The sequence below is a fragment of the Chrysemys picta genome, chromosome 2, assembly GCF_011386835.1.
Source record: "Chrysemys picta bellii isolate R12L10 chromosome 2, ASM1138683v2, whole genome shotgun sequence".
Classification (NCBI taxonomy): domain Eukaryota; kingdom Metazoa; phylum Chordata; order Testudines; family Emydidae; genus Chrysemys; species Chrysemys picta.
The window spans coordinates 65,642,463-65,786,641 of NC_088792.1; the positions used below are offsets into that span (position 1 = coordinate 65,642,463).

At 43.4% G+C, this 144,179-nt stretch overlaps 1 protein-coding gene and 2 long non-coding RNA genes across 3 annotated transcripts; 1 reads left to right on the top strand and 2 right to left on the bottom strand.

Annotated features, from left to right (window-relative positions):
- Positions 1–6,613: 6,613 nt before the first annotated feature.
- LOC122174799 (uncharacterized) lies at positions 6,614–24,561 on the bottom strand. The gene is made up of 5 exons (XR_006177121.2): positions 24,364–24,561; positions 18,916–19,038; positions 15,755–18,027; positions 12,124–13,509; positions 6,614–11,044 (listed from the first exon to the last, which is right to left on the bottom strand). It is a non-coding gene; the product is annotated as an uncharacterized LOC122174799 (long non-coding RNA).
- An 82-nt stretch (positions 24,562–24,643) lies between these two features.
- Positions 24,644–83,025, top strand: SNX10 (sorting nexin 10). Its single transcript, XM_005296975.5, has 7 exons — positions 24,644–24,774; positions 46,385–46,434; positions 63,585–63,671; positions 68,355–68,455; positions 69,376–69,474; positions 80,044–80,259; positions 80,685–83,025. The coding sequence occupies exons 2-7, from the start codon at positions 46,411–46,413 to the stop codon at positions 80,764–80,766; spliced, it is 609 nt and encodes a 202-aa protein (XP_005297032.1). The 5' UTR covers positions 24,644–24,774; positions 46,385–46,410; the 3' UTR covers positions 80,767–83,025.
- On the bottom strand, positions 77,148–85,139 carry LOC101950699 (uncharacterized). Its single transcript, XR_509023.4, has 3 exons — positions 84,983–85,139; positions 79,930–80,201; positions 77,148–77,462 (listed from the first exon to the last, which is right to left on the bottom strand). It is a non-coding gene; the product is annotated as an uncharacterized LOC101950699 (long non-coding RNA).
- Positions 85,140–144,179: the final 59,040 nt, after the last annotated feature.

A 144,179-nucleotide genomic window follows, 5' to 3' on the forward strand; every position in this document is an offset into this window, starting at 1 on the left:
TGGACAGTACTGATGGTGCAGTTTATCTGACAATAGCAGGTTTGTGGCATTAAAATACATACTGTGCTGTTTCTGATGCAGATGACCTGTTACGAAGCCAAGACCACTGTGAAGGGAACTTGAAATGTGCTGCTGAGAGGATTCTAAAAAGAGGTAGTTCCCAATAACAGCTTAGGACATTTCAGCTTGCCTCCTGCTCTCTGCTAAAACAAGTCAGGTGAATCAGAATGAACTATACTCCCCTGGATGCCTACCCCCTTGAGGTGTTAATATCGTAAGTGAGGTGTTAATATCATTTAACTACAGCCATTTAAATGTTAATGTTAAATTCAGCAGCCAAAAAGCTTGTCTACATACACAAGTTGTAACACTTTAACTATATGTGTATAGATAATGTGGTACAACTCCTCTAATGTGGAGGCAATTATATTGGTGTAAAGTTTCAGAGTAGCAGCCGTGTTAGTCTGTATCCGCAAAAAGAACAGGAGTACTTGTGGCACCTTAGAGACTAACAAATTTATTAGAGCATAAGCTTTCGTGGACTACAGCCCACTTCTTCGGATGCATATAGAGTGGAATAAATATTGAGGAGATATATATACACACATACAGAGAGCATGAACAGGTGGGAGTTGTCTTACCAACTTTAAGAGGCCAATTAAGTAAGAGAGAAAAAAAACGTTTGAAGTGATAATCAAGATAACCCAGTACAGACAGTTTGATAAGAAGTGTGAGAATACTTACAAGGGGAGATAGATTCAATGTTTGTAATGGCTCAGCCATTCCCAGTCCTTATTCAATCCTCAGTTGATTGTGTCTAGTTTGCATATCAATTCCAGCTCAGCAGTCTCTCCTTGGAGTCTGTTTTTGAAGTTTTTCTGTTGTAAGACAGCCACCCGCAGGTCTGACATTGAAAGACCAGACAGGTTAAAGTGTTCTCCCACTGATTTTTGAGTATTATGATTCCTGATGTCAGATTTGTGTCCATTAATTCTTTTGCGTAGAGACTGTCCGGTTTGGCCAATGTACATGGCAGAGGGGCATTGCTGGCACATGATGGCATATATCACATTGGTAGATGTGCAGGTGAATGAGCCCCTGATGGTATGGCTGATGTGATTAGGTCCTATGATGATGTCACTTGAATAGATATGTGGACAGAGTTGGCATCGGGCTTTGTTACAAGGCTAGGTTCCTGGGTCAGTGGTTTTGTTCAGTGATGTGTGGTTGCTGGTGAGTATTTGCTTTAGGTTGGGGGGTTGTCTGTAAGCGAGGACAGGTCTGTCTCCCAACATCTTTCAGGATAGGTTGTAGATCTCTAATGATGCGCTGGAGAGGTTTTAGTTGGGGTCTGAAGGTGACAGCTAGTGGTCTGTTATTTTCTTTGTTGGGCCTGTCTTGTAGGAGGTGAATGAGCCATTACAAACATTGAATCTATCTCCCCTTGTAAGTATTCTCACACTTCTTATCAAACTGTCTGTACTGGGCTAGCTTGATTATCACTTCAAAAGTTTTTTTTTTCTCTTACTTAATTGGCCTCTCAGAGTTGGTAAGACAACTCCCACCTGTTCATGCTCTCTGTATGTGTGTATATATATCTCCTCAATATTTATTCCACTCTATATGCATCCGAAGAAGTGGGCTGTAGTCCACGAAAGCTTATGCTCTAATAAATTTGTTAGTCTCTAAAGTGCCACAAGTACTCCTATTGGTGTAAAGGGGTCTTATGCTTGTGTATATTATGCCCATCAGGGAAAGAAAATAAACTGTACCAGTCCAAAACACCTTTTTCTAGAATAACTCCATCCACGTTTGGGATTGTACCAGTGCAACTATTTGGGTAAAAAAATCACACCCGTAACTAAAATAGCTATAGCAGTACAAAAATTGAGTGTAGAAACAAACATGCTCCTCAGAGCAGGTGATCTGTTCTTATTTATATTGTAAATCATACATATGTAGGGTAAACACATCTTTACCCCAGTCTAAAGAACAATAGCCTGGACTATGTGGGGAGTATCCACTCTAGCCTTTACAAACTTTGTTATATACTCAAATTACTTGACAATCCATTAACTCAAGATAAAAAAATCTAGCGAAGACAAGCCCTTATGGAGCTATATATCAGTGGTTCTCAAACTTTTGTATTGGTGACCCCTTACACACAGCAAGTCTATATGTGTGACCCCCCCCTTATAAATTAAAAACACTTTTTTTATATTTAACACTATTATAAATGCTGGAGGTAAAGCGGGGTTTGGGGTGGAGGCTGACAGCTCGTGATCCCCCATGTAATAACCTTGTGACCCTCTTGGGGGGTCACGACCCCCAGTTTGAGAACCCCTGCTATATATAATGAATAAACTAATAATAAAAATCAACATTAATGGCACATTTAAAGGTGCTTTGCTTTATGCCCTCCCCCTATGATTTTCTTAGAATGGACTCTTGATTCTTGTGTTCCCTAAATCAGAAATGTTCTGTGTCTCCATGCTGGTGTGGGAAAGGGACAGTTTGCCTGCCAATGCACCCATGGAATTTTTTTCCTTTTTACCAGTAGAACAACTATACTCTCCTAGGTTGTGATGGATACCAGCCTTTTCCCCAATCCATGTAGTAATGCAGCCATTTTATCTGACAAACTTTGTTGAGATTCTGCCCAATGGCTCGAGGTTCTGCCCAATAGCTCCAGGCTCTGGCCTTGCCCCAAACTCCCCTCCATAACTGACATCTCTGCTTTCCTTGGTGCTTTCCCAGCTCCAGCATTTCCTGTCTCTCTGTCCCAGTTACAGCTTCCCACAGCAACCTGGTCAGTAAGCCTGCATGTTCTTCTCAATTCCACCCCTCCCAGGAATCACACTGAGTCTGGGATGAGCATATCACCTCAACAAGTCTTCCTGTTTTCTTGGATCTCGCCTCAGAAAAACTTTCCCCCGACGTCTGTTCCCTACTCTAGGCTCCCCGTGTGTTCTCTCCACAATAATCCTGGAGACTCTGACACCCACCTGAGTTTTCTGTCCCGGGACAGTGAAAGCTTGTCTTAGCAACAGTACTTAGCTAGGCACTAGTGAGGTGGATAACATAGGGTGGTAAGAAGTGCCATATTAGATCAGACCAGTTGTCCATCTAGCCCAGTATCCTGTCTCTGACAGTGTCCAGTTCCAGAGAAAGTGCAAGAAACCCTGTAGTGGAAAATCGGGGTAACCCGCCATGTTGAAGAGATCTTCATTTAGAAATGCATCTGTAAAACAAAAGCAGCTCTTTTGTGAAGGTTTGTGAGGTAAGATTAATCATCACAAAATTCTGCAGATTGAGGGCAACATCTCAGCAGAATTTTCTTCAAATTCCATTGGCTCCACTGCCTTAAAGGAAAAAAGGAAACAAAGGACAAATACATGTGGTCAGGAGCAGCGCCAGGGTTTTTGCCGCCCTAGGCTCCTCCTCTGAGCATTCGGCGGCAGGGGTCCTTCCGCTCCGTGTCTTCGGGGCACTTCGGTGGCAGGTCCCGGAGCAAGTGAAGGACCCGCCGCCAAATTTCCACCGAGAGCGGCAAAATGCTGCCCCCCAAATCCTGCCGCCCTAGGCGACTGCCTAGGGTCACCTAGTGGAAGCGCCAGCCCTGCATGTGGTAGCATGGGCCTTTGGGCTCCCTGACAGAACACCAGACTGCTGGTGGCTTGTTCTTATTCTTTCTTACTCTGACTATCCCTGAAGACATCAGGACTGTGGTGTGAGGCAAATGATGCACCACTCTCTCATATTATCTTCAAGATCCATGCATGTTTTCCTCTGCTGAGACGCCAGTTCATTGGAATGCCACTTTCAGTCACTCCATGTGAAACTGTATCCTCAAGAAATCCTGTTGTTCAATGTTTGTTTAGTAAGGGAATATGGACTGAGTTCATATCTTTCCTAACACTCCCACCAAGAAGATGGCCCATGAAGAGCCCAGTAGGGAATAGGCCCAGCTGCCTATTCTCCCTGTCCTTGGACTATTGGATGTCTACTACAGGGAACCAGAGGTAGGAGAACCAGTGGGGGCTGGGGCCATAGGGAGGAAGGAGGACTGGGAGGTAGAGGAGGAGCTCCTGTCCTTTTTTTTTGAACAAAAATAGCCAAAGCACTGATCTAAAGTTCTGCACAATACGAACGTAGAAGCTATTTATTTGGTGATGTAATAAGAAACTTCTGGACAAATTAAATATCACCTAAACCACACAAATTTGATTAACAGACATTATTTTACATGATAATAGTCTGGCTTTGTTATTGTCACAAAAGTGAAAATTGAATTGAAGTGAATATATTTTATAGCTTTATCATTTTCACTTGCTGTTTGTTTACTTATATTTGTGACTGATAGATAAATAAGACTGTAAGAAAATCACTGGCCACGATATTGTTGTGGAAACCACAACTTTCAACACACACTGCAACTTTTTTGCAACAGCACTCACTCAAATTAGGCCTGACTGCCCCTTCATCATAATTCTCCAGGGAGCTCCTCATAGGTGGCAGATAGCTAGGGCTAGAGGGATCTCAGCCCCATGCCAATCTGAGCTACCTTACCACCCGCACGCACAGGCCAGCTCAGGAGGCAAAGCCCTGCCGCTCGCAGCATTGGGGCCGGTTTGGCACTGAGTCTCCTAGCTGCCCAGCAGCAAGATGAGGGGGGAGAGTTACTGGAGCCTGGTGACGGGCAGCGAGGTGAGTCTGCAGGGCCCAATATGGAGCTATGGACAGAGGCTGTCCTGAGAGCAGACAGCTCCCAGCAAGCCAGCCCCATCCCTGGTCCAGCAGGCCAGCAATACATCCTTCCCAGGTGCTTTCAAGTGAAGTTGGGGTTGGGGCCATCAAGTGAGCAAATGAGGTAGATGGAGGAGAGGAGAGGGGGAATGTCTGTGGAGGAGGGAGCCAGGCACTGCCATAGCCAGCTGTGGCCACCAGTACCAACACACAGCTCCCTGTGGCTCCCAGCCCCTCCCACAGCTTCCCACCCAACCCTGCACCCACCCTTCCCACAGTTCCCACCCACCTTGTCTCAACCCTCTTCCCACAGCCCCACACAACTCCCAGCTCCTGTTTAAACCCATCCAGCCCCCTGCTACCTCATCCCCAAATAAACACACCCAGTTGGAATTATTAATATTTGAAATTATTAATATGGGGAACCACCAAACACTAATGTAAAGGACAGGTTTCAGAGTAGCAGCCGTGTTAGTCTGTATCCGCAAAAAGAACAGGAGTACTTGTGGCACCTTAGAGACTAACCAATTTATTAGAGCATAAGCTTTCGTGGACTACAGCCCACTTCTTCGGATGCATACTGCTCTGTATGCATCCGAAGAAGTGGGCTGTAGTCCACGAAAGCTTATGCTCTAATAAATTGGTTAGTCTCTAAGGTGCCACAAGTACTCCTGTTCTTTTAATGTAAAGGACTTATACAATTGTTCTAAACATCCCTAAAAAGCTTAAACAATAAGCAATTTACTACATGTTACAAAACATTTATAAGCATTTTATCAAGATACTTACACATGGGCTAACCCCGGGGTGCTTAGACCCATATTTGTTGGCCCCAGTGTGATCAGGCAAATATTAGCAATGAAGCCTCTAGGAGTTTACTTTTTTACACTCTTCAGCAAACAAGTCATGTCATTCTGACCTCAGCTAAAAAACAATTTGAGTTCGCCTTTATTTCCAGTCTTAATCCAGATAAGATTTACAATCTCCTTTCTTCCCAAGGCCTTTCCTCCCCTCCTTCTTGCTGTTTGTTTTTCCATTGCATGTGGGTTCACATTGGCTTTAACGCTGGTGTGGGGGTTGGGAAGGTCCATGTGGGCACAGGCGCTGACTTTCCAATCTGCCGGGGAGTGCTTGACCTCTGGCTCTGCCCCACTCTACCCCTTCTCCCAAGTCCCCACTCCCTTCCGCCCCCCCCCAAGCGCACCGCATCCTTGCTCCTCCCTCCCCCCCCCCCCGAGCCTCTTGCATGCCACGAAACAGTTAATTGCGGTGGGCAGGAGGCATGGGGATGGAGGGGAAGGCACTGATCGGCAGGGCTGCCGGCAGGCAGGAGGCACTCGGAGAGGGGGGATATGGTGCTGCCAGTGGGTGCTCAGCACCCACCATTTTTTCCACGTGGGTGCTCCAGCCTCAAAGCACCCTCCTAGTCGGTGCCTATGCATGGTGGCTCATTTTAAGACGGATTCTCTTTGTTTATTTAAAATCATCTGCAGTTACCTCTATTGGTCAGAGGCCTTCTTTTAGAAACTTCCTCTTTGAACCTGACATCCTCCCTATTTTATTCCTTCTGGCCTTACACTTGTTATTTTCAAGACCTTCCTTCTACTTGCTAGTCAAGGCCTTTCTTTACAATACATATATATTTCCTTAACCGAACTTAAGCTAACTCTAATTCTTTAATTTCATATTTATTCTACACACCCCAACTCCCTCCCAGGCCCCAGATAAACCCAAATCATGGGTGGTGTGTGAACCCTGGGCACGGGGAGGACTAGTCCCCACCTCGGCTCACCTGTTCCATCTGAGGCCCTGCTCCCCTTGCCCCCTCTTCCCCTGCCGAAGCCCAGAAGGCTCCTCCCCCCGCCCTCCAGCCACCAGGCGTCCCCCCAGCCCTGGGCCACCTGAGCACCTCCAACCCTGGAGCGCCAGGTGGGTGGGTGATGCGCCCCTCCCCCCCCCAGAGTGCCAGGTGGTGTGGCCACAGCGCCACCCCAAGTCGTAGCCCCAGCTCCACCCAGTAAGGTTCCTGGAAGAGGAGGCAGCCTGCCTGGGCTGCGGTTTGGGGCAACTAGAGGCCAGCAGGAGGGGGCCTTGGGGTGGAACATGGGCGGAGCCACGTGGGGCTGTTTGGGGAGCACAGCCTTCCCCAGCCTATGCTATGTGCTGCTCATGATCCAAACCCTCCTCCTGCCACAGTCTCCTGTTGCACAACCCTCCCAGTAAATGCCCCCAGTAAAACATCGCCCTGCCAAAACCCTCCCCCACCCCTTTTCTCCACTCCCTAAAGCCCCCCATTTCCACATCCAAACCCTCCCCTGCTGCTGCCTACCATTTCCTTAAGCCCCATTCCCCAATTATGGGAAGGCCTCAGTGAACGGGGCTGGGCAGAGTCTTATGCTTTGTGCTGGATGCAGGACTGGGATAAGGATAAACCTGGCAGTGCTAGAACTGCACAGGGCCTCCAGGGGTCTCGGAGCTGGGGCTGGCTCTAGGGTTTAGGGTCATGCTCCCTCACACTGGGGATTGGAGAAGTAGGGGGGCATCCAGACCCTGTTGGAGGATTAAGGACGCTACTGCCAACTCAACAGCCAGTCAGTTACAACATGAGTTTATGTCCTGCATCCTCCACACCACCTTTTATGGCACTGAATTGACCACACCGAAGCCACCACTTTAACAAACTATGGTCACAACTTTTGAACCAAGAAATCTATACAATTCAACTCAGTATTTGTGTGTGTGGTTTTGTTAAAAGTGATCTGCAAAAACAAACAGAGAATATCATCGCTCATCTTCCCTCTTTGCTGGAGAGCTCTGTGGAGTACCAGAGAGCTGGAGTTGGAGCTTTCATAGCTCTCAGTGGAGGAGGTAGGGATATTGAATCTTTCCCAAAGTGTTTGTCTGCTGTTTGAGTTAACTTGATTTTGTGATCACCCATTTTTTCATTAAACAATCTTTCCTCTCTCCATTGCTCAGTTTCTTCTCTTCAAAGTAGTGGTTCATATTCCTACTAGTTATCAAGACTTCCATGGAATAATCCAAGAATAATAGGGTACATAAGATCACAATTCTTAATGTAATAAAACCAAGCAGATTTTAAAAACCAAAACAACCCCCCCTTTCATGCTCTTAAAAAAAATAAGGCAAACAAAACAGGCCACAAACACACAAACACTTTTATTTCTAAACCAGGTCAGCTTTAAGACTGCAAGTTTTGGGTTACTGTTTAAACATACATGATGTTTCACTTGAAAAAGTAATTTGAGTCAGGTGCATTTGTGTCATTAGAATTCCTAGTGACTGTGAATCTTAAAAACTTGTTTGTCCTCTGTCCTATTCAAAACCCTCCCCCAGTCACAAACGCACACAAGGACAAACCAAGGCCAACAGCTTCATGCCTCTGGCAATTTTAGATATGAGATTATCTATCAGAACAGTTTGATGGAATTAGTTACTTTGTGGTTAGCAATATTATCCAACTGCTTTCAGTTCCTTCCTTCTATTTTTGTATATGTCTGAAAATAGGATAAAAATATATATATTAGTAGGACACATGGAATAAACCAAATGTGTCCTGCTTGTTTAACTAAAAACAAAACAACATAAATCACTATTTGCCAAACGCAAAGGACAAAATTGGTGAGGGAAAGTGTTTTCAGCTATTGAACAGTAATAAATAATAAAAAGCATTTGACAAGGTTTCCTTTGAGTTAAACAAACTACTACATTCTTTTCTATTCAGATTCTTATACCACTGATGACCATATCTGCAGGCTTTCCAGAAATGCATTAAGCAGTGTGACTACTATTTTTTTTTTTGTATTACTTACTATAGTGCCTAGGAGTCAGAGTCTCGGAGCAAGACCCTATTGTGCTAGGCACGGTACAAAAACAGAACAATAGATTAATATTTGTCATATATGATTCCCTCTCTCTCTTCAAGGGCAAAATTTTACAGGAGAGTTTTTTTCATTTTGGTTTTTATTTAATATATGTTATTCTGTGTGTGTTTGTTATTGAGGGCAAGGTCAAAAGTACAGCTTGCCCATATACGAACTGGTGCATATGAGCGAGATCCTGTAAAGTGATCAACCAGGCACCAATGTGGCATTTTTCAGGTGAATGGGATTCACGCTGATAAAACACAATTGAAGGGACAATGACAGTACAGGCAAGGTGCTAATGAGTCAGAGTTGAAGGCTAGAAGGGACCAACAGATCATTGAGTCTGACCTCCACCAACACCACTCAGCACCCAGCCATCACACCTGACAACAGTGACATTTTAACCACTGTGATACTTAGGCCTTTTCTACATGGGGAAAATGACCAGCATAGTGATATCTTTGCTGATATTATTTTATTCCTGAATAAAAGTGACCTTTTCCAGAATAACCACTCTGAGTAGATGCAGTGTTGTTGTAGCTGTGCTTGTCCCAGTATAGTAGAGAGACAAGGTGGGTGAGGTAAAATATTTTATTGAACCAACTTCAGCTAGTGAAAGAGACAAGCTTTTGAGCTTACACAGAGCTCTTCTTCAGGTCACTCTGAGTGGAGTAATTATAATTATTCTGCTATAGCTTTGCTGGTCAATTTCCCCATGTAGACAAGCCCTTCACATAGTGGGTTGGAAAAGGGGTGGTTAAAAACACCACCAGCTGGTCTACAGCATTTCTATGACTGCTGGGGCTACACTTATGAGAGAATGTCACAAAAATCTTTGTGTAGACACTGTTTTAGGCAGTTGTGTCTATACAAAATCTGTCATTGGTACAAAAAGTCTGACAAAAATAGTGATATTTGAAGAACAGTTGCTTCCTTTATGCAAACTTTAAATATTGCTGCAAGTATTCCCCATGCAAAACTTGCCCACAAATACAGTTGTCTTCTGCTTAACTCCAACTGCATTAATTTCCTCTCCTCCACTTCTATCCCTCCCTACAGTCCATTAAGTCCCCCTCTTCTTCCTCTCTATTACGCCTAAATCTGCAAGATATTTAAGCACCTACCTCACATTAATGGGAGTTAGGTGACTAAATACCATTGAGCATCTGGGCCTTAGTCCTTCCCCCTAACCCTCAGTTTTTTTCCCCTCCAGCCCCCTCAGTCCTTCCCACCACCATTTCCCGCCTGTGAACCCACATTGGCTAGGCGGGGCCCCTTACTTAGCAGCTGCAGCAGCTCCTCCTACTTTTGCTGATGAGCTCATGGCTCCCTTCCTTGGCATAGGTCAGTGGTTCCTACTCTGAGCTCTTCCTCCAACCTCCTCTGAGTCTCTCACTGGAGATCATGAAAGAGTTGAGGGCAGCCTGATTGGCTGGCAGGAGAAGGAAGGAATACAGGTTGAGCCAATGGCCCCCACTCATCCACAGCTAGCCAAAAGCCTGAGCTGGTGGTGGCTGAAGAACAGAATATAAAGTTGGAACCACCAGCCAAAAGTTGCAAATAGGCATGTGTGGTCTACACTGGCAAAAACAGGATGCACAATTCACCACCAGTGCAGGATAGTAGCAATGGCAAAAGCTGTAGGATAAACTGGTCACGTGTGTTTACCTGGAGATCCCTCGAAATCCATGAGGTTTGAAAGCAGAATGCTATCCAAACCCCACCCAACCCCCCTTGTTGAGGAAACTCATCAAGGAGATCCTGGAGATCCACTCCACAAACACTGTACCCTCCATGAACCCTGTATTTTGTAATGAGGGAATGATTTGGCCCAGGTCCTCTTATTGCAGGGGTGGCCAATCTTAGCCTGAGAAGGAGCCAGAATTTACCAATGTACATTGCCAAAGAGCCACAGTAATACATCTGTAGTCCTGCTGATCAGCACCTCCCGATCAGCTGTCTCATGGCATGCAGGAGGCTCTGGAGGGTAGGAGCAAGGGCACGACAGGCTCAGGGGAGGGGGCGGGAAGGGGTAGAGTGCGGGCGGGGCCTGTGGCAGAGCCAGGGGTTGAGCTGTGATCACACCCCCCCCCTCCCGAGCACATTGGAAAGTTGGCGCCTGTAGCTCCAGCCTCGGAGTTAGGGCCTATACAAGGAGCCGCATATTAACTTCTGAAGAGCCACAGGTTGGCCACCCCTGTTTTATAGCATACGAGTATGAAAGAGCAAAATAGTCCTATAGGAAAGTTTGTATAGTTCACAAGTACATTCTGTAGCTCACTTCATACAGTCATCTGAGTTAGTCTTAATGTTTTCCAACCTCTGTTCCATCTGGAAAATGTCTGCAATCCCTGTCCTTATAGCAAGATGTAGTGCATAGTTCCAATTCAAAATGAGAGACAGAATATAAAAATCTGAAGGAGGAATAAAATAAATTACATTAAAACATGTAAATACTGAAAGTAGTACTTGAAGAACAATTGCTGCAAGTGAAAAACACTTTTCTTTAAGTGTCTTAAGTTCTAAGAGATTTTAACCACTTCAGGAAAGAAGTGATTATATGTCTACATTGGAAAGTTGTACCGCATTAACTACACTGGTATGGTTAAAAGGGTACAAAACCCCTAGTGTGGCTACAGATATAGCAGTATACAGGTGCTTTATACTCCTGTAGCTACTCCTGTATGGGAAGGGGAATAACTATATTGAAAAGTCACCTTTATACCAATATATCTGCGTCCACATTAGGGCATTTACCAATATAACTGTATCAGTTTAAAAAAAAAAAAGTCACTGCCAACCAACATAGTTATACTGGTAAAACTTTTAAGTGTAGACCATGCCTTAGACTATACCAGCAAAACTGCTTAGTGGAGATACAGCTAATTCCAGCTTCATTTACCCAGTATAGCTTATACCAATTCCCTGAATGAAATAATCTAAGCTGGCAAAAGACTTTTTTGCCGATATAACGGCATCTACCTGGGGCTTTTGCTGGCACAGCTACACCGGTTACGGGTGTGATTTTTCATACTTGTAATTGACATAGCTATGCCGGCAGACTTTTTACTACAGGCTTGAATCACCAAACTGAAACTACCATTGCCAGAATAATCTACTGCAAGGGCAGAAAATCAGACCAAATGACTCACAAGTGGCCAGTAGGGGATTACCAGTCTCAAGGAGATTTCTGGTTTATTTAAGCCATATTAAAAAATTGACTTGAAACCTGAAAATTGTGCATATAGCTAGTGTACGTAACTATGTGTCCCTGCCCAGTGTTAGGGCTTGTCTACACAGTGCTTTAGTCCATACCAGAGGGGTGTAAATTTTATTCCACATTAAGGTGTTGTACACTAACTGACCCATGTGGACTGTGCTACTGGCCTGCACTAAAAGTTCCCTAGTACATGGCAAAGTTGGGAGCCCTCATGTAGACAAGATGCTGGTGAATATCGGTGCTTTTACCATTTGTGATGGGGTTGGGACTCACCACCTGGCGCCTCCTGCTGGTTGTCTCTGGGAATTAGCTCTGTCCAGTGGAGCACCCCTTCCTGGTGGTGTCCCGTCTGTCGTCTTGCCCTCGGTTGGCATCTGAGCCCGCGTCACTCACCAGCTCGCGGCATCCTTTTCGAGCCACTGCCCTCCGGCAGTGCCCTTAGTCCATCCTCACCCCCTTCGGGGGGGCGGGGGGGTGAGGGGGCTGTTCAGCAGTCCTCACACTGGCCTCAGTGGCCAACCGCAACCTCTAAAGTCTAGCCCCTTGTCTCAAGGGCCAGTTGCAGTTTGTCTCAGCCACCCTACTGCATGGCCAGGTGCAGTACAAGGGGAAAGGGGGACCCAGGCCCACTCGCTACTCTGGGTCCCGACCCAGGGACCCTCTAGTGGCAGCCTCCCTGCCCTCCTTCTCTCCCCTTGTCCAACTGTCCCTGGGCCACTTCCCCTCTGGCCCCTCACACCCTCTAGGCCCTTTCTCTCAGGGCCCTCAGTATGGCAGGTATTGGGCTAGAGCCCGACTGTACTCCCCCTGAGCCTGCCCAGCACTACTCTGTCCAAGGTGCTGGTCTCCTGCTCTGGAGACAGACCTTCCCCCATGAAGGTCTGGGACAGACTGCCTGCTGCTCTTCCTGGACATCCTTTATATAGGGCCAAGCCGAGCCCTGATTGGCTGTCTCTAATCTTGGCTCTGATTGGCCCCCAGTAAGCCCTTTTTTCATTGGCGGCTGCCTGCGCAGCCTCTCTGGCCTACTCTAGCCCCCACTCACATGGGGGTAGGGCAGCTGCCCCACTACACCATCATATCATATAAATCTGCACTGAGCAGGATTAGAGGATGCAGTGATTTAAAATGCCAGCAGCCAGCCAGAATCCTGCCTAGTGTTCCCATCATTGCTAACACTGCATCAGCTTTAGCAATAACAGCAAATTTTTCAGAAAAAAAGGCTGATGTAAACACAAGCTGGGTATTACACTGTTTACATCCACTGAAAGGTCTTTGGGGCAGGGAGTGTCTCTTGCTATGGCCCAGATTCTCATACCTTTACTCATTCTGGATAGTATGTTGCTCCATAAGTAATCACAATGAAGTCACCTTTGTTCACATCTGTCCCTAAGAGTTTGCACAGTGCCTGACCTAATGTCATTCAAATTAATAATAACCATCTACTTTCTATTGTCTGAGGCCATACAACATAGTTCCCCCCTAGAACTTGTTCCAATTCAATGTCTTACTGGAAAGATGAGATAATATTTTATATAAACACTAAATAAGAAATCAAAGGATCCCAGGCCTCCCTATATTCAGAATTACATTCACAACTCATCTCTTGCCTTCAGTGATGGAGTCTCTGTTGAGTCTGATGGCCGAGCTATAGGAGACCTGCACAAAGAGATGTTTAAAGTGGTACTAGGTCATGCACAACTAGTCACACTCTCTCATCCTTGTTGGCCATTTTGTCCATTGGGGCAAAAGGTTGTAACGAGTGGGCAGACAAAGATGCAGCACTTTTGCACATTGCTGGTGAGACAATCAAGACAATAGCATGCAGAACCCATTGAAGGCCAAGGTGTCCACACCACATCCCAGTGCCTGGGCTGTGCAGCAGTGCTGAAGCTTGCTTGCTAATGCTACTGCAAACTGAAGCAGAATCACTAAAAACCCCACCAGCTTTTTTTTCCCTCTGTCCCCTATGACTGGAGAAGTGTTAGCGGGCCACTTCACCTTTAATGGTCCCATGAGATATGTGTAGGGCCCTTCATTTTCAGTTTTTATTTTATTTAATTTTTCCTGGGAATTTATCGGTGTTTATTACCGCAAAAACAAAAACAGGTGAAAATCAGGGCAAAAAACTATTAATTTTTTTCTGGGTAAATATTGGGGTTTATATTGGTGGATGTAAAGACAGAGGGAAAAAGTATTCAGTAGATTAATGCTTTGAATTCTGTTCATCAGTGTGGTTTGCTGCAGAACTAAAACAGAACTCAAAACACAATGTCACCTCTGAGTTTAAAAAACAATATATCTCTAATCCCCAAATAGAACTTTTCATTTGAATAAACAAACAGTTTACTGTTGTAGACTTAGAACTATTAGCCCATAAATATTTACATTTAATAATTGGGCCACACCATTTGCAGCGCATACACTCAACTTCATCCTTTTCTCCTGTTTTTATTTTTTTTAAAAACTTTTGAATACTTCCTTATGTTCTGAAACATATTCTAATACATGTTCTAATATGTTTTCTTCCCATTTTAGTGTGTCAAATCTTTAAACTGTTATCTGCAAACAGCTTGAAATGTGTACGTGGTGGGCGTGAAATTCATCAGTACATTCAGAAGCACACGCACTTCAGAGCTTGTGTGCCTGCCTGTTTGTTTATAGTGTGTATCTTCTAAACTAATACATAGCCTTACTTCAACAGGCAGCTTTGCATATAAACACAGACTAATGTATTATCATAATACATATATCTCATGCAAGGTATTATATTTTCTTAATAAAACAAGTTATTTTTTATATATTTGAATGATACAAAAGTAGGGTGAAAATCAGAAAAAAATGAATAATACTTTTTGTAAAACCCAGGAATTTTTTGGTAAAAACTGGTTTAAACTGAAAACGAAGGGACGTAGATATGTGCTAACGGTAGGGTTACCATACGTCCGGTTTTTCCCGGACATGTCCGGCTTTTCGGCAATCAAACCCCCGTCCGGGGGGAATTGCCAAAAAGCCGAACATGTCCGGGAAAATGCCGGCCAGGCACTTCCCCTCCCGCGGCTGCTCTGCTCCTCCCCTGACTCTTCGGCTCTGTTTAAGAGCCGAGCTACCCGAGCGCTATGGGCTTCAGGCAGCCCCCTTGCTTCCGGACCCCAGCCGCCGGCCGGGGACTTCCCCTCCCAGGCTCCGGCGGCGCAGGGTCCGGAGGCAAGGGGGCTGCCCGAAGCCGGTAGCGCTCGGGCAGCTCGGCTCTTAAACAGAGCTGAAGAGTCAGGGGAGGAGCAGAGCCTCCAGCCGCGGCGGCTGTGCTCCTCCCCTGACTCTTCGGCTCTGTTTAAGAGCTGAGTGCTACGGGCTTCGGGCAGCCCCCATGCCTCTGGACCCTGCGCCGCCAGAGCCCGGGAGGGGAAGTGCCCGGCTGGGGGCGCAGGGTCCAGAGGCATAGGGGCTGCCTGAAGCCCAAGTGCTACCGGCTTCACGGTTTGCCGGGCAGCCTCCAGACCCTGCGCCCCTGGCTGGGCGCTTCCCCTCCCGGGCTCCAGCTGCGCTGGGCAAGCGCCGGCCGGGGGCGCAGGGTCTGGGGGCTGCCCGGCAAACCGTGAAGCCGGTAGCACTCGGGCAGCCCTTTTCGTGTGGCTGGGAGTGGGAGGGAGGAGGGCGGAGTTAGGGGCGGGGCTGGGGGTGGGAAATGGGTGGGGCCAGGGCCCCGTGAAGGGTCCTCTTTTTTTATTTGTTAAATATGGTAACCCTAGCTAATGCCTTATGCTAAACAACCTGTTCCTCCTCGTATTTAGCTGTGACACTCTGAATACCTTTCCCAAACCAGGAGAGCTCTGTGTAAGGCTCAAAAGCCTGTCTCTCTCAGCAACAGAAGTTGGTTCAATAAATATATTACCTCACCCACCTTGTCCCACCAAAATCCTGGGACCGATACAGCAACAACACCACTGCATATCATAATATTAAAACAGCATCACTAATACATATATGTCCAAATGTAAACATATATGTCCAAATGTAAGCACCTCACAGTGACAGACCCCTGGAGTGGCGCCTGCCTGGTGCGGTTTAAGTGGAGCTGCGCGCTCCCCCCACCCTCAGTTCCTTCTTGCTGCCAGTGAAGGTGCATCGGAAGTGCTCTGCTCCAGCTTTGCTGTAGCTCGTCTCCAGGACTGTTAGTTCGTTTAGTACCTGTAGTTAGTTAGTTTAGTTAGTCAGTGAGCCTGGACCGGGGCATGCCCCAAGCCCCAGGATTTAAGTCATGCAGTTCTTGTTGGCGTTCTATGCCAAGAAGTGACCCCAACACAAACTGTCTGCGCTGCTTGGGAGAAACCCATATCAGCGAGAGGTGCAAGATTTGCAAATTGTTTAAGCCTCGGACCAAAAGAGAGAGGGACATTAGGCTCCAAGCCATTCTAATGGAGTCAGCGCTGACCCCGATCCCCACCGGGCCCTAGGCCTCCTACTCACATAGAGCGAAGTAGCCCGGCCCTTTCGGAACAGGCCTCTCCGGATGCCGTCCATGCCCAAAGCCCTCCAAGCGGCCCGGGACGTCTTGTCCATGCCGGTGCCCAGAGCACCGCCGAGGTCGGCCCCATGCTTCAGAGGCAAGCTGCCGCTGGGATCTCTGCAGTCGCCCCCAGCTCAGTACCGGTCTTGATCGAGGGAGCGTTCCCGATGCCGATCACCGCCCAGCGACCACTTGGGGCAGAGTCCACGTAGATCGTCCTAGACACTGAACAGACTTTCAGGCTGGGTTCCGTCCATCCGGGACTTGCGGCACCGGTCCTCCTCAGAGAGTGGATATCGACGGGACCGTGGTGGATGTCGTCATCGGTCCTCGTCCCGGAGAGGGTACCGCAGTCGGTCATGGCACGGTCGTCTACGCCGTTCCCACTCGGGCTCCTGCTCCAAGTCTCCGCCAAGCCACCACAGCCCCGGACGTCGATCACCGGCGCCTCGCCGTCGCAGGTCCGCCCATTGAGGCCGTTCGTGGAGTAGCTATTACCGTCGGTACCGGTCCTCCATGTCAAGTTCGCGGTCCCATGACCGTCGCAAATCCCGGCACTGCCGCTCCTCCCGGTCGAGAGACAGCAGCGGATCCTACACCAGCCTTGTCTCCATTCGTAGCCGTCCTTCGACGGGCCAGACCGGCCAACCTGGGCAGCCGGCCCCGGCAGTGCCATAGCAGGTGCAGTGGCACCGAGCATCGTGGCCAGCCCAGTGGTACCAGCGGGCACCGTGGCCTCCGGCGCAGCCCCCAGTGGGAGCTCGCTTGGTGGCTGGAGCTTCGGAAGCACCATCGGCCTCCCTCTCCAGACTCCCAACAAAGGAGTTGGTGGGACGCTCGTCCTCGGTACCGTGCCCGGAGTCCCACCAGGTGGTGGATCCTCCAGTGCCAGCTGACACTCAAAGCACTGCACCGGCCACTTTGCCCTGCCCGGAGGAGGCGATTGCGGCCCCGCCTCCCTCCATCCCGCAGGAGGACTTCAGGGCCCACCAAGAACTCTTAAAGAGGGTGGCAGCAAGCCTCCACCTCCAGGCAGAGGAGATGGAGGAGCCCTCGGACTCCCTGTTCAACGTGTTGTCCCCATCAGCACCGGGTAGGGTGGCCTTGCCGCTCCATGAAGGGATGGTTAAAATTTCAAATGCCCAGTGCCAAACACCAGCCTTGTTGGCCCCTATATCAAAAAAGGCACAACGCAAGTACTTTGTACCCACTGAAGGGCATGAATATCTATATACCCACCCGGCGCCCAACTCCCTGGTGGTCGAGTCGGTGAACCACAGGGAACGACAGGGTCAGCCAGCACTGAACCCAAAGAACAAAAGGAGGCTGGCCTCTTTCAGAAGAAAAATGTATTCGTCGTCGAGCTTCCAGTTACGAGTGGCAAACCATCAGGCCCTCTTGGGTCGGTACGAATTTAATCTGTGGGGCTCCCTGCCTAAATTGGAGGTCTCCCTCCAAGAGCACGATAAGAGGGAGTTCAGGGCGCTGGTGGAGGAAGGGGGCAACAGCAGCTCGGGCTTCCCTGCAGGTTGCCTCTGATGCTGCGGACATGGCCACACGTTCAATGGCTTCTGCGGTGTCCATGAGATGGGTATCATGACTCCTGCTCTCCGGGCTCTCCAGCGAGGCGCAATCTTCCATGTAGGATCTCCCGTTTGATGGGAAAGCTTTGTTCGCAGAGGAAACAGATACAAGGCTGTATGGCATGAAGGACTCCCGCACGACCCTCCAGACCCTGAGTCTCTATATCCCGGCTCCGGTAAAACCTAAGTTCAAGCCGCAGCAGATTCCGACCCCGGCCGCCCTCCCGAAGTACAAGGCCGCCCATAAGAAGCAATGGGACTATAAGAGATGCCCTTACAGGCAGTCTTGGCCTGCCCCTCAGCCTGGACCCTCCGAGGGCAAGCAGGTGGAGAAAAGGCGATTTTGACGGGATGCTCAGGGGCAATCTGCCAGTCCTCATCAGGGATCCAACCCCAATAAAGCTTCCCTTCTCCAACCGGTTGTGTGCTTTCCTTCTGGAATGGTCTCGGCTCACTTCAGACCGATGGGTCCTCAACACCATCTCCCGGGGTTACACCCTCCAGTTTACCTCCTCCCTGCCCAACCACCCCCCGCCCCCGTCCCTCCTGGGGGACCCCTCGCAGGAAGCTTTGCTCGAGCAGGAAGTGGGGCGGCTCCTAGAACTAGGAGCGATAGAGGCGGTGCCTGAGGAGTTCATGGGCAAGGGATACTACTCCCGCTATTTCCTTATTCTGAAGGCCAAAGGGGGTCTCAGGCCCATACTGGACCTACGGGGTCTGAACCAGCACATGGTGAAGCTCAAGTTCTGCATGGTCTCCCTGGCCTCCATCATCCCTCCCTGGATCCCGGGGACTGGTACACTGCCCTCGATCTACAGGATGCATACTTCCACATCCACATATTCGAGGGGCACAGGCACTTCCTCCGTTTTGTGGTGGGACAGAATCACTACCAATTTACGGTCCTCCCCGTTTGGGCTGTCCACTGCCCCCAGAATGTTTACAAAATGCATGTCGGTGGTAGTGGCCTACCTCACATGACGGGAGGTACAGGTATTTCCCTATCTGGACGATTGGCTTGTCAAGGGCACCTCCTGGTCGCAGGTGAGGGATCACATGGCACTCCTTCTGTCCACGGGCACCACCGTGTGCCTACTGGTAAACAACACCAAGTCCACCTTAGTCCCGGTCCAATGCATAGAATTTATCGGGGCGCTCCTGGATGCAGTGTCGGCCAGGGCCTCCCTCCCGCCAGACGGGTTCAAGACCCTGAAATGTCTCATCGGCTCGGTTCCCAGTGACAACAGCCAGGGTTTGCCTGCAGCTCTTGGGTCATATGTCGGTGTGCATGTACATGGTCCATCATGCCAGACTCAGGATGAGGCCCCTCCAGCTCTGGTTGGCTCGAATTTCTCCCAGGCCATAGACAGGATGGACAAGGTCCTCACCATGCCGGACGCTCTGATTACCTCCCTGCGATGGTGGTCCACCCCGAACAACATGCTCCAAGGGGTCCCGTTCAGGGACAGGTTCCCGTTGCTGGAGCTGGTGTCCGATGCGTCAGACCTGGGTTGGGGGGCCCATGTGAGGGGCTTTCAGACCCAAGGCCTGTGGCTGGCTCAGGACCTGACCCTACACATAAAGACGTCAAGGAGCTCAGGGCGGTGCGGCTGGCGCATATGGCCTTCCGCTCTCACTTGGAGGGCAAGGTAGTCAGGGTCCTCAGAGACAACATGGCCTTGATGTTCTATATCAACAGGCAAGGCGGGGCCCACTCCTCTGCCTCGAAGCCCTCAGGCTGTGGGACTTCTGTATAGCTCACGACATCCACCTGAAGGCCTTCCACTTACCGGGCGCCCGCAACGAGAGGGCAGATCGCTTGAGCAGAGACTTCTCCTCGCAACACGAGTGGTTCCTCCACTTGGAAGAGGCCCACTGGCTCTTCCGAAGATGGGGAACTCCCCAGGTGGACCCATTCGCGACTCGGAAGAACCAGCGATGCTGGAGTTCTGGTCTGGGGGGGAGGGGCTGGGAAGGGGCGCTATCTCCGGTCTTGGTCAGGCCGGCTTCTCTACACCTTCCCCCCCTTCCCTCTAATCGACTTGATCTTCTCCAGGACCCTGCTGGACAAGGGCCAAGTCCTCCTGATTGCCCCGGCGTGGCCCAGACAGTATTGGTACGGGACCCTCACGGGCCAGGCGGTAGCTCCGCCGTGGCCATTGCCGCTCCGCCCGGACCTGCTCTCACATGACCAGGCCACCTCCTCCACCACAACCTAGCGGCTCTTCACCTTACGGCGTGGCTGCTCAATGGTTAGGTGGAGAGGAAAGGACGTGCTCAGAGCAAGTTCAGCGTGTCCTCCTTGAAAGTAGACGGCCCTCCACTTGCTGCACTTATTTGGCGAAGTGATCCCGGTTTTCTAGGTGGGCGACAGACCAGGGTGTCTTCCCGGTGACCGCCCCGATCCAGCTTATCCTTGATTACCTCCACCTGAGGGCCCAGGGCCTGGCGCCCTCATCCGTCAAGGTGCACCTGGCGGCCATATTGGCCTTCCATCCGCCGGTGCAAGGACACATGTTGTTTTCTCATGCTGTGATTGGCCAGTTCCTTAAGGGTCTAGACTGTCTTTCCCGTATTCTAGACCTCTGGTTCCACAGTGGGATCTAAACCTGGTGTTGGCTCGTCTCACGGGCCCCCGTTTGAAGCACTGGCCACATGCTCCTGGTCTCACCTCTCATGGAAGGTGGCCATCCTGGTTACTATCACATTGGCCAGGTGAGTCTCGGAGCTCAGGGCCTTGACCTCCGAACTGCCATACACGGTCTTTCATAAGGACAAGGTCCACCTCCGCCCACACCCCGAAGGTGGTCTCCGCCTACCACGTGAGTCAGGACATTTTTCTACCGGTCCTCTGCCCCAAGCCTCACGCATCCAGTGAGGAACGCCGCTTCCGCACGCTCGACATGCGGCTGGCTCTGGCTTTCTACCTTGAGTGGACTAAGCTGTTCAGAAAGTCCTCGCAACTGTTTGTCACCTCGGCTGAGTGCGCGAGGGGCCAGCCGATTTACACTATGCGGCTTTCCAATTGGATCACTTCGTGCATCCGTTCCTGTTATGAGCTGGCGGGCGTTCCCCCACTACCCATTGTGAGGGCACACTTGACCCGGGCACAGGCCTCTTTGGCTGCCTTCATGGCCCATGTCCCCATCCAGGACATTTGTAAGGCCGTCACGTGGTCGTCGGTTCACACGTTCACCTCGCACTATGCGATCGTCCCCCAGACCAGGGATGATGCCGGGTTCAGCAGGGCTGTCCTTCGTCCTGGGAACTTGTGAACTCCTACCCACCTCCAACAGATATAGCTTAGAATCACCTATTGTGGACTACACATGAGCAATCACTCGACGAAGAAAAAACAGTTACCTTTTCCGTGACCAGTGTTCTTTGAGATGTGTTGCTCATGTCTATTCCACATCCCACCCTCTTTCCCCTCTGTCGGAGTTGTCTGGCAAGAAGGAACTGAGGGTGGGGGGAGCACGCAGCTCCCCTTATACCGTGCCAGGCAGGCGCCACTCCAGGGGTTGTGGGGGGTGCTCCCCCCTACGGGTTCTGCTAGGGGAAAAACTTCCAGCACCGGTGCACGTGGCAAACACGCACACCTATTGTGGAATAGACATGAGCAACACATCTCAAAGAACACCAGTTACGGAAACGGTAACTGTTTTTTTCTGGAGCACCCTTAATGGCCTTCACTTCATATGTTTACATTAGTGATACAAATGTATATCTTATTCTCCTAACTCCAGATATAGAAATAACACATGCAAACTAATAGGATGAACACACTTAGTAAATTACAAGTTTTCTAATGACACCATATAAGGGGTATTTAGCATAAAGCATATACCAGTTATGTCATATTCATAAGCATATTTCCATAAAGCATATGGAGTGCAACATCACACATGGGTGTTCTCAGGCCATGTCCTGTATTCCCTGATATGGTAGTAGGGAAAGAGAGTGGAGTAAGAGTCCCTGTATTGTGTTGTCAGCACTGGAGGATCACCCTTACGCTGGGGTGATCTCTGTGGGTTGGTTAAGATGGTTTTAGGGAGAGATTACACTGCACTAGAATGTGGTGTAAAGCTACTGCACTGCACCTGAGAACTCTTCCCTCCCCCCAGCATTTTCACACAATGTTACACGTATGTTTCAATAAACTATTGTAAACTCTAATAGACAGCAATCCAGTGTGTGATTTAGGTAAAAAATACTAAAGATGCAAGTAGTTGCTATTTTAATATCCTTACAAGAAAAACATTCCAAAAGGACATGAGAACAGCAGGGCATGATTTACCAAGTCCCTGGACTCTACACTATACTTCGCACCCCTTAGCTCAGGGGCGGCCAACCTGAGCAGGAGCCAGAATTTACCAATGTACATTGCCAAAGAGCTACAGTAATATGCCAGCAGCCCCCCATCTGCTCCCCAGCGCCTCCTGCCTGCCAGCAGCCCCCACCAATCAGCACCTACTCTCCCCTCTCCCCGCAATCAGCTGTTTCACCTGTGCAGGAGCCTATTGGGGGGAGGAGCGAGGGTATGGCAGGCTCAGGGGAAGGGGCTTTGAGATAAAGGGTGTAGTGGGGGCAGGGCTTGGGCTTGAGCATCGGAAAGTTAGCATCTATAGCTCCAGCTCCGGAATCCAGGGTAAGGAGCCTCATATTAACCTCTGAAGAGCCGCATGCAGCTCAGGAGCCACAGGTTGGCCACCCCTGCCTTAGCTGATCACTGGCTTATGGGCCCATCTGAATTCCTTACTCATTGTTTTCCTTAGAATAGAATCATAGAATATGAGGGTTAGAAGGGACCTCAGGAGGTCATCTAGTCCAACCCCCTGCTCAAAGCAGGGCCAATCCCCAGACAGATTTTTTTACCCCAGTTCCCTAAATGGCCTCCTCAAGGATTGAACTCACAACCCTGGGTTTAGCAAGCCAATGCACAAACCACTGAGCTATCCCTCCCTCTTTTTAAAGAAGTTGCTAGACTACAACATCTACGGTAACAATTGGGGTAGATTCCTGAAATGTGTTTTTTGCAGCTTGCCTCTGCCTTTCCTCACTGACAGCCACTACTGTTGCCATCCTGGATTCAGAATGCATTCCTTCCCAAAATCTATATTTAAATTTAAATGAGCTGGATATGTCTCTCTTAAATTAACTTTTTTTTTCTTAAATAAAAGACTTAAAAAATCCAACTTTTCTTGTAGAGGGAATAAAGGGAAGTTTGATTTGCTAGACTCCTAGAAGAAAAGATGTTCTGCCTTGATACATTTGAGAGATTCAGAGTGCTACTATGCCTGAGTGAAAACTCTACATATGAAGGTATCTGCAGTCTTGGGTCATTTATTTTATATCTAAGATAGAAAATCTTTTGTTCCTTAATTCTGTTTGTCACAACCTGGCCTGGTGCAGTCTGGTACACTGTATGGTTGCCAGTCTGTTGTGGTCCCATGTACTTCTAAGCCCCCAAATGGGCCTAACTCACCAGAAATAAAATATAGGTGACCTCTACCTAGGGCACGTAACTGGCCATTTCACAACTTTTCTCCTGCAAAAGGCTAGCTGAAGGAGATAAGCCTTGCATGATGCCCTTAAGATGACAAAACTCAGGCTCCAGAGGTTGTAAATTCATGGAGGCAATAAATTCCACAACTGAGAGTACCTGTCCCCAATCTGGGGTCCATCAGCCTTATTGTCCCCTTGAAAACATCTGCTGCAACAGCATCAGTCATGGGTGTCTAATTGCATTTTCACATACCCTCACGTAACTAGGCTCTAGCCCCATGGTTCTTAACCTGGGGTGCAAGATGCCCTTTCTGGGGGTGCGAGACATGCCAATTTTTTTTAGAAGGTAAATCACTAAAAACACAAATTAAGCACAGGCACGTAAGTACAACTACTTTGTTTCACCAAACCTATGTATTTATTAACACTGTACATTTTGTAACGATTACTGTAATATACAAACTAAAAATATATCTAGGTTTAAAGAACTGAACTACTTCAACGCTTTTTGATAAGGGGCGCAAGAACATATTTTGAGAACCAAAGGGGTGCAAGCTGCAGTAAAGGTTAAGAACGACTGCTCTAGCCTATTTACGGCTTTGCAGACAAGAAGCAGGATCCTCAAATGGGTGGTTAGGCAACCAGAGTGGAGTGCAGAATAATATCAAGGGGTTGTTTTAAAAAGAAGGTGGGTGAGGTAATATCTTTTAGTGGCCCAACTTCCGTTGGTGAGAAAGACAAGCTTTTGGCTTGCACAGAGCTCACCAGTACTGAACTTTGCTTTATGCTAAATCAGATCAGGTGACCAGATAGCAAGAGTGACAAATCAGGACACTTTTTTTTGGGGGGGGGAGAAGGGGTATAGTTGCATGTATTAGACAACGCCCCTAATATCCGGCTGTGCGGTCACCCTACCTGATTCACACAAGAAACCCAGCCAGAGGCACCTGTTGTGACCCCCCCAGGAAGCACAGCTGTGCTGCTGCAGCCGCCGCAGGATGGCGTGTCAGACTGTGCAGCCGCAGACGCCGGTGCCCAGCAGACCCCATCCGCCTCCAGCGCAGATCACTGTCCTCCTTCCCGCCTCCCCAGCAGCGCTCAGCAATTGCTCCACGGCCTCCCCTGTGTGCTTCCCCACCCACGTGCCCGCCAAGCGAGCCCTCGCTGCAGCCGCAGCTCCTCCCGCTGCGGGTCACATGAGCGCCGGGCCCCCGCCCACGGCTGCCTTAGGCTAGGAGAGCGGCGGTGACTGGGCTGCTGTCTGCTGAGCCCGTGCCGACGCCGCTGCTGGGGAGCGGGCGGAGCGCGGGAGCCGCCGCTGTTGGTGTGAGTAGGGCAGGCGCGGCTGCTGGCCGAGAGCGGGGCGGAGCTGGGTTTCGTTTCCGAGCGGAGGCTGGTAGCTGCCCCTCCGAGTGGACGGGGCTAGCGGGGCACGTAGGGGCCCCAGCTGCGCTGTCCGGCCGGCGCGTCCTCGCTGCAGTCCCGGCGGGCGGGCTCCATGGCCCCGCGGGGGGGGTCATTTCATTCTCTGATCTGCCAGCGCCGGCACTTGGTTGCTGTCACCCTGAGGCGCTCCTGCCCCCGTGGGGAGGAGGCAGATGCACCGGGTAGCCTGGGTCTGGGGCTCAGCGCCAGCCGGGGATGGGGATGTTGGGGTTTGGAGACAGGGAATCCTCGTTCACAACCGTCTGGGTCCAAGGGAGCCGCCTTTGCTTTAGGGTGGCCTAGGACGGGAATCATTGACTCCCCTACTAAAGCTGGAGCTGCTGCCAACACTGCCGAGAACCAGGGGCCGCCGGTCAGATTTAGTAGTTCCCCTATCGACAAGCAATTACTGTCTTGAGTTAATGGTCTTTGAAGCGCCAAAAGGGATAATGAGTTTCTTGATATGTGTTCGAGTGGATGTTAATGCACCGCTGCCACACCACTACCACTTAATAGGGACGGACATATGCGGTGCCATGGGCTATATACTCTGGTATTCTCTCTTCAAATCCAGGCCTACCGTGGCAATTTTAGGTAGCTCTCCCCCTGTTGCAGTAGCAAGGGTGAGGGAAAACGTGGAAGTTGACTATTTGTATTCATACCACTAAGTTACGTGAGGGGGGGATTCCCTGAGCCAAGCTAGCCACAGGTCTAGGCTAGAACTCTCACCAGCAATATTAGTGCTAGCTAGTGCAATGGGTGGGAGATTTTAAGAAAATCTTAGTGCAGACCCAGCCTATATGGTTTGGGGCAAATGATACAATAATTGTACCAAAGTTGCAACAGGATTTGGTCTTGTGCCTGCAGGAAAATCAAACCATATTGTAACACAGTCAAGGCACTACTGTGTAGTAGTAGTAGTAGTATAGATCAGTGCGTAGTGGTTATTGCCAGACCTAGTTCCTGCAGAATGGGCCACTGGTTTGGGGTTTACTGGAGTGAAGGGATGATTTTTTAATTTTTAATGAAACATAGGTAAATGAATTAGATTTGAACTATTGCAGTATGTGCTCAAGGGTGTGATTGTTATATGTATACTGGGGACTTTTTCCATTTGAGATCCCACATTTGGTATAAAACTATTACTGATTCCCTTTCAGAATATGCCTTTCTTGCAAATTTGTTAGCTATCACAGGACTTGTTTCTCCAGTATAGTATAAAGTACTAATTGTAACAACAGAGAAATCATTTCTCCCTGTACTAGACTGTTAAGCAAAATTATATCACACAGAACACTGTTACTGTGATGTCATAGGTTTTCTTTCTTTGATAAACCGCTGCCATTGGCTATAAATAAGAAGTCATGTACTGCATTATGCCCAGCTTTATCAAATAAGGCTTTAATTCCACTGAGCTTTTCTAAAAACATTGTAAGTGGTGTATCCACGTCACTAGGGCACCAGATGGCATACAGCTTGACCCTTATTCTGCTCTCACATCCATCAGTGTAAATAGACTTGGAGCATAAATGAGATCAGAATCAGGCCCCTTAAAATATTATGATTGTTATTAATGTAGCATCTGGGAGCATAGAGTAGCATCTTATGGACCAGGGCCATTGTGCTAGGCACTGCACAAACTGAGAACAAAAAGACAGTTCCTGGCCCAAAGAGCTCATAATCTAATGTAAGAGACATCTGATGGATAGACAGATATATTCATAACTACTTATAACATAACTTTTTAACCCCCCCCCATTGAATTTTGCCTCCACCCACAACTTTCTGCTCTCTTCTTTCCCATCTTGATTTTTTTTAAATAGCCATGTTGGTTTTGACAAATTCATACAGTGTTGTTCACTTTTCTGTCATTTTCTTATAAACCCAGTACTGAACACCCAATATTAGTTTGTTTTAATATGGCATATAATATATCCACAACTGTTCATAAGACTGAAAATTCATTAAGAAATTCTGCCAGCATTTTAATAGATTTTGAATTTATATGCCTAAATAAATAATGCAGCTGTATTACTTGCATGTGTTTATACTACTTCTAGGCGAGTTCATGAGGAGAAGTCCAAAGTTCCAGATATGGCAGTTAATCGATAGCCACCACTGAAATTTTGCTTGTGTATTCTAAAACCCCCATTTTCTTCCTCTTTGGCGGCAACATGAATGCTAGAGTTAGAGATTAATGCTTCTTTATCGCCTGAAAGAAGAAGTTCCCACTTTCACATGATAAAGTTACAAGTATTACTTCCTAGATCTAGTTGTTTCGAGATTGTGATGGCTGAAATAATATCTTCTTTGAAGTGCATGTTTGAAAAAGATAGTCATTAGAATTGTGGTTTTTTTTTTTTTTTTTTTTTTTTTTTTTAAGGTGCATTTTGCCCATAATTTGCTAAGGCCACCCCAGTGGAAAAATGTCATGTCTTTTTTGTCCTTGTGGTACATGAAATAGTATGCTTAAGTCTGATCCTCTATAAACTTTCTGGTTTCTTCTTGCTCCCTGATTTTGTGATGTGGCTGGGTAAATATTATCTTTACCTTCCACGGTCTCTCTCAGGGCTTGTCGACACTTGAAAGTTGTTTCAGATTGTTTTTGTGTATTAACTGATCAGGAACAATTGTTCCAAAAGCAGCTTGTCCTCTCTGCTTTATGCCAATTGAAGCTGCTTCCCTTTTGAATCATCTTGTCCACATGGTGCTGTTTTACTGAAATATGTGGACAGCATTCAGGACAGAAATCCCATGGTGCAATGTTCTGCCACTAGGCTCTATGCATTTGGGGATTTTTCTTGTGGCACATAATAGGATACCTACTAGAAACCACTGGAATTCTGGGACTTGAGGTCAAATGAAAAAATTCCCATGATTCCTCTCCTTTTATCCCATCATTCATCTGGCTTTTGCAAGCCAGCGCCATTGTCAAACTGCTATCAGGCTGCATGGGGGAGACATGACTGAATGCTGTGATCCTGATGGTAGTTAATATAAGCTGGCAGATGCACATGTATTGGCAGTCGTGCTTTGGGTAACTTGAGAGACCGCCATGGTGGTGCTGTAGCAATATGAGCACAGTAGGAGGCTGAAATTGAGCAGTGACCTCTCTACGAACTTTTTCAGGATTGGCTTCTCTCAGTGAGCTGCCACTTCTGGAATCAGGCGACCAGCACTTACTGGTGGAACAGGATAGTGCTGCAGACCTGGGAAGATCAGCAGTGGTAGCAGTACTTCAGGATGAGAGAGAGCTCGCTTTACTAGAAATCTGTGCAGAGCTCACCCCAGAGCTGTAGTAGTGGAACACCTACATGAGAGCTCCCTTCAGCATGGAAATGTATGTGGCTGTTGCTATCTGGAACCTTGCCATCATGATTGCTAGTGGTCTTTAGTTAACCAGTTTGGTATTGGTAGATCAGTTGTGGGGCTGTTGCCCTGGAGGTATATGCTGTTATCAAGAAGTACTGGCTCCTTTTTCTAACTTCTTTTCATGAAACGCCTCTTAATTCTATCCCTGATTACCTTAGTGTGGGACACCACAAACTCTTACATGTTTATCATATCTCTTTGTAATTTCTTGACATTTGGGGGAAAAGAAGGAAACATTTCTCTAGCTGGTTGATTTAAAAAAACAAAACACAACTTGTTAGAAGTTGCTCAGAGGTGTGGAATGTTTTAAGTAATCCTGGCCCAAATGGAGACGTTGGCAGAGGGCAGGTGACTAATTCAATGCGTCATGGCTCTGCAATATATCCTATTGATATCACTTCCACCACATATGTGGTCTGTAGCATGCACAGGCTCTTGGTTTTGGAATCAAGGAAAGGTGCTCCATTTGGATAATTTAAGATCAGATGATCTTTTTCCTAGTTAAATATTCTGCTAAAACCTATTTAATCACAGGAAAGTAACTCTTTAGCTTATTTTTTTTATACTAAAAGTACTTGGGCCCAGATCCTAAAAGGTATTTAGGCTCCTGACTTCCATTGAAACCAGTGGAAGTTAGGAGCCTAAATTCCTTTGATGATCTGCGCCTAGAGAAAACTGTAGCTATATCCTCCAGGAATTCCTGGCTCCAGTCAAAAATAAGTCTTGATCTTGAGTGTTAAATCCTGCTCATCTTACTCATTCACTCAGAAGGCCCTAAAGAAGCCAAAGGAGCTATGTGTAAGAATTTAGCCCCAAATCTGTCTGTCTAGGTAGTTTATATTGTCCATCCAGTCAATATAATATCTAAATTTTGCCCACTGTTTAAAAATAGAAACAATTAATCTCTCTCCCTCTCTTTTCCCAGCCTGTAAAAATAGCTTGGTTAATGTATATGGTTTTGAAACATGTATTTGTTTGTGTGGGTGAAGAATTTATTGAAGCAGAGCTATGTCAAGGAAATGAGTTTTGCATTTAGTTTTTGGAAGTAGGTAGGCCTGTGGCCACTCCTATCACTGAGTTAGATCTATAATTAGGTGCATATCTCTTATGAAAACCTTCCTCTGTTGGTCAACAGGATGAATGTTCCATTGAAATATAGTGTGGAGAGAGAAAGAGAGGAGGTCGCTTGGTAAGCTATGAACAGTCCTAATGGAGGGCTCTGAACACCAAGACAGGATCTTGAATAGGGTGACCAGATGTCCCGATCTTATAGGGACAGTCATGATTTTTGGGTCTTTTTCTTATATAGGCTCCTATTTACCCCCCACTCCCCACCTCCCTATCATGATTTTTCACACTTCCTGTCTGGTCACCCTAATCTTGAACCAAATTCTGTATTCAATGGGAAGTCATTGCAGAGAGTGGAACATCATTGCACTGACTTATTAACAGTGACTTGTGATGCTAAGGAAACTGGCTGCTGCTTTTTATATGAGCTGGAGCTTCTATCTTAGATATGAGATGAAGTAATCAAGCCAAAAGGTAATGAATTCATGGATTTCTATGAGCAGCCTATGTCCAATGGGATGGGACACAATCTTCTGTCCATTTACAGTTGGAAGAAGACATTGTTTACCCCCCTGGCTTTTGTGGCACCCATTGGCCCTGAGAATTGCAAAAAGATCCCAAACCCTAAAAACCAGTTGGAGAATCCAAGGACAGATCAAGCCCTCATCAGTGAGGGGTGTTACAGAAGAGGCAAGTTCTTTGAAGCCTTCTCCTCTTCTTACCAGCATTGCCTGACTCTTACCTGAGTTCAGCTTTAGCCAGCTGCTCTTCATCCAGGTTCTGATTTCTTCCTGACATTAAGATAACTGGGAGACGTCCTTGTAGCAGGGTTCAGTCCTAGAGCGCATCCCCTTAGGGTATGGTAAGGCAGTACAGGCACCCTGACTGTCATGCTCCAGCCCCTGATGTCTCTGGGGAGTCTTTCCCACAGTTTTCTTGTGCCCTGGTCTTTAGACTCTCAAACTGCTTCCACTTGGTTTAGAACAGGGATAGGCAACCTATGGCATGTATGCCAAAAGCGGCACGGGAGCTGAATTTCAGTGGCACTCATTCTGCCCGGGTCCTGGCCACTGGTCCGGGGGGCTCTGCATTTTATTTTAATTTTAAACAAAGCTTCTTAAACATTTTAAAAACCTTATTTACTTTACATACAACAATAGTTTAGTTATATATTCTAGACTTATAGAAAAAGCCCTTCTAAAAACATTAAAATGTATGACTGGCACGCGAAACCTTACATCAGAGTGAATAAATGAAGACTCAGCACACTACTTCTGAAAGGTTGCCGACCCCTGGTTTAGGAGCTCCACAGCTGGGCTGTGATTCAGTCAGGCTTCCTCATCCCACCAGCATCTGAGTTCTGATCCTGCTCCAAGGAGCTTCCCTTGGTCTCTAGACTCACAATCTATTTCTCCTTTGGTGTGCGGCTGTGCTGTAGCTTATGGCTAGGGCCCTTTGTTTTCAGTTTTTCTTCTATTTAATTTTTCCCGGGAATTTATCAGTGTTCATTACCACAACAATAAAAACAGGTGAAAATCATGGCAAAAACTATTAATTTTTCTGGGTAAATATCAGGGTTTATTTTGGTGGATGGAAAGACGGGGAAAAAGTATTCAGTAGCTTTGAATTCCGTTCATCAATGTGATTTGCTTCAGAACTAAAACAGAACTCAAAACACAATGCCACCTCTGAGTTTAAGAAAACAATACATCTCTAATCCCCAAATAAAACTTTTCATTTGAATAAACCATTTGCTGTTGTATACTTAGAACTATTAGCCCATAAATATTTACATTTAATACTTGGGCCACACCATTTGCAGCGCACACACTCAACTTCATTCTTTTCTCCTGTTTTTGTTTTTTTTAAAGCTTTTGAATATTTCCTTATGTTCTGAAACATATTCTGATAGAGATTTTTGTTCATTTTAGTGTGTCAAATCTTTAAACTGTTATCTGTGAACAGCTTGAAATGTGTACGTGGTGGGCGTGAAATTCATCAGTACGTTCAGAAGCACACACACTTCAGAGCTTTTGTGCCTGCCTGTTTGTTTATAGTGTGTATCTTCTAGACTAATACATAGCCTTACTTCAACAGGCAGCTTTGCATATAGACAAAGACTAATGTATTATCGTAATCTCATGCAAGGTATTGTATTTTCCTAATAAAACAAGTTATTTTTTATATATATTTTAATGATACAAAAGTAGGGTGAAAATAAGAAAAAAATGAATAATACTTTTTGTGAACCCGGGAATTTTTCTGTAAAAATCGGTTTAAACTGAAAACAAAGGGGCTTACTTATGGCAGATATCCTCAGCCCACCAACATGCAGATTCTGGTTCCCATCCAGGAGCCCTTTCCACGGCCCTAACCCTATGCTTCTGTTTCCCTTCCCCAGCTCAGAACTGGGTTTTAGCATGTCAGGGGGCACCTGATTAACATCTGGCCCCATTCCCAGCTTGGCTGCTGATTCCTAGAACACTGGTTTTCATAAAGAGGGCACATCATGGAACAGGGGTTGGGTGGCCCCCAGGCTCCACTGCTCATAAAGTGGACAGACCACCCTGTTACTGTGCTGTTTACATTTGCTGTAAAAGAGGTGTATTGTAGGGTACTGTCTGCATCTTGCTGGCACCGCGCTCTCAGTAGCTTCAACAACTAGATACTGAATAATAAGAGCAAGAGGATTGAACTTTGCAGGAGAGGGCTCATAACCACCCTATAGTCTTGGTCTGAAAGCCATTTCAAATGAGTTTCTGTTTGCTCCTCCATCATCTTAGAGGCAGGATTTATTTGTATTCAGTGGCATACAATGCCACAGAGAGGTCTAGAGGATGTGTGCTGATGTCCTTCTGTTGTCTAAGAACAAATAAATTGAAACATAAGGGTTCTGTTATGGAGATCTTCCATAAGATGTCTTGGGGAATTTTGAGTGTGAAATGAAAACATGTCTTGTGAGCATGATGATGTTTTTTCCTTGCTGTTGTCTTGTACCATGTGTCTTGAAGTGTCTGTCCTTTAGTATTTTGGGGGTTTTCTGGCTTAAGAAAATACTTCCCCTTCTCCCCCCCCCCCCCCCCCACCAGAGTGGACAGATGGAAGAGAAACACTATATTTTTTATAACAAAGCATCCGCTTTACTGGAATGTGAACAGTGATTCATTTACGGGAGAAACACTATGACCTTTCCGTGTATGTGTAGCCAACAGGTTATTGGAATCTTAACTCCAGTTTCCTGCTGCTCCTTTCCCTCAGGGTCCTAACTCCTTGCCAATTTTTTGTGTACACACAATAACAATCATTATAATAGAATTGGATGTCTATTAATAAACGTGTCATTTTTAATCACTTGTGTAGTAGGAATGTAAATTTTGGATTAGTCATAATTTTGGAATCTCTTGTAATGAGATCTTGGTCACGTTCTGGGAATGGGAATTTTTATTTCACCCAAGATGTTTTCCTCCGACCAGGGGAGAAAGAGGTTCTAAAAATCCAGCATTAAAGGGTAGATTCAAAAGCTGAATGGAAGACAGTACTTCACAGGGGAAAGGGCAATAGCTAAGTAACATACGTAGTCATAAGCCTTGTTGATAAGAGCATTTTGGCAGTGCCAACATGTCTAACGTGCCTGTGACATTCCCCACTCACAAGAATTTGCAACAGTGCGCAGCTGCCATTGTGACTGAACTTGCTTTCAGCAAGGCTAAATGCTCTAGCTTTGTCCACACTAGTGTTGTAGCTAGGAATGGAAATTTGGGTGGGTCCCAATTTATGGTGGATAGGCAATGACCGAAGGTCAGATGTCAGCACCCCATAGCCTCTAGGGCAGGTAACCAGTCCCAAACCTCCTCCTTTTTCCACCCAGGGTGACCTGAAGGGCTCTCACCTTGGCTGCAGTGTGTTATCTTGCACAGCTCCTTGTACTTTCTTGCCTCCTTCAGACAGGAATGGGTCTAGCCTGCCTTGGTCTCCCTTCTCTGTAGTGGCTTCGGGCAGAGGACAAAGCTGACCAGTGCCACCCACTGAGGATGTACCGCTGGCTGGAATAGGTGGTGTTTAAGAGTTACTAATTTGGATTTAGCTTAAAGTTGATGCTTAAAATAAAGTGTAATAAGCCACTCTTAAACTGAAATGTTCACACAGGGGTTTGCACCTGTTTAAATCATTTAAAAAACTGACTTAAACTAGTGAAAGTTTCTTGTGTAGACAAGGCCCAATTTGCTTCCTCTCCTAAACACACAGGAGTAAACTTGGGAACTCTGGAACAATGCAGGTATGAGATGTGCCCCCAGTTTGCAGGGAAGCTACTTGTCTCACGCCTTGGATGGCTGTACTTTATTATTTATATTCAGAGGTGCCTAAAAGTGTGCTAGGTGCTGTGCTAACAAATATAGGAAGGCAAAGTCCAGCTCAGCGAGCATTCAGTCTAAAATGACAGACTGATGAAGGGTGTAGGAAAGAATTGGTACGTACCAGTAAAGTGGTCAAAGTGATGATTGGCCAAGTCTTCACATCTTTTTTCTTCTTCTTCTTCTTCTTCTTTTCTTCTTTTAAAATTATAAGCTATTCTCAGCTAGCCTTTTATCTACCTCTTATTATTTAACTAATATCTCCTAGGGAGTCACAGGGTAGTGTGACTGCCGCTCAGGTAGGTATACCCACAGTAGTTTTAATCTAGCTAGTTCAATTAAAAATAGCAGTGAAGATGCAGCAGCATGTACCATATAAGCCTGCCCAGAACCCTGGTATGTACATGCGTTACTAACCCATGCCAGGATCTGTTGCACTATATCTTCATTGTTCTTTTAGCTGAGTATAATTCTAAGGTCTATGTTCTAAAGGAGCTCAGAGTAGATCATTATAATGGTTCCTTCTGGCCTCAAAACATGAGAATTGGTAAATTAAATTTATCCTAGAAGCACAACGACTTGAAGTAGACCAGATCAAGATGCACAGAGAGCTGACTCCACTTGCTAAACTCTTTTTCATATCTTTCCTCCTACTTTGTGGTGCAATTGAGGAAGCTGTTTGGGACTGGTCAGTCTCAGGGAAGTGTAGTAGGTGCTGTCATTCAAAAGATGAGAACCTTTGCATTTATTATGGTTATTTTAGTTTACAATATATGTGCCCTGGCTGCCTTTACAGACCTTTCCTCAGACTACTGGTATTGGGCTGGCAGTTCTGTACTTCAGAGCAGGCTTCTCCTTTTCATTTTACTTTGCTGGTCTCAGGAAACAGACTAGACCGTAGCACACCTCCTGCAGGTGACCAGACCCTGCTTCTCAAAAATACCAGTTTTGACATGCCATGCAAAACAGAACAAGGAAGGCTGCAACAGTTTAATTTAAAAAAAACAAAACAAACAAAAAAAAACCAATAAACCAAACCCAAGATGAAAGATTATGTAACTCTTTGGAAAGGCAATTCAAAGTAGCAGAAATCTTAAATACAGAAAAAAATAAGATGAAGTTTAAGAAATGATTGGAGCTAGGCCCTAGCTGGAACTTCAGATCACAAGTATACAAAAGGTTCAGAACATTAAAAGGAGCAAGTCTGGAGGGGAAGGATCAGATGGTGACAGCTTTTGCATGCATGAGTCTATTTGAAAAAGTAGTGTTGCAGTAAGCATGCACTGTGTTCATTAGCTTCTGCTCTACTCATAGACTCATAGACTTTAAGGTCAGAAGGGACCATTATGATCATCTGGTCTGACCCCCTGCATGCTGCAGGCCATAAAACCGTCCCTACCCCTTCCCTGGACTCTGCTGTTGAAGTCCCCAATCCTGTTTTTAGTGACTTCAATCGGCAGAGACCCTCCTGCTAGAGATCCCTGCCCCATGCTGCGGAGGAAGGCGAAAAACCTCCTCAATTAGCATTAAACCCTTCTCATAATTACAAGGTTGTTATGCCAGACACATACTTTAGAGCAAGTAATACTTTTCAGAATAGACTTACATTTCATTTATAAAATGTTTAACTCCTTAAACATGCCTATATTGTTTCTGACATAGGTTCAAGATCTTCCTTCTAACCAAGGATTTTGGCCAAGGCTCCAGGAGTCTGATAGGTCAGGCTTGCATCCCCTAATGTATTTGTGTAACTAACTGACTTCCAACGATTTCATTGGGAGCTAGGCTCCTAAATACCTTTGAGGATCCAGGCCTCAGTCTCTGTTTATCTGCCTGGGATCCTTGCTACGGCCTCTGTTACCGACTGTAGCTTGTATAAGTGACAAAGCTTCAGTTTAGTTGTTTGTAACTGCATCATACAAAAATGTCTGTCTTGTGGTCTGATACTGCTGCCCATCACCAATAGTATTTGAGCACCTGATCGATCTATCTATCTATCTATCTATCTATCTATCTATCTATCTATCTATCTATCTATCTATCTATCTATCTATCTATCTATCTATCTATCTATCTATCTATCTATCTATCTATCTATCTATCTATCTATCTATCTATCTATCTATCTATCTATCTATCTATAATTTAGAAATGTATATATGCACATGTGTATCTATGTATTTGTATTTTTTTAACCTGTAGTATCATATTTTGTATCTGAATATAAAGAATCAACACACGTTTGACTCCCTACACTAAACTTTTGATTTTACGTGGAAGATGCTCAGATACTGAAGCAATAGGTGCTGTAAGATAAAATAAAAACAGCATTTTCTCACAGAGTACAGAAAAGGGAATCAAACACTTTCCTAAAGCAAGAATACATACTAACAGAGAAATAGTCTTGTGAGCTACCAGCCCTTCTGTTCATAATTGTGCAGATCACCTCTCCTCTCATTAACAATTGTCTAATACCCCTGTGACCACTACGGCAATTGCTTACACAGAAAAGTAACTTTAGAAAATTTATTTAATGTAGTTTTGGCTTTTTAATGCAAGTTGGCTGTTGCAAACAAGTAGCAGAGCCCGCATCATGTGACAATCCATCTCTCTAGCACATTTTGCATGGAGCACTGTTGGAGAGCTGGAGCTATAGAAGAAGAATTGTGAATGCTTCCAGAATGACTGCAACAAACTCACATCCTTCCCCAATTAATAACCAGTTGTCATGATGAAAACTGACACGTATCACGAAATCAGTCCCATCACCCATGCCTACCATCTCCAATAGTTGGCTAATAATTGGCATTGCTCTGGCCTTCTGAGTGTTCTCTAACCAAGATTAGACTGACGTTATGGGTAAGAAACCAGATGAAACAGCAGAAAGTATATGAGCACCCTTGATAGAGTTTGTCTGCTATCTGAGGACTCTACAATGGGAAGACGGGAGAAAAAGAAAATACATTGTAGGCTGTGTATGAATATCTTGTTTTTTAAATTATGGCCATCTTGAAGCTTCTCAGGGGTTTGGAATGCAAGTCATTCTGCAGCCAGAGAGGGATTATTAGACAGGGTGCAGGTGACACAGTCAGACTTGCTTAATAAATCCCAATTTCATTTACAGCATCATGTAATATCACCTGGCTGTCACTGCCACATGTCTGGTGCATGTATAATTATTTTTTGGGGGAGGGCTGATGATGATCAAGTTTGATTAATTAAATGGCTCTTTGATTCCCAGGTTCCTGTGTAATTCATGACACTCTCCTAGATAAATGTTTTTTTTAGGTGATTTCAATTCATTTTCCTGATAGAACAGTTCTTGCCATGTGATAGAATGGTGAGCATGCTTGATTGGAAATAGGCATCATAACGTTAGAGAAGTTTTTCTATAAGATGACCATTTCATCAGCCATTGAGCTGAAGTCCTGCATGAATGTGACCAGTTTCACCTAGGCATCTTGACAGTGGCTGCTCAGAGTCCAAATTTCAGGAGGAACTCTATAACTTGCTTTAGCACGCTTTATCAAAGGGCTGTTTTTGAAATTGTCCTTCACTTCTGGCTTGTAGCCAGTGCTTAAATTGTAATGAAAGAGGTGCCGGGGCTCAAGCAGTTTTTTTCATTCATAACCAATGCAGCAAACCTAGAGGTGCCAGAGCTGAGCCCTGGCACAAATTAAGCACTGGTTGTGGCTGCCAAAATCCTGCTGATAATTTGGAGTCCCTTATGGAAAAGTGCCCAGTTTCATTTGAAAACTGTCCTTGTTTCCTTTTAATAGCCACGTCAATGAAGTGCTGCTGCTGCTGGTGTGGAAGTCAATGACTGGAATGTGCATTGGCAACTTGAGGCACAAGGACAGCTGGTCCTCATGGATCTTTAATTTGGTTAATTTAACATCTGAATACTGCATAGAATTAAGATGAGGATACATTTATTTTCCTTTTGATTATTTCCTTATATTTTCAATGGGGGCAGTGCTCCAGTAACAACTGCTCCACTGCAGCTTGGCAGCAAGAGAAGGACAAGTTGATGCTGTGAATGCCAAACTGGGGTATGAGAGAGAAGCAAAGATTCTGTTTGGACAAACAAAAGAACATGTCCATGGCCTACAGTACTGGACAAAATCCTTTGTCTGTGGGAAGAATGATTCAGACTTAGGCACAAATGCCCCTATATGGCTGTCTGTTAAAATTTTTAATACTAAGTTGTTTCCTTGTTGCAGGAAGTAACTTATTGTATGTTTTATGTAAGTAGTCTTGTGTCTGTTAACGTATGAGTGATGGGGTCCATCTGCATCTACCACAGCTGATCCTCTAAGGCCAAGGGAATGATCCAAGGATTGGAAAACATGCCTTACAGCGAAAGTTTCAAGGAGCTCAGTCGGTTTACCGTAACAAGGTGAAGAGGTGATTTGATCATAGTTAATAAGTACCTACATATGGAACAGAAAATTTGATACTAGAGGGCTCTTCAGTCTAGCAGACAAAGCTATAACAAGATCCAGGGGCTGAGAGTTGAAGCTAGACAAGTTCAGAGTAGAAATAAGGCACAATTTTAAGTGAGGAATAATTAACAATTGGAACAACTCAGGGGTTGTGTTGGATTCTCCATCACTAGAAATTTTTAAATCAAGATTGTATGTTTTTTTCTAAAAGATATGCTGTAGTTCAAACTGGAATTAATCCAGGGAAATTCTATGGTCTATGTTAGATAGGAGGTCAGACTAGATGACTGTAGTGATCCCTTCTGATTTTATAATCTACGAAAGAACAGCTTGACTTCTGCTGACAGCTTGAAGTGAGTATTTTCACAATCCCACTTGAGTGTCATAGGCTATAGCCAAAAGGAAACTAGCAACCCTACTTATTAATACAGTCAGAGGGTCATATTCATTGCTGGTATAACACTGGTTGAAGTCAATAGCTTACACCAGAGCTGAATTTATTCAAAATTTTCTAGCGAGGTCTGCATGTGGAGTAATGGAAGCACATGTGAATGAAACATCAGAGAAATTGAAACAAGAGAGCTTATTGTGATGTGAGAAGTTGCTGGTTAATGCAGTGTAGTTCTTGTGTGTGTGACTTTTATGTTAAATATAGAGAGGCTAGTGACACTGGATCCCTGCAGGTGTAAGGTGTAGGGAAGACTGCAGTCCTGGAAGGACAGGACCTAGCCAGGACCAGGAGGTGGAGGACAAGCTGCCAGCTGGGGGAGGCCACCTGGCTGATGAATGACTCCTACCCAGGGACTGAGCCCTTCAGCCTCAGAGTGGCCTCCCCCCCCGGGGGCTCCTCCTTGCACTGCTGGCCAGAGGTCTCTGCCCTGGCAAGAGCATCCTCTGCTTGCCCTGCACCTTATGCCTGCAGGGATCCTGTGTCGCTGCAGGGAGCTTTCTGCAGCCCTGCTGTCATGGGGGTCTCTGCTCTGCCCCACCAGGACTACAGCCTTCTTTGTATCTGCTGGTGTGAGTATTGCCAGCTTTGTTGCAGCACAGGGAGCCCTCTGCAGCTCCGCACAGCTCCATTCACTCACCCCTAGGACAGCAGGATTGCGGAGGGCTCTCTGCACTGCCACAGGGCCGGTGACCACCAATCCCTGAAGGCACATGGTGTGGGGAGGGGGTGAGGCTGAACTTGCTTGTTACCAATGGATATTTTGTTGTTGTTGATTTCATTGTGTCAACTGAAATCCACGTTTACTGACATCTATTGATTTATATCAAATCCTGCCTAGCCTAAATATCTAGTATCCGTAAGAGATGCCAGACTGGTAACATTGGAAACCAAAGCTCTTTAATAAACAGAACTAGTCCTGCTTTGGGCAGTGCCAAGCCTTTTTCCCCACCTCTTCTCTCCATTGTGCTGCAAACCCTGTTCTACTGGAAGGACTACTCTAGGGGTGAGAGGGCAGTCCCAGCACCACACCCTTTGCCTCTGCTGAAACTAGTGGTGATGGCTACAGTGACGTGAACAGAGATGATCAACTCACGTCACCTAGGACAATTAGCTTCCCTAGCCCCCAACAAGAATGCCTGAAATGGCCTGCAGCTTGAAGGAAAATTCCATGAAATGATGATCAGAAAACGCTTGTGTGGACTTTGGTTGTTTGTGGTAGATTTTGGTAGTGAATGGTCAACTGTTACCCAGGTCTGAAAACAAAATTACTCTTCCCTAGCACCAACCAAAGTTGGTTATTAGGTTTGCTCCTTTAGAGAGATCCAAAGATGGATGGATAGATATTGAGCAGAGGATCAGTGTTTCTTGTTTGTGGGAAGCATAACAAGGATTTGTAGAATGGACTAGAGGCTTGTGAATAATATCAGAACACACAAAAACACCAGCAGATGCCACCAAATAACAAAAGGCTGATCATAGCATTGCCATATAATCTAATATAAATACATCCTAAGATGTTGGGAGAGGTGAGGGATTTCTCTCTCCTTTATTCCATATTCTGCTGCCAGTGATTTAGAGACCGCCAATCCTTGAGTGAGTTGCAGAGCTTGAATAGGATGCTGGGGCAGAAAACAATTGGTTCTTTTGATCATATTTATTTGCTTAGTGCTCAGGCCAGCTCTGAACTCGCACACTGGCAATTTTTTGTGCCTATATAGTATTGCTTTAAGTTTTTGGCTATTAGTTATGTTTGTGAGTGTAGGGAAATGGTCAGCCTGTCCTGTAGTGGCTCAAGAGTGTATCAATCTCAGGGGAAACTGTTAAGAAGCAGGGTATAAACTGTCAAATTGGTTGAGAGTTCTGTACTTAGATTTCACCAGCCAATCATCAAGTGTAAACTCTTCAACTATCTGGAGATTTATTAACTAGGAAAGGAAACGAGTTATTTACAAGGTTAAAGCAGGAACACATACATACAAATGACTTAGTTTTAAGTTTCAAAAGGTAATAGAAGCTTCTATAATAAACAAGCTCTATATGTTCCTTAGGGCTAACCCAGACTTAACACTGGGGATCTATTGTTTATACCTAGAAAACCTTGCTCTCCAGAGTCCAAGCAGCATAGAGACACTGTTCCTCCTTGTTAGGGCTTTTTATTTCTTTTCCCCCTTCTGCTCTAAGTTGCAAACTTAGCTGATGGGAGGAATTCACTTGCATGCCTCCTTTTCATAGGGGGCGCTGCAGAGAGGGAGAGCGCAATCAACAGTCTTTTGTTCTCTGATGTTCCACAGTAGTTTATTTGGTGTTGATGGGCCTTCTCTGTTTGGCAGGACCTAACACATGGGTGGGCAAACTTTTTGGCCCGAGGGCCACAATTTGGGTATTGGTATGGAAATTGTATGGCAGGCCATGAATGCTCACAAAATTAACAATTCAGAGATATTCAAATAAACTTTTATTTAATAAAGATACAGTATAGTGGAAATAAACATAAAACCTTACTTACATTGTTATGATGGTATATTTATAATAGTATTACAATAATTAAACCAAACTTACACCCTTTCCATGCCCTTTCTCTCTAGCCTGGATTTGTTGGGCATCAGCTTCCTGTCATTGGAACTCATTGAGATTCACCTGCCCTCAGAAATCTCCTCCACATAGGTCCCGACAGCCCATAACTTTGAAAACCGCTACTGTCAGCTTACACCCCAAACCCCGCTTTGCCTCCAGCACTTATAATGGTGTTAAATATATTTTAAAGTGTTTTTAATTTATAAGGGGGGGGGGGGTCGCACTCAGAGGTTTGCTACTGTGAAAGGGGTCAGCAGTACAAATGTTTGAGAACCACTGACTTAGAGCAAGGGGTAGGTACTTCTATGTAATAGATCTATATCTAAATCTAAGTAAATAAAAGGTATTCAGGCTGATACCAAAACAGGGAAGGAACACATTTTTGTATTTAAATCAGTTGGTTTCCTCCCTGCAGGCCAGAAAACACTTTGGCCTTGGCTACACTCGTGGATTCACAGCGCTGCACTCACTGTGCTCAGGGGGGGTGTTTTTTCACACCCCTGAGCACAGCAAGTGCAGCGCTGTGAATTGCCAGTGTAGCCAAGGCCTATATCGAGACTGTAAACCTGCCACTCTCTCTCTTGATTCCTCTTCCCCATCATGTACAGTCTCTCTTCTTTATAATTGTCAAAATATTATTTTGTTGAAAACTGAAATGGGGTCTGAGCTACTTATCTGGGGATAGCCAGCATCTGACACACTGAGTGAACAGTCTCTGGCCTCCCAAAGGGGATGAAGGAAGCAGATAGAATTTCCTGGGTACTAGTCTTGGGGAGGCAGAAAGGTGCAGCTTTTTGCCCCCATATAATGCTATAATAGGGTTGGTGAAGGTTGCAAATGGGCACATAGAGAGCCAGCTGATTTGAAAGATACTAGGCACAGATATATTCAGTGTTAAAGTACAGGTGATGGAAGGGTTGGCATTGCAGCTTCCTGGACTTAGAAACAAATATTTGGCTTCATTCTAGTCCTCTCAGTCTATTTAATGAAACCTGAGTTCAAACATTAGCAGCTGAAGACAGAAGTTTTCTCTAAAGATTCAGGTTTGTATGAATTGCTTGTGTAACCCAAGTTTCACAAGCATCTGGTCCCAGACTGTGGAACTGACTCCCGCAGGATGTAAGGCCCAATGTAAACCTTACTATCTTCCGCTCCATGTGCAAGGCGCACTTCCTCATCCTTGCCTTCACTAACGTATATAAAAACCTAATCAAAATTACCAAAACTCTACATTGTGCATACAGCTTCCCCCATGAGGAGAGGATGAGAGAGAAAATGAATCACAGATGTTAGTCCTGTTGTTTAATGCACAATTAAAAGTTGTTCAGATGCTGTGGTGATGAGGGTGGTGTCACCTTGCCTCAGTGGGTACCAGCGGAGAATACCAGATTCAGGACAAACTGAGAAATAAGGCAGACTCACCCCCAAACTGGTGGTTACTCTACCATTAGATATACAAAGCCAGTAACAAAAGTAAACTTATGTCTCAACATGCTGGTTAACAAGAAGTCAAAAATGCAGTCTCCTTAGGCATTCCAGCACTTATTTCACCCCCCAGCCACTAGACTTTGATGAGTGGTTATTGAAAACCAATTTAATCAAACAAAGGGTTCTTCTGATCTCAAGAGCTCAGCCACATAGCCAAGTCAATATATAACTCAGATCTTACCCAATAATCACGCTGCTTCCAGTCCTTTCGTAATTAAAATCTAAAGGTTTAAGAGAAAAGAATGCGTGTGTATAGATAGATATAGATATATCATTCCTTTGGATTAGGTTATAGCAGTGATGTTACGGACTGTTGGCTTGAAAAGTCTCTGGTAACTTCCAAAAAATTGGAAGGTCTTCAGTCCATAGTCAGAGTGCTCTTTTTAGTTGTATGTCCAAAGTCCAGAGTATTAGAACAGGAAAGAGGTAACATGGAGATGTTCCAAGGGTCTTTTGTATCCTCTGCCATGTGGATGGAATCTTACTATCTTAAACAAAGCTTATAGCCTAGTTTGTGGAAAGATAGTGGCACAAGATGGAGTCCAGGGTCACCTGATCATGTCACATGCCCTTACATGGCTTGCCATTGGCCATTTGGAATCTGCAGGAAGAGCCATCTGGGCAGAATAAGTTTCTTCAATGGCCCATTGTGAGAGTTAATTGCCTTTGATGGGCCATCAACACAAAGCTATCTGGCTTCAATGTAGATTTTACTGGGTGGGTATTAGCCCAGGAACAAACACATTTGGGATACAGATCTATTGCCAATATTGATAACTTCAGATAAAGTGATGATACATGGATTTAAAGAAGATAATAATCTTTAGTGAATCATAACTTTTCCATTGACTCCTTACATGATATACTTTGTACAAGTTTTGTTGCGCTTGTCTAACAGTGCATCCGAAGAAGTGGGCTGTAGTCCACGAAAGCTTATGCTCTAATAAATTTGTTAGTCTCTAAGGTGCCACAAGTACTCCTGTTCTTTTTGCGGATACAGACTAACACGGCTGCTACTCTGAAACTTGTCTAACAGTGGCAGTGTTAATGGGACAAATGGTTATATTTCAATCATACATCATCACAGGTGGTTTAAGGACCTATAGAATAGAACCTACTGACTTCACAAATAGAGCAGCTTGAAAACCAGTGGGAAATATATAGTAAACACTTTCACAAAATTCCCCACTGCCACCCTTATTTTTGGAAAAATTTTGACCAGCCTTAGTTCTCATCGTAAACAACGGGTCACCTCATCTTAATGATGTAATAAAATAATTTTTCCTCCAAACTGGTTTGGACATGTTATCTTATGTCTGCTTTGAGGGACAACTTTCTCCTTCAGAGTGGCAAAACACAATATGCTAATCATTTCCTCCCACAGGCATGTTAATAAAACCTTTATGCCAAACAATACCATCATATACTACGTATATGCTATATGTTGCAGAAAAAGTATTTTTGAAATGTTGTAGCAGTTACAAAAATGTATTCCCAATATATTTTTAAATCTCTCTGCTGTGAATTCAACAGTAGGGGACTTTCAGGGGCAGGGAAAATAAAACTAAGGCCTTATTTACATGGAAACTGGAACTGAAATAACTAAATTTGTTGCAATTCACTTTTTAGTTATTTCAGTGAAGGCTTGAGTCTGGACACTCTTATTCCAAAATAAGGCTCTGACCCCAAAATGACTTGCATATATACTTAAATTTGTTACTATGAGTAGTTGCATTGAAATCAATGGAACTACTCATTGTAGTAAAGTTAAGTATGTGTGTAAGTAGGATCGGGACCTAAGAGTGTCCACACACAGACTTGCACCTAAATAATTAGAGGTGTGAATTAGGTACAATGTAGCTATTTTGGTTCCAGTTTCCATATGTATAAGGTTCAATTTCATAAACATGTAAGACTCCTCTAAAAATTACTAGGAGTATATTTTCTAGATATAACGTGCAATGACTGGAAAGTCTGATAGCTCAGGAGATTCCAGAGTGAGAAGCAAGTGCTGTCCATATCATTGGGAAGCTACCAATGGCATGGTAGTCTACCCTTTTTAATGGTATAAGCTCCTGTTTTTGCTCTTTAAGGATGTGAAATTGAACCTTAAACCTTTCACTTGTGCACAGATAAATATTGTCCATTCTGGGCCCTTGGTAATCCTGAGGGAGAAATAGCACTCTCTCAGGTAGATCTGGAGAGAAAAAGTTGTTTTGAAGCTGTTCAGAGATTTGCAATGTATTCCTGGAAGAGACTAGGTTAGTCGGTAGAATGTAGGTGAAATGGTCAGAGGTGCATGCAACATTGTAGAGCCATATGCATGATAACTTAATTTTGGACATGGGCACCACTTCCACATAGGGGTGTGTGTGGATCTATATAAACTGCATACAACCTAGTCTAGCTTTTCTGGGGTATTCATCTATCCTGAACACATTCACTAATTTTAGAAAATAACTTTAAAAACCCACACACAAACACAATACAACTCTGACTCCATGAAATTTACCCACACCTAAAGCCAACGTATGCTAGTAGGTCACTCATAACATGGGAAGATTTTTCTTTACAATCATGTTCTAGACTAGTTATCTATAGCATGTTTTAATGCATATTTATGAAAAAATCCCTATATGAATCCTAATGCAGATGTTTTGTCTTGTTCCCTAATGTAATATGATTCCAAAAATAGTCCTGCACTCAATTCATATAGGTGTGCTTCTTTATGATCCATATTATGCCTATAGGTATGACCTTATGAATCATGAGGAATGCCTATGGATTATGTAATTTATAGCACAGTTTTACAATCCCTGCTTCTCACAAGAAAGTCGTACATTACTATTCATACTACTTGTTTTGCACAGTATTTATTAATATTTCATCTGTCTCATACGTTTCTCTAGTGATTTTATACTGTGGCTGGGGGGCAGGTGGGGAGGGAAGGACCCCTTTCCACACTCCTTAGGGAAGCTGTGCTGGAACCCAGATAGTAACAACCCTATGTCATGGTTCTTGCTGGCATGGTTCCAGCTGTAGTGTGGACAAGCTCTTGGTAACATTCTGGTATAATTGGACTGAGCATATTATGTGATTCACCAAGTAAGGCTGTAGGCAGTTACGAAATAAGATATCACAATACATTTTGCAAATGCTTTTCCAGTTCCTGTTTCAGAGCAGATGAATGCTTATAAATTATTGTGCAAAGAAAGTTAATGAGTCGGGTACTCTGCTTAATCCAGATCATGCTGGACACAGCAGAGGAGAGTGTCAGGAAGCCATTTGCAGCTCCTTGAGTTTCTGGTTGGCTCCCGCTCCAGGGGTACAGTTTAGACTCCAGTTTTTGCTGTAGTTCCTCAAAGGACCATCTGTAGCTGGAGATAGATGGGGTGTATCGCGTCCTCCACTCCCCCAACCCAGGCACACAGGACTGTGCAGAGGCTGCAGGGAGAAAGGCAGAGGCAGCACCTACTCCATCTCTATGTCCACAAAGGACTCCTGCATGCCAGGGAAATGCCCATTAGGAAACTTGCACTGTGCCTCCACTCCATTTGTTGACATTTTCCATCTGAAGTGTAAAGTTTTAGGTAGGGGTTCAAGCCACTTGTTGGTTGTTCTCCCAGAGACCCCCTAGCTGTAACCCTAGGCACCATATTATATTGAACCTGGGCTGGCCCATTCTCTTGTGGCAGAAGGATTACATAGCCCTATTTTACAGTAAGTTAAGGGCTAACTAGTCTGCCCATTTTGTTTTACAGGTGGATTTTTATCTTCTGTTTTGAGGATGACACCAAAACACGAAAAACAGGTAAGTGACTTTAACGGTAATAAATAAATGCCAAGTTTTATGGTGAGTATTGATAGAATTTTACTTTACAAAGCCCTGTAGACCGGAGCTTGGAAGATCATAGGGGCAAGCTAACTTGTTGGGTAACCGTTAGAGCAGTGGTGTGCAAACTTTTCCAGTCATGCCCCTCCTCCACCCCACCATCAGCGGAATCTGTCTGTGTCCCCCCCTCCATTACTGCACAGCCACGGCTTTCTCAGCAGTAGAGCTGGGGATGGGGGAGAAGCTGGGGCTAGAGGTGGAGCTGGTCTGGGGCAGAGAGGGAATGAAGGCAGAGCTGGGTTGGGGGTGGAGTGGGATGGGGGTGGATCTGGCCTGAAGGCAGAGCTTGGCCAGAGGCAGAGCAGGACTGGGGGCTGTATGAGGGTGGTGGAAAAGCTGGGTTGGGGGCATGGTGCTCCCTTCTCAGCCCCCGGGGGGCTGTCCTGGGCCTGGAGGCGGAGCAGGACTGGGGGCTGAATGGGGTTGGGGGAGGAGTGAGGCTGGAATGGAGCAGGGATGGAAGTGCGGTGCTCCCTCCCCACCCCTTTTGGGGGCTGGCCTGGGCCCCACCACATGGCCCCTGGAACATTCCTCTGTGACCTTCTAGGGGGGCATGTCCCACAATTTGGGGACCACTGCATTAGAGCTGGGTGAGCAATGGAAAACTGATGATAGAAAAAGGATCTATGGTAGTGGAGGAAGAGGGGGATACATTTGTGAAAGTCCAGGCACCTCAAGGATAAAAAATTAAGTTTTAACCCCCCACTTCAAATAAGCAGTTAAAACAACTATTTGCATACTGAACAGGAGTACTTGTGGCACCTTAGAGACTAACAAATTTATTAGAGCATAAGCTTTCGTGGACTACAGCCCACTTCTTCAGATGAATATTTGCATACTGTGATATTTAACAGTCAGAGTATATTGAGTAAGCTCTTTTATGAAAAGTTGTAATGCACTGAGCTTAATAGTCCTGATGAGATGTGTATACTGGTTATGGTGGAGTGTGTGTATATGTGTGTATGTATGTATTTATGTGTGCGTGTATGTATATAATGAAGAAAATCGTAATTGCAACTGTGGTGCAACTTCTTCAGCATCACCTCATAACAGGGCAGTAAAGTAATCAGTTGGAGAGGGGCAACTTCCCCAAGAAGATACAACGGGCTTCAAGCACCTAGCTAATGTTAGCCCAGGAAAAAAGAACAGGAGTACTTGTGGCACCTTAGAGACTAACAAATTTATTAGAGCATAAGCTTTCGTGGACTACAGCCCACTTCTTCGGATGCATATAGAGTGGAATAAATATTGAGGATATATATATATATATATATATATAATATACACACACATACAGAGAGCATAAACAGGTGGGAGTTGTCTTACCAACTCTGAGAGGCCATATATGCATCCGAAGAAGTTGGTAAGACAACTCCCACCTGTTTATGCTCTCTGTATGTGTGTATAAACAGGTGGGAGTTGTCTTACCAACTTCTTCGCATGCATATATGGCCTCTCAGAGTTGGTAAGACAACTCCCACCTGTTTATGCTCTCTGTATGTGTGTATGTATGTGTGTATATATATATATATATATATATATATCTCTCCTCAATATTTATTCCACTCTATATGCATCCGAAGAAGTGGGCTGTAGTCCACGAAAGCTTATGCTCTAATAAATTTTAGTCTCTAAGGTGCCACAAGTACTCCTGTTCTTCTTTTTGCGGATACAGACTAACACGTCTGCTACTCTGAAACCAGGAAAAAACAATGAGGAACCATCAAAGCAAATGGGAACAGCTTAAAGCTGAAAAGAAAACCTCAGTCTTCAAAAAATAAGATAGAATGGAGTTTTCCCCACATGACTGAAGAAAAAAACCCTGCAAACCCTTTTGAAATGGAAGGGGTTTGAACTGAAGGGCATCCAGATCTTTGGGAACAAAAGGTGGGAGGCTGTCCAGGAACTCTGGATCCCTCCTATAGCTAGAGGTACACGGGGAAACTGTTCGAAGGCAGTGGTTCTCATACTTATTTGTTTGTGCCCCTCTTCTGTGTGTCTGTAATAATTTACACTCCCGGGTGCCCAGCCAGCAGCCACCACTCTCCAGCTGCCCGGCTCTGAAGGCAATGCTGCTGCCAGTAGCAGCACAGAAGTAAAGGTGGCATGGTATAGTATTGCCCCCCTTCTCTGCTGCTGCTGAAGGTGATGCTGCCTTCAGAGCTGGGCACCTGGCCAGCAGCTGCTATGCTCTGAAGGCAGTGTGGAAGTAAGGTTGGTTGTACTGTGACACCCTCCCCCGCTCCCCATAATAGGCTTGGGACCCACTTTTGGGTCAGGATCCCCACTTTGAGAAATGCTGTGTACTTCTGTATACTTTTACCCTACTTTTTTGTGTAAGAGTACCCAAAAGACCAGATTTTACAGTCCATTACATAATTTCCATAGTCATGAATGTGGTAGACCCCTACATATGGGTGTTTTATTTATTAGACATTAAAATGAATTCATAGATTCATTCATGAACACAGCTTTAATTTACAATTAAAATATATATCTATGGTTATGGGTTTGAATGACCACTAATCTATTGTCCCAAACTAAATCAACGTTTCTGTTTAATGAGACAGAACAAAAACACAAACCGTGTGAAAGTTGAGTTACTATAGCTGAAAAATAAACTTAGCAGGCAGTTTTGTTGTAGGATTCCTTTGAGATTTATATTGCTTCCATTACTGTGGCTCAGGCCATGAAGTACCATGCTGGTATTTTTTTCTGTTGAGTGGCTTGCCTAAGGAGTTTAGTTTTAGTGGTATATTAATGAAATATTTCCCTTTTAAGCTGATGAGCACTCCAAATTGCATGTTCTCGCTAATGGCTAGTGACTTGAACTAGGAGCTCACACGGGGTGATTGAAGAGTAAGAATTTGGACTCCCCCAGGTCTTGGATCCAGGCACACAAGAGTAAGCCAGTGCTCATGCCTGCTGCTCCCTGCACTCAGAGCAGGTAGGTGGGGATTGGGTGGAGTCTTGGCTCCATTTCCAACGCTGTGCCACTGAACTGGTCTGGGGCACTTGTAATTTGCTGCTGGGATGGGTGCGCTGGCATTTTGCTTGACGTAGCCAAGACAAAACTGTTTTCTCGTGATTAAGGGACTATTGTGTTATAAAAGAATCCCCGGAAATGATAATCTTTGCTGTGCTGGCAGCCCTTACGCTCCACCTGCATTGGCCTAGAACCAAATTGGGAAGCTATGTTTGAAGAGCGATAAATCTCATGCCTGGAATATTGATATAAAGGGGTATGGCTTGCTCAGGAAGGACATGTAGGAGAAAAAAGGGAGGAGGCTTTGTACATGAAGAATATATACACTTGTTCTGAGGTTCAGAAAGAGGTGAAAGTCAAACCAGTTGAAAGTCTCTGGGTGAAGATATAAGGGAGGGGAAAAACAAGGGTGATGTAATGGTAGGAGTCTGCTATAGACCACCACACCAGGAGAAGGAGGTGGATGAGCCTTTTCTAGAATAACAAATATCCAAAACACAAGACTTAGTGATAATGGGGGACTTTAACTACCCAGATATGTTCTGGAAAAGTAATACAGCGAAACTCAAAACGTCCAGTGAGTTCTTGGAATGTGTTGGTGTCATGGGAACCTCTACTCATCACCGGAGCACCTCCTTCTGGTCATGTCTGGGGAGTAGCTCTGCCAGCCTGAGAGCCTCTTCTTGCAATTGTTCAGCCCGTCATCTCAGGCTCTTGCTCTGTGGCCTCTCTCTTGCTCCTCGGGAGCTGCTACGCCTTATCTTCGGGGCTTAGCCCTCCAGCCAAGTCAAAACAGTCCTCCCCGTCTGGGGTATGGTCAGTCTTCCACACCACCCCAGGCAGTCCTTAACTCCATTGCCTTAGCTGAGCCACTCCCGCAGTGACTAGAATGAACGATCCTAGACAATCGTCAAATTCATTGCCCATATTGTGCCACTCACTCAGTGGCTGGTAGGGAACCCAGGCTCATCCCCTATACTGGGTTCCAGCCCAGGGGCCCTGTCTCCAGCAGCTAAGGTCAGTACTACCACGAACCTTCCTGTCACACCCCTGGACTAGTTTCTACCTAGGCTGTCCTAAGCTTGCATTGTCTGCTCTACTAGCTAAACCCCTCTCTCTGGTCTGCTAGACAAACTCTTCCTCTTTTTCTCTTCCTTGTCCCAGGGAAAGTGATTGCAGCTGTCCTCCCTGCAGTGCCCTTTCTGCTGCCAGCTGGGCCGTCCCTAGGGGGGTGCGGGGCTCAGGACAAATCAGCCTGTATGGGCTCCACTTAACATTTTTTATACAGGTTAAATCTGGTGTGGGGAGGGGACACCAGTGCTGGGGGGTGAGGGATGATGGAGAGTCACAGGGTGGCACCTGTGCTAGGGGCGAAAGGGCCCCCTGTGCTGGGGGGTCCCAGAAAAGGAAGGAGTCCAGGGTGGAAGGGCAATGGATGGGGTCAGCCTGGCGCTGGTGTGTTCCGGCGGCACTAGGATGCTGGCGGCCAGTGATGCCAGGAGGCAGCGGGGCCAGGCTGGGGTCGCTGCTGCTGCCGCTGCTGGAGACTGAACCCAAGCCCCGCGATGCCAAGCAAGAAAAAGAAATACAATGTGCTGGGGGGTGCAGGCCCGACCCCCGCTGACGGTGCCAGGCCCCCCGCTAACCTCCCAGCTGGCCTGGACCACCAACCCCTAACCCCACCCCCTGGGCTGGGCTGGTCCCCCAAGCACCCACCCTCTGGGCCGGCCTAGCGCCCCCCACATGACACACGCACATTAAAGCGCAGGGCTCCTCAAAGCGTGGGCCTGGAGTGGTAGCCCCCATTCTCTGTACCCAAGGGACAGCTCTGGCTACCAGCTCCCTGGTCTTATAGAAGCCCTGTTTGTTCCTGCACAGGTGAGCATCTGTTAATTAGGGCTCTCCTCTCATCTTAAATGTTTCATGGTTTGCAGCCTATTAGGTTAATTGCACCCTCTGGCCTATGTTAATCCCTTCAGGGTGAGTGTAGAGCGCACAACTCCATCACAGCTGGGGACAATTTCTTGTTTCAGAAGATGGAGGAAGTAACAAGTGAGGCAATCATTGATTCTGACCAACAGAGAAGAATTATTTGAAACTCTGAAGGTGGAAGGCAAAATGAGTGAAAATGGTCATGAAATGATTGAGCTCAAGATTCTAAGGCAAGGAAGAAATGAGAGCATAAGGACAAAGGCACCAACTCTGTGGGTGCCCTGGGACTGGAGCACCCCCAGGGAAAAAATGGTGGGTGCTGAGCACTCACCGGCAGTCCCCTATTACCTCCCTTCCCCCCCAGCACCTCCCATCCATTGGTGGCCCCTGCCGATTAGCACCTCCACCCTCCCTCCCAGTGCTTCTCGCCCGCTGCGATCAGCTGTTTCGCAGCATGCAGGAGGCGCTGGGAGGGAGTGGGGGAGGAGTGAGAGCATGGTTTGCTTGGGGGAGGGGGCAGAACAGGGCGGGAAGAGGTAATGTGGGGCTGGGGCCCGGGGCCGAGCTGGGGTTTGTCAAACACGCCCCAGCACATTGGAAAGTCGGCACATCTGCATAAGGACAATGGACTTCAAAAAAAAGCATACTTTAACAAACTCAGACAACTGGTAGGTAAGGTCCCATGGGAAGAAGAACTAAGGGAAAAAGTAGTTCAGGAGAGCTTCGGCAGTTCCTCGAAGGGACAATATTACAGACAGAACAACAAACTATCCTGATGCGAAGGAAAGATAGGAAGAATAATAAGAAGCTAATATGGCTTCCACAAGAGCTCTTTAATTACCTAAAAATCAAAAAGGAATCCTACAAAGAGTGGAAACATGAACAAATTTCTAAGGAAGAGTACAAAAGAATAGCACAAGCATGTACGGACAAAATGAGGTGCACCCAAGAAAAGGTTTTATAATTAGGAGTGAGAGAAAGATGTAGAAGAGTGTAGATCCACTTAGTGGAGCTAATAACAGATGACCAAGAAGGCTGAGGAGTTTAATGCTTATTTTGCTTCAGTCTTCACTAAAATGGTTAATGGTGATAGATGCTTACACAATTAATACTAACAACAATGTGGAAGGAACACAAGCCAGAATAGGGAAAGAACAGGTTAAAGAATATTTAGGTAAGTTAGATGTATTCAGGTGGGCAGGATCTGATGAGTTGGGGGTCATGGTGGATAATCAGCTGGACATGAGCTCCTAGTGTGAATTTATGGCCAAAAGAGCTAATGTGATCCTAGGATACATAAACAGGGGAATCTTGAGTAGGAGTAGAGAGATTATTTTACCTCTGTATTTGACACTGGTGCGAGCTCTGCTGGAATATTGTGTTCAGTTCTGGTGCCCACAATTCAAGCAGGATGTTGATAAATTGGAGAGGGTTTGGAGAAGAGCCATGAGAATGAGTAAAGGATTAGAAACAATGCCCTATAGTGATAGACTGAGGGAACTCAATCTATTTAGCTTAACAAAGAGAAGGTTAAGGGGTGACTTGGTTAGTGCGTAAGTACCTACATGGGGAACAAATATTTGATAATAGCCTGAAAAGCCCATTATCAATCAGAGAAAGGTATAACATGATCATCCAGTGGCTGGAAGTTCAAGCTAGACAAATTCAGACTGGGAATAAGGTGTACATTTTTAATGGTGAAAATAAAAACCAACAACAATGGAACAATTTACAGAGGGTTGTGGTTGTATTCTCCATTACTGGAAATTTAAAAATTAAAATTGGAAGTTTTTCTAAAATATATGTTCCAGGAATAATTTTGGGGAGGTTTTATGGACTGTTGTACAGGAGTTCAGTCTAGATGATCACAATAGTCCCTTTTGGCCTTGGAATCTATGAAATTCACCCTAGGGTACTTAAAGACCTAGCTGAAGCAATCTTGGAACCATTAATTACCTTTGAGAACTCCTGGAGGACGGTTAAGGTCCCGAGGACTGGAGAAGAACAAACATAGCTGTGACGTACCCAGGGTACAATCCAGACTAATGAGTAGCTGTGTTCCCCTGCCCTCTAACCTGGGGTGCCCTTTACACTGCTTTGCTGCTGTAGCCTCCAGTCTGGACTGCTCACAAATAGCCTCCAGCATGTAAGTCACTCCTAGCTGTGTGTGTGTGTGTGTGTGTGCTGCAGTGAGCCACACATTGGCTCTTACCTGCTTTGTTTATACTGCACGGTGACCCCAACACACTCCCAGTCTTAGATTTCCCCCCGGAAATGTGTATCCTGGACTGCCCTGCCCTGCCCTCCCCTGAGCAGTACAAGCTTATAAAAAGTCTGTTATTTAATTAATAGAAATGGAGTTTCCCAGACACTTCAATTCAAACATACTGGATTAGATAAAACAATAAAATAAGTTTAACTACGGAGAGAGAGAGAGATTTTAAGTGAGTACAAGTAATGAGGCATAGAAGTCAGAAATGGTTACAAGCAAAATAAAAATAAAACACAACTGGTGCCTAATTTAACCTTGCTTTGAATTTAACATAGTTTGTTTTCTCACCACATGCTTTGGTAGATTAGAGGCCAAACTCTTAGGTCAGGACCCCTCCCCCGTCCAGTGCTGCTTCCTTTGTCCTTCAGGTTCTGGGGAAGAGAGCGAGAGAGAGGGGTACTTTTGGGGTATCTCCCCTTTCTTTCTATAGTCCTCTCCCCGCTTTGAGAAGCATCTCCAGCTGGGAGCATGGTAACAGGCAGTCTGTGTGGATGGGAGCCCCCTACTGTTTCTTTGCTAAGATGTAGATTTTTTTTGCCCATGCCCTGTTTCCTGCCAAAGAAAGACCATTTAGCAAGTAATGGCCCATTGGCCTTGTTTACACCTGGTTGAGGTGCCAGCTTACCCTTTGTCTCTGAGGAACTGGTTTGGCTGCTGCCCAGACTTGGAACATGTGTTAGTAACACCATACAATGGAATCTTATAATTTTACATTAAACAGTATTGTCACACACATTTTATCAGGACAATAATGATTAGCATTATTGACCATAATGACCAAAATTGTAAATTTTCAAATGACACCTCAGAAGGCATACCTTGAACAAAGACTTACAATAGTGTGCAAGGGGTGAATACAGGGGTACAGTCTGTCACAATAGATTTAGGGGAGGAGGGATAGCTCGGTGGTTTGAGCATTGGCTTCCTAAACCCCAGGGTTGTGAGCTCAATCCTTGAGGGGACCAGTTAGGGATCTGGGGCAAAAAAAATCTGTCTGGGGATTGGTCCTGCTTTGAGCAGGGGGTTGGACTAGATGACCTCCTGAAGTCCCTTCCAACCCTGATATTCTATGATTCTGCCCTGAAAAAGGGAAACAAAGAGGACCAGGGAATTATAGGTCATGCAGCCTAACAGAAAGATACTGGAACAAATTATAAAAATAAGTTTGTGAGCACCTAGAGAATAATAGGCCAACATTGATTCGTCAAGAACAAATCATGCCAAACCAAACTAATTTTCTTCTTTGACAGGGTTACTGGCCTACTTGATGGGGGAAGCAGTAAATATGATACATCTTGATTGTAGTAAGGTTTTTGATACGGTCCCACATAACATTCTCATAAGCAAACTAGGGAAATATGGTCAGATGTAATTACTATAAGGTGAGTGCGCAACTGGTTGGAAGACCATACTCAGAGTACTTATCAGTGGTTCACTGTCTGGCTGGGAGGATGTATCCAGAGGGGTCCCGAAGAGATCTTTCTTTGGTCTGGCACTATTCAATATTTTCATTAATGATTTGGATAATGGAGCGGAAAGCATACTTATAAAATTTGTGGATGACACCAAGCTAGGCGGGGTGGCAAGCACTTTAGAGGACAGGATTGGAATTCAAAGTGATCTTGAGAAATTGGAGAATTGGTCTGAAAATCAAGATGAACATGAATAAAAACAAGTGCAAAGTACTACAATCAGGAAAGAAAAAGCAAATGCACAAGTACAAAAATGGGGTATAACTGTCTAGGCAGTAGTATTGCAAAAAGGGTCTGGGATTCATAGGGGATCAGAAATTGAATGAGTCTACAATGTTGTGCAGTTGCAAAAAAGACAAATATTCTTCTGGGGTTTACTAGCAGAATTGTTTGCAAGACTGTGGAGGTAATTGTTCTGCTCTGCTCTGCACTGATGAGGCTTCAGCTGGAGTATTGTGGCAAGTTTTGTGTACCACACTTTAAGGAAGATATGGACAAACTGGAGAGTCGAGAGGAGAGCAACAAAAATGATAAAAGGTTTAGAAAGGTATGACCTATGAGGAAAGTTAAAAAACTTGGTGTGTTTAGTCTTCAGAAAAGAAGAGTGAAGATGGACATAATAACAGTCTTCAAATATGTTAAGGGCTGTGATAAAGAGGATAGTAGTCAACTGTTCTCCATGTCCACTGAAGATAGGACAAGAAGTAATTAGCCTAATCTGCAGCAAGGGAGATTTAATTTAAGTATTAGGAAAACTTTTCTAACTATGAGGACAGTTAAGTGCTGGAATAGGTTACAGAAGGAGGTTGTAGAATCCCCATCACTGGAGGTTTTTAAGAAGAGGTTAGATAGATATTTATTATGGATGGCCTAGGTATTCTTAGTCTACCTCAGCATGGGGGTGTGGACTAGGTGACCTCTCAAGATCTCTTCTAGCCCTAAATTTCTATGATTCTATGTCCAGGACTTTGACACAATTTGGAAAATGATTAAAACATAGTTCGACCCTGTATGCAATACAAGACCAAATTATTTTGGAACCAAATTCTCCTTTTTACCCATTGTTTTGTTGTGTTTGAGGTGGTGAAATAGTAGATTCCACTGTGTATGTCAAAGTAGCTCCATTGGCTAATTTGGAGGGCAATATGAGACATTTGAATTTTTTTAAAGTATGAATTAGATCTGTTAGGTGAGAGACTCACTAAAAAGAATTGAACATGTAGTATAACAGTAACAGGAGTGCTGGGATGGCTACATAGCCATTTTTATCCTTGAAGTTATGTCATTGTTTTGCTAATAATAGGCAGACTGATTGGAAGAACTTTTTTTAGGGAGCTTCATGGAAAATGACTGAACTGGAGTTAGTGAATAAGCAGATGAGTACCAGTTGTGGTTTCAGGCACTCTAGAACATGAGGTTATCATCTGATATTTCCCTCATTACAATGGTTTGACTGAAATCACAACTGAATAGATAAAGTAAATAGCTAAACAATGAGAGTTTTTTTTATCCTTCACAGTAATTTTTACTATTTTAAAAATAGTTATTTCCATGGCAGACATCCTATTTTACGATTATGAGTATAAAAACCCAACATAATTCTTCGTTATATATGCTTTCTCAGAGACCTAGTGCTTTTGCTCTCAAACTTTGTACAGAGCACCTGGTTTGCCAGTTATTGCGGGGCAATATGCTTTATTGTCAACAAATGAAATTGGCAGCAGAAGCAAACCTTAAGAATATTTATTGCATTTGCTTCAATTCCTTTTACAACGTATTCTCTCCTTTGTGGCTAATCATAACAAGAAGACTCCTGATACCTTCAGCTTTCAGTGGTTGTGTCTACATTAGCCTTTTCCCCTACATATTGCCCACCATTGACAACACCAATACAGCTCCACCATGGGAAGCAGCAGTGAGAGGGCTAGAGTAGAAAATCCACCTCCATCGTCTTTACCACTGTGTCATGCACATGTATCCCTACATGTCTAGAATGCCCCTATTCCAGACAACATGGTAGTGTAATAACATCACTGGTGCCTTGTTTACACTTATCAGTGGAGCTGCGTCAATGGAGAGAAATATTTTGATGAAAAGGGTAGTATAGACAAAGGCCGAGAGGCATTAAAGTGCATTTATGGTCAGAAGAGAAGCTATGCTGGTACCTGCTTATTAAATAGCTAGGACTTCTCTTGGTATTCCAGGCCCTGTCTGCTTGCTGTTCTGAAAGATATGTTAGCTCTCCGTAGCTATTTCAGATATAGGAAAGTAAGCTGAGGTTGCATTCCTCCTCACTCAGAATCAACAATGTTCTTAACTAAAGCCTTGTCTACACAGGAAAGTTATACTGGTCTAAGGTAAGGTGTGAATTTATACCTCTATGGTTATACTGGCAATTCCCTATGGGGAATAAGAGTGACTTTTTCTGGGTCAGCTTATGTCACTTTAGAAGTGGTTTAAGCAATACCAGAAAAAGCCACTTTTATGCTGGCATTAGGGAGTTATGCCAGTGTGACTCTGTCAATATAGTTGTACTGGTATAGTTTTGCCACTTGATTTCCCTGTGTAGATGAGTCCTAAGTTCTAATTGCAGAATGTGTACTGCTGGCCATGGTGTCTGAGCCAGAAAACACCAAGCATGACTGTTGGATCCCAGGTGAAGGTTACAGGACTGGCAGTTATGGGGGGAAATGTTTTACTTGTTAACTTAGCTATTTGTTATAAAGTTACTCAGAGAGAATAAATGAGAACCTCATGATGCCATTTTCCCCATTGTCTTTTTGTTATGTTTGTACAGTTCCTAGCACTTTGGGGCCTCTCATCCCTGAGTATGGCTTCTAGGTGCTACTTCAGCACAAATAACGATACTTTTAAGAGTATAACAGAACCATAAGCATATATTCTGTGAAACATTTGTGCCTTAATTAATGGAGATATCCCATCTCCTAGAACTGGAAGGGACCTTGAAAGGTCATCGAGTCCAGCCCCCTGCCTTCACTAGCAGGACCAAGTACTGATTTTGCCCCAGATCCCCAAGCGGCCCCCTCAAGGATTGAACTCACAACCCTGGGTTTAACAGGCCAATGCTCAAACCACTGAGCTATCCCTCCCCCCTTAATAATCACAAGGCAGCCTCAATTTACAGCACCAATGTTTTTTGTTGAAGAATGGCCACTTTTAAGTCTGTTATTGAGGGTCCAGGGAGCAGGGCCGGCTTTAGGTCGATTCCCCTGAATCGGGCCCCACACCTATGAGGGCCCTGCACCCTAAAGAAGAGCGCCTAACTTAGGCGCCTTTTAAAATTTTTACTCACCCGGCAGCGCTCCTTTAGTGGAAGACCCGAACTGAAGACCTGGAGCGATGCCAGGTGAGTCATCCCTATTTGAATCCTCGCACTTCCTAAAGCCGGCCCTGCCAGGGAGATTGAAGTGCTCTCTTACTGGTTTTTTAATGTTACAATTCTTGATGTCTGATTTGTGTCCAGTTATTCTTTTGTGCAGAGACTGTCCGGTTTGGCCAATGTAAATGGCAGAGGGGCATTGCTGGCGCATGATGGCATATATCACATTTAAAAGTGGCCATTCTTCAACAAAAAAAGTTCAAAAGCAGACTTTAATGAGAAACTGCAGAACTGGAATTCATTTGCAAACTTTACACCATCAAATTAGGCCTAAATAAAGACTGGGAGTGGCTGGGTCACTACAAAAAGTAATTTTCCCTCTGTTGCTATTCACCCCTTCTTGTCAACTGTTGGGAATGGACCACACCCACCCTGATTGAATTGGCCTCGTTAGCACTGACCCCCCACTTGCTAAGGCTACTCCCATCTTTTCATGTGCTGTATATTTATACCAGGGGTTGGCAACGTTCATAGAATCCTAGAATATCAGAGTTGGAAGGGACCTCAAGAGGTCATCTAGTCCAACCCCCTGCTCAAAGCAGGACCAATTCCCAGCTAAATCATCCCAGCCAGGGCTTTGTCAAGCCGGGCCTTAAAAACCTCCAAGGAAGGAGACTCCACCACCTCCCTAGGTAACGCATTCCAGTGTTTCACCACCCTCCTAGTGAAATAGTTTTTCCTGATATCCAACCTGGACCTCCCCCACTGCAACTTGAGACCATTGCTCCTTGTTCTGTCATCTGCCACCACTGAGAACAGCCGAGCTCCATCCTCTTTGGAACCCCCCTTCAGGTAGTTGAAGGCTGCTATCAAATCCCCCCTCATTCTTCTCTTCTGGAGACTAAACAATCCCAGTTCCCTCAGCCTCTCCTCATAAGTCATGTGCTCCAAACCCCTAATCATTTTTGTTGCCCTCCGCTGGACTCTTTCCAATTTTTCCACTTTTTCCACAGTTCGGCACGCGGTTCCCCAGGGTAAGCACCCTAGCGGGCCAGGCCAGTTTATTTACCTGCTGACGCGGCAGGTTCGGCCAATCGCGGCCCCCACTCACCGCGGTTCGCCGTCCCAGGGCAGTGGGAAGCCGCGGCCAGCACATCCCTTGGCCCGTGCCGCTTCCTGCTGCCCCCATTGGCCTAAGAGTTAAAAGGGATTGGGACATTCCAAGCATTCAGTTCCTGGCTCTGAGGAGCACCGACTACAACAATAGCTGTGGTTGCTCACCACTTCTTGGAGCCAAGTCACTAATATTGAAAATTTCATAGATCTTGGGAAATGCTGTACATTTTCTTTTCTTCCCATTAGTTAATATTTGTTTTGCTTCCTTCTTTCCTTTTAGCCTTGGTATTTTTTGTGAGTTTAAAAAAAACAACCACCTGCTACATGTTGTTAGCTTGAGATTGTGTTCATTCACACTGTGTTCCATAAAATGATATAATTAGCTGAGCTTTGAGTTAGCTCTTTGCTACACTTCCTCATTGGAAAAACGGTACAGCTTATGATGAAACCAGCAGCTGCTAATGTACATAATCACCACAGAACCTGGTTCTTGTTTTGTTAGTTGTACAAATAGAATATGAAAGATGTCTAGCTTATATATTACTGCCCTACTATGGGATCATAGAGGTTAGGGCTGAATCAGACCTTGGGCATAAAATGGTTGGGGTGTTGGTTTGGGGGTATTTGGAGGTATTTACCCTAAATGGTCAATACTTTGGAATAACAGATTTTGAAAGCAGCATTTTACTTACATGGCTCTTTTGATCTGTTGCAAAGGGTGGGGGAATTAAAGTTTATTGGAAAATAATATAATTTGGGGAACCTGTGTATAAGGAGGTATTATGGGCAGATGATATGAAGAATGGTGAAGGGAAAGGAATCAAAGGTCAGATTGCAAGAAGATTTCAACCCACTTTGCCTCACGGGGTGGAAGCCTTTAGTGGAAGGTAAGAACAGTGACCCCGTTCCTGATGGAGACCTCTTCTTTCAGCTGGCTGAAGCTATGTATTTGCGGGGTGGGGAAAGAAAGGGAACAGCATGTAGGAGAAGAGTAAAAGAGTACATAGCACTAAGATGGAGCAGGGAGAGAAAAGGGTGAGGAGTAGAGATAAAACTCAAACAAGAGAAGACAAAACAAGATTAAGAAACAGAAAATCTAGCAGGAGAAGAGCAAAATGTAGGCATGGGGAGCAAGATATACAGACAGTAAAATAGGATTAGACTGGGAGATTGAAAATGCAGGATAGACATTTGAGACTGGGAGATGAACTTTTCTCCTGCCCTGGTTTTTACTTGTTATGTCGAGTTCTTTTGTTTTGGAGAGGGAGTGCTCATTCCCGTCCAACTCTCCCATTGCATGTTCCAGCAGTGTGGTGGGTTTTTTTTATTTTATTTTATTTTAAACCTGTGGTTACCCTGGAGGGGATAGATCTGCAAACTAAGAGGCAGGTCCTCAGCTGGTTGAAATCATAATCATAGCTTTGTTGACTTCAGTGGACCTGCGTCCGTTTACATTGCTGAGAATCTGGCCCTAAAGGCTATGCTCTCCGATGGCTCTGCACTGTGCCATTGACACCTATGTAAAATGCCACCAAATCAGAATTGTGGTGTTTTACATCCAGTTGGCACTAGCGTTAAAAGCTATACAGGGTGCAGGGCAATGGAGAATCAGGTCCTGAATGTTTCTCTGGTGCTGAAAGAGGAAATGGAATCACCATGAAAACAGTTGTTCCATGTGATGAATTATTTAATCCAGATCACAAATGTCACTTTGCGCACATGATGCACAAATGCTCTTTCAGTCTGAATACACCCTTTCCTCTCTCAGATGTCACAATTCCTAAGCATCGACTTGTTTATCTAGTTAGCAGTTTACTGGTGGGAGTATATGGGTTGCGTGGGTTGGAGGCAGAGAGGAATTCAGTTGAAGAACGAAGCAGTCTTTTCCGGTATCTGTGGGTTGGGGGTAGAAGTATTCTTGGGAGCTCTCTGTGTCAGTACTTTTTGGTTTCTGAAAAGAAAAGTGTAAATTATTCTATAAATAACGCTGGGTTCAGAATTCTGGGCCAGACCCTCAGCAGATGTCAATCAGTGTGGCTCTCTATTGAAGTAAAAATTACATCAGCTGACAGTCTAGCCTTCTCTATGCAAAATGCATTTTTTTCTAAATAGATAGATCATTGCATTTTTAACACCACCTCCTTCTAAAATAAGTTTGTTTGTCAATAACTCTGCCCCTCTTTCCAGAATTGTTTCACTTACCCACAAAGCTGATGCAGTTCTCCCCTTCCTGTTCTTCCCCTGCTGCCCCAAAAATATAACTTAAAGTGATTTTCTTTTCTTTGTTTCTTTATGTAATTTAGAGCATTTCTAAAGTGTATTATCACCACACATGCAGGCATGGGACAGACAAGTCTCCAACATGGAGAATTGACTATAACACAGTATTTTCTCTGATTTTACTAAATAGATAGGAAAAAATGATGTAGTTAAATCAGTGCAATCCTTTAGTATGGATGAAATTACAGTGGTATTTACAGAGGTGTTTTTATCAGTATAGCTTGTTTTGGCACAAACACTAATATAAACACCTTTATACCAGTATAACTGTCCACACTAGAGACTAAATCATTGCAAAAACTATGTGTAGACAAGCTCTTAATGTATTCATATGTCTTTGAGCACCCTGTCCAGTTTTTCCTATTTATTTTGGGTACTTCTCTGGGGGAGTGATTTGGTTCAGTAACTAACCTCCAAAAGTTGAACTGGTTATTAAATTACCATACAAACACATTAGTTAGACACTGCCAAATATTTTTATTTTAAAGGATACTTTACTATTTACTACTTTCATATTCACATATGAATTTAGGGCTTGCTACGCCACTTTCCTTAACATTATGTAGGATCTTCCAGAGATATTAGGTGAAAGTGTCTGCATTTCTTCAATCTCATACAGCTATTATTAGCAGTACTTATTTATAGTGTAGTATTGTCCAAAGGCCTCAGTCCTGACTGGGACTCCATTCTGCTGGGCACTGGATAAATACTGGGCCACATCATGGTCCATTCCACAAGCCAGCCCAGGGAGTTGTTGAGGAGGCATGTATCCCTTATTCCCTTGGGCCAATGCACTGTACCACCGCTTCCTGTGTGTAGGGAGAAGTGGGCTCTGAAGAGCTGCTACATTCAGGTAGGTGGGAAAGAGCCTTGACTCGGCTCCCCTTCAGTGTGCCCAATTATGTAGTTTCACTGGTGCATCAAGGAGCATATGCAGTGATAGGTGTAGACCTCCCTCCCCAGAGCAGCTAGGAGAGAGATTGTGACTTTTGCAAGGCAAAATCTCTCCACTTGTGTTGCTCCTGGAGCAGCCTGTGATGTGCTGCCCCTTACTCTGGTGTGGATCACAAAGAGATGATCTAGACCATAGGAAAAAGACAATTCTTGCCTCCTTGGGCTGGTGTAAAGCATTTATATATCTTAATTTCAGAGATTTTGATTGTTTAAAAAAACAACAACAATATTTTAAGAAAAATTGTACAGAGTGGTGAGGAAACATAGATTCAGCAGCATGCTAATAAAATGTAATCGTCATTCTATACCACCGAGTATTTTTTGTAAAGCCTCTTTTATTTAATGGAATGATTGGCATTTGAAAAAATTGCTGCACAACTATTCTTAGTCTGTGATTTACAAGTTAGATAATCAGTTTGTCGCCACTCAGATACCGAGTCCCCATGAATGTGGTGTGTTTGACCGTTCAAAAATCTACAATATTATTTAACTTGAAAAATTCCCTTTTTAGCTAGCTGTGTGGCAAAGAGTTTCCCGGACATGTACTGTAGTTCAGATGATTCATTGCTTTTTGCTTCTCCTTTTAAAGGATTGCAACATTCCATAAAGCAGCAGTTCAGATTTTAGTCTGAACACAGAAAAGCAAAACAAGCAAAGAATCTTTCAAGCTGCGTTCTTATTCTAAAACTAATTGCTTGATTTATTATGCACTTACAGGAATTTGTAACTGTCCTGGTACGGGACCCTAGGATACAGAAGGAAGACTCTTGGCATTCACATATAGACTATGAGATATTCATTCATGTAAGTATTAAAAATAACATAGTAAAAATACTTTGCACTTACGTAGCACATCTATTCAAGGCTGTGATCACTTCAGAAATATTAATGATTTAAGCCTTACAGCACCACTGGGACATCAGCAGGTATTATGCTCCTTCTACAGATGGCTCATGATACACACTGGCTCACGTTTGTGTGCTTTAGGATCCTCTGTCCTCTGACAGATACTATTCATGGTTCAAATTCTTAACCAGACGATCGATATGGCAGACTTTGCATGGTCACTGGTTTTATCATAGTAAGAAAAAACATTGGATTTCAAACATCCGTGTTTATACAACTCTCTTTTCAATGAATAATCCAGTTACTTGCTTCATAATCAAAATTCCTGAAGCTGTTTTATCTATCACGCTATTTGATTGTCATAACTGTGTAAATGTTCAATGTGTCTAGACATTTATATTGTGACCAGCTCTGTGGTATCTGGGTACTTTAAAATTATAAGCATTAAGAAAAACACTTAGTGTACTGCATTCTAATAAGGATACATTTGAAATTGTGATTCTATCATATCCTAAATCTGTCATACATTTCATTTAATTAAATATTGCTGATTATTTTTCTATTACCATACTTTGTTGGATGAAACGTTGAAGGGATTATAATAATTTCCTTAATCTAGACCCTAAGATTGAAAAATATGACATATGAAAAATATCTTCCATCCCCTCATGTTGGCAGGATTACTGGGTTCAGCCTATTACTGTTTTGAGTGTAAAGTGTCCCCTACAATATTGGCTGCCAGACAAACATAGATCACTTTGGTAGAAAAGTGAAATTCCATCCTTTGTCACACATTGATGCTGTACTTTGGGGCAGCCCATTGTTGGAAAATTGACAAGAAACTTGTAATGTGGACAGAGTGAATGCATAGGAGGATAACTTGGGTCTCTCAAAGGTTCAGTTTCTGCCATTCCAAGCACTCCAACAGCAGTACACCATACCTCGTCCAGCTGACTGTCATTACCTGGAGCTTAAGCATCTCCTGAAGGACCTATTTGGTCCTGTTATGCTGAAAGCACCAGAGACTCCAGAATTGTTGCAGATCTGGAGAGCACTCCATAGGTTCACCTGACCAGTTATAGCTTGTTACGACTTTGTGGTCCAAAAACCTCTCCTTAATTTAGATTGCTAGTGACAAGCATTGAACAGAGATTTGTATATATTCTTAAAACCTAGCCAATGGAGAAATGCCTTGCAAAGCATTAAAAACTGTATGTTTCTATGATTAAGGCTGATTCAACAGAAAATTATACACCTCTACCCCGATATAACGTGACCCGATATAACACGAATTCTGATATAACACAGTAAAGCAGTGCTCTGGGGGGGGGTTGCGCACTCCGGCAGATCAAAGTAAGTTTGATATAACGCGGTTTCACCTATAATGCGGTAAGATTTTTTTGGCTCCCGAGGACAGCATTATATCGGGGTAGAGGTGTATTTCATTCACACTGGTCACTGCACAGGTTACAGTGCCTTAGCCTTGCCAAAAGAAACTACTGTTGGAGATCTGGGTCTCCCAGAGCTCAGATGTTTTGGGACTGTTCCAGGATACAATCCTCTTGGCTAGAAGTGGGCAGGAGGATTAATATGATCATGGATACCTCTTTAAAAATTACTTCCCAGAACTGTGTTTTGGGATATATCGCATCATCTTGGAAACTCTCCAACTCACGGAAAACTTGTTCTCTAGAGCAGTGCTGGTAACCAAATGACTCCTACTGCTTAGGTGGCAGAGCAGACTGCCTTCAGGTCTAGAAGCTTGGCTCAGCAACTGGGCTGACCTGGCAGCTAAAAAGCAGGTAACATTTCTGAGAAGAAGGACCTCAAACAGATTTGAACAGATTTGGTCTGACTTTTTAGAAGTCTTTATCAGGGGGTAGCCGTGTTAGTCTGTATCTACAAAAACAACAAGGAGTCTGGTGGCACCTTAAAGATTAACAGATTTATTTGGGCATAAGCTTTCGTGGGTAAAAACCTAATTTCTTTGGATGCAAGAAGTGAGGTTTTTTACCCACGAAAGCTTATGCCCAAATAAATCTGTTAGTCTTTAAGGTGCCACCAGACTCCTTGTTGTTTTTGTAGAAGTCTTTGATTAACTCCTAGCAGATGGAAACTGAGGTAACAGGGCCGGCTCCAGGCACCAGCCGACCAAGCTTGTGCTTGGGGTGGCAGATTCCAAGGGGCAGCATTCCATCTAATCCTTTTTTTGCGCTTCACCGCTTTGGCCGCCACTGCAGGTTTTTTCTTTTTTCTTTGGTTTGCTGCTCCCGCCGCCCTGTAGGGGGCAGAGGACGGGAGCGCCCTGCAGCAAGCCCGGCAGGCAGCCCGCGTCCTTCCCTGCTTGCCAATCGGAGCGGCGCGGTGGGAGGGGCCGTGTGGCAAGCACCCCGCTTAAGGAAGCCCTGGCTGCCCCCCTTCTCTCTTCCCACCCTCCGCAGCTAGCCGGGGTGCGCACTCTGCTGCCCGGGGTCTGCAGGGCCAGGAGTCCCCCCGCCACCCCAGTTTTTTTTGTTTGTTTTTTTGTTTTTTTGTTTTTTCTTTCCTTCGCCGCTCCGGCCGGCCAGTTTGTTCCCCCCCCCCCTTCCCCCCCTTCGCCGCTCCGGCCGACCGGTTTCTCCCCTCCCCCTGCCCCTTTGCTGCTCCGGCCGACCGGTTTGTTCTCTTCTCCCCTGCTCCTTTTGCCGCTCCGGCTGGGGGCAGGTTTGTTTTCCTCTTCCCCCCCCCCCTTTGCTGCTCCGGCCGGCTGGGCGTTTTTTGCTTGGGGCAGCAAAAAAGCCAGAGCCGGCCCCGTGAGGTAATGCTCTCCTCTTCTTTCTTTTCCCTCCCTTTTTTCTTATTTTTTGGGTGGAAAATATAAATTAAAACAAACTTGCATAATTACTCAAATATTGAGGTGAGAGTTTGAGATCAGGAAGTCATATGATTGCTAAATAAAGCCAAAAGCCTATCAGCACTTTGTGTGGGAGGAAAGCATTAATCTTAGTAAGGGCAAACAATCAAGTGACTGGTAACTAAGGGCCAGTCATTACAACTGCTTTTCCCTGTGTAGCAAGTATTCATGCTAGTCCCATTGATAGAGCCCTGCGCGGATACATAAATATGTATCCGCATCCGATCTGTGATCTGCAAAAATTATCTGCGGATGTGGATATCTGCAGATTTGCAGAGCTCTACACCGGGGGCTGGACTGAGGCTCTGAGGCATCCCCATCTGTAATGCGGTTGGGGAGAGATGCTCTGGAAGCTGTGGGGAGCCGTGACGGACACTCCACCTGTCTGGAGGGGGGGGAAGTGGGGGGAAGGGGGCAGTGTTCCCTTACATTTCTCCCACCCATGTGCGGAATGAATTTTTTTATGTACAGCAATATGGAGGTAATGTGTGACACATCACCTTCATATTGGTGCACATAACAAAATCCATGTGGTGGGGATAGGGCCGAGGGGTTCGGAGTGTGGGAGGGAGCTCAGGGCTGGTGCAGGGGTGTGAGGGTTCCAGCTGGGGGTGTGGACTCTGGGTGGGGCTGGGGATGCATTAGGGTGCTCCAGGGGCATGGCGGGGAGAGAGGACTCCCCTCAGCTCTCTCTCCCCACAGCAGCACCTGGGCTGGGGAGGAAGAGGCGCCTCTCCCCACCGCAGCAGCTCCGGGGCTGGGGCTGCAGAATAGGTGCTACTTCCCCAGCAGGTCCAGGCTGGGGCTGGGTTTGGGCTGGGGGAGGGCTGCCCTGGCTGCAGCTGGGTCTGGGCCGGGCCGGTCGCAGCAGAGTTGGGGCCAGGGGAAGGGTGCCACCACCGCAGCAGGCTGGGGCCGGGCTAGGTTGGGGCCTCCCCCGGCCATGGCAGGTCCCCGGGCGGGTTCCCTGAGTGTCTGCGCAGTGCAAAGGAGGCTGCTGTGCGGCTGCACAGCTTACAGGGAACTTAGCCAGGGGGCTCCGGCCGGGGAAGGGGGCAGCTCAGAGCCGCAGCCCAGCCACAATAACAGCTGGGGAGCCATGGCGGACCCTCCACCTGCCTTGGCCGTGGGGCCCGAGCAGCCCCTGCCCCCTGTCCCTGCCCCCCAGGCTCTCCTCCCAAGGCAGGTGGAGGATCCGCACCGCGGTTCCTCACAGCTGCTTGCCCGCTCTTACCGTCAGAGCCCTGCGTGGATATAAAATTTGTATCTGCATCCGCGCTGGTATCCACAGAAATGGTACACAGATATAAAGTGGATACCCATGGATTTGCAGGGTTCTACCTATTGATTTAACTGGGACTATGCACTGGAAGAAGCATGCATGCAGGAGTAAGTGTTTGCAGGGTAATGCCAGAGCTATTTTAAAAAAAAACATTTTTTTTTTAATGCAAAAATTGGAGTTTTCTGTTGGAAATCATTTTCTGACAAACTTTTTCACCTGCTGTAATTGACGTCTTCATTCTGGTCATTTTCTTCTGAAGAAAAATATGTTCCCTGAGAAGTTAGAAACTGATCCTGATCTGGTTCAAGATACAACTGTTTTACATAGCAGTTACACTGAACTGAATAGAAATCAGTCCTTCAGTTTTCAAGGACAGAATTCTTAGTAAACTTTTTTTAGTATCAAATATCTATGCTGCTTTCTTTCTAAAGGATTTACAAGTAAAGTGAGTCTCATTTCCCAACAGACAAATAGCATGTGCTTTACAAGGAAAACATCTTGCGTTAGACGACGCTTTCGAGAATTTGTATGGCTGCGGCAGAGACTTCAGAAGAATGCTGTGCTACTGTGAGTGACTTTTTTTTTTTTTTAATCTACCTTCTTCCATGAATACAAGTTTAATACTCTGCAGATGACACACACAGGGGTAGTGTTTTTATCTGTTCTGAACTATTACTAGAGAATCATATAAGTTAGAGTTGGGCAAGACTTTAGCCCATATACTCTCTACCCTACCAGTGCAAGGTTGTTTTCCACAATATATTTTCTAGTGGTTTGCAGGTACTTCTACACAGTAATAAAAAACTCGTGTCTGACCTGGCCTCCGGGACTGAAAAATTTCTGTGTAGATGTTCAGACTCAGGCTGGAACCATCACAGGGTCCCAGAGCTTGGGTTCTAGCCTGAGCCTGAATGTCTACACAGCAGTTTTTCAGCCAAGAGCCCAAGCCCAAGTCAGCTGACAGTTTTTTTTTTTTTTATCATTGTGTAGACGTATCCCTGGCTGGCCTGGAATTAAACATCTCAAGCAATGGGGCTTCCACCATTACCTTTTGGTAGCTATTCCCCAAACTAGTAAGGCTTAACACATTTAATCTTATATTTTGTTGCATACAAGTTTGAACAGCTAGTGCTTTTGATAAACCGTTTAAGATCACAAAAAATTTAAATTACACTGCTGTACATTTTCCTGACCCAACTGTTAATCCTTGGAGTCTAGGTGTCTACATACCAAGGTTCTCATATGGTCCTTATCACTGTGGTATCTGAGCACCTCCCAAAATGATAAAATGTGTACACAAAGATACATTTATCTCTTTCTCTCCCCCCTCCATTCAGCAGAGACTGGCTTTGCTTTATATTTGTCCAAGATATTTTTTCCTTTGGCCTGATGTTGTAATTTATCCTCCTAAAATTAGATCACTTGCATAAACTATTTTTCTCAGCACATCATTTTTGGTTTTAACTCCTGTATTTTATTTTTTAAAGCCAATTACCTGAACTTCCATCTAAAACTCCCTTTTTTAATATGAATAATCCCCATCATGTGGACCATCGTCGACAGGGCCTACAAGAATTTCTTGAGAAGTAAGTACTGCATCTTAGTGTGTTTTTATTGTTAATGAAGTCACTAATTTGCTGTATTAGACAGCTCATCTCTTGTACGGGAGAGCCATCTTGTGGCCAGCATTATATATTGCTCTTTTAGATTTCCTCTGCCTCTCATTGACACATTTTTGTATATACCACTTCAGCTGAACTGTTGCAACAGAATTTCAGCTGAAGTTCTTCACATTTCAGTGTATTGATTAAAAATTGGCATTTTTGTAAAGCATAGATTCATAGATTCTAGGATTGGAAGGGACCTCGAGAGGTCATCGAGTCCAGTCCCCTGCCCTCATGGCAGGACCAAATACTGTCTAGACCATCCCTGATAGACATTTATCTAACCTACTCTTAAATATCTCCAGAGATGGAGATTTCACAACCTCCCTAGGCAGTTTATTCCAGTGTTTAACCACCCTGACAGTTAGGAACTTTTTCACAGTGTTTAAATTATTTCATGGCCTTATTTTGGTTAAAAATGCTCTTCTGGTGAAATCTATTGGCTTTCAAGAACAAGCTAGCTATGTTTAAACAAAGAAACAGGTTTACAGTGGTGAGGAAACCAGTGTTAACACCTCTCTGGCAAACTCTGCTTAAACACAGTGGGCTTGGGGAAACTCTGTAATAAGGAATCATTTAAAAAAAAAATCCCTCTAATACTACAGCTAGTTCAGCTGAGCTGAGGTTAACACTTTTATGTTTGGGTCCTCTAGTTTAGCTAAGGCAATCTCACAGTTGGCACCATTTTTACCACTTTGCCAAATAAGTTTTATTCCAGCAGGCATAACTAAAATAGCACCAACACTTCTTCACCTGAACCGGTGATAACAGCAGTGGAAAATGTTTTGGTAAATTTCCCCAGTGTAGTCTTCTTGCAAGGGACATGGTGTGTGAAAACACTGTTTAAAGGGATGGACGAAAAGAATTTTTAAAATAGTCTCCTAGGCTAGGCTCCAACCTGAGCTAGAAAAAGGTTTTAAGAACAGCTTAAACATGGTTATTTAGCTCAACACTCTGGCTGTTTAATAATACTTAGCTCTTATACAACACTTTTCATCTGTAGATCTCAAAGTGCTTTACAAAGGAGGTCAGTATCATTATCTGTATTTTACAGATGGGAAAACTGAGGCACGGAGACCTGTTCAAAGTCATCCAGCAGCTAGCTGCAGAGCTGGGAATAGAACCCCGGTCCCCTGAGTCCGAGTCTAGTGTTCTATCCACTACACCAGGGGTGGGCAAACTTTTTGGCCCGAAGGCCACATCGGGGAGTAGAAATTGTATGGCAGGCCATGAATGCTCACAAAATGGGGTTGGAGTGTAGGAGGGGGTGAGGGCTCTGGTTGGAGGTGTGGGCTTCGGGGTGGGGCTGGGGATGAGGAGTTTGGGGTGCAGAAGGGTGCACCGGGCTGCAATCGAGGGGTTTGGAGAGGGGAAGGGGGATCAGGGCTGGGGCCGGAGAAGAGGCTCAGGGGTGCAGGCTCTGAGTGGCACTTACGTCAAGCTGCTCCCGGAAGCAGTGGCATATCCCTTCTCCAGCTCCTACGCAGAGGGGCGGCCAGGTGGCTCTGCATGTTGCCTATCCGCAGGCACCGCCCCTGCAGCTCCCATTGGAGCGCCGGAGGGGGCCATTGGAGTGTGTAGGAGCTGGAGAGGGGCCATGCCGTGGCTTCTGGGACCCGTGTGGAGGGGCCCCCGACCCTGTGCCCCAGCTAGAGCGCCGGAGTGGGGCTGAACCTTGGCTTCCGGGAGCCATGTGGTGCGGCCTCCAACCCAGCACCCTGGCTGGAGTGCCAGAGCAGCCTCCAACCTACGCCCCGGCCAAAGTGGGGCCGAGCTGCGTGGTGCAGTCCCAACCCTTCACCCTGGCCAGAGTGCCAGAGCGGGGCCGGAGCGCCAGAGTGGGGCTGAGCCGTGTGGTCCAGCCCCCAACCCAGTGCCCCAGCGGGAGCTCGCGGGCCAGCGTAAAACGGCTCACGGGCCCATAGTTTGCCCACTCCTGCACTAGACCAACCATGTTTGTCCCATCTTGTGGCTTTTATTACCATTTTTAAATGTCCTACCATTGTTATTACTGGTGCAATTTGTGGTTGCAGTGGTAGGAGCACTAGTGAAGTCAGGCTGCTACCAGCCACCAGCTTTTTAACCATTGTTTTGTTTAGAGCTACTTTGAGCATGGTTAGATGACATGAGAGTTAGAACACCAGTCTCCTTAGCACTTACCAGTGTGGAGCTCTACCAGTAATAGCAAAGGCAGGAATTTTAAAGCAAGTTGCTATGCTTTTTGGCACATGCTCTTCCTGGCCAGTGTCACGTAGCTTTAAGCTGAGTCCTTTGCTCCCAGTTTGGGAAGAGCAAGGGAAAATCTGTGTTAGCAGTGTGCTCAATAACTGGGAACAGGGCGTGTGTCTATAGTGACCCCATTAGTCATTTCAGGAACAGTCTTATCTGTTCCTGCATAGAGTCCTATCTAATCTTTGTTGGCCAGGACTTTAGTCATGACTCTGCTTGAGGGTACATGACACTAATACAGAGAGTGGAGGAGGATCTAGGGATTTCCCCTCAACCTCATTGATTAAAAACAACTCAAGAGTTGGGAATACTGATGGGCTGGACAAAGCCTGTGGTTGTTCACGTATCCTTGTCTGAGCTCTCAGCCTTCTCTGTGCCATGTTGTGGATAATTGTTGTTATTTTTAAAGATACTCTAATTTTAAAATGAAACTTGTAGGAATGTTGATCAGCCCAAACTGCTCCAAAGTGACTTTATTACAGGACACAAAGTATTTTCATCCAGTGGCTATGTTTCCAGAAATGACATTAAAACAGAAATGTACTTTCTTTCAGCTTTTTGGATACCTATAGTTTAGCTGAGTATTGTGATAGGAGAATGTTGAGCATTTCAAGAACATTGCTCCATGAACGTAAAAATGATTAGTGTTCAGTGCATCAAAGTTTTTAAACTGGGTTTTTCCTCTTATAGTAATGTTTTAAATGTTTGTGCTTCAGTGCTGCATGAAAGGTGGCACCGCTCTTCCAGACATTCTCAGCCACAGGGGAAAGCTAGACTTGAAAGGATTTTTTAAAAATATAGTTGTTAGGATAAATTGGCTTGGCATTGACATTCTGTGGCGCTGCCCTCCGCTGGATGGAACATCAGATGTCCCAGTTTGTAGAAAGGTTCTCTCCATTAGCTGAACTAAAGGCTGCTCCAGACGCCTCTATTTTGGAGATTGTGGGTTTTTTCTTTTTTTTGGAACAAAATGTCATGAATTCTTTCCCCAAAGCTGCATTTATGTGACTCCTTGACAAGCTTGAGATCTGCATAATTCCAGCACTGGATCACTGCAGATTTTTTTTCATATGACACATGCTCCAACAATTTAAAATAGTGGCACTAACCTATGGTTAGTCTGGGGCCTTTCAAATTCCTCTGCCTTGATTTTATGTATGTATGTATGTATGTATGTATGTATGTATACACACAGACATTGCTTAGTACTTTAGGTCTAAATTCTGGGCCCCACAGTGCCTATAGCAGACAGCCCTCAGCAGCTCCCCAGGGCCCCCAGGCTGTAAACAACCACTTCTTGTGGGAGACGGAACATCCTTTGAGACAGCAAGGTAGCACTTATGCTGATGCTCTGCCCTTATCCACCCGCACGCAGCAGGTGGCTCCAGTAGGGGAAATCAGTCATGGAGAAACTGAATGGGACCCTACAGGCCAAAACAGCAAAAGTGGGCTATCAGCCAGGGCAAGGAGACAGGTGCCTGTCAGGCGGAATGAGACACAGCTCCCTCTCTCTTTTCCCGCCCCCCACCCCCCTGGCAATTGCTTATGGGAGTGAGCAGAACAGGGATCACAAGCCACACGCGCTAACCAGCTTGAGGAAGATGGGGCCATGGGTAAAATTTTTAAAAAACCCTCCTTGAATCGTAGGTTCCTAAGTCTCTTTTGAAAATGTGACCTATGCTCCCAAATCACTTAGTCGCTTTTGAAAATGTAACACCTCATCCCTAGCTGTTTTCTGTTTTTCCTCTCCTCCATCCACCTCTCTGTGTGGGAAGGTTACTGCAGCAGCTCCCAGGGCACCCACAGAAGACAGAAGGGCGAGGATTTATGGAGGGCTGGTGGGGAGAGGAGGCTCATTTGCCCTCTGTACTACCCAGCTGGAGAGTGGATGTGGATCTCTGTCCCCCACCTCCACACACCATCCTCTGGATTAGTTAACTCTGTGAACAGCTAGTTACTTAGACTTAGGGGGTTTCTGCAGCTCTTCCTGCTGCATAAATCAGGGCCAGGATTTGACACTTAGTTTGAAACATACGTAAAGCATTATAATTCATGTTGGAAGTTGAGGTTGGATGAATCTGGCTTCATCATATATTTCCAGCACTGATTCCGTTTGTCTTATAGGGGATTATCATTTTGATTGACAAAAGAACTGTATAACTCAGTCCTTGTTACTGTCAAGTTCAGTGTTTGAGAACTCTGCCTCCATTAGCTAAATGTCAGATTGCCGATCTTTCAGTCATAAATTGCTTTTTGGGAATGAGGAAAACTACACATTTCCCATTGGAAATATTCTGAAGACGTATTCTGATGCTGATGAATTCTCCTTTAAATTCAAATAAAAAAGCTTCTTACTGAATTGAAAAAAAATCAAGAAATTATCTTTATTAATACTAAGTTTTGTGAGACCCTCTCCCTTTTCACCCATTTGTTCTGCACAAAACTTAATTTTGGGGCCTAAAATTACCTAAAATGATGATTTGCATTCCTGTTTGTTATAACTCCAATATGTATTTACCAAAAGCAATTTATTTTATTTAAGTTGCATTCAATTATTTTGCTTTAGTTGAATGAAACTGGAGTTATTTTCTCATACCAATGTGTGGTTTAAAATAAAAGGTAAATATCTATTAGTAATCTCTTGAGAGTGGCTATTCCTGGCAATTACCACAGGAAACATGCTTATTAATATTACATCTCCTGACAAGAGATTACTATTTAAATCTGTTTCCATATTATTTTTAAAAGTCCGCTGCTGATTCACCAAACCAGTTCCTAATCCTGCCTCCCTACCTTGCATGCGTAAATATTGTGTGTAGTCCCATTGGGCCTGGTTCATTTTTGCCCTGTACCTTGTGTAGTCATTTGCATCACTGCAAAGTGGGTATTAAACACTACCATTCTGATCTGGTTGTACTTTACTCTCACTTTGCACTGGTCAAATGACTACACAAGGTACAAGGCAATAGTGAACCAGGGCCATTGACTACATGTAAGGTTTACTCACGCTAATAAGGGATGCAGAATCGGGCCCCAACTTTCTATTGGCATTATTCTGAATAGAATGCTCCAAATATTTCAAATTTGATGAGTTGTGCTGAAGTGAGTATGGGATCTGGCAGCCCCTCCTAGCTTCTCTATTTAGTTAAATTCTTTCATATTCCCAGCTAGCACCTGCTACTTTTCACACTGGCCTATTAGAAAAGAGGAAACGGTATTGATAAAAAGTATGAGGAAATATAGGACATTTTGCAAAGGAGGAAATAGAGCTTTAATGACTGTGCCCCCTCCGCATTCTCCCTGTCTGAATCTCTGTGTGTGCTCAATAGAGGGCACCAGAACACAGGCTGTGATCAGTTGTTTTTGGTAGGTTTTATTTTTTCACCCTCTCATGATCTGATGTAAATGGGCAGAGTAAATTTGCTGAAAACGAAATCAGAGTGTTAACCTTCCACACACATTCAAGTGTGCATCAGTCATTGTATTAGGTTACAGTAGATACAGGAAATCTTTAGTTAGGATTAAGTTGTACTGTTCAGCCATATGTTGTTCTCCTCCAGCAGAACAGTGTATAATATACCTAATAAAATCACATTGAAGAAAACCAGATTTTGGCCTTTATCCAAATAAGACACAACACATGTTTTGCCTTTTGTAAATGTTCTCTCTTTAGCTTAGGAGAGGGAACATTCCTCATGTAGCATACAGCATCTCCTCAAAAGCCATGCGCTTTCTTTTGCGTATCAACTGGAAGTTTATTAGAGGTCTTCTCGGGTCTAATTTTAAAGGCCAATCTGAACCCAACTTGACCACAGCTGATCTGAATCCACCCTGAAGCTGAGAGTGTCAAGGCATTTTCACAACTGACCCTTATAGTCAGGTCACGTCAGGTTGCAAGGTCAGGGATGGAGCAGCAGGAACCGGAGCTAGCATAACAGCATGTCTAGGATGCTGCAAACAGACCCAGGTGTTTCTGCCATTCACAAACCCACATCTCTTCCCTCCCCTGCAGCTGCCCCAAGAAGCCCAGGGTTGCCCAGACCTCAGTGGAGCCTCAGTCCCTCAAACTTCCAGCCAGGGCAGCCACACAGCAGGACAGACATGGGGCAGCTCCCCTTCTCTCCTCCACTGCCACCTCCTGCCTGGCCCTACTGCAGAGTGGGTGGGGGCATGGGCCCAGGGGTGGTGCAGGGTGAGTACCCATCTGCAGAGCCCCATGAAAGCCTCCATGCTGGGCAGGAGGGGTGAGGTGCAGGGCAGGCAGTGCCTGGTGTGGGGTCCCAGCTGGTCATGTTGTTTCTCTCTCTGTTCACACCTGAACCACACTGTGTGTGTGTGTCTTAAGGCAGGAAACAGCTGATGCGAATACAGCACCGCCTCTCCTGGTGGCAGCACCTCCACCAGTCACTGACCCACAAAAGACTGTTTACCATCACCCTGTCATGCCATCCCTATGACTCCCTTTGACCCTGCGCCTGCCCCCAGTCTAAGCATGTCAACTAATTTTCATCTCCAAATTGACCTGAACCCAGCACCTATAGTTAGGTCCCATTGGGTTTGGGTCGGGTTGCAAGACTCTGTATTTTATGCCCTCTTTCTGTGACGGTCGAGATATGATACATTTTTACCAAGGATGCTTACAAACGACGATTCTCCTGACAACAAAGAAAGATTTTTATCTCAAATTCAAACGTAGGGACTGGTTCTGCAAACCCTTACTCATGTAAGGGAGTTCTTATGTGATAGTAATGACTACTCAGTGGGGAAAGGTTTGCAGGATTAGGGCATTAATTTCTATCCTAGGTAGGTATAGGAAAAGTCTGACTTTCCTTTAAATCTGCCCAGTCAATTTTTTCAGGTGATACTAGAATTATCAGTGTGAGCTGTGACTTTTTATAAATTAACTGTGTGGGCCAGATTTTGATCTCATTTACTGTAGATTTACACCAGAGCAGCTGGGCTCAGAATCTGTTCCTGTGTTGGTATTTGCCGTAATGAACTGGCTGATGTTCATCGAACATTGTGATAATTGCTGGTTGGCTAAAAATTACACAGATGGTTAGTCAGTGCTAAAACATCCTAATTGTATGTTACCTTCCCCTGCCTCCTCCACCTCTTCCTGCCCAGTTGTTTGTCTCAGCTACATGTCATGTCTTGTTGTTTAGACTGCAAGCTCTTTGGGGCAGAGACTGTCACCTTTTATGTGCTTGTACAGCACCTAGCACAATGCGGCCCCGACCTAGTTGAAGCCCCTGAGTGCTACTGTAATAATAATAATAATATTCCACAATACTAACACAACGGGCGACAAACCATGCATGTCCTTGTTTTGGAGGTATGAATATTTTGAACATAAAAACTAAAAGTTAGATCTGAATAGTGCAGACACTTTATTTTTCATTTTGATGGCTTTTTAATTACATCCTTCAAGCAATATAAGCGGCTGGTGCAGAAGGAAGAAAGCAAAAGTTGTCATTTCTCAATTAAAGAGTAGAGCAGGCGTTCCAAAGGCATACCTAGGTGAAGAGTGCTTCTATGACTGCTCATGTTGACTTACAGTGGTTAGTAAAGAACTCTAAATGTTTTCCCTTCTAGATGGACTGTGTGTGATTGGTTCAATGAACATCTTTCTCTAATTCTTCCTCTCTGTGTTTCTTCACGCATTTAACCTCCAGATGGCACTATTAAGCAGAAGAGAAAATAACTGTGAAATAATGAGTCCAATGTAAAGTAAAATTGGAAATTGAATTATAGCTGCAGAAAAAGGACAGTAGCCTTGAGGTTCTGATCAACCTGTACTCTTATCACTTTTGTTTGCTGTTCCCATATGTTAGGTTACCAGCAAGTTAATAATAGTGCTTCAGCAGTTCAAGGCTTAGTAGAATTGCTGTGGACATGAAATAAAGCTAAAATGAATTTGTGTCCAATATCGTTGACATTAGTGCTCATTACTTCTGTGGTGTAAAGCCTCAAACCATCTAAAATCAATTTTAAAGATTACCCATTATTTTATAAAGAAAATAAAATACATTTCAAACAGCAACAAAGCTGCAAGTATAGCGTAATCTCATGAACAGTTAGTTACTTGCGCTTTAGCCTGGGTGGCAGGAAGCTACTGAAGATATAATATAGGAAAATCTTTAGGGAAACTAAAGCTTATGCATGTTGAATTTAATGGGCTGGCTTTTTACTATATTACTCTGAATTAGAAATGCAGACATTAGTATTGCAAAAATGTGAATCCCCTCACTGTTATCTGTTTTTTAAATCTGGAACATAAATTCTAGTAAGATTCACTTGAAGAAAACAAACAAAAGGAATGAGTTTGCTCATCCAGTGCTTACACTATAAATCTGTATTTATTGTGCGGTATGATTGGGGTTTTTTCCCCCTTTTTGTTTCATGATGTTTGTGTCATTTCTTGTTTGGGATTTCACATTGACCAAGAGTGGCCAATGAATGATGGCTTTTCAAACTGTATTCATGAAGCTATTGCTGTTGAGGAGGGAGGTGTGTGGATTTGTAGGTTCTGTGGCTTGATTCATTTTTGTACACTATTAGGTGGTTTCTTTTGGGTTACTGAGAAGTTGTTTTTAAATGTACTGTGCATTAATACTTTGTAGGCATGGATTTTAAGAGAGACTATATTTGTGATGTCTATTTTTAAGAAAACTATGTGTGGGTTTATCAGAGTAAAAGCTGGGTTTTATCAATGTTTAAAAATGTCCTTATCTTGAACAGTAGCAAAAAGTGATCCCTGTTGCAGCCCCACTCTCTGATAATTTCACATGGAATATGGTAGATCATTATGGGCCACTGCAAATATTTTTAATTACTGCAAACTTATCAATTTCAAGTTCTATATAGGTCTATTTTCATTTTGCTGTCCTTTAACCTAAAGACAGAAATCCTTAAGTATATTACATTAATTAAATATTACCAGTATATTGGTCACAACAGAGAACAGTTTTCAGAGTTCATTTATATTTAAAATATTACAGTCCAAACACGTGGTTAAGATTGGAAGAACCAGTATGTTGTACACTTCATGTTAATTCGGGTATTTATAATACAGTTGAATTTTATTTATTTATTTTACTTTCACCAGTTCTTATGTTGTTGTCTTGTATCTGATTATATTCAGTAATGTTGTCAAATAAATGGAAAAGATATTGATAACTAAAAGCTAACCTAAATATTTGTAAATAGGCAAACATAAATTCTCAACGGTTCTGGCTTGCTTAAATATATTGTAGTAAATTTGCCCGCAATGTTAGTTGTTAGTGTCATAGACCCTTATTTTGCAAATGCTGAGTATTCCCACTGAGCTCAAAAAGACTACTCCCATGAGTAAAGTTACACATGCACATCAGCATTTTGTAGGAATGGGCCCTTATTGTCTGCTGCTGATCATATTAAGAATAGACCTATTGTGCAATTCGTTCCTTATACAAATATTGCAGGAGCATTGCATTTTCAGAGTAGCAATGCTAATGCTCAGATTTCAGTCCTTGAAGAGTAACTCTAACTTTCCAATTTTTTTGAATGCATTGTACTTGGATTACACAGTTCACATGATTAAAAAGGTTATGCTAAATGCATTTGAAGGCTTATTTTCACAAATATAAACTGCAGTTGAAGATAGACTTTTTCAAAAAACAGCTAAAATGAAGAGTATTGTCAGAACTTACTGAAAGCATTTTACAAACAGATTTAAATCAATGTACATCGATGGCATTTTTACTATCCCTTAAATGTATACAAATTTGTAAAAGTGTAAATATGTACTTCTAGTTTTTGTTGGTGTGCACACACATTCTATTTCACAGATATGTCAAAGTCCTGACTTTTCATGCTTCTAAACTCCTTCATCTTCTTCCACTCCCCCAAGAGAAATCAGGCAGTTGAAATGTTTAAAGTAGTTTAGTATTTTTAAATATAGACAATTCTTGAATGTAGACCAAATTTCCATAAGTGCATGTGCCTTTGCCCCCCTTACAATCATTAATTGATCCACATGGTAATAACAGATGGTTAAATGGAAGAAACGCCCTTGAAGTTATTCTTATAACAGATGTTCTTAACTATTAGCTTCATGTTTTTACTCACCCAAAATTCCAGATAATGTAATAAAAAGGTAACACATACCTAATCATTTTATTATATGCAGTGCATTCTGAAGCTAATTTGGGATTCATTTAAAAGCCGGACACCTCTGAGAAATTGTTCTAGTAACTATGTGTGTTTTTCTTTTTTTTAAAGGATCCTACAAAATGCATTATTGCTTTCGGACAGTAGACTTCACCTCTTCTTACAGACTCAGCTAAGTCCAGAAGATATTGAAGCTTGTGTATCTGGACAGACAAAATATTCTGTTGCTGATGCGATTCATAAGTTCGCCTCTTTGAAACGACGTTTTCCTATTGAAGATGAAGAGAGAAAAAGAGAAAAAAATGAGGCAGATTCTGATTCAGAGAGGTTACTTTCTTCTTTACATTCCAATATATATATATACACACACACACACACAGAGACTTCACTTTTTTGTTGATGTAATACTAAGATAATGAAAAAATTAATTGACTGAGATTTTATTGAGCTGTGACAGCTCATCATAGAAGTCTTCACACACACCTCCACACTGAATTAATGAATGCAGTAGAAATTCAATTATCTGCATTCTGATTATGTGAATTTCATTTAGTCAGACTTGAATTATTCGCGTTTAAATTATCTTGCTAAAAAAAATATCCAACTGCACTCCAAATGGCTAATTAAAAGTCCAAATTTCCTGTCTCTCTTTGTGACTGGAGATAATTAAAGTTCTCCTCTGTTACTCAGGCTTTGAGTGTGTTGTGAAAACCAATTTCCTTTCTTTATTTTTTTTCTCCCCTTCTCTGTAGTTCATCCTCCGGGCTTGGACACAGTAGTGATGACAGCATTTCACATGGATGTAAAGCAAGCACAGTCTCTGAAGAATCCTGAAAAATCACTTGTATATTGCCATCCTAAGACTCGCAAAATAATTTTTTCTCTCAATTTTCAGACCATAGCTTTGAAACTGTTTCTTTGTTTGTTGCTTTTATTAAATTGCACTGATTTATTTTTACATGTTGCCTATTACATTTAGGTTTATGCAGCCATTAAAATCTTGACAAATATTGGGCTAGTGGTGCTCTATTGCCAAGTATGGCTGATAAAATATTTCCCTGGGTGACTATGTATTTTAGATCTTAAAAAATAAAGGTATTTTACATTAGTTTAAAAGTGATGTATCAAATGAAAATCTACTCAAAGCAATTTTGTGTACTTTATACCAGAGAAGTTTCACTCTAACCAGTTGTGTGACATTGGTAATGAAGTTATATAGACCAGAGGGTATTAACTTTTAAAAATAGCATGGTGACTTAAGGAAAACAGAATCTGTACTATTTGTTGCTGACAATTGGAGATATAGACTATCTTTCCTCAGCCTTTCTCCAATGTTTATGGGAAAACTTGCTCTTATCATGCACAAGAGCCAGAGGCCAACATTTTCAAACATAGATGCCTAAAGTTAGGCACATAAATGTGACATGATTTCAAGGGGTGCTGAAAACCTTCAGCTCTCATGGAAGGTAGTGGGAATTATGGTTGCTCCCTCCCTGTGAAAATCATGTGTAAAATCTGGCCCCACTGAAGTCAATGGGCATTTTGCACTGACTTCGACAGGGCCAACATTTCACTCTAGGTATCTAACTTTAGGGACCTACGTTTGAAAATGTTAGCTAAGTGTTCTAGGTTAACATTTTAAATGAAGTGAAACTGTCTTTCCGAAAGGATGATAGTCACATAGATATAACACGTTGTTCGAATATAGAATTCTAAGCTGTTAGGTACAAACTGAAATAACTGGAGTTTTTAATTTCACTTTTACTGTAGTAAACACATTGAAATACTGACTTTTTCACAAATGGCAGGCTTGAACACAACTTTTTAACCACAAACATTTGTTATAATCTACTTTTGCTCTTTATAGCAGCAACTATGAGTTAACTTGTCCCAGAGCCTGTCAATAGAAAATGTTTCAATGTTTATTTATATTTGACATTTAACTGCTATTAAAGACAAGGCAGTGGGTCTGATCCTGTTCCCATTGAAATAATGGCAAAACTCCTCTGGATTTCAGTGCTGCAAGTTCAGGTCCAGTATGGATTTTGTCTCTGACAAAGATACAGTAGTTAGTATCTTTTAACCTGTGAATTACACAGAAACAATATATAATTAATTGGCCAGCTAATAAAAGTTAGTGTGGATATGTTTTTAAAGCATCCAGCTGGGAACCTGTTTAGTTTTAGAAAGGTGTCTCTTAAGAGCTTGAGGATAACATCTCATCTTTTAGGTAATTACTTTGAACCAGTTTTCTCATCATGGTAGCACTTTCATAAGATAAATATCATCTGTTTCTTTTGCTCAGTTTTGTTGAATTGCACAAATATATCTAGTCACCATCTCTGCTTGTGTGTAGAAGGGTCAACGAAATATTTTGATATAAAAGCACTAACATTAATTAAAGCAACAAGTTATCATGGCAAGATAGCTTCTATTGCAAAGTGCAGACTTTTTTTTTTCTTTTTGGAAGATGTTGCCTCATTGATAGACTTATTATTTAGCGCAAAGCTGCCCATAACATCAGCGAAGAAATCTTGAAATGAACAAAAACTGAGAACTAGAATAATTTTTTAGAGAAGGAAATTAATTATCATTTTGTTTACCATACTATTGGGTTTTTTTGTGTTTAATGTTGAGCTAGATCATTGAATGCACTTTACACTTTGTGGCCTGCTAACACATATCCTGACTGTTTAAATGGAAGAGTTGGAGAACCTTTGTGACTACTTATTATAATTCAGGGATCTTGTCTTTTGTGTATTAAGGAGATTTTTGCAAAGCAGCCTGTTTCAGTGATAAATATTTGGGATTCATAATAATTGTATTGTTATTAACTTTATCACACTCTTCACAAGTTAGATCTGTGCTCTAAAATCTGTTCCATTACCTTCTTCCTATCCTGCATGGAAATTTATTTAAAATGTTACTGTTTTGAGTTCTCTGTATACCTAGAATTAGTGAAAACGTTCATGTTAAATGATAATGAAGAATATTCTGTTCTAGGGTTAATTTACCAAGAAAAAACAATTGTAAATGTTTTAGGATATGTTTTTTATTTTGTGAAATTTAAATATAAAACTTCTTAAAATTTTTGATTAGTGTGTTGTGATTTTAGCACTACATCAAATATTGTTTTTCTACAAGAAACTCATCTTGTTGGGAATTTGATTCTTGGTTTTTGTTGTTGTTTTTGACTATAAGTGACATTTCTGTCTAGTTTTTCAAACAGTCAGGATTTTTAATGCGCCACTCCTGCATCCAAAATCTTATCACTTTAATTGTTCCTGCTTTGCTACACTTATACTTTTATAAGAAAGCTTAGTAGAAACAGAACATTCTTAAGTAATTAAATAAGACAAAAATAAATTGCTCTGTTTTAACTTGTAAATGAGATTTATTTTTAAAATCCATTTCCTAATTTATTTTTTCATGACTTTTAGTACTCTACACGGTTTTCTGTTTCTCAAATATTTTTGTGTGTGCTATATGTTGTTAAACAAACATAGATACCCCCAGTCATTTATATTTTTGAATTGTAATGCATATTTAACTTAAGGATATTCTAAATCAGCATTCCAACAACCTGTTACTCGTAATGCAACTGAAACATTTCTATAAACAAGGTAACAAAAATCCTCTTTTAAAAGAAAATAATTCATTCAATAACACAGCTTATTTTTTATAAACATTAAGAGTAAGAAACTTGACAGTCTTATTTTCTCAACACACATTTCTAAATTCTGTGCCCACCTTTTCTAAATTCTGTGCATTTTTGTTCTTGAAATATTTTTGTGTTGAAGATACTTTTTAATGTAGTTCTGAAAAACTATCCAATTGTATTTGTGACATTATCTGTTTGTAATACAAGAAGCATGTAAAGTTAGCAGCCCTTTCAAGGAATGGGTAAAATAAAACCTTATGTTTCTAAGTAGTTATAACAACAATAGTAGAATCAATAATGATAATCAATGTTTATCCCAAAAAGGTTGGGGTTTTTGTTGTTGTTAAACTACTTTTACAATGCTGCACTCTTTCTTTTAAACACAAAAATGTAATTCAGTACTTCCAGTGTCAAGACTGATTCTTCTCATGAAAGGCCTTCAATACTTAAAGAAAAATAGACTTTCCCTCTTAAAATTAAAAATATTCCATTGCAGGTTAAATTGCTTTTTTGCCTATTTGAATAAACCATATTTAGAAGATAATGTAATTATCTTTTATAACAGGAACCAAAAATACTCCTTTTGGTTTGGAACATTTAGAGTTCTTGAATTGTGAGATACTCATAACATATATGTATATATTTCTAAGTATTCCTATCCTATCAACTTTCCATGAGCAATTATGCAATATTATATTATATGGCTTGCAGCTTTGAAATTTTATTGTAGGATTGCTTGTGGAAAGTTAAATAACAATACCTCGTTGATATGATATCTCTAAAATCTACGTTTGCAATTACAATATATACTACTTAAAATCATCATCTACAGTTTGGCAAATACAAAACTGTTCCAGTTCCATGAGGAAATCACTGCAAGTACTAAGGCAAAGCTGAGCATATTTACTGGAAATCATATGTAAAAACCTGCAAATCAGAAACTTTACCAACCTAAATATACTTTCCAAAACTTTGCTATCTCTTTGTAGCTATATCTTCGTAACCAGTTCCCCTTGCCTGTAGAATGCTACATGGCAAACCTTTCACTAACTGATACTGTAACTGTAAAACTTTTCCTCACTGTTAGGAACACAGTTTTTGACATTTGCCACCAATTGATCTAGCAGCACAAACTCTTCCAGTGCCTGCTTCTTTCCTCTCATTGCCTGTGCTCTCTCCCAAGGCCGCCGAGAAGCTTTCAAACTACCTTTTCCTGCCATGAATTCCTAACTTTATAAATTCCCCTCACTAGCCATCTGGCTCCACGCTAAGAGGCAAACAGTTACTCCAACAAGTGCCTAGTCATCAGCAGCCCCCCCATCGCCTCCTGCCTTTACTCCTGGAGGCAGCATTGGCACCACTTTCAGTTGAGTTTTGCTAGTTTCTTACCTCAGGGCCTTCATCCTCTCTTCCCTCCCACCCCACTTGCTGTAGTTTTTCCTGCAGCTGCAAGCACAGACTGACTGTGTGTGCAGGGGGCTCTCGCGGCAGCTCGCTCCCTCCCTCCCCCGCCCGTGAGTGTGTTCCAGGCGCCTCCATGCGCCCAGGCTCTGCCGGGGGCTGTTTGTCAGGTAAACAAGTAGCCGGCCTTGATCCGGTAACTCGTAGCAACCGCATCCCATAGCAACAGCGGGGGAGGAGTGGAAAGGGGAGGGGAGGGAGACGCAGCAATTTGCAGCTTCTCAGCCCCAAGAGCCAGAACCCCAAAGTCTCATGCATGAGATCTGGGTCTAGACACCCACCCGCCCCCACGTTAAAAATACAAAAGCACCAGGAGATGCTGGGGGGGGGGGGGCGGAATCCAGCAGTATCCCCCTCAACCCCTAAGAAAGCAGAGTTTGGCGGGGGGTGCCTGGGGGGCTCTGCAGGGATCGGACATTTTTCAGGGTTTATTTTTAAATGTATCCGACCCCCCCCCCCTTTCACATGAATGTAAAACAAAAGGCTGGGAGGGGGGTGCGTGCGTGTGAGCCAGGCTGTGATAATGGGATGCTGCAGGAGCAGGAGGGAGACTGCCTCTATTGCCAGTCACTGGGCTGATGGAATTCTTTGTTATGCAAAAGCCCAGGCGGCTGGGCTCCTCTGGGCAGGCTCCGAGCCAGAGGAAACGTGTGTGTGTTTGTGTGTGTGTGGTGTGTGTACACACACAGAGCAAAAAGGGGGAGCCCAGGAGCGGCAGCTCGGAGTGCGTGTGATCCCAGAGGAGTGTGCCGGACCGGTCCCTTCGATTTGGGGTAGACTGCTCCTCTCTGCAGTTACATTTCAAATCCCAATCAATGCAATTTACTAGAGCATGGCCAACACTTTCCTGTTTGCTGCCCTCAATATCCCCACCTTCCATCAAATCGTTATGGCTTTATCTAGTTGCAGCGATACTTGTGCCCCCATGACTTCTTTCCCCCAGGACTGGAAGGAACTGATGCTTTGTGAGGTGGTTTTATTTATTTTATCATTATTTTAAAGTAAAATAATAGCAGAATAACCGCTGTGCATTGCTCACATGCCAAGCCAATGCAATTTGGTCACTCCTTCCTTTATATTAGATTAGAAAACCTAGTGCCTGCAATGAGAGTGCGCCTGAGACTCAGCTAGGAAGAGAGCATCGCCTCTTTGCGAGATGGGGAGACTGTCCTGCCTGGACATGAGGCAGGCACTGCTTCCCAGCGCTAAGTTTGCCTGACCCTATTGGGCCTAGAGATCTTTGGTACCTCTGTGTGTAATGCACCTAGCGGCCGGAAGGAGGCGCTGCCAGGCAGAGAGCCCGCACGGGTAGATTGAACGAGCTGAGAGCAGAGCCCAAAACTGAGCCGCCGCCACCTTCCCCTCTCTAGGACATTCCACTCCAGCAATCTGCTCCCCAGCCCCTCTTAACAATGCACTAAATCTCTGTGGTGGGTGACAGGGCCCTTCTGGTTTGTATGGGACTCCCCCAAGAGGTGGAGATTACAGAGTATGTACCAGAGAGAGAGAGACACACACACACACCAGCCAGTTCCCAGACCTAGGCATCTCTTTAGCCAAGGAAAAGGATCCATTGCTATAAAATACATATAGATCCACCTTCCCCATGTGCAATGGCAGTTATTGCTGGGGTGTCAGATTGTGTGTGAGGTGAGATAATGGGTTTCTGAGGGGCCCACTCCTTAATTCCTCCCCCGCCCCTCCCACACACAGCAGCTCTAAGCCTTTAATTAATTTATTTTTTTTAACTAAAGCAATTACAGAAAAGTGCAAATCTAATGCGTGACATTTAACACTTCGCTGTGGCAGGCAGGCTGCCTTTAAATGGGGGCCTTTCTGCGGAACAACAAAAGCCAAAAGGCCTTGTGTCATGGAGTAATGTAAGACACAATCTCGCCTGCAAATGCACAATGAATCGGGAAGGATTTATGTAATTAATTGACCAGTCTTAACCTGTTATCGTGATGTAAGGAATTTGGAACTCATTAATTTGGGCCCTGACAGATTTCATATTAGAGCTGGCAAATATGGATTGAACCTCTTATTCTTGCAGCAGCTGGAATTTCCATGACAGTGAGGATTAGTGAAGAAGACCTATTGCTGGAGTCAAACTGCCTCTTTTGTAATCAGCAGCCCTGCTCTGCATTAAAGGGATAATGGGTGATAGGGGAGACAAAAAAGTGTATGTGTGTGTGTGGCGGGGGGGGGGGGGGGGGGAGATATTACCCTGGTGGTATAGGGAAGAGTGGCCCTTTTGCTCACTCTGCTAATATTTATATAAGTCCCAAGCATTTGCAGCTGAATGAAAACCTTAATACCAATCATAATGAGAGTGCAGCTACCTGGAGCTAAAGGGAGAGGACAAGGCCACAGGCTGAAGATGTTCTGCGGGAAGTTTAAGGTTTAAATGTGAGGAGGCGGGCATTTCTGCAAAACATTCTCTGCCTGTAGCACGGAGCCTGAGAGCCAAAAGCAGAATCTCCTGCAGAAGCCAGGAGATTCTAGGTTTAGGCCAAAAGGGAGTTGGTGCAATGCTTTAGTTGTAAGTGAGCACACCAGGGCAACTCATAATGGAGGCTGGCCTTCTCGGGAGCACACTTGCTGTCTCAGACAGTGGGCTTACACACAGTCTTGTGCAAAAATAATGAATCTGTTGAGGTGCCTGCACTTTAATATGTGCCTTAGTCCTTCTGTGCAGAATTTATGAGTCATCTCTTCAGCAGTGTGGAAAGGTGGTTTTATGGTTAAGGGATTGGATCAAGAGATATAGGTTAAATTTCTGGCTTGTCCACAGACTACTGGTATGACGGTAGCAAAGCTTTTAATTCTTCTGTGCCTCAGTTTCCAATTTTAAAACGGAGGATAATAATACTGCCTTTCCCATCCTTTGTCTGTTTTCCCTATTTAGGGACTGTCTCTGACTATGTCTTTGTACAGTGTCTAGCATAAAGAGGCCCCAATCTCCATTGTGGTCTCTGGGCACTAATGTAATAATAAGGTATCCAGACTCCAGCTTATATCTGGAAGGAAACAGTCTTAGACATTTCTCCCTTTTTTCTGGTTTTTCTACTTTGTGCATTTGACAGCAAGTTGTATCTAGTCACTTTCAGTGGTTCCCTGGCATTGTGACTACACTAGATCTCTCTTTTATTTGTGTGGGTCTTCTGCACAATAGCAAAGAGAGAGAACAGCATTAAAAATAGGCAAATATGGTGGTGAAACCACAACATTGGGCAGGGGGCAAATGTGGTACCAAAAATACAGTCAGATTTGTGCTCTTTAAGCAGATCTATGATTAATTATGCATTTGGATAGTGCCTAGAACAATGATGGCCTTTAGACTGCCCATATAAATGTCAGATAATAATACTGATAATAGGTTTAACTCATTTTATTTAAAAAAGACCAGATTGCAAGTTGATCATATCCCTTTAAAGTGCATCTTTTTATTGCTTCCCGATAAATTAATCTTAACATATGCCATGGAGACCTTATTTATCCACAGGTAAGACAACATTTATCTTTTACAGATTTACATTAATCTGTCCTAACAGTCGCTTCACTGATTCTGTACTTGCTTTTTTTAGGGATCAAGAACAGCAAACAGTTCAGTTTACACTGTAAGTATACATTTTACCAAATTTTTACTCTCATTAAGCGTTGATCAAGCGTAACTAATTTCTTTGTTAAATTAAATGTGCTGGCATATGGTGAAGCTTCACATTATTTAAAAACAACAAACCAAAGCATGTTTAAGGTTTTGTTTATTTGTAGGTCCTGTATTTTTAAGTATTTTCATCCTCTTTGATTCTTTCAGGTGAACAAATTCAAAGTATGAGTCATTTACATTCTTTACTTAATATTATCTGGTATTTTGTATGCTTGCAAAATGAAAGTTAGTGGTTATTATTAGTAAGAGTGAAGGTTTTTGCAAGATATATGTTGGTTAAAAAAACAAACATCAAGTATCATAGAAACTTTAAGATCAGATTTTTATTTTGTTCTGAGATGATTAACATACAATGCAAGGCAAAAACTGTGTATATTATAATTCAGTATAGTCAAACCTTCCAAACTAATTCATTTTTGCTTCAGATATTTTGTACCTGAAGAATACAAACATATATGGCTCATTAAAAGTTTAGTTTATTTATAGAGGGTAAATACAAATTTCTGCCTAGACCCGATGAAGGATGAAATGGTGGCCCCATTGAAGTCAATGGCCAAACTTCCATTGATTTCTGTGGGGCCAGGATTTCATTCAAATGGTGGATTGTTACCGTTGTTTTAGTATCATCTTGTTTGCTGCTTATGCTCAAGTTGAAAAAGTGCCCTTTTCTACATGCAACTTAGGTTAAAATTATGTCCTCTTTGAACCAACAGGTGGCCTTTTTTGAATGTAGTTAATTTTTGCCTGTACACCGATGAAAGTCTGATTTGAGCTTAGGAACATTTTCAAATACTATCAGAATGTATTTTTATTTATGCAAAACATGGTAGACAAACTTTTGATTATTTTGTTTTCTAATCTGTATTGTAATGCAATTGATTTCATGTAGTAAACATTTTTAGATGTCTACTTTTTCTCTAGGTCCTGGTTCTTGAATGTTGGATAATAAATAGTAATGATGAGTAAGGCTGTAAACACCATTCTCATTTCTGTTTCTCATATTTCTACTCTCAAGTTACATCTACCTATGCTTTTCACTGCAGTGTATAGCTACCCATTGTTATCCTAAGATCATCCCAGTGCCAGAGGACAAGGATCTCATTGGTATCAGGTAATGAATTTCAGCTAGCCTAACCAATTCAGTGTACCCCAACTCATTATGGTTATAAACGGTATCTAAAAGGGATAATGTAATATGTCATTGGAAATCTAATAACTCACTGATTAATATTCTTGTGTGATGTATGGTGTGGTGTGTATTAAGAGTTATGGACATATGCTTTTGTCTCTTTAAGGAGCAAATTAACCTTATTATTATTTCTCTGAATTGTTCAGGAGAGGGCTGGGCACTTGCAGAGCACATGGTTTGGGGAAAACTTGGGACTGGGAGTGCGTTGAGGTCACTCTGTAAGTAGTAACTGAGGCTGGTGGAGGCCAGGGTGAGGCTGTTGTGCTACAGACTGGATGCTGGAGCCAGAGTTGCTGATCCAGGGATGTGCAGCACGCAGCACGCAGACACTTGGGTGTGACCTGCATGTTTGTCTGTTGGCTGCTGGTAGGGTGACCAGACAGCAAATGTGAAAAATTGGGACAGGGGGTGGGGGGTAATAGGAGCTTATATAAGAAAAAGACCCCAAAATCGGGACTGTCCCTATAAAATCAGGACATCTGGTCACCCTAGCTGCTGGTGTCTAGGCTGTGAGCCACAGTAGTGGGGCATTTCATGCACCGAGGGTTACCGGGCAGGTGGTGACACAACCCCTCACTAGTCTGGATTGCACCCCATACCCTACATACTATGCCAGTCATGTGCAGTGTAGATGGAGCCCTAGTGTGGAATCAGAGTGTCCCTCCAGGGCGATAGTGTGGAACAGCTATTGCAGTTTTAATGCGTACACTAGCTGTTTCACACTAACTACCCTGTGAATTCCCCATGTAGATAAGTCCTCAGTGTTTTTTGTAGACACAGGACTATATTTTGCTTTTTGTGGTATTTGGGGCCCATTTCTTCTCCCTGGGGAATTTAGTATACGTTTAGATGGGTAGTAAAGTAGCACAGCATGGAGTACTTTCACCAGCACTCTCAGAGTGAAATCCTAACTCCACGGAAGACAATGGGAATTTTGCCCCATTGTTTTCACCAAGCATCAAGAAACAGCTTCATCCATACTGTACCTTATGTATAGCAATTGGTTGGCTAGTTTCATAGTATAGAGCTGGAAAATGCATTAGACACACTGTTCATGTTAAGCTTCCCAATTATTGCTGCTACTTCTTGATATAAAAGATGGCACTTCAGTGTCCTTTGTTAACAATTAATTAAGTCTCAAAACACCTGAGGAGGTAGGTACTATTGTTTTACAGATGGGAAAACTGAGCCATAGAGCAGTTAAGTGACTTACCCATGGTTGCACAGAAAGTCTGTTACGATCTTGGAAAGGAATAGCAATTGTCTGTTTCTTATTTCTTTCTGTGTTATAAAGGACTTCCCATTCCCAGTGGGAGACGCTAGGTAACAAGCTCTTTTGAAAATCTGGCCACAATTGTGGATGCAGAATACTTTTAAAAATATGATTTCTGGGGGCTCAATTTTTGGATGCGCAACTCAAGACATCTCAAAAACACCTAATTTTCAGAGGGCAATGAGCATCCACCCACTCAAAATCAAGTCCCTTTTGGTGCATTTCAGGTTGGGCACTCAAACACCACGGCATCCAAAATTACTAGTCACATTTGATAACATTGGTCAAAGTATTTTTCAGGCTACAGCACCCATAGTAGAGTTCTGTATTTATTTTGGGGAAGGGAGAAGCAGCGTACTCACCTTGCTGATTACAGAGTCAGAGAAGGGGAGAGAAGAGGGAGGTAATTAGTGTACACTTGTACATATTGGTTAAATGGGCAGCATTGACAGAAATTCCTTTTAGGGAAGCTAGTAGCAATGTGGTAGCCTTGTTAATATCAATAAGTGTTATCATTGGAATTGGTGCCTGAGAAAGCAATATTGGTGTTGATTAGAAATTGTAGGAAAGAGATTGATTTTGGGCCAATCCTGCAGTCATTAGTAGCCCCTATTAAAATTATTGGGACTACTATCATAAGTAAGGACTACTCATTGAGTAAGTGTTGCAGAATCAGCTCTTAAATATACCTTATAATCTGGGCCACATAGGATTGTTAATTTCAAGCAGAACTCCCCATAAGTGGGAGTTCTGTTGTTCACATTATGCTATGATATGGCCCTCCATCATTATTTTCTCGTATTATAATAAAATTAGTTCTTGAAAATTGATCTTATTTTACAACTTCTTATTGTAGAGATATAAAACGTATAGCACATGACAATCAATTTAACCAAATACATTGAAAATGTGTTGAGATCTATATTTTATTTTCTGAACAGGTCTTTTCCCCTTAATGCCTTTTGTACAGGTTTCTGGCCAGGAAGAATTATGCAAACAGCTTGTATTTAAAAACAAAACAAAATTCTGTTTCTTATTTCACAGGTATGTGTTTGCATGTTACCAGAAATCACATGCACTTACAGAGTAAGATTTTTGTCTTCCATTGCTAACACAGTGGCTATCAAGCAATTACAGAGAAACACATATTTTCTTGTTCTATATTTAAGACTCATTTCTGCAGCCTTGACTGACAAGAAGAGTCCTTATGCCTATGACTAAGACACACTTGAGTAGGATTTTACAGGATTGGCCCTGATTTTGTATTCTTCACATAAAACAATACAGCTTCTTTTCATTAGCTTTAACTATGCCGGACTTGGCCTGAGACTCAAGGAACCACAACTGACTCCTTTACTCCCGCTCACCCTCTGCTGTGCCCATTGGTGTCAGGGGCTGCATCTGAGGACTTCAGATCCTTTACCATATGTCTGTCTGTCTCCCTATCTAATCACAGTGGCCTCTGAATGCATTACAATACATTTAATAAAGGCCAGAATTTGTAAATAATTGAACGCTTGTTCTCTCCCTCTATTCCATGAGCCTGTAGTAAGAGGCTCTTTCTCTTCTTTCCCTTGAGTAACATCCATTCACTTAGTATGATTTTCATATTAGTCTTCCCCTCCTTGTTTCCCATCTCCCTGGGTGGGGTTGGTTCTGGTGGGAAAGATCTGGGTCTGACATTTCCTTCTGAAGATTCACTTGCTTAAGTGCTTTGCTGGATCAGGGTCAGAGAGTTCAGCATTTGCAGGATTGAAACCATAAAGATCAAGACCAGAACTTGGAATTCAGTCCGAAATTCTTTGGGAAGTCGGTCCAGTTTGCAGAAAGCATTGAGGGGCTGTTTGCATTGACCTGTGTTACTTAACAGGGTAGTTGTCATATTGTGCATCAGCTGAAGTTTCTTCAGAGACTTTGGATTAATTCCCAGCTACAGTGCATTGCAGTAACAGGCAGGAGGTCACAAATGTGTGGATCATAGTGGCTTGGTCCATGTCTGTTTAGATGCGGTTTAAGCCTTCTGGCTAGCAGGAGGAAGATTTTCTGGTTTAGAATGACCCAGAGACTGTTCATTCTCTGAATGACTGGAGGAGCGACACCCTCAGTTGTTATCATTTCGGCCAGTCCTCTGAATGCTTTCTCTGTTGCACTATACTCATGTCTGTTTTGCTTTGGTTTAGCTTCCACCAGCCATTCTTCAACCACATGCTAATTTTGGGATCCCTAATGGGAGCGATGTTTAAGATCTGGGTGTTGTCTGCATATTTTGGCATGTGAGACCATGATGTTTCACAGTCTCTCCCAGGCTTAAGTCTCAGAGCTCTCTTGTCATGTAGGAAGGTATTAACAGTATATGGATGTAGAAACTTGAAGTACAGAGAGATCAAGGGTTAGACTTACCTAAGGTCGCATGGCAAGAGACAAATCCTCCCTTTACTTACAAGACTTAGAAGACCCTAGGGGTCAGTATGACTGTTCATGTGAGAAAGGCAAGCAGGACCTCTGAGATGTGCAAAAATTATCTTCTGTTAGAGGTGAAGGTACTCAGTTTGTCCCAGGAGGCCCTCAGCATCTTTCAGGATTAGCTGTATAAATTGTAAGTGCTTCCGGGCATGGAGCTTGCCCTTGTATTTGTCTGTGAAACACACATTTGATGCTATGTATAGTAAATAATAAATAATGACTTTAGACACCTGCTGCACATGGGATTATGAACTGATTCTCCCTCCTGATTAATTTCCCGTTCCAAGATGCCAACTGTGCAGTTTTCCTGGAATATGTCAGTAGCTGGTATGATGGCCTCTGCTACTTTCTTTTACACTATACAGCATTAACTGTTGGGGTACTGTCATCTGCCATATACAACGTATTTTACAGCACAGAGGAAGAATTTTAATAAGACCTCCAAGGGGCTTGCTGCCATTTTTTAGTGGAAAGCTTTCCTACAAAGAAAGTGCACTGAAACTCCCAAGAGACAGCAGGAGAAAACACTCCCACTGAGAAGAGCCTGTGTCATCCCATTTTATTGTCTATATGTCACTACAACACTCACATGATTCTGACAAGCTGTTCTTTTCTGCCTTAGCTAGTGCTGCTTAATGTCATTTTCTTGGTTGAACATCTTCATTTCAGACTTGTTACAAGGCATTAACTAGTTTCTAGGTTTCCGCATGTTGGCTGTATGTTGCTTTGAATAACATTCTCCTTTCTCCTTCACATAAAGGTAAACTACACGTTTACTTAATCCACATTTTTTGTAGCACATCACAGAAGAAAAAGCTCTGTGACGTCTCCATCCAGATTAAGCATTTTAGGATCACATAAATGAGTTTGATGGGCAAACTAGACAACACTATTTCAATGGGTTACAAATAACAGAGAAAAGAGCATTGTCCATGCAGTGACTCCAAATACTATAAATTTAGGCGATCAGTTTACTACAGTAATATGATTCTCTCTCATTGGTAAACCACCAGCTAGTCCATTTCTTAGCGCAAAATTACTGAGAATATCCTTTGAAAAACAATGGGCAGCTCATCCAAGCGTTTCTCTTATTTTTGCTTGTGTATACAGTGAGTACATCATGTTTGTATAATTTTGGACTTACCACTGTTCCAGGAGAAGTGGATCATTCTGAGAGTTGGTAATCAATAACCTGGACCATACTCAGAGAAGCAATCCCATTGAGGCCCCTCCTATAAACATTCATGTGGGTGGTCCTTATGGGTCCTATTCTGATACCTTTACTTGTTCAATAGCACATGACTTCACAAATAATCCTATTGACGTCAAGGGGCCTATTTGTGGCGTAAAGTATTGAACGTGAATAAAGGTATCAGGACGTGGCTCTGTTTAATTCAGAGAGACTGTTGTGAGTACACGTTTGCAGGTTCCTACCCTAACTGATGAACCTAGTCTGCAAAACAAATGCAATGGGCTTTGAAAATTAAAGGGCCGAATGCTGCAAGGAGTGGCTTCCTTGAGATGCAAGTACCCTCTCTCCCTCAGCGGAGATGGGGTGGGGGGCGGCGTTCCACCTCGGTCGGCGCCTAGCAGCTGACTTAGAACTGGTGCACGCCCCTGAGCGACATAAGTTATATTGACATAAATGGTAGTGTAGACATTCAGCAGGTGTGCTATAGCACCTCTCCAACTTGTACCAAATCTGCACAACAGAGCAGGATCTCATTTTTGGGGCCTGATCCTTACTTGCCTCAGAGTTATCTTTTGAAGTCAAGGAGACTACTCACATAAGCACTGTGCATGTGAATACGGGTTTGCAGGGTGGGTTTGTGTTCCTGAACTGATATTGCTTCACACTTCAATTATAGTCAGCAGCTATAGGGTTAACCAACAAATTCTCTTCTCTCTCACATTGCAGTGCTCATTCATTCTCCACTAAATATATATATATAAAGAAACTGGATGCTTTAGAAAGTTTGACCGAAAGCTGATAAATCATCTGTTTCCCAGATTTAACTTTTAATAGGGAACAGTGATATTTTTTGTGCATTCAGATAACAAACTCCTAACTACTGCATCAGGCGTATTGAGTTTTTGTTTCATTTTGCTTTTAAATTGAACCTGAGAAGCTGATGTACATGAGTTGCCCTATTCTGAATCTTTGTCATTTCAGACAGCTCTGCTTATTGCCAGCTCATTTCACAGAGATCTATTTCAAATCAACTCATAAATTATTAATCGTACAAGTGTAGGTCAGAGAGACACTAACCCTGACAATCACACCCTAATATTCTCTCTTTAGCATCAGAAATAAGAAAGGAGATAGGAATAATCAATATTCAACAACCAAGGTATATCTCACACAGATATGGTTATGTGCACTCAGGAAAAAAAAATTGTATCTTTACAAAACCTGTCAGGTTGACATTAATCTTGCATGATGAATAATGTGGCAATTTATGAATTTTTAACACCTTTAAAATGATGAAATTGTGGGAGGTGATATCCAAAAGTAAATTTGATCAAATCCGAGAATATTTCTGATCAAATGGAGAGATTGAATAATGTGTAGAAAAATATTTAAACATCAATTTAGTTCACACAGCAAGCAAGAGAGTTCAGATAGGTTTGTTACTGGGAAGTAGTTCTGGTCACAAATAATTCACTTGAAGATTTAATTATAATTTAAAGCTTAAGCAGTAAAAGGTAACAGACCAAATCCTGTAAGGTGTTGAGTGCCTCCTGAGACTGGGAGTTACGGGCGCTAGCAGCAGGCACATTGTACCATACAGGCTGTTGGGCCAGACTGTGCTACCTTGACTCCCATTGTGTAGTACCTTACTTCACGGAAAGCCCCACTGATTTCAGTGGAACTCCTTGCAGAGATAGATACTAATCAGAGTGAATAAGTGGACGGGGGGAGAATCTGACCCTTTATTAATACTGGGGTCTGAACCTGAGAGGTGCTAAGCATCTGTGACTCCTATTGACTTCACTGGGAGTTGTGGGCATTCAGCACAGAATCAGGTCTTTATTCTGATGAAACAAACACCAAATAATTTGCCTACACATTTATTTATTCATTTTTTAGAGAGGCACAAATTATTGCTATTGGCTAATAATGAAAACTATGGAACCAATCCTGTCCCAGCTGAGGAGTTTGCCATCTACTTTAATGGGAGTAGGGTCAGACCTTATCTTTGAAATTTCCTAACTTTGAAATTGCCAGACAAATACCAAACCAAAATGTTTCATTTATTAGCTGTCAGGAAGGAATTACTAACATTTTATGATTATTAAAAATAGTTACAAGTTTTCCAGGAACCATGGAACAATTGTACATTTTAATTTTTCATTGTAAGTAAAATAAAAATGAAGATCAAGAACTTTATTTATTAACAAAAAGCATCAACCCTTCCGATGCCAACATTTTATTCAGTCTTTGTTGAACAGAAAATAAAATGTGTTTGTTTCCACAGATTTGAGGAGAATTAACATGTGTCTGATTGTTAATATTTGATCCTTCTTTAATTATTTATGATGCCAAGGAATGAATCTGTCAAGTAAATAATGAAATGCGTACATGCAGCATATGTAATTAGGTTAGGTGCATAAATCCAAAGTGTTCACTTTGTAGTTGTCAGTGCAAAATTTATTAATAATGAGAAATGCTAAATGAAGAAAATCTCTAAGTCTACTCATTAGCGTAGGTTTGAGAAGTTGCTGAAAAAGAAAGTGGCCATTAGTCCTCTTTACCAACATTTTAAAACTATGAACCTCAGCTAAACTGCTGTCCATTTTGCTCTTCCCTGCTTTGAACTTGTAACACGAGGATCTTCTGAGAAGGGTGTTGAGAATGCATATTGTAACTTCACTTTGTAAATAAATGTATAGGTAGAGATTTTCTGCATCCACTCAGAACTTAAAATTCAATAGACTACTGCATGTTTTACTTCTTACGAGACTGAAGTTCCAATAAACACTAAAATAAAGTGAACCATGTTTGGGTGTTAGAATGTTAGGATCAGAAATGTGCAATAAATTCTCATATATCAAAAACAACAACAGGAACAATATTGCACATAGACTCAAGCGTAGAGTGATGCTTGCCATGTTATGTACTTGCTTGTGTTGTCTTTTGTGCACTGGGCAGAATATGTCACACATGGGAGTGTGTGTCTGTGTGACGTGTGTAGTTCATTTAAAATGCCTAATTGTGGAGCAATGAAAATCCTCCTTTAGCTTATAGTCCGAGTCTGTAGCCAGTTATAACCTGACTTCACAAGCTACGTTTAGCTGAATGAAGACTGGAGCATCTGGATATAGGTAGTAGGCCATTGGGTAGTTGTGTCCACACAATCAAAAAATTGAATGTATCACTTTATTAGCACGCCTTCAACTTGATGTCTAGCTGCCTCTACTTTTTGTGGGGGAAGACAAAAAATGGTTCTATTTAACAACAACAAAAGCTATGAGTTCATGTCTTTTGGGGTACAAAAAAAAGGTGAGAGAAATACCTTTTTGAGACAAACACCTGTCGTTATGGGACTCAGAATGAACATTTGTCAATCCCAAAAAGATATTTTGAGCTTAACTGCTAAATTTATGTTTATAAAGTCTTTCAATATGATGTCTGAAGTACATAATTAGCACATGCAAATAAGAAGACAATAATCTACACGAGACGCTAACATTTCAGTGGCATTCTGTTGTATTTTAATACACAATATCATATGAACCTCGTTGTTGAACCAAGTCATATTTTAGGATCCAGGATGAAAATCATCTCAGGATGGCCATAAAATAAAAATATTTCAGCCTATCTCGATGACCCTAGCTAAGAGCATATGCTTTCCTTTTCAAGGCATCAAAATATCAAGACCACCAAAAGAAAACTGGTAGCCAACCATTCAACTCTGCAGCAAAAAGTTAGTTTGCAACCCCAACATTCTGCATCCAAATCACAAATCCTGTTATCTGCCATCAGGGCTAACGTTTCTTTGCCCCACATCATATACTACAATATTCATGTCCGCTAACCAAACCTAGAACTGAAGTGCATTGAGTTGTCCATCCATAAAATCAGGAACAGGCATTTAGTGATACAAAATGGTCGTGCTAAGACCTAATGCCTGAGGGGCAGATCACTCATATCAGACTCCCAGTTCTGCCTGAAAAAGACCAATTAGGTTATCCTGTCTCTATTCCACTACCAGTGCAGGATTGCTCCCAACAGAATATTCCCTAGTGCTTTACCCAATCTAGTTTTAAATTACTCAAGTGCAAGGACTTCTATCACCTCCCTTGGGGGACTATTACAGTCTCAGGTCTCACTGGTAGGAAATCTTTCCTATTATTCTACCAACATTTTCCTGTGCTCTTTCATCCCAGCACTCCTAGTTACATCTTCTTGGACAACCCTAAATTCCCCTTTCCTTGGTAGTTTCACCATTCCAAAATGTAATGACAGTTACCTTAATCCCTTGCAGAATTGGCAAAGCTATTTAAATTCTCCTTAATTGTTTTAAACTTTCAGCAGGAGCGGTAGGACCAGAATGCCCAAGCTAAGCCCTCCCTCGTTTGTTCTGGGTCCCCTCAGCCACCCTGGGCTGGATTTTTGTTTTACCCCACACAGTGTCCTGTTGTCACACCCTTCACCTGTGTTATCAGGCAGGCAGAAGTGGGAGCCTGAGAGCCAGATCTCGGATTAACCGAGGAGCCACAGCCTGAAATTTCTGTCTGCAATAAGTAACCTATTGATGGGGGTGCCCATCCCTTATGCAGCAGTTCAAGGTGATAAATCCTAGCTGCAGAATGATATGCTGCTGGCATTTCTATGATATTAATTAGATCCACCTTGTCAGGCTGGAGGGAATTTGCTTAACATTCATTAGGAATTTCTTACAGAGCGAGATAAGCATCTCCCCTCCTTTCCTCCCCTTTCTTTCGGCTTTGATTGACAGCGGAGGTCAGGCCAGAGCCAGGTCTCCCCCCCGCCATGCCGGAAGAGCCAGTCCCCGGGCTCCATGCAGCGAGGGGAGTGGGAGGGGAGGAGTATGAGCTCATTACACGGGACAAAAGCTCAGCTGCCTCGGGGCTCAGGCTGGGGGTCCCTGCAGCAGCCCGCGCGCACCAGGCAGGCGAGGGCGCGACGCAAAAGCCATTTGCGTCCCCTACAGTCATTTTTCCACGCGGAGGTAATGAAGTTGTCAGCGGAGCCCCGCTATTCAAATAGACCTGCCAGCGTCCTCCCCGCCCCCACCGCGGCTCTGCAAACGAGCCCGGCTGCCCTGCCTCCTGCTGCGCGCGCACTCTCGCCCGTCCGCCTGTCCCGGGAGCCCCCGGCGGGCGCGCGTGCGGCGCTGTTAGGCTGTGCGCGCTGCTGCCGGCTGGGGAGTGGCGCGGGCCTCGCCGGGGCTGTCATTAGGAGCCCGCTGCTGTGCGCCCTTTTCGGTACTGAATGGGCCGGGCGTGGTGGGACAGGGGTTGTTGGGATCAATGGGGCAACAAATGAGCTCCGGGCAGAAAGTGGGGGGCGGTTTATTACGGGCCATGGGAGAGGAGGAGGAACGTCGGGTTCCCGCCTGAGCCGGTGCTGAGCACAGTCGCAGTCTCGGGGTAGTTTTGCATTTCGATTGCACACGTGCTCCCGCAGGGTCCCCAGAGCGCCACACAACCCGCCTGCTGTGGGAAGGCAGCAGCCAAGCGATGCGCAGCGGGCTGTTCTGTTGACGGTGGTAAAAGGGTGGGTGTTTTGGCCAAGGAGGCGAGAGTTGCTCCCTACACGCAAAAAGTGCCATGGGAGGGATCAGACCCGCTACCAAGGCAGATCAGACTGGGCCCCGATTTTTTTAAAGATCATATTTGAAAAACTCCCTCCTGATAAGATTGCCCTGGAATTCTATATATTGACACCACCATGAAGGGGTGGCAGCCCTAGTAGCATTGGAAACCAGTTACTCCAGATTTGAAGACAGATCTTCAGCTGGTGTCAGCGGCATAGCTCCCTTGAAGTCAATGGAATGACACTGATTGACACCAGATGAGGATTAGGTGCTTGATTTTGAGACCACACTTTTAAAAGGAGCTTAATCTCTCTTTTCAGAGTAGCAGCCGTGTTAGTCTGTATCCGCAAAAAGAAGAACAGGAGTACTTGTGTCACCTTAGAGACTAACAAATTTATTAGAGCATAAGCTTTCGTGGACTACAGCCCACTTCTTCGGATGCATAATGCATAATCTCTCTGCCATTTTTGTACTTGGCGTGTGTTGTGATTACAAAATTGTAGGTGCAAATGATCACATTCAGGCAACTAACTGATTGGTTTGCAGGTTCAGGCAGGTTGTTAGAAATCTACATTCTTTAATTTGGGCCTGTAATTGATAGAGGGTACAAAATTAGGGGCTAATAAAATTGATCCCACTGATAAGTATTTATCTGCCATGATAGTCTCACTTTTGGATCCTCAATTTATTCATTATTTTCAGGAAAGAAAATATTCTCTGCCCTTATGAAAATGATCAATGATCCTTTAGCACAGAAGACTCACGGGAGTAATTTATTTCGTAAGCAGTATTTTAAAAACAGTGGTTCAAGCATTTTAAAAGGTACAGAAGGCTAAAAAAAATTCAGTTAGCTGATGTTTTGTTCTGCCTTTGTTATTACAATGAGATTTTGCAGATCCCTAGAAATTTGGGAGGTCCATGGATTTACAGTGTCTGATACATAGTAGTGTAACTAGCAGTGTTTGTGCCTTTTAGGATTTTCTTTTTTCACAACTTGAAATTCATTTAGAAATGTATGTACACTAAAACAACGATTCCATCTGTATTTTTAGGATACAGAGTTACTCTGCATGCACGGACCTGTAGAGTAAAGGCTCCCCAAATATACTTGACACGATGCACTGTAATTGATCCACAAATGGAGGAGTCCCTAAGTGTGCATTGACTTGATACACCATGACCATAGCAGCTCCTACAGAGATTTTACAGCATAGCATGCCAATGGTCCATGGATTAAGGACTCCCTAAGTATACACTGACATGCTAGACCAAAACAACTCCAGTCTATCCTGTCAATTATCTAGGGATAATGACAGTGTCTTGTGCATGTCCATTGAGACTGGAGCTGTTATGGAAGAAACAAAATTGTTCAACTCTAGTCATATTGCCCTTCTTGGGTGCCCTAGGAGCTTGGCCTATGTTCCCATGCTTCATAACACATCCAAGGTGTATATACAACACTTTTACTGCACTGTCTGCGTTCTACGGTTGGGCATATGTGTAGAGTAATGCTACTGAGATGCATATTACTTCTTCATCTAGAGTACCACAGAATATCAGTGTTTTTATACAGAAAGTCTATCGTTCTTTAAAGAGGGGAGTTGGGTTTTTAAGGAAAATTTAGTGAGGAAGTGATTCAAAGTGAAGATGAATGTCAGACAGATGAGTAGCACTAGAACAGGGATAGGCAACCTATGGCATGCGTGCCAAAGGCGGCACGCGAGCTGATTTTCAGTGGCACTCACACTGCCTGGGTCCTGGCCACCGGTCCAGGGGGCTCTGCATTTTAATTTAATTTTAAATGAAGCTTCTTAAACATTTTAAAAACCTAATTTACTTTACATACAACAATAGTTTAGTTATATATTATAGACTTATAGAAAGAGACCTTCTAAAAACATTAAAATGTATTACTGGCACGCAAAACCTTAAATTAGAGTGAATAAATGGAGACTCGGCACACCACTTCTAAAAGGTTGCCGACCCCTCCACTAGAATCAGAGAAAACTCCCCTTCATCCCCAGTGCAGAGAATAATGGGCAGGTGAATGAGTTGAGATAAATAACAATAATACTTTACAGTTATACAGTGCTGTTCATCTTCAAACTGCTTCCTCAACAATAACTAATTAATCCTCACGACGCCCTAAGAAGGTGCTAAGTAAACATTCTTATCCCCATTTTACTGATGGGGAAACTAAAATGTAGAGAGGTTAAATGGCTTGCCAAGGCCAGTGGCACATCTGAAGCTTGAATGCAGAAATTACTGGCCCCTAGTCCTCTCCTTCACCTCTAGACAAAGCTTGAACAGGCTGGGAAGTAGATTATATGAGCCGCGGTTGACATGTGCTTAGAGAGTTTTGAAAACTAGCAGGACAACATGGAAATGGATTTGGAGACAGAAGGGAAGACAATGGTCAATAGTGTTCTTCTTCCAGCAAGAAAGTAGTCTGCTGTTGTCAGGATCTAGACCCTTCCTGAAGTTTAGTCATTAGGGATTTAAAAGCCCAGAAAAAAAAAAAAGAAATTTAGTAGTCAGGATGGATCAGAAGATATAAAGGTATAAATGGGATTTCAGCAGAGGCAGAGTCAAAGTGAGGATGATTTTTAACAATTTTCTGGAGGTAGAGATAAGGAAGTTTAGAGTTAGATTATCTATTAGCCCGATAGGATTGGTGTCCAGAGCCCTAAGATCTCCAAGCATTGGGACTCCTGAAGATTTTGGTGACCCCATTTTTAAACCAGCCTCTGTGTTCGGAGTCTGTCTTTTGATGCTGCTGAACCAGAAGGTTAGGAGGAAAATGAGATTCCTGGGTTGAAAGCAGACTTTCAGTTGTATACAGTTTTCTTCTTCTTCAAAAGAAAGAAAGTAGCAAACTGATCACATTGTTCATTGAAGACAGGGATGGAAGAAAAAGTGTATGTGTTGGGGGGAAGAGTAGGAATGGGCAGAAAGCAAGGGCTGGAAATCAGTGGCTAGCACAGACACTGTAGTCACCTTTATCTTCATTGGTGATTGCTGAAAGAACCTGGGTTTTCACATTTCTGCAGTCCTAGTGCTCTGGTTTGTACCATCATCTCTCTGTCTTTCACTCTAGACTCCAGTAGGTGAAACCTGAGCTGATTTATATAGCAGAGTGATGTGGGAGGAGATACAGTACAAAATTGCCTGGGATTAAGTTGGCACAGGGTAGAATTATAGATATCCACGTTTCAAGGAATAGAATCAGATAATGAGTGATTAGGGTGATGATTTGTTGCGAAAGAATCAAGGTATCTAAGTGCTTTATCGAACAATGAATGTAACACATAACTGTTATGACAAATATATCTTGTTTCTCCTGAGTAATGAAAACTCACGAAGATCTTCAAACAAACATTCACTGGATTCCCATCCATTTCTGAATACAGCATTTAGATTAAGAAATTTACATGTTAGAAGTCCTGGCCACAACTCCATCTGAAGTCAATGGGAGCTGCTAGTGTTCAACATCTCTAAAATTGGGCCCTAAATGACTGCTATCAAAGCTGGTAGGTCAAAAGTGTGAGACACCCATTGTGTTTTGGACTGCAGACGTTCACACACACTCACTCAGCTCCCTGTGTCTGATTACTTTGTTTTTGTGACAGTAGGAGGAGCCTGGGAAAGTTTGAGTGTACTGGTGACTGCTAAGAATGGAGCAGTCAGACACATTAAGAATAAGTGGCATGAGTATGTGCATACCTCTGTCATACTAATACACATTTAGTGAACCACAGGATGTTTTGAATTTTGTAGGGTCACTCAGAAGTGCTGAAGTTTTTCTTCAGAGTTCAAAAATGCACTAAATCGCTCAGTTATTTTGAATAAAAAAACTATATTGCAGGTTTCAGAAGGTCAACAGGAAAGGAAATATAACATTTTAAATACAGAAATACAATCTGAGGCTTACCAACCTCCACAGAGCTCATAATAATTTGAATACATTTAATTGAAAAAGAGAGAACTTCTTTGACTCTGATTATGATTTAAACGAATACATTATACATTGACTAACAGCCCCTTTGGTGAAAGGCTGCTTAGCCGCAATATATTGGTTTCTCAGGTCCAGTGAAGTTCATCATAAATGTTCCCATTATAATATGCTCTTCTTTGTAATGCTTAAATTCCTTGACTCCCAACAGTCCAAGAAAAAAGGTGTTATGTGCATATTAAATGTGTTTTTAGGGCTATTTTCAATTTTATTTTCAATTTTACATTCATGGAAACCTAAACTCTACCTAACTGTCTTCTGAGGGAAAATGCACACTATTGAAACCTAAAGAAAACTGAATAAGGTCCAGATTTCATTAATAATGTGTATGTGCCTAAATGCTCATCAATTTTTCAGTTTACAGCCTTGCAATCGCAAAGCTCTGATATATGCAACTACATTGGAAAATGTCACTGTATTTGTAGCAGGCATGAGCTTATTCCCATCAAATTCAAAGTGGCTCAGATACAGTATTAATACATAAGAGTTTATTACTCAGTGTTCATTCTCAAGAATTGTCATTTAATTGTGGGCAGGAAACAAAAATCCCTGAAATTTTTGGGTGACAAATGTTGGGATTTGAAATTTTAATAGTTGAGGAACACCGCTAAAAGTTTTTTTTGGAAAAATTATCTCAATGTGTTAAGTTGTTTTTCAGGCAGCTCTACTTCCAGCTATTATAGTTACTCAGATTCTAGATGGCATTCAGCTCTTATCCAAACTCCAGTTGACCCCCCAGTTGCTGAACTGTCAATGAAGCCTCCAACCACCATGGGAGGAAATATAATGGATGACCTGGCTCAGCTGCAGGGGAGAACAGAATAGAGGAATCTCCCCACAAACACTCTTGCTAGCAGCAACAGCTCTTCTGACACAGAGCAGAAGTAACCGTGAGAATGAAGGGGGACCCGTTTACCCCGAATCTCAACAGTAGCAAAAGTTGGCTTTATTAAGGTAGGCATGTTTGGGAGTTGAATAGAATAGAAACCCCATAAAGAAGCAAAGATGAAATGAGGCACAATGGGAGGGGGCATAGAAGGAGAGAACGGAGTCTGACCTCTGGAGGGAAAGAGATGGGATTGTGGGGAGAGAAGAGAGAGAAATGGTGTGGAGGAGCAGGGAGAGGCAGTGGATTTTAGAGATGCAAGGAAACAGAAGGGAATGGAGGGAGCAAAGGGTAAAGAACAGAAAAAGGGGAGTATATGTAATGGGCTGCACATTGGCCCTCTAAGGGACGCTATCGCTCAAGCATGGCCTGAAAAAAAGCATTCTGGGGAATGCAGTCTGGATGGGAAGTGTAGTCCAGGAGCCGTGTGACTGTGGACTGCGGCTATATAAGTCAAGCTTCTTGCTTAATTTAGAGTGATCAGGGATGAAGAAAGTTTTACAGCTGAGGAAAGCAGCCTGGGGTGGGGGCTATGAGAAAATGCTTGGAGACAAGCATAGATAGGACTTTTGGGTTGGATGAAATAAATGAATGAAGAGTATATGGGCAAAGGAATATAGATGGTTTGGGATAGGAACTGAGCATTGGTTTGCAGTTTTGGGCCCACAGCTGGGGCTTCCGGAGAGGATGTGAGGAAGTTCCACTTGTCTTACACCAACTGGGGGAAGCTGAGTCCTGGGAAGGGACAAAGAAGAAGCTGTTTAGTCCAGAAAAGGCCAAACTACTCCATGAACGGAGAAATTTCAGAAAGGTAAGAGAACCTGCCATAGGGAGCCTGGAGGAAATAGACTTTTGATCTAGCCTCATCGTCCACCCCTCACCACTTTGAATCCTTACTCCGACTTCCCCTTTTCTATTTAATATCAAGCTACCTTGTCATTGCTTCAAAGTCCTGTATAGCTTTGCTCTTACCTTGCTTATTGCAACGCCAATCCTGCTGCTAGGGTGACCAGATGTCCTGATTTTATAGGGACAGTCCCAATATTTGGGGCTTTTTCTTATATAGATGCCTATTACCTCCCACCCCTGTCCCAATTTTTTACATTTACTATCTGGTCACCTTAACTTCTGCAGACCTCTCTTGATGCTGATCTTTGTGAATGGAACTATCCTCTCCTTCAAGACTCACCTCTATCCTGATGCCTGCAAGAAATTATTCAACTAATGAGGGCAGGATTGAGGAGACTATTGGCTATATGGATTACAAATGTTGGCAGTTTTTGGAGAGGACCACAAATTTTCTATGGTATTTAGTGGGAAATCACTGAGACAAATTTTCAAGTTGGAGATAGGTTTATATATGTATTTTTCATACCAGTACAAACATCCCAAGAGAAATCTGCTTGAATATTTGCTGCAAATATCACCTATATAAAGTAACTGAAAATAGAATTTTCTGTGCCTGACTGCTTCATCCCCACTAACATTAGTTCTGAGTCTAGCCAAAAAACACAGCATTATAGTAGGACACTAGAAAAAAATTAAAAACTTCAGAAAGTCCTTGCCATCATCCTTTATGGTCAAATGTGAAGAAAATATACTGATATTCATAGATGTCATAGAGTTTAAGGCCAGAAGGGACTGACTATTAGGTCACCTAATGTGACCTATCACAGGCCATTTAATTTCACCTAGTTACCCTTGTATAACTTGCATTTGATTTTAGCAGAACTTGTGTGTGGCTAACACCACGGCCGGCTCTAACTTTTTTGCTGTTCCAAGCAAAAAAAAAGAGCGCCGCCCCGCCGTAACACCTCCCCCCGAGCGCCGCCCCGCCCTGCCATAACACACCCCCCAGCGCCGCGCCGCCCCACCAAAACACCCCCGAGCGCCATGCTACGTCGCCGAAACACCCCCTCCCCCCCCGAGTGCCGCACCGCCGAAACAAAAACAACCCCCCCCAGCGCCGCCCGGCCGAAACAAAAACAACAACAAAAAACCCTTGAGTGCCGCCCCGCCGAACCAAAACAACAACAACAACAACAATCACCAAGTGTCCCCCGCCACTCCAAGATTGGCTGCCCCTTACAAGGTGCCGCCCCAAGCACGTGCTTGGTTGGCTGGTGCCTGGAGCTGGCCCTGGCTAACACATATCTTCCAAAAAGGCATCCAGTCTTGATTTGAAGACATCAAGAGATGGGAGAATCTACTACTTCCCTTGGTAGTTTGTTCCAGTGGTGAATCACCCTCACGGTTAGAAATTTGTGCCAAATTTCTATTTTAAATTTGTTTGGCTTCAGCGTCTAGCCATTGATTCTTGGTACACCTTTCTTTGCTAGAACAAAAAGCTCCTTAATACCCAGTAACTTTTTTCTCTGAAGGTACTTATACACTACAATCAAGTCACCTCTCAATCTTAAATGAAATTGAGCTCTTTAAGAGTCTCACTGATAGGTATTTTCTCCAGCCTTCAATGTGCAAGAAGATGTACTAAGGAGATGACCCAAACTTAATGAAATCAAAGTAAACATTCCTATTGACTTCAATGGGCTTGGGGTAAGGCCCTAAAATTGTACCAATTCCCATTGAGAATGACTAAGCTCTCAAAAACATGGTGAACAAGATGAGGCTGTCCTGAATTTCTATCTGCTCCCCAGATATATATTAAGCTAATATCTTTTTCTAAAAATTAGTGTTCTCCTTGAATTTGAGCACTGGTTTGGTAGTGTCATTTTAGTATAGTGAATATTTGTGCATCTCTTAGCACAGTTCTCCGTCTTGGCTCAAAAGAATTCCAGGACTAGTTGAGGAGTGGTATTGCAAGTCAAGATGTATGGTGCATCAACAGGACTTTGTGGAGGGAAGCTTGCATAGCACCTACCTGCATTGCTCTTTGATGTAACCAGTGCCATCCACCCCCTTCATAGCCCCATTCCTACTCATAGAATTTACTCCCATATTTTCTACAGTAAACTCCCGTCTAAGCTAAGAAACTATCTGTTGAAGACAAAGTCTTTCTGCATCCTGAAGTGTGTTTGATAGGCGTTTTGTAGAGGCACTGAAAGTGTGGATGGGTGAAAACCATTAATATCATTGGTTCTAGGCGACAGATTGATGACAACCATTGTCAGCAATGGGTCAGTGTTGCTATGCTGATAGTGTAATGGGTCAAAAGGACATTCATTCAAGTTTAGTAGGCCCAAAACTTTGCCCTGTTCTTCTTTATTATACCTGTTTGCAAAGTCCACATTGAAATTTTTAAAAATCAAATGGTTTGATTCTTGTATTTCTAAAAGTAAGCAAATATCAGCAGTCTAGTGTTCCTGAGTAACCCTGCAATAACCAATCAGTGAGTTTTGTACAACAGAGGAAGACAATATAGTTAAGGAAATATATTGCATTTTCAAGCTTCGTACGATTATTACCAACAACTGTGAATTTGTTTTTAAAAGGTTAAATGATTAGGAAAAACATGTTTATCATAATATTTGACTGTTACAAATAGAATGCCTATAACAGGGACAACATGTACGCTGTTTGGGACAGGGACTGTCTCTTTGTTCTGTGTTTTTACAGTTCCTGGTACCATGGGGCTCTGGACTATGACTGGGTGGTACAGTAATACAAATAAATAATAATAATCACGTTTAATCCCGAAAAATGGTCTTAAAGGACAATAAATCCCATGTGAAATGACTGGTGGATATGGGCTGACACTTTTGTGTGCTTGCTATTTGGGACAAACTCATTCATTACAAAATCATGACATTACTGAACTCTCACACCACACCAGGATGAGGCTGAATCAAAATATCTTCAGGATGATAGTTCTCCAGCATGATGATGTTTTTCAGATCCTGAAATTGGTTTATGGACTTGTGATCCCATGTGGCAATGGCCCAACAACAATATGGTTCATCCTGGAAACTAAGGGAGGGGGCGGGAGAATAACTCTATTGAAAGATGCCATTTGATACTTTTAAAAAGAGGCTAAGAGTCTATGAAATCATGGCTTTAAATCTTAGCAACCGAAACAGTGTGTGTGCAAGTGTGAGTGCATGTGCGTGCGATCTTAGCAACCCAAACAATGTGTGTGTGAGCACAGTTTTCTGTTCAAAACATTTTCCAGAGATGCTAAGTGGTGCTTGTTTTCCTTTATACACATACATTTTCTCCAAACTTCTGGAGAAACTATTTAATACAGTACTTGCACAACTAATACTTGCACAGAGCCTGATCCAAATTGACGTCCAGGGTTTTTTTCATTGATTTCAATGGGCATTGTGTCAGACTCAGGCAATTAATGTGGGAGGCTCCAGTCTTACAATATGATGCATATAGGCAGCCCCCAGGTCCTGCCCAAAGCCTGGGCAATAGGAGTCTGTGTGGGCACATGCACTTGTTGTGTGCATCACTTTGGTAGTTTGGGGTTTTAACACATGTAGATTATAACTGTGGTGATGTGCCCCTTTTATTTCAACACTCATAACTGAGATGAATATACATAGTAAAATTCCCCTATTCTTTAATTTAGAGGTAAAAGGAACCTGGCTTTTTACACCGAGAAAAGGTATGCTAAACTTTTTGCAGGTGAAAGATCTTTCAAACATTGGTTGAATAATTTTTGTCCATTTGACCATTCAGCTAATTGCTTTAGTACATCCTCCCCTGCATTTCTTCACAAGTAGTCAGACCTTTGTAGTAAAATATTACGGTCAAAATATATTTTGGAGGAAAGGTATAATAATCCTGTTAATGGATTTCTTTAAATTTCCTATGTATTTTGCAATGAAATAAGCGTATCTATAGCATTTTTTTAAAGTTGTGCTTAAGGATTTATATACTCTTAATGGATAGAGATTATTTCTCTGGATAATATAAATATCCTAAAGATTTAATGAAGCCATAAAGACATTAATAAGACTTCTGTAATTTAGAATTATGGTTACAATAGCTTCAGAATGCTAAATACACTGGTAATATTTCATTGTTTCAAATTTTTAGTAAACAGGCTTAGTGCGAGAGACCTATACAGGAGCTGGGGAGATGTAATTGCTCTCCCAACCTGGTGGTGGGGCACAGAGCACCAGTGTACACATTAGGGTAGGGATAGCTCAGGTTTGAGCATTGGCCTGCTAAACCCAGGATTGTGAGTTCAATCCTTGAGGGGGCCATTTAGGGATATGGGGCAAAAATCTGTTGGATGATTTAATTGGGGATTGGTCCTGCTTTGAACAGGGGGTTGGACTAGATGATCTCCTGAGGTCCCTTGCAACCCTGATATTCTGTGATAACCAGAGAAGCCACATATCTAGTGGCCACACCCCAGCCACTCTGCCAGACCACGCCTGACTTGTCCACAGCCTCCCTTAGTACACTGCTGCAGAGTATGCCACAATGGAATACCGCTTACCAGGGGCATGGATTCTCCATCTTTGACTTTTCCATGTTCTGTCTCCAGAACATAGTAGCTGAACCACAGTTTCACTGTTGTTGAGGTCTTGTGCAGCCATGCAAATGTGGGGACACAATTTGACCCTGAGCTCCCATGGCCATAGCTATAATATATATATATATGAGTATTCCTACACAAACAATGTCTGCTGTGTTGATCCATTGGACATTTTGATCGTATGCAAATGTTTTGTCTGTTTGCTATGCAAAGAACAACAATGACACAGAATCCAATGATGATGGCACAGAATCCAATCAGAAAACCAGCATAAAGATTAAAGGTCTTCCCAATGAGAAGTGAACTTGCTAAACTACACCTTTCAATGAATTTGGACAAAACTGAAAAATGTTGTTGGTATCAGATCCTTAGGCTGATTACTGAAGCGTTCGATTTTTCAGTGTGTCAATTCATCACTGTCTACCTGGTTATATTTAACATTTTCTCCTGTTTCCATTGTGTCTGCTGAGATAGGCAATCTCTGTCACATGATATCTGCTTCACAAGAAGGTCAATAGACCATTGTGGAGGCCCATGATTTCTGCTCCCAAGCTGGCTTGATTCTTTCCATGATATTGCTGAAAGCAGATGGAGCCTCCGTGTCTTGCAGCTTCTAAAATATTAATAAGATTAGAGCTTTTATCCTTCAAACAGTTGAACATTTCCTTTTTGGTGCTCTGCAAATAACCAGCCTGTCAATGTAAAGCAGGGGCTCTCTAAAAATATTTGGTAACTCTGACTGGTAATACCAAAATGCTATACTGTACCCACCAGTAAATTTCCTGTTTATCTAGTTAAAATGGTACTCCATATTTTAAGTCATGCTTAGAAAGAGTTAAGTTCATGTTGAAGATACTAAGTTTAGTGTAATTCTGTCTGAAGTTGAGAGGTTATGGATGCAATTTGGTAAGTATTTTGGTCCAGATCTTCACATATGGCCAAAATGCATGAAGTGCGAGGCATGGGATGGTTGGTGTGCAAAGGTGGCTTAAAGCTCCCCTGTTCACGGACCTGCTTATGGTGCTGGTTGCTCTAACTTACACCCTGCCTGTAATTTCCACAGGGTGCCAAAATGAAGTGCAGGATTGACATGGCATAGAAATGTCCTGAACACACCCTTTCCCTTTGCCATCCTCAGGGCATAGAATCCATTTACACTGCGTCTTTGTTACTGCAGGATCAGTCTTGCACTATGTACCACTGTCCCTGGGCTTGTTAAGACAGAGCTTATAGCTAGAGTATATTGATGGTTCAGCACAAAGCTGCTGCATTTCATCCAAAGATCTAGATCATTATCTAGGTGTGGATCTGAACCAAAACTCTGGATCTGAACACTTCTGAATTTTACGGGATTTGGAATCTGAATTCAGACCTTTTTGCCTCAGTTTCCCAATCAGTGATGCTTACCCATCTTTGTAAAGTGCTTTGAGTTCCACAGATGGAAGACACTATAGGAGTTCTTTCCTTAAAGGGCCTATCCCTAAATGCTTGTTGAAGAATCAGTATTTATAACTATGCGTACCCTCTGGTGTAGAATTTTGCCTATTCTTTTCCGAATACATAGGCCCAGCTGTTATTCACTCTTCCCTTTTTAGAATCAACAATTAAATTGCACAGCACTGCTGTGTTTTACCAATTAAAATAACTACTGTCTATTTGGCAGTCCTTTAATGGGAAATGAAATTCCCGTTTAGGCATATATCATGCCAATACATATATCATATGGTATACAATTTAGATAATTTTCGAGGACAGTAACTGTATTAGTTTACACTCCCCCTACCCAGTCCTGCTGATGAGCATCAATTTTGTTAATTAAGAATTTTAAACTCTGTAAATTTATAGTACAATTATGTTTTACTTCACACGTAGAAGGTCTTTACCCCTGTACCACTATTAACAAAATATCCACTTATATTATTTGCTGACGATTTCAAAGGCTGGTGAATTTTATATGAAGATTTACCATTTATTTCTAAGCCTTGCTCACTGAGTATCAGCTGTTTGTCAGCAAAACATAACAGTGAAGACTTTTGACTTAAATCTTTTTTTTTTTTTTTTTTTTAAAGAAAAGGCCATTCATCAGGTAGGAAAAGACTGCTGCTCACAGTCTCAAGTTCTGCCAGAGACAAATGGCTGTAAAAATTTAAAATCAATCATTAACAGATTAGCTGTTGGTCCAAAGTAAATAGCAATCAGCTTATTAGGCATCAGGCAGAGTGAGATAAAGGGGAAGAGTTATTGAAAATGAGGATGTTTGCTGGAGCTGTGCTGATGGAGCAGAACAGGAAAAGGCTGTTTCTTTGTTGCTCTAATTACAAATGGAAAATAACCTACAGTGCTGAACAAGTTGAGCTCCCTAGTTGAATTGAATGGAGCATGGTGCTTATGTTCTACGTCGTGGCTTGATTTATCTTGATTAGCATAGAAGTTTGCTTCACTTTTTTCCCCCTCCCCACAAGGCCCAATTCTATATTCCCTCTGCACCTAAAACTACCACTGAAGTCAATGGAATTTTTGGACTGAAGGGGCTGGAGCAACATGTGCTAACGCGTTTGAGCTCAAAACCGATGGCAACGGTGCACAGACTGTTGCCACACTAAAACATTGATGACGTTTGCAAATCTAGTTTTTGCACAGGAGATTCCCTGTAGGACAGGTGGAATTTTTATCCCAACAGGGTTTAACTCTGGCTAGCTGACAAGCTGTTGAGGACTAAGTCGCAGCCAGCATTGTGTCAGTTAACTTGACAGCTACGTTGGAACATGGCAAAATTGTGTAATGTGGACAAGCTCAGAAAGAAAGATAGGTTGTAAGACATAGAGAAGAGAAAAGAACGAATGAGAAAGAGGAAGAGCAGAGGAACAATGAAGGTTAAAAAAGAGTTGAGAGGAAGGAGGGAGGAGAAATGTCAAGGAGGAGAGAAGGGGAAATCAGGAGGAAATGAAATAAACAGGTAGAGAAGTGAAAACCTGGTTCAATTGAAGTCAATGGCAAAGCTCCCCTTGACTTCAGTGGAGCCAGAATTTCAGCCACAGTGCCTTTTTTATGATGTGTTCAGCTGATCCAATTGGATGCCTCAGCATATGTAAGTACCTGAGTGTACTTTATTTTCTGCCCCCTTGGGTTAGGAAGAATGAATTGAATGAACATAGTGATTTACTATGTTCATAGTGACTTACTATGTTAATTCAGTTCATTTTGGTATTTGGAGTTGGGGTTTTTCTTTTAAGCGACTGAATTTGATGCTTATGAAAATGAGGGATGATTAATACTGGCTAGATCTAGGTATAATGAAGGCCTTGTGTAAACTTCCACACTCCCTTTTTAATGCTTACTGGTTCCACCTTGCAGCACTCACTGGTTTTTCTAATTCTACATCTCTCTTTTTATAAATTGAATTTGGTTCTTGCTAGATTCATCACATCAGCTGCCCTGCAAACTAAAGTCCATTAGTCCAGTCTCCCTGTCCACTCATATTCCTTGTGTTGCTGCTGAGAATGCCAAAAAAGGTGCCAGCTTGATCGGTTTTGTGATTGTAATGAAATGTCCACTAAGCCCTAGGCAAAGACCACAAGTTCACTTCCATTGGTGCCCTAGCAAGATGTCAGTACAAGTTGGGTTTATGCTGTACGGTCAGCTGTAGAACTCTGCCAAATATTTGCTGCAAAAGTGAAAGCATTTGAAATTTGACCTTTAGAGTTCCCAGAGCCTCAAAAATAGAGCAGTGCATGTGGACTTTTCTGTGAAAGCAAACATTTTGTAGAAATTGAGCACAACATCTTTTATCATCCATCTGGCAAACTGGGAAAATTTCACTCCAGGTTTTGTGGAGCACTTTTAACTTATGAAGTAAGTTAATTGGGAGCAATGACAAAAATATGGTATGTGTGGTTTACTGATTGTTACCAGTGCCAGGGCTCTGCATGTGTCCAGAAATCTGTCTGAGAACTGCACAATGCAGAATCTGGGTCAGTTAGAGGTTGGTGGGAAGTTGTGATGAAAATGGAATTCGGACAAAGTAGAAATTATCTTTTTTTGCAAAATTTTAGTGACTTCTTTCTGATTTTTCTGCAGCCCTACTAGTTATTAGTATACCTGGGAACTCTCTGTTCAAGGGTTTGAGCATCTAGTCTCCCATTTATTTTTTTATTTCTAGTGGATAAATTTGGAAACAGTTTTTATCTCTGAAATTATTCTACTCTTTATATTTCTGCTTTGCCTTATAATATACTATCATGACCTAGGGACATCCTACTTACATATAACTCTTCTGATGTGCTCATTAATGGCTGAAGCAACCACATGAGCTTTTTGTTGTTAACTCTCCCTCCTGCTAATCAGCGTTTGATCACATCCCTCATCAGGTCATATCTTAGCTTCTAAGCTCTCTGTGCAGGGACTAGTCTGTTAAACGCTATGCATATTTGTTGTGCTGTGTAAAATAGCTATAATAATAACTACCCCTGAGAGTGTGTTTTGTTCTGTCTGTGGTGTTATTACAGGCTTGGAGGCAGCTTGTTTCTGTGCTTAGGCCTCTGTGCAGTAGGACAGCAGACAGAACCTTCAACTATCCCATTGAGTATAAGGGCCAGGGACAATCACTGCCCCTGCACTTGGGGAACCCCAGGGTCTGCATAACTCTACCCCCTACCCCCACTCCACACAGACCCAATCTCCCTAGTAGCTCCAGGAAGGATTATGCCCCCTATTTAGGCATGTAGTTAAATGCCTCAATCTTGCCCCTAGTGTCCATGTTATAGGATTGAGGTCTAACTCATGAATAACATACATTTATACCACTACCTTGTTTAATCTCCCTTGATTTCACAGCCTGGAACCTGATCGGATTTCGATCTGTTTGATTTAAGTTTGAGCACCTGTGCCAGCTGAAATACAGGACATTAAAAGATTAAAATGCTACAGCATGCTAGTGCCTTTCATAGAGTATATGGACATTATAAATTGCCCTTGTTTACATAAAGACTATATCAGGGTTGGGAAATTAAATGATGATATGAATAATTGTGGGACAATGAACATGACCAGAATGGGAGACAGTGGTATCACGGTGACCCTAGAACTGGGAAGCATATTTATTGTTTGTTATTTCTATTGCAGTAGCACATAAGGACCCTAGTCAGGGATCATGGTCCCTTTTTAGTATGCACTATATCTACAAGCACATTTCACAAAGACAGTCCCTGCCCCAGAGAGCTTTCAATCAAGGGTTTTCACTATATGCAACAGGTAAATAAATGGAGTCTATGCCCTTCTTAAGGATAAACATTTTTTTTTAAAGATCTAATGGGAGTTCTCAGGAAAAACATGGTGTACTTTGAAATTAATTTCTTAGCAGACGGAGAGAGTAACACTCGGACATCAAGAGGCACATCATGAGTCTACAGGGCATCAGAAGGGCTCTGTCAAACCATTCAGTTCCTGGACAGGATGGATGGGAAGGAGAGCAGGGCAAGGAGAGCATCACAATATGCCATGCCACTTATTCAAATCAGTATGCTTGTTGGCATTCTAAATAAGTTTTAAAAATCATCAGGCCAACGTTGTATTGAAAACTTGGTGTAAAATTGAACACTGTGGCCCAATTTTCAGAGATGATAAGCACTTGCAGTTCCATTGTCTTCAATAACAAATGTGGTGGGCTGAGTTTCATTCTATTTAGTCTTTCTTTGGGCCAAATTTGATCTTGGTTACGCCAGTGTAAATCTGAAGAAACTCCCTTGAAACTAAAGAGCCGAATTTGGCCTAGGATCTTCAGATTTCAGTGTTCTGAGAAAGTCACAACATCTAGGAGCAAAAATGTTCATTCTGTATCGAGATACATTTGAGGAGAAATGCAAATTAGGGGCCTGAACTTGTGCATGCTACCAAGAACAGTGCTTGATACCATGAGTAGACCCATTACTTCTCAAAAGCTAGATTGTGGCTGGGTGTCTGTGCTTGAGATCAAGGGGGTATAAGACCCCCAATCCCACCTCCCTGCATGACTGTCAGACCTTTCATGAGCACAACAGGGGCTTTATACCTATTTATCTCCTAGAACTGGAAGGGACCTTGAAAGGTCATTGAGTCTAGCCCCCTGCCTTCACTAGCAGGACCAAGTACTGATTTTGCCCCAGATCCCTAAGTGGCCCCCTCAAGGAGTGAACTCACAACCCTGGGTTTAGCAGGCCAATGCTCAAACCACTGAGCTATCCCTCCCCCCCATAGCTATGTACATGTAGGTGTCCACCTGAAAATCAGGCCCAAAGTCTGTAGGGCTGTGCACCCCCAAACTGAAGGCCTCCAAAATCAGTGCCTAAATCTGAAAACTTGATTGCATAGGGTTCTTTGGAGAGATGGAAAGTCATCTTATTCTGATTTAGACTCTGGATTTAAAGCATTGGCTTAGGGAGGAAGATTGTCTTTTTTTTCTCAATAACTGTGCCCCAGTGTTGTGGAATTTCCATTGTTAGTAAACTGGCCACATCACTTCCTACCATTATTTAAGGGTAAACTGAGCGTAGACAAAACTATACTCTTCCTAGATCCTTTCTTCTCATCTTTCCCCTCCCTATTTTCCTCTTCTCTTTTCCTTTCTGTTTCCATTTCTCTCTGTTCCTTGCTAGCCACATCTCCCTACTTCTCCATTTGCTCTCTCATCCATTATCTTTTTTCTTTCCTCCATTTCCACACAGATCACTCTTTGCCCTTTGTTCCCCATCTTTCCTTATATACTCTTCCCCTTTCCACTTGTGTTTCTATCCCTTCTTTCATTCTCCTTTCCTCTCCCTCTGGTTTCCCTCCTACATCCCTTCCATTTCCATTCTCTTCTGTCCAAATCTCTTTTTCTTTGTTTGCTTATTATAGCTAAATGTTTGCACTGATTTAAATAGCCTGTTTCAGGGGTAGCTACAGTTGCCAGGATGAACAATCCACTATTCTGCTGAGCTGAGGGAAGTCAGGGGATTCACAGGAGGCAGAGCCTCTGGCATATTCTAATCCGGATTGGTGTGAACACCTGCAACAGCAACGACAGCAGCAGGGATGTAAAGGACAATGTTGGTACCATTTCGCTGACAGTTTTCCCCGGGAACCCTCTTCTTCAGAAATGTAATAAGCCCTGCTCATCTGCTATGATGGCTGAGAAGCCCCAATTCCCCATAGGGCTCTCCCATGGCAGCAGCAAAGGGCAGGTGGGGCGTAGGTAACATGATTGCTGAAGCTTTGAGGAAGGGAGAACCACTCCAGGATCAGATGGCACATGTGTGTGGATAGGGTAAAGCATCCTTACCTCCAGAATCATACCTGGGTGGAGAGGGGTGAGACCTGTCACAATGACACCCATCCCCAGCGACAATGGGAAAGGATCAGGCATTGTTAGACACAGGTGCATGGGATAGGGAGCCTTTGAAGCATATCTGCCTGTTTGGAGGGCACTAAGGAGAAACACCTGTCCCCTGAATGCTACAGCTGACTTGGAGGCTCAGAGGAAGCATGGGGAAGTGGGGGCTTTCCCAGACTGGTTACCAAAGCTCTCATCTCTTGCTCTCTCCCTCTATAGACACAGAAGCTCTTTGAATTGTCTGCCCAGTCCTGCTCAGCTGCCTTTCCCTTTCAGGGGGTGGGTTAGGGTCCCCTAACTGAGGTGGGGATGAAGGATTGTGGAGGTAGGACTGCATGATCTTGTCCTTCCAACCTTTGGCCAGTTTCCAGGGCCCCTGGAGTGGATTCTCTTGCCCCACAGCTTCAGCACCCACCTGTTGTTGCTACCATGAGGAAGCCATCAGGGCCTCCTCTCAGCTGTCACAGTAGGGCCAGAGCCTATTCCTCCAGTGAATTGCTACCAGGCACTCCAACTCACTCTGCCCATTTTTATTATCACACTCATGCTGGGAAATTACTAGGTCAGTGAAAACCTGACGATGACTGCCCATGAAGGATAAGTATCACGAACCTTGACCACTAATGGAGTTAAACTTCAATGGAAACAGCCTTTTTATTCAAATAGCATTTTACTTTAGCCATTGTCGTCATCTCCAAATAACAGGCCAAATAAAAGCAAAAGTATTATCATTCCTATAATTTGCAGTAAAATCTAAATATCTCCTTATTCCATGGTCTAACCTACTACTGCTAAGCATATGGATGGCCATACCAGGAATCTATCAGAACAATGGTTGCTCTAGTCCTGTCCCTGGCTGCATCAGAGGCCAGTTGCAAATGCTTCACAGTAAGCTTGAAATTCTCCCATAATGGAAAATTATGAAATAAACTATCATGGGGAGAGTTCCTTTCTGAGCCCTAGTTATGCCCTGAAAGTGAATTTAATCAAGAGTAGGTAATAGGAATATATCTACCATAATGAACTTCAAGACATTGTGAGCAGGCATTGTCAGGAGCGGAATTCCTGATAGATGCTGGTTGTAATTGGAAATCTTTACGTTTTAGTTCCACCTGTCATTTTCCCAGTCCCAGTCTAAGGGTATCAATTAAAATAATACTCTCTCTATATGACAATTACATTTGAGCCCCAAAACAAATCTAGTCCTTCTGACTGGAAAAAAAAATTGCTTTGCTACAATTCAGAATGGATGTTAGGATATTCTGGGCCACATTTTAAAATATGACTGTATCAGGTCAACCTGCATTTGTATGCGTAGATTGAGTAACAGCGTACCCATTTGTTTGTGGAGTTGTTGCCCCATTTATGAGCACAAATAAAGGTTTCTTTCCACTTGCTATCGAAGGAGACTTAGCCAGCCAGCCAGAGTTCCAGGTACACGATGCAGGTCTGAGGGTTTGATGGCAGAGTAAGTTTAACGTATTGTTTTCTTTGCTAGAGTTTTAATAGCGAAATTACATTTGAAAACAATTAAGCCCAAACCAAAGGATACTGATGATAATGCAGACCTGACTAAATAACACTGGCTGTTTCATTTTCATTCACTTATCAGATATATTTACTTCTCAGATATTTCCTTAACCGGAATTGACTGTACTATAATTGCCTATTTCTTTGGTCCATTGGCTGTTAACCTTGAAGTGACTAGGGTAAAACTGGCGAGGCCTTCCCTGTCAGGCCTGACCTCTCACTATGCTGGAGAGGGTGCTGCCATGACAACCGCGACAGATGTCAGCTAAGCAATGTGCACCCTAGAAAGACTCCTGTATTGAGAAAATCGATCTTGTAATGGTACTACCGAGCACATTCACTGAACTGCCAAGTGTTCTAGGCTTAATCATTTATTTCATCCAGCAGAGAGAAGAAAACATAAAAGAAATGAAATGAATTTGACCTCTGTCTTGTGAGTGACTTTAGTGCTATGCTGAATTCAAGCAAGTGCCTCTTATGAATTTAAAAAAATTACATTAGGAATAACATTTTGAAGTGAAATGACTCTTGTAATGCCAACCCTCCAGAAACATGTTATTTCAAATGTCAGACACATAATAGTCATTTGCTATTTTCCGTGTGTGTCCAGAGGTTATCTCCACCTAGGGTGCATTTCAGGTAACTTATTATAAAGAAACTGCATATAAAGTATACAAAAATATTGCCTGGTTTAGTTTTATTTTTCTATACTCCTTTGGTTAGGAAACCTCCTTCGTGAGTACATTATAATATAGCTGTGCTGAGAAAACAATAAACAATGTTTCATTTTGATGGCTTCTCTTCTTTTTCTATGTCTCGTAACTTTCAATTGTAGGAACACCAATATAAAACATCCCCCCCCCTAATCCCGAGGGAAGTTTTTCTGGATGACAACTAATCCCCCAATGGAATAGAATGGTTTCCAGACACGGAGAGAGACTAGTCAGTCACTCCTTTCAATTACATTTGGATTTTGCTTGCTGTGTATGCAAATGATTTTATGACCAAACCCTGTAACTCCATGGTAACATTCGCCAATATATCAATGCCATTCTGGAAACATTCTATATGTCTTTGACAAATAGTGAAAAACGAAAACCCAGAGGATTTGGTGTGCGCCTTCTCTTGGATGGCCCTGATGCTAGATTTCAGGGGTAAACCCTCCAAACCTAAAGAGAATGGAAAAATCTCTATGCTTAACTTGTCCTTAAAAAAAATATCACTGAGGGTGATTATAATGAAAAGGATCTCTTAAGACTGTCAATGCAATATGTCTGTCTCTGTGCTTTGGGATATTTTATTGCATTTTTGCCCTCAAGTGAAGCTGACGGGAGCCAGGCTTGTAATTTAAATCAATAAGAACCCTTTACCATGGCCATAAAATACTTGGCTAAACCTTTGAAGTGGCCACAGTTGAATGCACAGTGAACACAGTATAAATGTTCCTTAAGATGTATTGTATTAGACCACTACTAAAACAGCATTCAAAGGAACCAGCGCCTAAGCACCTTTTGTGAATGATGGGAGAGCCTCCCAGCCTCTTTTGATCATTTACATTCACCGTTCACATTGCCATGTGAAGTTGCTATAAACAAGAACTCTTAATTGGCATATCACCCCTGCTGCAGATGTCACGCTTCCTTGTCAGGCGTTCTTGATATCTGCTTGACAGGTTTCCTGGGATCTGGATTAGGTTCTAAACCAATAATCCACATCTGATATGTTGTTATGTCAATTGCTCTTTTACATTTCAATGATGGCTGGGGAAATATACGGCAAATGCAGTGTTCAGAACCGTTCCATAAGGATGGCGTGTGGTGCTGAGTTACAAAGCTAATTTTGTAGCAGGTGATTGAGATTTTAAAATGATCATCTACATGAACTATAATGTTTCCCTGTTTATTGAGAGCTAATTTAGCCGGGATGTATTTTCAATGCATTTCGAGCCCGTTCCTCAGCTGGCATAGATCAGCACAGCTCCACTGATGTCAATGCTGATTTACACCAGCTGAGGATCAGGTACTTGCAGTCTTTAAAATGTATCTGGTACGAATATATATTTATACCTTTTTTCTTTGTAAAATAACTAAATGCAAAAAACTCCCACAAAACCAGCCCCATTTTAAATAACACCAAGCATTTGAGTTTTTCAAAACAACGAAAGCCAGGAAATTCAAAGTTACGGCTGACGCTTCATCCTCACGACAAATAGCAGGGGGGAAAAGAAGTAGAGTTTAAATGAATTTCCTGGCTTTTTGTTCCTTGGAATTATTTAAACATAGCTCCGTGTATTTAACTTACTTTTGTAATGTAGTTTTTTTGAATAAATAAATGCATGGTCAAATGTGTATTAACCACAAGCTAAATTATGGGTATCAGAACCAGTGTCAGGGGGGCATGTGGGATGGAGTGGAGGTGTAGCACTGTCACAAGTCTGTAAGCCTGCATAATGGCTCCAGAGGCACTGGAGGACTAGGGCCAGGAGCAGCATTTAATACTCATTTAAAAAAAGGAGTAATATGTGCCCTCTTCCCCAGGGGCAGTCTCCAGGCCATAAAAGAACCCTGGGTGGTTAGGCCCCCATCCCCTACCTGCCTAACCATGCCCAATTTGGGGTATGCAATTCTGCTGTCTGTGCTAGATGTCCCTCTTTGTGCTAAGTTTCAGAGTAGCAGCCGTGTTAGTCTGTATCCGCAAAAAGAAGAACAGGAGTACTTGTTAGTCTCTAAGGTGCCACAAGTACTCCTGTTCTTCTCTTTGTGCTAAGATGGCCTGATCCTGTATTCATTGAAGCCAACGGGAGCCTTTTCATTGACTCCAGTGGGTGTTGGATCCAGCCCAGTGTTCACTCTCCTGAATGAATGTTCTAATAAGGGAAAGGGCTTCTTTACTGCTTCTCTAGCATATACTCACAGGGGCAGTCACAGTCTGGCCTTATAGTATCCATAATATGCTTTATGATTAGGTAACTGTTTTAGCGGGTGTGTTATATACCCACTAGATTGTAATAGTTTGAGTTAACAACAAATGTACTAGTTTTGGACAGTTACAAGCTAGTCTATTATATACAGCTACTGGTACTAGAGCCAGGCAAAACTTTTGTTGTGAAACCTCAGTCCAGAAGTCGTTTATCTGATTTGTGATTTTGTTATAAGCTGTTTGCTGGGGTTCGCTCCTAGATAAGTTTAGAGGTAACCTATTTGGAAAGAACATATATATCGTAAACACAGAGAGCATGTAGTCATTTTTATATGTGCTACACATGTGTATGGACTTTCATCTGAACCTTTCATGTTAGTTCATATATGAGTGAATCTCATATGTCAATGTCAAACATAGGCCGCTAATGTAGAATTCATGCTGATTGTGCTGTGGTTTTCAATGGAGAACAAAATAGATGCAGTCAGTGGTTTCATGTGATTTTTTTTTTTTTACCCCAAATTAGGAAAAACTTGGTGACTTCAGATAAGTTCCACTGTGAGACTTTTGGTTTTGTTCGTATGGGACATGCAGCAAGGCAGAAACTGGGGCAAAGTTGCTTTGCGTGAATGGCTGCAAACTCATCACTGCATTTACACACATGCTTGCTCCTTGGTCTTTTTGCTCCGAAGAAGTGGGCTGTAGTCCACGAAAGCTTATGCTCTAATAAATTTGTTAGTCTCTAAGGTGCCACAAGTACTCCTGTTCTTCTTTTTTGTTTGCTCCAGTGGACTTTCTCTGGGTTCCCTAAAATTGAACCTTAGGTCACCCTGCCCCTCCACTCCTTGTAGTTTAAATAACTGTCCTAACTACAAGAAGAGGTGGACCATGCCTCTCTCTCTCTCTCTCTCTCTCTCTCTCTCTCCAGCCTTGTTCACTGTAAGTTCAGGTACAATATGCCTTGGAATGGGGACATAACTGATGGAAACCTCAGATTACTTAGATAGACTCTGATTCTAGAAAAAATAGGGCCAAATTCTCCTCTCCCTGGAGTAATAGAAGGCACAATTTGACCCGGAGTCTTAAATTCAAAGCTATACAAGGCTAAACAATACAACAGGGGAACAGTCAGCTAAAATAGAATAAAAAGTGATTTGTTTTAATACAAATACATATGACGTTCATAGTTTGTTCTACCTGAAATCTTGCTTACTAAAAAGAGAATATTAGTTACAAAGTATGATTGTGGATTACTGAACAAATCTATCTATCTCATGTTTATCACTGAGGATTTCATGCACCTCTTATACCATTAATCTAGGAAAACATTAAAAATATTCATCCAAAATTGTATGCATCTTTATCTTTCCCCATTTGTCTCTGTCTTATTCTGTATCCTCCTTGGGTTGGGATGGCAAAGGAAGGCATTTCCTCGTTTGTTGCGGTTATATATTAGGTAATAGGACAGAGACATAGATCTCAGGCTGTGGCCCTGTGAATCCCTCTGTGCAATTTCACAAATGAGTCGTCCTGGTGATGCTTGTTTAGAGAGAGAGAGAGTTTATATAGAGCTAGATTCTGCCACCCCCACATTGATATGCTGGCACTTTAAGATTGAGGAGGGAGGCCGCCATGGTCATGCTATCCCATTCCAGGTCTTTTTCTGCAAATGCAGACCCATCAAACAAATAGAATAACCACTGAGCAAGAGGAGAACCCAAGCTGCTAACTGTTTAGACCCCAGAACCAGAGCATTGAAGTGTGAGTGGGGCAAGGCTATCCTCTCTTTCAGACAGAAGGTAACCTGGGATATAGTCCTAGGGCTGCAAGAATTTGTAGGCCTCCCAAGTGAGTCACAGTTGGGAGCGGCAAGGCTATATCCATCCCTCATAATAGGGAGACTGTGGAGGGAGCCAGACTCTGGATCTGCCTGAGACAAGGAAATGCTCTCTGTCTAATCAGAACTCTAACTCCCTAACAGTCTGGGCTCCTAGCAGGAACACTGGGGACCAGGAAACCCCTTGGGAGGGGGCTGTTTCTCTTTATTTGAAGACTAATACAAGACCTTTTTCAGATTGCTTTTTTCTTTCTTTTCTTTACTTTGCCCCTAGACCTCAGGGGGAGAATCTTGGTTACTGGGAGGACCATCTGGCAGAAAGGGTTATACAGGTTGTTCTAATCTGAAGAGTTCATGGCAAGGCTGTCAAAGAATGGCAACTTGCTATGAGTAGTAACTTACTGTGAAAATAGTCCCATTGGACTAGAGTGTGACCTTGTCTTACTTGATTGTGCAGGGAATAAGGATCCTCTCCTGTTGCTTGAGTGAGAGAGATCTAATTGGTTCATGGCACTGCAGAGGGGCATAGCCTCTGTTCCCCAGAGGTTCTCTTCTGTCCCAATACAGCTGTGAGCAAAGGGGTAAAGAGGTATAAGCAGTGGGCAGAACATTGGCTTTGTACCCTGTAACAACTTGGCCCAGTCCTTCTCTCTGGATGGACACACGTCTGTTGTGCGTGGATATAACCACTAGATCCCATGGGCTTCTAAACACCCACCCCCTCAGTCTGGGCAGAGGCTGGTCACTTGTTCTAGCTGTGGGTCTCTTGGGCACACTTCCAGGTGCAGACCCCATATCTGACACCCTTCTTTGGCTGTGGGATCCCATAGTCCAGCTGCCTTAGACCCTGGAACCAGTGCCCCAGCCCTACCAAGCCTCCAGTTGCTTAGACATGTTTCCCCAGAGTCCACCTGGTTATGGGAGCTCTGGTTTCTAGGTAAAGCCTTTAGAGACAAAGTGGCATAAAGCAAAGAACAGGGCCTCACTAGGAATTCCTTAACCATAGACACTTTACTCTTAACAAAGCACACTAGAGTGACAGCTCTTTGAAAAACAACGAATAGTCCTGAATATCCCCTCAAGCCTGATATCAACACCCCTCCTCCCCAATAAGTCCCAGTTTTGGTCAGTGTCCTTAGGCAAGGCAGCCCTTCCTGCCTTCCTTAGCCTGGTCTTCTTGCATATGCCAGTGGTCTGGCTTCTTGCTTCAAGAAACAGCCACCTTTTAAAACAGTCTCTCTCACCCTTGTGCCCAGGTGCCTAAATTGGTGGAGTTCTGGGCTCCATAGCCGGATCCCATTAGCTTCTCTGCAGAGTCATTCAAAGTCATTGGCTCTACCCATAGAAAAGCCATTGTTCCAAGAGGGAAAAGTCATTCAGTTCTGATGGCCCTTGGTGGCTCTGCCATAGCTTCTCAGACAAAGGCTGTGTACACACTACCACTTACTCTGGTATAATTACATCACTCAGGGATGTGAATAAGCCACCCTCCGAGCGACATAAGTTACATCGACCTAAGCACTGGTGTGGACAGAAGCTGTCCCGCCGACATAGCTACCTCCGCTCGCTGGGGGGGCTGGAATAATTAAGTCGATGGGAGAGCTCTCTGCTTAGAGTGTCTGCACTAGCAGTGCTGTATGGGTGCAGCTGCGCCACTGTAAGCTCTGTAGTGTAACCATAGCCATAGTCCGTCCACTCGGTGTCAAGCTCCTGCTACAAAATGGCTGCTATAATCCACAAAGGTGGTTGCAATACACCATGGAGATCATATTCTCAAATGAAAGTTACAGTACAAAGTAGAGCCCCTGAAACAAAATAGGATTCACAAAACAAAATGAAGTTCATAATCTGACACAGATGTCTCCCCAATCTATCTGGCCCTCCCTACTTGCAGGCCAGAGCTGCTGGCCAGGTGTGAGCAGAGAAATGAATCGGACCCTTTCAAGAGCTGCAGTAATTTCCTTCTCCCTCCCATCCTCCCCTCCCCGTGAGGATGTCGACAAAGTCGGTCTTTCTTATGACCTTCTAATTGATGGAGTGACAAGCTATTTCTTTCTCAAGTGAGTCCTAATCCCCTTTTATGCCACATGTATGCAGGCTACTGTGATAAAAGCCGACATCCTGGTCAGAACAATTATTAAGGTTGTTATCCTCTAGGTAGGGGTTTCGTCTATGTCATGTGGGGCAACTAAGCAATTCTGGATCCCTGGAGGAGTAGGATTCCTAAAATGCAATATGATTTAAGGGAATCATGTGGTGTTCTGGAATCATGTTCATGTTTCTTGCATTAGGCAGCTCTGGGTTTATGTATCTTTTTTCATATGTACAGCCAAATAGCAGCCTGTGGTAATGATTCCCTGGGCCACATTTTGAGAAGTCAGTGGGTATTTCAGCACCTCTCAGGATTTGCCCCATGGAAATTAGAGCTCAATTACCTAGTCCATCCTGTTGGCATTGAAGGATTGTTCCCTATGTGTGTTTTCCACTGCTGTATCTAGTCCAGTTGAGATGATAGGGTGTTCACCACTGTTCTTGTGAGAGTACTCCATACTTAGGCTGAATATCAAGCAGAACATCCTAGCTATATGTGCATAGCCCCTATCAATCCTATAAAGTATGGAAAGACTATATCATTATTTTGCACAGGGGGTACTTGGGCACAGAGAGATATCCTCAGAGATGTTTAGGCACCTAAGTTAGGTGCCTAAATACATCTGAAAATCTGAGCCTAAGTGTCTTGCCAAGATCACACAGGAAATTTGTGGCAGAGTAGGGAATTGAAACCCAGGTCTCTTGTAATCCAGGCAAGTACCCTAACCACTGAACTCTCCTTCCTTTCTCCTCCCTCTCCTATTACTCCTCGTTATACCCCCTTGGAACTCCACTAAAGAATTCCTCTCCTTCCTTATACCCTTCAAGTGCTAGTAGACAATGATCACTGGTGATGAAATCGCTAAACGTTCTTCATTACATTCAAGCACAGCTGAGGTCCTGCAGAGAGTGGTGGCTGCCGGGAGCTGACTAGGGTGCTTGATTCAGGATCACCTGGCCCTGGTGCAAGTTAGAGCTCCACAGAGGCAATGGAGGATTGGGCATAGTGGAGCTTTGTTGTCCCATGCCTCCTCCCTGCCCATGCCTCACCCTAGGAATGGTCCTGACATGTCCCCTCCTTCCCTTTGCTGGGGATTGGAGTGGCAGCTGATGCAGGGAGTGGCTAGCCTGTCTCGGCTCGCTGTATGCCAGAGTGGGGAGTTGCTGCACAGGGGGAATTCTCCACTGTCTAGGTGCATTAAGGTCACTTTGCTCTATTTATGCAATGTGGCCTTAGGGGATAGGAGAATCTTGTTTGGGTTCAGGCTTGGCTGGACTACTGTGTAAATAGATATATGGTGAGTGAACTGATTGCTTCTGTGGGGTCAGCCATGCCATTAGGATCTATCATTCTGGCTGCAGATCCAGGAGACCCTGGACTGTGCAGGAGCATTGGTCTGAGGTCTGGATGATCTGCTAGGGATAGTTTTAGATCAGGTGGAGTAAACAGTGCACAGGGTAGTATTCCTGTTTGCACTGCCAAAGATCCTGTGTTTCATGTGCAAAACTCAAACTGCTATTTCCCCCCCTCTCTACTGTCTCACAACAGACATCAACTCTTTCTAAATAGGCGGTAAGTTGTCTTAGTGGGCAGAGTCTCTGCAGCTTGCTCCAGTGTCCTATTGCCTTTTCAGTGTCTAGTCTCTCAGGTGGTGATTGGCTGGGAGCTATTCAGAGGACCGCTTCCCCACCATCTTCAGGCGGCCAGTCTGAAGGTTCATATTCCTGTAACCTACCTTCTTCTGGTGACTGGCTGGTTTGTTTCCTTCTCTGAGACTTTAGACCATCTCTAGTTATCATATCTCCTCATTATTTGTCCTCTGTTCAAGTTATATGGGCCTGATTCTTATCTTTTTTACAATGGGTCTAAACTAGTGAAGCTCCACTGGCTTCAGTGAAGTTACTGCCAATTCACCCTGGTGTGATTGAGGATAACATCAAGCCCTATTTATTTGTCTTAATCTTTTCTTATAAATCAGTCCCTCTTGTCCCTTGTTTTGCTACTTCTTTCTGAACACACTCCAGTTTGTTGGCATTTTTCTGATACTGAGATGCCCAGCACCATCCACCTTAATACACCTCTACCCTGATATAATGCTGTCCTCGGGAGCCAAAAAATCTTACCGCGTTATAGGTGAAACCGTGTTGTATCCAAATTCGTGTTATATCGGGTTGCGTTATATCGGGGTAGAGGTGTATTTGAAAGGAGGGGATGCATAAATGGTTATGCCTATACAGTTGGAAAGAAGCATAAACTTGATTGACAGCTGGTAAAAGGAAAAAAAAGAAAGACAAGGGTTAAAATATGGAGCAGGCTATCGCTTTCTTTTTCAGTTTGAGCACACGTGAGCATTATTCATGGTGCAGTCTCATAAGTTCCATCCCAGAAAGAGATTATTACTTCCCTGATCCATGACTTGAGGATTCTGAGTATGCAACCCAAAATAATATTTGATTTTTTGTTTCCATATACTTTTGCTGGCGAGGGAGTGGCTTGGAGGTTTGGCTATTTATAGGGATAGTCTTATTTTTTCTACCTCTCAGTGTAAAGAAAGAGTCTTTGCTTGTTTTGTTTTATTTTATTTTATTTTATTTTATTTTGGCAACTGTACACAGGCCCCCTTTGTTTTGTGGAAGGTGCAGTTAATAAAGTTAATAAATATTGCATTACAAACTCATGTCTTGCTGTCCACAACTGCTTATCGGTATCTCCCTTTAAGTTTGGTGGAATATATATTTCAGGGGTCGGCAACCTTTCAGAAGCGGTGTGCCGAGTCTTCATTTATTCACTCTAATTTAAGGTTTTGCATGCCAGTAATACATTTTAACATTTTTAGAAGGTCTTTTTCTATACGTCTATAATATATAACTAAACTATTGTTGTATGTAAAGTAAATAAGGTTTTAAAAATGTTTAAGAAACTTCATTTAAAATTAAATTAAAATGCAGAGCCCCACGGACTGGTGTCCAGGACCTGGGCAGTGTGAGTGCCGCTGAAAATCAGCTCGTGTGCCGCCTTTGGCACGTGTGTCATAGGTTGCCTACGCCTGATATATTTCATCATTAATTTCACTTACAGGCAATTTTTGTACCTTATAATATTCAAGGTGCAAATGTTCTTGTATAATTTGTTATTTTGCACCTCCTAAATATGCGAAAAATGTAAGGGGTAAACCAGAATAACCTCTTGGGACACTGTTAGATGGTGCATCACAGAATTATTTGAAAAATCAGTTGCTCGTGTCCATAAAAAATAAAATTGAAATTATCTCCTCTCAGCCATTCTTAACAGTTGCCCAACAATGTTATTGATCCTGACTGCTCATTGCATGAGCAAACTATACAGTGCAGCAGGAGTGGCTTTCAGTTTTATGTATACAACTGATATTTTAAAAAGTTAATATACTATTTATTGGCATTTTTATAATAGTTTATTAAATGTGTTAGTAGTGTAAAGGAATTGAAGATCAATGTGGCTTTGGGTTTATTTTAAGTGTATTTCATTCAATTTTACAACCTTCCTTCTGTGTCTCCCTTCCTTCCCCCTTGGTTCAGTTTGGCTAGCTATGTTTTTCAGAGTTGCTTGCCTTTTTGGACCTGATTCTGGGCTTTACTCGTCTTACTTATTGCTTAAGTAGACCCATTCATTTCAAGGGGACAATTTGTGGGTTAAGGTACTACTCAATGTGAGTAAGGGTATCAGAATCTCCCCTCAAATCAGGAACTAGGGGGAAAAAAAGCATGTAACTTGTTCTGTAGGGTAAGCACCACTCCTCTTTATGGGCTAGACTTTGCATTTCGAATAGCCTTGAACAAGGGGTGATGCATAACTGCACCATCACAGGAGTGCCCCAGCGAGGTACTGGGATTCAGAAACCTAAACCTGAGTTACAGTGCCTCCCCTGTTTCCTCCTGGAAGAAGTCATTTGCTTCTATCTTGTACTTGCAGCAAATTACAGCACTTTCATTTGTTCTGGCCAGTATGTGTGGGTGGAGTCTAAGCTCCATGCTTTCCCACCAACCTCCCTTGTAGGAGAGTAACTGGCTGTATAGCACCTGAGTAGTCTGGGAAGTCAGTGTAGGGGCATTTAGGGAGTTCTGACACCCTCTTAGGGTATGTCCTCACTTGTAGCTGGGGGTGTGATTCCCAGCTCAAGGAGACATGCCCCTGCTAGCTCTGATCAAGCTAGCAGGCTAAAAATAGAATGTAGTGATGGCAGCACAAGCAGTGGGAGGGGCTAGCTCCCCTGAGGACGTGCCCTTTAGAGACCCTCGTACGTACTTGGGGCAGCTAGCCCATCTTACCATTCGCGCTGTCATGGCCACGTTCTATTTTTAATGCACTAGCTCAATCAGAGCTAAGGTGAGTATGTCTCTTTGAACTGGGACTCACCCCTCCAGCTCCAAGCGCTTCCTGGAATTTGTTCCTGTTTGAACTGGAGCAGAACTTTTAGAAAAACTTTCAATCTTGATTTCAAAATTGCCAGAGATGGAGAATTCCCCCACGAGTGTTTCTTTGGTTTTATGGGCGGCTGTCTCCAGATTTACACTAGGCCTGCTAATGATGGGCACAATCCTGCAAGGTGCGGAGAGCCTTCCACTCTCTCTGAAGGAAATGGGATCAGGGACAACATAGAGTCATAGACTTTAAGGCCAGAAGGGACCATCACAATCAGTCTGACCTTCACCACTGTAGTTCAAACAAGCAAGTGACCCGTGCCCTTGTGCTGCAGAGGAAGGTGACAAAGCCCCAGGGCCTGCCAATCTGACCTGAGGGAAAATTCTTTCCTGACCCCAAATATGATGATCAGTTACACCCTGACTATGTGGGTGAGACCCACCAGCCAGATTCCTGGGAAAGAATTCTCTGTAGTAACTCAGAGCCCTCCCCATCTAGTGTTGCACAACATCTCACAGCATCAGAGGCCCTGTCCCTGTGTTCAGTACCTAGCAGCATGAAGCCTTATTTCTGCAAGTGAAACAAGTCCTTTGTAGCAAATGGCACCATTCATTTAAAAGAAATGACATACGCATACCTCTGACGTGGTCCTCACGATGGCCTTGATTCTGCAAAGTGCTGAGCACTCTGTCCCCGAGCCAGCAAGAGCTTAACTTAAAGCACATGAAAAGTCCTAATGAACTTTGAGCACATGTTTAAGTGCTTCACTGGATTGGGGCCACAGTCCTCAGCATTTTACAGGATCAGGCTCCATTGGGTCCATCCCACAGTTTGAATTTTGGATCCCCAGCTTCCCTCTATCCTAAAAAGTATAATGACCATCTTCTACAGTGCTTCCTAGCTTTGTGACATAGAGAAATATTATGACCTCTCTGCAGTGGAGGAGGAAACTGAGGCACAGAGAGATTAATGATTTACTCAAGGTCAAAAAGCAAATCAGTGGTGGAACCAGGAATATAATCCAGATCTTCTGAAACCCAGTCCTGTGCTCAGTCCCTTTGGTGCTCCTATGGTGCAGATCCACCTTCTGTTGGTCTGGCTGGCTACTATCACAAGGCTAGAACTATGAATTTAGACCACACTTAAATTGCTATGTTATTTGCACCTTTCTGCCTTATTTATTTTTGTTGTGTCTTTCATTTTTGCTATTTGCCCCACATTGTACAGGACAAGTGTCACACCAGCTAGTCAGTAGGCTTTGAATCTAATTTATGTATGTCTCTATTAAAATATAAACTGCTTCCAACCCTCTTTGGAAAAAGCCTACTCCTGGAGCTGTAGTAAAGTCATGGTAATTTCCCCCAATTGCAACTCCCTGACTTTGTGTCTCAGCAACACATACAGCATAATTTATAAAAGTGTGAGCAACTGCAGAATTGTCCTCCTAATAGATTCTGAAGATTTCAATTTCCATTCTGCCACACAAGACTGAAAATCCACTTGTGCTCAGCTATCTGTATCTTTGCCTCATCCTCACACTGCATCAAAAATCAGGTTCAGGTGCAGGTTAAGAGCATGCATTTACCTCAGGAATATGGGACTTATTAAATATCTCTATACAATTAACATCACCATATCAATAAGAATTATCATTATGTCCTGTCAATCAGGTGCTGAATTTCGCTTCAGGGAAACAAAACAATTTAAATTATAGGAAATGCTCCCCTTCTTTTTTTTACATGCTTCTCTTAAAATTGGATAATTATGTGGCTTTTCATTAGATCCCTCTAAGCGTAATAGATCACGATATTCACCCTTTGACCTTGGTGATGAATGTTTCTGGTGAAAACATGTGACAAGCAGTGCTCTAATGAGAATAAAATACTGAGTAACGGGGAGTCTCACATAATGAAAGAACAAAGCAAGAAAGAAGCATAACTACTTTTAAGGTTGCAATGTAAAATCTGTTCATGAAGCAATTCTGATACAGATGCAAGAAGGAAGCCCTTTTTAATCTAATTTTAATAGACAGTAGCAACTAACTTTGGTATTGGATGCAGACACAAAGAAAAAAAAGGACAAAGAGAATCTTTGTATTCTGAATCTATGGAAACATGCAAAGTATTCTCTTCAGATGATGTATATGCAAGTCGGTAGATAAGGGTCTGTCATTCCATTTTTTAAAAAAACCCTCAAAATAATACCTATCTATTTACATTTAAAATAACCATATTTTAAATTCTTTTATCGAAAGCAATGTAGAATGGCACTCAGTATGTTATTAAAAGATCCACATTATCCCCTGGCATAAGGCTACTGCAGTGGAGTTATACCAGGGATAAATTTGATCCAATGTTTTATGCATCCAATGGTTTTTGATCCAATTATTTTATTTTGACTATCAAGTAAGTTACATGCCAAAACCAGAACCTTTTATCGATGCCCAAAAATTGGTAGTTTGAATAACCTGGATCTTTGGTGCAAACTGCCCCTGATTTTGATTTTGCAACACCAAAACCAACTGAGATTTTTGCAAACTCAAGACTAAAATACAGTTTCTTTTGCCCGTCTTTCTTAACTGGTCTCATAGAACCTGATCCTGCTTGGGAAAGGACTATGGAAGTGTTCTAGTTTATTAATTATGTTCCAATTTTATTTGTTTTTTATTTGTATTAAGTGTTTTATTTTTGGCAAATGTTTGTGATTGTGAAGATTAAGGGACTATCATTTCTGGAAACTGAAGTTCCATCTCTAGCCATGGTCCATGACAAGTCAGGTGCTTTCCAGTAATGTGCAAAGATCACAACATCCTTTTGTAACATCATAAATTTGCAAAATATTTCTTTAAAAATCAGTAAAGTGCTAATCAAGCCTCACACTTTTCACCTTGGGGCTGGGATTAATGTCTGGTCCAAGCGCAGATCTTCTCCAGAGCATATGTTAAAAAGGGGTTCTTGACTTTGGTTGAAGTTCTGGCCCCATAAAGTCAATGTGTATTTTGCCATAGACTTAACTGGAGCCTGGCTTTCATTCTCTGTGCCAAATTCTCCTTTCAGTTACTCCATAAAGGTACTTTGTGGCCTAAACCCAAGATTTAGGTGCCTAGGTACTGTTTTTAGGCACCACATCAATCCACAAAACCCCTGCTCGGCTGCCATCTAACCCTGTAGGCGCCCAGCCTAGTGCCAAAGCTTTTGCAATAAAAGTTCCCTAGACATCCAAGTTTCTGCCACTGTAGGTGTCCGGGCACTTATTTCACATCTAAACCCAGCAGGATCCATGAACAGGGGGAAGATTAGGGTGACCAGATGTCCATTTTTTATAGGGACAGTCCCGATTTTGTTATACCAATAGAATAAAAACCAGCAGGATCTTATTAAGAGGGATAAGGCAAAGATGCCACATTTATTGTAAATATAATAAAGCAAAAGATAAAAGTAAACCACGTTGTTTGACTACTTATTCCTATCACTACTTATTTCTTATACACACAGACACACACACACACATATACACAATTATTTATTCAAGTTCTGTATAGGTGTTATAGTTACCAGCATAGAAGTTGCTCATGCCAAGTTACTGGCCAGGTATCTTGGTCATGAGGATGGAGCCGAGGCTGTGTCAGATGCACCTGATGCTCCTGGAGGTTGGCAGCAGAACCAGAGACTCTACGTCCTCAGTCTTTAGAGTCCATTCTTATAGGAATTAATTCCTATGTTAGTCTATGGGAGCTGACTCAATCAGCAGATGGCACATTCCTGTCCAAAGTGGCACATTCCTGGTGGCTCCACACTGTCCAAAGTTTGTGTTTCTCATCCTTCCAGGTGATGGGGTGGATCCCAGTTTACCCTCCGGGGCGGGGTGGGTGTTGTCTGGTGGTCCTACTTGACACATTCTTCGGCTGATGGATACTCCCTTTCTAGGCTGGCACCTCCCTAACCATTCATGTACATCAAGCATTCATCAACATACATTCCATATCTTAACCATATTTTAATTTACTGTCTCCACCACTTTCGGGGTGTGTGCTAATTCATCTGAGACTCCCGGCCCTTTAATCACAAAGGGTGGGCGTTTGTTCCTAGGAGCCGTTGCTGTTACAATGAAGTGAAAGTCACTTAACGGCTTATAGCGTTTGTTTACATTGTATCAATTACTTCAAGAACAAAGTCAATTAACTTGTTTGTAAGTTTTACATAGTAATAAAGTATCTTTCACAGAACAGATACAATCAATGGTTTCTACAGACAGTAGCTTACAAATTTTAACAAAAGACCCAAGAGATTTTTGTACTTGGTGAAACTGTTGGATTTTAAAGAGTGGGGGACAAATTATGGGGGGTGACTGTCACTTGGGGGAATCACTGTTAGTACGTTCTTTAATATCCCTACAATTTTTCACATTTGCTGTCTGGTCACCCTAGGGAAGATAGGCATTCTCCAGCCTGTCTTACCTGTGGGGCCTGATCCGGTAGACATGCTCAGAAGGTGCCTAGCTCCACACAAAACAGCCGGAGTGGCAGGGGCAATGGGAAGGGGAACTGGGCTATAGAGTCATTCTCACTCTTTCTCGGGCCCAATTAATATTTAAGTAAAGTCGAACAACTTCAACCGGAGAGATTGAGGGAGACCCACAGCGGAATATCCCATGTAGTCCCATGGTAAGAGTACTCTTGCCCGGTTCAGCCCTTACGTAGCTTCAAACATTTGGCTATATTGTGTTCCTTTTACAGTCCGGTCTGTGTAAGATGCATTGCACAGTTGCCCTACCACTGGAGTAGCCAGGGAAGGAAATGCACCTCAGCAAGGCATGTTTCCTTCAATGCTTCCCCCTTGTTCCAGGAGGCCAGCAATCTGCTCTTGGCTCGTCCCAGCTGAAGGTTACTATCCTTTCCCTCCCATGCTGGCTCAGTAGCACCGGCTGGCACATGGAGCAATGTTTCTCCCTGCTCTCCACCCCTTTCTTCCCATCTAATTGAGGGAGCGGAGAGGAAGAGAGAGCAGGCAGTGTCAATTTAGCCCTGTGTGGCCAGCTCCAAGGCTCAGGCTGATTGTGAAGGAGGGGGTCTTACTTCCCTGATATGTCTGTGTAGCCATGTAGGCTGGCCACAATCTGGCTCACTGGATTATTAGTATTTTGAATCATTCAAATGTTTGGTCTCTAAGACTCTAGTGACTGCTTCATCAGCCTTGAAAACAGCGGGAGGAAAAATGTGTGCTTACGTTAGACAGTGCTAATGAAGGAAGCTAATTTTGTTTCTCAGGCTGGTGGATCATTAAAACAAGATCATCTTATTGACTGTTTGTTACAGTCGTCAGAATTTGAAAGCGACCATGCTGGAACTTGAACCTTCCAGCATCTGATGTGATTTCATAAAAGCAGACCAGAAGCAGAATAAAAAAGGTGCATCTTAAAAGAAAATTACCCCAAATACAATGGTTAGCATCAGAAGCAAGTAAATAAAAATCTGCTACATTTGTTTACAAATGTCATTTATATATCCAATGACCATCATTTAAGTTTAACAAGACAACCTTATTTTTTATTTATACTCTTATGAATCCCTTTTTTAAAAAAGGAAGGCCCTGATCCTGCAGACACTTATCATAAGAACATAAGAATGGCCATACTGGGTCAGACCAATGGTCCATCTAGCCCAGGATCCTGTAGTCCAACAGTGGCCAAAGCCAGGTCCTTCAGGGGGAATCAACAGAACAGGGCAAGTATCAAGTAATCCATCTTCTGTTATCCACTCCCAGCTTCTGACACTCAGAGGCTAGGGACACTCACAGCATGGGGTTGCATCCCTGACCCTCTTGGCTAATAGCCATTGATGGACCTATCCTCCATGAGCTTATCTAGTTCTTTTTTGAACCCCACTATAGTTTTGTCCTTTACAACATCCCCTAGCAATGAGTTTCACAGGTTGACTGCTTTGTGTGAAGAAGTACTTCCTTTTGTTTTTTTTAACCTGATGCCTATTAATTTCATTTATACTCTGTTGCATCAGGCCAAGGGATTCAGGGTAGTGCAACTAATGAAATAAATACAGTAATGTGAAAACAAAACAACACATTTCCAACTGAAATACATTGAAAACAAATGAGAGGGTCCAATTAAAAAATAAGGAAATAAAGAGCTTGGGAAGGTGATAAATTCAGGGCTAACAGTGATTGCTTTGAAAATACCCAAGGAAAGCAAACACTTTCAGATACTTTTTACAAGTGGCAAGAGCTGAAATTAGATGAATTTCAGAGTGGGACAAGTTGCACACTGTAAGGTCACTATAGCAAAAGAGAGATGGTAAAGCCATTGAGGAATAAGGCCCCGATGCTTGTTTAGAGAATATTGATATTCATATCCTAGAAACATGTTTAAAACAATGCTGAGTGCTTTGTTGAAAAGCAAGGAAAGTTAAAATGGAAGGTGTAATTCTAAATTGGACCACTAGGGGAACTGTTAATAGTGACTACTGTCTGTCAAACCAATATGCTGCTCTGGGAAACAAGAGAATGGGTGGGAAAACTGTTTGAGGAAGAAAATAGGTATGGAACAAAGGGGTGTGTGAGGAGATGAGCAGGTCCTTCAAAATGACCATAACTCTGCCTCACATTGATTACTGCCCTAAGGAGTCCACCAGAAGGCTCTTCCACTGCTATCACTTCCTGCTGGGCCAGGGCCTCCTCCCCCTCTACTATCAGCCATCTTGTCCACCTCTCCCCAGCTCTGAGCGTAGGAGGCTTTGAGAAGAAATACCATTATCTGTATTGCAATCCTACAACTTCAAAACTCAAGAGTCAGATCCTCCTAAAAAAATCATGAGATTGACTTAAAATGCATAAAACAATAAATTGCAGGGTTTCTTAGACAGTCTCCTGATTTTTAAGGTTTTAGAGGGAAATCCCAAATGTTTCTGGCTGGAACTGAACCTTAAATGCACACACAAGTGTGAAGACCACCCTGCTGGTTGTTTGGAGGAGGAGTGTGTGTGGGGCAAGGAGTTTGTGCATGCCACTTCTACAAGGTGCTGTCAAGAGCTCCCACTACAGAGCCTGAAGTAGCTCACAACACTTTCTTATCAGCCCCATGCTGTGGGTGTCCCTAGCCTCTGAGTGCCAGAAGCTGGGAGTGGACAACAGGGGATGGATTACTTGATACTTGCCGTGTTCTGTTGATTCCCTCTGAAGCACCTGGCTTTGGCCACTGTTGGACTACAGGATCCTGAGCTAGATGGACCCCTTCCTCAACCCTAGCAGCCTCATAGTCCAACAGAATGCTGATGAGGGTCAGGGCAAGGAGGCAGCAGGGACTATGGAGGATGAGGAGCATGTGTTTCTGCACCTCTGCCCGGAGGAGGCAGGAGAGGAAGCCCCACTGACAAACCTGAGGAGGACCCTGAGCTGTAGCAGTAACCAGAACTTGAGGCTGGTAAGTTACAATGGCCCCATACTCTCCCTCCTCATAATATCCCCTCTTGATCTGGTGCTAAATTCCTGATTTGAAGAACCAGGGCATTTGAATTACTGTGCACAGATAACATGGCATAGATTGCTATGTCTCTGTGGCTTTGAACTGCAGTGCTGAAACCATGGCATTGTCATGCCCCATCCCCTTACCAAATCCTTCCAACCTCTGCCCCGCCTATCAAGTCCCTGCTCCGCTCCATGCTGAAATGGTCCCCAAGCAAGACATGGTTACAAATCAATGATTTTATTGATTTCTGATGAACCACTATCACACATTTTGCTCAAGGTATGTTTTAAAAACAGATTATTAATGAAAAATCATTGCGCCCCTGTGTCTGTGCATTTCTCGGCCAGCAGCCAGGCAGTGAGGGTCCTGGGGTCACATGGACTGGGGGAAGGGAGGGGTTGGGTTAGGAAGGTCCCAGTTAGGGATGAGACAAGTTATAGAAAACATATAGTTTGTTTTCTGAAGTTAGTAACAGATGTCTTTTGTCCCTTTGAATATTAAACAGTTTCAGTGCTTTTCCCACCCCACCCTCATCTTACAGTCCCCATACAAATGGATGGAGGTAGAGTGGGGGGGGGGGGTGCAGGGATGAGGTCAGGTAATGGTAAGGGAACAGAACACAGTTGTAAAATACTTTGGTTGTCTGTAAGTTACAGCAATCCTTTCTCCCTTGGAAGATTACAATTTTTTTTAACGTCCCTGTCCCTCGTGTCGGACTTCTCTCCACACCGACCCATGCTGCAGAAGATGGGGAAAACAGGCTTTGGAGGAGGATCCAGTCTGGTGGCTGGATAAACACAGGGCAGTGTCCCTTTACAGTGGAGAAGTAAGGGGCTTGTGGTGTTCATCTGAAACTTCAGAGAACCCAGTAAAGTTGTGGGCTGTCTCTTTCTCCCCTTGTCCCTTTCACCATTGTTAGCTGGGCACAGGGGCATGATTTTTTGGTGATGCCAGGAAGTGGGAAGTGAGTGGGCAATGTTCATGGTTCAAATCTCCTTTTGCATGGAAACTCTGTAAGCTTGCTGAATTGTCTCCCAGTCCTGTAAGCATATTTCAGCAAATTTTTGGTGTAGCAGAACCTCCAGGTGGGGCTTGAGGTTCAACGGCAGTGTAAACCTGCTTGGTCCATCTTCATAGCTGACCAAACCCCTCTATTCAGCAATATGTTGGGGGTGAACATTAGCAGAAACATCTCTCTGGCATAAATGGCTGGATCTCCTCCACAGGACTGGAAAGCCATCCCTCTTTTCCATTCTGGTACCTTGAAAACTGCTATGTTCTCCAGATGTTAGCCAGCCTTTGAAGAAGACATTGCAAACTGGTAACAGAGCCCCTGGGAGGAACTGCAACCCCTCCACCTCAACTCCCTTGAAACATTATGAACATTTTGTATTTTTAAAAACATCAGTACATTTTTCTTACCACTAGTAGCCTCTGCTCTTTCCTTATGGGCTGCAGAAGTTGTCTGAGAATCATTCCTGGAATGCTGAAAAGAATCAATAGTGTGGCCTTCCACAGCAAAGTTATGTTATATGAGGGGATTTCTCAGCTTCTTCCAAAGGGAAAAAATGCTACCCTTGTCTTTGGACTAGCAGGACCTTCAGCTCCCAAGGTGGAAGCTATTCCACCAGGAAAGCAGCAGCAGCAACTCAGAGACTCATAGACTTTAAGCCCAGAAGGGACCATAATGATAATCTAATCTGACCTCCTGCACATTGCAGGCCACAGAAACTCACCCACCCACTCCTATAACAGACCCATAACCTCTAGCTGAGTTACTGAAGTCCTCAAATCATGATTTAAAGACTTTAAAGACAGCAGAGGCAGATGGAGAAGGACCCTGGAAGAGCTGCTTATAGGGATGGGTAGGAAAAACCAGGAGCAGTTTGAATTCCTCAGGGCACTGGTGGAGTGGGCACTTCAGCAGGAAGGTACATTGATGAACTGGTTCATCAAGCAGGAGACACAAGGGAATGGGAGCATTCCCTAATGGAGAGGCTCATTGAACTGGTGGCTGAACAAGTTTGGGGTCCATCTGCTGCTGAGGCCACTAAACAACAATGTGATGCAGCTGCGAAAAAGACTAATATTCTGGGATGTATTAACAGAAATGATGTCTGTAAGATGGTGGGGGGTAATTGTCCCACTCTGATCAGCACTGGTGATGCCTCAGCTGGAGTAGTGTGTCCAGTTCTGGATGCCATACTTTAGGAAAGATGTGGACAAACTGGAGAGTGTTCAGAGGAGAGCAACAAAAATGATAAAAGGTTTAGAAAATCTTATAAAAACTGGACCTGTTTAGTCTTGAGAAAAGAAGATTGATGGGGGGGACCTGATAACAGTCTTCAAATATATTGATGGGGGGGAGGGATAGCTCAGTGGTTTGAGCATTGGCCTGCTAAACCCAGGGTTGTGAGTTCAATCCTTGAGGGGGCCACTTGGGGATCTGGGGCAAAATCAGTACTTGGTCCTGCTAGTGAAGGCAGGGGGCTGGACTCGATGACCTTTCAAGGTCCCTTCCAGTTCTAGGAGATGGGATATCTCCATTTATTCATTATTCATATTAAGAGCTGTTATAAATAGGATGGTGATTAATTGTTCTCCATGTTCACTGAAGGTAGGACAGGAAATAATGGGCTTAATCTGCAGCAAGAGAGATTTAGGTTAAATATTAGGAAAAACTTTCTAACTATTATGGTAGTTAAGCTCTGGAATAGGCTTCCAAGGGAGGTTGTGAAATCCCCATCACTGGAGGTTTTTAAGAACAGTTTGGACAAACACCTGTCAGGGATGGTCTAGGTTTATTTGGTCCTGCCTCAGTGCCAGGGGCTGGACTAGATGACTTCTTGAGGTCTCTTCCAGCCCTACATTTCTAAAATTCTATGACAATCTGTCCACAAACTGCCACCACCACCTCCTTCCCCTCCTCCGGCAGCTGCCCAGGGTGCTGCTGAGCCAGAGGATCCTCTCTCAAGGACTCCCCTGAGTGCCCAGGAGGAGAACATAGAGCCTGTAGGACTCCTGGGACTTCATCCTCCCAAGTACCCAAAATCCCTCACTGGGGGATCCCCCTGAGCATCCAGGAGGGGAACAATGAGCTGGTGGGAGTCCTGGAATCCCACCAAGTGCTCACTCCCCCAAATCCTGTGCAGATGTCCCCGGTTTTCCCCAAGAGTGATTTCTCCCCATTGTTCCCCTCCGTGTCGGGGAAAGGCAAGGAGATGGCTTCCGAGACAGTAACATTTGGCCAGTGTTCCCAGTTTCATTCCCTTAGTTTTTTAGATTTTTGGTTGACCTTTCTTTTTAAAAATATTTCAAGGACACATTCCATCTAGTAGTTTTAATACATGTTATCCTTTCCTTGACTTCTGTGTGGACTCCCCCTTCCTCAGTATGATGAACTGAAGATGTTTTCAGGTTCAGGACTGGGACCATGATTCACAGCACACGTATAACTCTCTGGTGTCATGGTACTGCAAATACATTTTTTGTCTGTCCCTTATCCCCTTCCCCAGCTTCAGAAATATCTGAAGTCCCAAGGAGACACAGGAGGGATGGGGAAAGTTCAATTAATGTTATGTGCTTGCAGAAAGCACTACTAGTTTTCAGCATAGCAAAACTCTCTCTACAACACAGAAAAGGGATAAATGAATGTGCTTACGGCTTAGTTCACCTGCAGAAAATCAGAACATAATTCCAGTAACAATACAGGCAGTGACAGCATCTGCCACTACCTCATGCATAAATGGACCCTGTAGCTGAAGTTACATTCTTGGTATGTAGCCCCAAAAGTATGTGCCAATGTTCTGTCATGTGCATTTCCAGCAACTGCATAAGGTGTGAAGGTGTCCCTTGGCACAAGGAGATGTCATCCTCTGCTTCTCCGCTAAGAAGAAGGTGTGTGCACATGTGGCGTCCCTGATTTTCCATGCCCTTTGGGAACCACCACTAGTTTGCATGTGGCTGGGATCCAGCTGCCTGAAGAAAGTTTGTAAACCAGACTTGTTCTGAGTGCACTCAGGACAGAAGCATTCTCTTTCATCCACACAAATGTTACGGAGCGCGCAGCAGGTGATGATTATAAGAATGGCATTTGCCATATGGGCATTCACACAGGTGCATAAGCAGCACCCATGAAATTTCAGTCTACCAAATGCTCACTCCATGACCATTCTGCAGTTACTGAGCTTGTAATTGAATTCCCTTTTTCCAGGTTGCCAGCATGTCAGGTTGGGATTCTTGCCCACAGTGAGTCCCAAATGGCTCTGTTTCCACTCTCTTTGGAAAGCATCCTCTTACTTGACATCCCCTGCTGGTAGTTTCTATTCCGAACCTTCAAGCTGGGAAGCAATACAGATTGGTTATATGTACAGAGGGACTGTTATGGAGCTCAGAGAGACTCCATGCAGGGAGGAAGTTGGCAACTGAGGAGATATGGTTCTCCCACTCTAATAATGCCATAATTTGTGAGGGGAACAAGAAGACTAGAAGTGTCTCATTCAGGAGCGGAAGCAGTAGTGGGGAAGGAGGTGGGCTGGAAGGAAGGAGATGGTTTTGCAGCTATGGTTTTTCCTCACAAACCCATCTCCAGGGCTTCTTGCAAGAGGTCTTTTGACCACCAAAAGAATCAACATCACTTCAAAATTCAATATCACTTAAAGCATGTCACTAGTTAAACGTACTTAATAGACAATCATTTCTGTTATTGCAAACAGAACTGTATACACCAGTACATATTTTAAAAAGCAATGTACAAATTATGTTTAGAGGCAAGTTCTCTATATGCATCTGTCACATTATAAGCACATACATACAGAGAAGTTAGATAAAAAAATCAAATACTCTTGCTGAAAGGTTACAATGTAACACTATTTTTAGTATTATAATTCAAAATGATAACCCACAAGAATGCAAAACACACAGAGAGACAAAGCAGGCTGCTCCCTAAAAACAGAGAAGCACAATTAACCCAGTCTTACTCTTGGCTGGCTGGCTGCAAACTGACTTTGCTAGGTCACATCTCATGCTTTCCTACAGAGCCCCTGAGATGCAAGCATCTAGCAGGAAAGGGAAGAGATAGCTTACATTTTTCGGTACAGCACAGGTTCCAGATGTGCAGGAGTAAATAGGCACTTTGTAACTGCTACTCTCCTCTCTGGAGCAGGTGGGCTGGAAGTGGGAAAATCTTGGGTCTTCCCCCATCAACACACCAGCCAGCACCATGAGCCAGCATAGGGGTGGTGATATGATTTGCTGGTAGTATAAGGCTGCAGCAAATCACGGCCCTCCTCAACTTTAAGTGCAGTGGAGAAGCAGGGAATATTGCCTAAAGAGGCATAACTTCTTCCCTGCACTCAGAACCATCCCTTGGGTACGGTGAATCAGGGAAACAGCTCCGGGTCCCGCACTTTTGAGGGCCCCACGGTCCGATGTGATTGGCCAGTGTGGTTGGTTCCGGAAGTGACAGGTCGGGCCCAGAAGTGACGGATTCATCACTTCCGCCCCGGGCCCTGCACTCCCCTAGGGATGGCCCTGCCTGCACTGACCTGGGGCAATGTAGCTATGTGTTGCCCTATGTACAGGACTTGTGACAAAGCCACAATCTAGCCCAAAGATGTTTAAACTAAAGATGGGCTTGATCCAAACTCTGGCATTTGAACCCCTTTGAATTTAAGTGTATTGGAAACCCAGATTGTAATTTTGCACCTTGAATCTGCCTCTAATATAAACTCACATTGGTCGTCAGCATAAACCTGGACTGCATGTATCAAGTGAATGGACCCTGGATTTTCAAAGTT

What these genes read in the sequence shown, in the direction of transcription:
- SNX10 (XM_005296975.5), top strand. Translation starts at nt 46,411, where the DNA reads ATGACACCAAAACACGAAAAACAG. An exon ending in ACTATGAGATATTCATTCAT is followed by an intron (nt 63,672 to 68,354) that starts GTAAGTATTAAA and finishes ATTTCCCAACAG; the next exon opens with ACAAATAGCATGTGCTTTAC. An exon ending in CTACAAGAATTTCTTGAGAA is followed by an intron (nt 69,475 to 80,043) that starts GTAAGTACTGCA and finishes TTTTTTTTAAAG; the next exon opens with GATCCTACAAAATGCATTAT.